A 110099-nucleotide genomic window follows, 5' to 3' on the forward strand; every position below is an offset into this window, starting at 1 on the left:
TCCCTCACCATTTCCAACGATAACATAAAAGTGCAGAAACTTTTTGAAGACCCCTCGTAGACAAACTGTAAATGAAAGATAATTCTAAGCTTATAATATATATATATCATTATATTCATTTACAGCCAAAACATCCTTAACAAAAGTTCAAAAAGTTCTGAACTTAACCACTTGTGGACCGCCCGCCGTCATTATACATCGGCACTTTGAAGAGGAATATCGTTGTTATGATAGCAGCTATCTGCCATAAATCCCAGGATCCTCTTCTTTAGCGGGCGGTCTGCTTCAAGATAAAAGTGGTCTCTGCAGTGGATTCACCGCAAAATCACTTTTATTAGCGGGAGGAGATTGATTGATTGATTGATTTAATAAATTTATAATGCGCCAAATACTGACCCGTCAGGGCAGTGTCTAAGCGCAGAAGACATAACTGTAAATGGATAAATCAAGTCAAGGAGGGAAAGAAATAGAAGGAAAAGAAAAAAGGAGAGCAAAAAAATAAAAAACAGATCACCCCCTCCTGCCGTGCTCTGGTGGTCTCCGCCGCTTACCGGCGGAGACAATCAGGTCCTTTCCCCTGCTCGGCTGGCTGCCGAGAGAGGGGAAGAATGCCCCTACTTGGCTCCATAGCATCGACTGGCGGAAGCAACGTCAAATGTTACTTCCACCCAATGCTCTTAAAGGAGACACTTTATTTCATTTTTTTAATTTTTTTTTTTCATGATTTTTTTTATTGTATTTTAGTGTAAATATGAGATATGAGGTCTTTTTGACCCCAGATCTCATATTTAAGAGGTCCTGTCATGCTTTTTTTCTATTACAAGAGATGTTTATTACAGCGTAAAAAAAAAATGTAAGCGCCCCGTCCCGATGAGCTCACGTGCAGAAGCAAACACATACCTGAGTAGCGCCCGCATATGAAAACGATGTTCAAACTGCACATGTGAGGTATCGCCATGATCGTTAGAGTCAGAGAAATAATTCTAGGCCTAGACCTTCTCTGTAACTCAAAACTGGTAACCTGTCTAATTTTTAAACGTCGGCTATGGAGGTTTTTAAGGGTAAACGTTTGTCGCCATTCCACGAGCGGCCGCAATTTTGAAGCGTGACATGTTGGGTATCAATTTACTCGGCGTAACATTATATTCCACAATATAAAAGGGGGGGGGCTAACTTTATTGTTTTATTTTTTAATAAAAAAGTGTATTTTTTAATATAAAAAAAGTGTATTTTTTAATAAAAAAAAGTGTATTTTTAATAAAAAAAAGTGTATTTTTTAATTAAAAAAGTGTATTTTTAAAAAAAAAAATTGCGCTTGTAAGACCGCTGCGCAAATACGATGTGACAGAAAGTATTGCAACGATTGCTATTTTATTCTCTAGGGTGTTAGAAAAAAATATATTTATTTCTTATTTTTGGTCATTGTTGGTCTTCAGAAAGTGACTGAAATCACCAATATCATCCATGGAAATGTGCAGAGTTCGGTATAATCCATTCCGGGTCTGGTATCCTTTCTTAGGTATTCGCATTATTCACAGTAGCGTATGTAACAGTCAGATCCTCCTGGAAAATATTAAAACAGATAATATAAGATTAGTGCACTTCTAAATAGTTTTTACAATTCTATCATCTACCAGTTTATTTTTATATATCTTTATATATATTTATCTATTTTATATATAGATATTGCTACAATGTTTATTAACCGCTTCCGGTCCAGCCGCAGATGTGGCAGGTTTGCCCCCCTGGGCAAAACAACGTTACCTTACTTCGCTTTGCCTTTTGACCACTAAGGAGCGCGTGCGTGCCGCTGGAGGCACACGCGCAAGCACGCGGCTTGCTGCCGGAGCCAATGTAAGTGCCCGGCAAGCGTGATGACCGCTGGGCACCCACGTTTGCTCGTGACAGAGCGAGAACCGGGATCTGTGTGGGTAAACACACAGATCCTGGTTCTCTACGGGGGAGAAGAGACAGATTGTGTGTTGAGTTGAGTTGAGTTGAGAGGTATCTTGATATAGCGCGGTCTTACCCTGAAGGGTCCCGATGCGCTTCACTAGGGACAATTTTAGATGGGAGACAATTAACTTACCAGCATGTCTTTAGAGTGTTCATACCGGTTATGAACAACAATCTGTCATCTCTCCTAGTCAGTCCCATCCCCCCCACAGTTAGAACACACCTAGGAAACACAGTTAACCCCTTAATTGCCCCCATAGTGTTAACCCCTTCACTGCCAGTAACATTTATACAGTAATCAGTGCATTTTTATAGCACTGATCACTGTATAATTGTCAATTAATTTTGACAAAAAAAATTGTCTAAAGTGTAACTCAGTTTTCAGTTAGTCCATCGTTCTACAAGTACAAATACAAATGAATGTATATTGTTACTAATTATTGATCATTATCCCCCACTTTGTCTTGAGGAAGTGGGCGCCGACCTGAGAAACGCGTTGAATTTTAATATTCCGATGAATATGTTGGATACTTACATGTTTAATTCTTTTACCTATAAAGAAAATGAAAAAACAATGATCAGTAATTATTATATTAAAGATTAACGTAAAACTTTTATGTATTCTTGTTGCCAAAGATGGTGTGATTAGATCAGGGGTTCTCAAACTTTGTGAGATCGGGGCATGGAAAACTCTTCCAAAACCTTCCATGCCCCAACAGTAAAGAATAAAGTTCATAATCAAACAATAAAAAGTACAGGAATATAAAACATGTATTGAAATGCTGGAAGACTCTGGATGAGGTTGGTGTCACTATGGGGGAAGATGGAGGTTACGGAGGGGGTAAGAGGACTCTGCAACAGACTTGGTGGCCCTGTAGGGGGTGAAGTTTTTGGAGAAAGCTTGGAGGGCAGTGTGGGACACTATTGGGGGTTGAGAGCACTATGGGGGGCCAGAGGCTGTGCAGAAGACTGGGGGGGGGGCACTGTGGGAGGCACTGTGGATGTTGGGGCTGCTCAGGGTGCCACTATGGGAGGTTGGGGTACACATTGGGCGGTGAAAGGCACTGTGGGAGCTTAACGGATCAGCAGTTGGCTGAGAAGGGAAGCCATGACCTGGCACTGGGCTACAGTCTGTTGGTTAAAAACCCCAGACTATAAAACTAAAAATTTATTTGGTAATCACATTCTTCTCCAATATAAGTGAAGTTCAGTTAATTATATTTATTATACATGTGCACACTGAAATGTTTAATTTCATAATTTCGGTTTCATCAGAAAAAATAATTGATTTAGTTGCTCCCGAAATTTGTTTTAAATTAATTTGTTTAGTTAACCACTTAAGGACCCCTTCACGCCGATATACGTCGGCAGAATGGCACGGCTGGGCACATCCACGTACATGTACGTGGCCCTTTAAGCCCAGCCATGGGGTCGCACGCGCGTGCCGCCAGCACGCTACCGCAACCCGGTCCGAAGCTCCGTGACCACTGCCGTGGGACTCGCGGACCCGATCGCCGCTGGAGTCCCGCGATCTGTCCCCGGAGCTGAAGAACGGGGAGAGCTGTGTGTAAACGCAGCTTCCCCGTTCTTCACTGTGGCGCCATCATCGACCGTGTGTTCCCTGATATAGGGACACACAATCGATGATGTCACACCTACAGCCACACCCCCCTACAGTTAGAAACCGAGATGAGGTCATACATAACCCCTTCAGCGCCCCCTTGTGGTTAACTCCCAAACTGCAACTGTCATTTTCACAGTTAAACAATGCATTTTAAATGCATTTTTTGCTGTGAAAATGACAATGGTCCCAAAAATGTGTCAAAATTGTCCGATGTGTCCGCCATAATGTCGCAGTCACGAAAAAAAACGCTAATCGCCGCTATTAGTAGTAAAAATTATTTTTTTATAAAAATGCAATAAAACTATCCCCTTTTTTGTAAACGCTATAAATTTTGTGCAAACCAGCCAATAAACGCTTATTGCGATTTTTTTTTACCAAAAATAGGTAGAAGAATACGTATCGGCCTAAACTGAGGAAAAAAATAATGTTTTATATGTTTTTGTGGGATGTTTATTAGAGCAAAAACTAAAAAATATTGATTTTTTTTCAAAATTGTCGCTCTTTTTTTGTTTATATCGCAAAAAATAAAAACCGGAGAGGCGATCAAATACCACCGAAAGAAAGCTCTATTTGTGGAAAAAAAAGGACGCCAATTTTGTTTGGGAGCCGCGTCGCACGACCGCGCAATCGTCAGTTTAAGCGACGCAGTGCCGAATCGCAAAAACTGGCCCGGGTCCTTTAGCTGCATTTTGGTCCGGGTCTTAAGTGGTTAAAAAATGCATTTGTACGAACATCCGAATGAATTAACGTTGAATCTGTCAATTGAAGCTTAAGGCTGCATTCACACCTGAGCGTCGGTCGTTTCTTTGGGCGTTTTTTTCCGGCGTTTCATGCTTATTTGCGCGTTTGCATACAGCGTTGTCCGACGTTTTTGTACTTCGACGTTTTTTATTTTAGCCAATAGGAAAAATTATCATCTTTTCATCACTTGTTGCTATGTTGGTAGATTTTTTTAATCTTCTGCATGGGCGACAAGTTCTATTGATTAAAGCGACGAAACGCCCATAGCAAACGCCCGTTGTCGCGCAAGTCGCTTGAATCGAGCATTTCCACTACTTTCTATGGGAAATGGAAACGCTCAAATACGCCCAAACCGCACGATACGCGCAACAAAAAAAGGTCCGGGACTTGTTTGAGCTTCGCGCGACAGGCGTTTGGGCGTTCAGGTGTGAACAGTCACCATAGCAAATAATGTTATTTCATCCCTCTGGCGTTTGTGAGCGTAGTGCTTCAGGCGTAAAAACGCCTAGGTGTGAATGGAGCCATAGTTGAATTCTAATGTTGTTTGACTAGTAATAATTATAATTATTATTACTAGTCAAACAACATTAGAATTCTTCCATAGCCTATGACAAAAATAAAGCATTTTTTTTATTTTGGACTCTGCGTTTTCGTTATGGTTTTGTTAAAACTAACACGAAAATCTCTGAAATTTGGGCGAAAACGAATGCACATGTCTAATGTTTATGAGCATAAAATAATATTTATTTGGTGACAGCGAGACCTATAGGGGTTATTAGGTATAAATCTCTCTAATTCAGTTATAAATAGAGGCTATAACTAATTTTGAAATGTCCCCTCTTTTCTTCAGAAGTATACATTTTCTATTTAATTTAAAAGTGTTGACAAATACAGTCACCTAATATGACAACTAACCTTTGGGAAGTTGACTTATATCCAGGTAGGTGTAGCAGACATCTTGTGGATCGGGGTCCATGTCATTTCCTGGTGAAAAAAAAATCAAATGTGAGTGATTTCATAGTTATTAAATAAATAGACATTACAATGTAATTAAAGTAATCCTTCCTTGTTCAATGTGCCAATGTCCTTCAAATTATACATTTACATTATGTAACACAGCCTTTTGTCCCCAGGAACTTCAAGATTTAAAAATAAAATGAAACTTTTCCATGGCTGTGTACAATTTTTTTAAATTACATTCTGATTTGTAGTAGATTTGGTAAAAAGTTTTTCTGACTATTGCTTATTGATATTCTCTATTTAAAGCGGGAGTTCACCCATAAAAAATGTTTTACCCTTAGATTAATGCTCATTTAGTCTAGGGGAATCGGCTAATTGTTTTAACCACTAGAGTACCGGGCCATCGTCAAATGACGGCTCCACGGTGACTCTGAATATTCAACAGGACGTCAATTGACGTCCTGTATTCCTACGGCCACTGGGGGGCGCGCGAGCGCGCCGGCGCGTCCCCGAGATGCCGATGCGCGTGCCTGGCGGTCGCGATGTCCGCCAGGTACCCGCGATCGGTAACGACAGAGCAGGGACGTGGAGCTCTGTGTGTAAACACAGAGCTCCACGTCCTGTCAGGGGAGAGAGGAGACCGATCTGTGTCTCTTGTACATAGGGACACAGATCGGTCACCTCCCCCAGTCACCCCCCTCCCCCCACAGTTAGAACACAATACAGGTATACATATTAACCCCTCCCTCACCCCCTAGTGTTAACCCCTTGAATGCCAGTCACATTTATACAGTAATTAGTGCATATTTATCGCATTAATCGCTGTATAAATGTGAATGGCGCCAAAAACGTGTCAAAAGTGTCCGATGTGTTCGCCGCAATGTCACAGTGACAGTAAAAAAAACGCAAATCGCCGCCAATACTAGTAAAAAAATTAATAAAATAAAAATGCCATAAATCTATCAGCTATTTTGTAAACGCTATAACTTTTGCGCAAACCAATCAATATATGATCATTGCGATTTTTTTTTACCAAAAATATGTAGAAGAATACGTATCGGCCTAAACTGAGGGAAAAAAAAGTTTTTTTTAAAAAAAATTGTGATATTTATTAAATAAAAAGGTCATTCAAAGTGCGACAGTGCTGAAAGCTGAAAATTGGCTTGGGCAGGAAGGGGCGTAAGTGCCCGGTATGGAAGTGGTTAAAATCAAAGCCGTACTTACCGTTGTAGAGGGCGATCTTCTCCGCCACTTCCGGGTATGGGTCTTCGGGAGCGGGCGTTCCTATTTTGATTGACAGGCTTCCGACGGTCGCATCCATCGCGTCACGAGTAGCCGAAAGAAGCTGAACGTCGGTGCGGCTCTATATGGCGCCTGCGCATCGACGTTCGGCTACTTTCGGAAAATCGTGACGCGATGGATGCGACCGTCGAAAGCCTGTCGGAAGACTGTCAATTAAACTAGGAACGCCCAGTCCCGCAGCCCATACCCGCAAGCGGCGGAGAAGATGCATCTCTAAAACGTTAAGTACAGCTTCGATTTAAAAAAAACTAGCCGATTCCCCTAGACAAAATGAGCATGAATCTAAGGTTAAAAAATGTTATTTCCGGGTGAACCTTCACTTTAATAGAAAAAAAATAAGTTTTAGTATGTGGTGGTAACCAATAATATTTTATTACTTTATTTTTTATATACTTTATTGTATTCATCAACTAGACTTTTTAAATCAATTAAATAAAGTAAAATGTATTCTTAGTATAGTAAGCACATGGGGCCAGATTCAGGTAGAAGTGCGGCGGCGTAACGTATCGTAGATACGTTACACCGCTGCAAGTTTTCATCGCAAGTACCTGATTCACAGAGCACTTGCAATGAAAACCTACGCCGGCGGGCTCCGGCGTAAGCCCGCGTAATTTAAATGGGCGTGTGCCATTTAAATTAGGCGCGTTCCCGCGCCGGACCTACTGCGCATGCTCCGTTTCTAAATTCCCGCCGTGCTTTGCGCGAAGTAACGTCATTTTTTCAAACGGCGACGCGCGTAGCGTACTTCCGTATTCCCGGACGTCTTGCGCAAACGACGTGAATTTTTACATTTCGACGCGGGAACGACGGCCATACTTTATACAGCACATACGTGCCCAAAACGACGACTAACTTTGCGCCGGGAAACTAGACTAGTGGCGACGTAGCGAACGCGAAAAACCGTTGTGGATCGCCGTAACTCCTAATTTGCATACCCGACGCTGGTTTACGACGCGAACTCCCCCCAGCGGCGGTCGCGGTATTGCATCCTAAGATCCGACAGTGTAAAACAATTACACCTGTCGGATCTAAGGGATATATATGCGTAACTGCTTCTATGAATCAGCCGCATAGATACTCTGAGGCCTCGTACAGACGACCGGATCTATCCGCTGGGATTGATCCGCGGATCAGTTCCAGCAGATAGATCCGGTCGTGTGTACGGCCTAGCGGACATTTCCCGGCGGATAAAAATCCAGCCGACGGATTCCCAGCGGATAAAAATTTCTTAGCATGCTAAGAAATCTATCCGCTGGAATCCAGTCCAGCGGACTGATCCGGTCGTCTGTACAGACTCACCGGATCAGTCCGTCCGCTCCCATCCCTCGCATGCATCGTAATGATTCGACGCATGCGTGGAAGTATTTACCTTCCAGCGTCGCGCACGTCGCCGCGTCATCGTCGCGGCGACGGCGCGACACGTCACCGCGGATGTATTCCGCGCGGATTTCGATCTGATGGCGTGTACAGCCATCAGATCCAAATCCGCCAGAGGATTTATCCGCTGGAAACGGTCCGGCGGATATCCTCTCGTGTGTACGGGGCCTGAGAGATACGACGGAGTATCTGAGATACTCCGTCGTATCTCGGCTATGAATCTGGCCCATGGTAACCAACTAAAATTACCTGTGCAAATCCAACCAGTATAAACTTATTCTTATTGGTTGTGATGGGATAATGCCTTTTTTTCAACAAAGAGATCTTATTATTAGGTGTACTTTGCCTAAAAATTACCAAGGATCCCTTTATTGAATAACGACACTTGTAGACATGTGATGGTGACTGAGTGAGAAACTTGTAAAGCGCAACACATGCGAACTGAATCGCCTCTGGGCGCTATATCCATTTCATGGGTAAGGAACCCCTTGACCTCAGAAGAGATGGGTTTTAATCTTTCTCCTGAAGGCCAAGTGTCCGACTCCAGTCGGATGGTGGTTGGTAGTGCATTCCACAGGGGGGGTCATTGGACTGCAAATCTTCGATCTCCTTTGGACTTGTATCTGGCTTTGGGTATCTGGAGAAGGTTTTGATTGGTGGATCGCAGAATGCGATTTGGGTTATGGGCTTTTATTTTTTCACACAGATATTGGGGGGCGTTGCCTTGAATACACTTATGTATTAGACAGAGTGCCTTGAAAGTGATTCTGTCTTTTACCGGCAACCAATGAAGGGATCTCAGCGAAGGTGAGATTGACTCCCATGGTTTTTTGCCGGTCACTAGTCGAGCGGCCTTTTTTTTTAAACGACTTGCAGACGAGTGATTTGGTATTTGGGGAGTCCTAGATAGAGGGCTTTTGCGTAGTCGAGTCTGGAATTGATGATTGTTCCCACCACGACTGCAATGTCCTCTTTCGGGATAAAGGGGGTGAGACGGCGTAGTAGGCGCAGCAGATGGTGGGATCCATTGACTACTGACCCTATTTGTGCATCCATTGTCATGTAGGAGTCGAAAATGACTCCGAGACTTTTGACTTTGGTGCTAGGGGTGATAGTTTTACCCAGAATGGCTGGGGGAGTCCATGTTGACGCGGGGTGATTTTTCCGGTTAGCGTGAAACAGGAGAAGTTCCATTTTTTGGAACCTTCAGTTCATTTTGAAAAAAAAAAAAATACTGCACTATAAATGAATTCTAATTACCTGCTATAGGTGGTGCTTGATGAGGGTCTTGATGTGAAAACCTTTTTATTTTTTTATATTTCCAGATAAGAACAGCGGAGACAACAATGACCACAAGACTCCCGATTACGGCCGCAGCGATTACTGGTAATTTTGTATCTGTAAGGAACATATTGCGATAACTTTACAGAATATTACAGCATTGCAGAGTATAAAGGAAAGGGGACTTTTAGAAACATTAAATTGCAATATGGCTTCTGTAGCAATTGTATATACTATATGTATTTTTTCTTTGTATTTTTGTAATAACCTTAACACATAAGCAGATCTGTAAAATGTAACAAATCAATGGTTGATGCCACCTTTGGGGCTCATGCACACTGCAGATCAAAAAAAAAAGTGACTTTTAACCACTTAAGACCCGGACCATTATGCAGGTTAAGGACCTTGCCCCTTTTTGCGATTCGGCACTGCGTAGCTTTAACTGACAATTGCGCGGTCGTGCGACGTGGCTCCCAAACAAAATTGGTGTCCTTTTTTCCCCACAAATTGAGCTTTCTTTTGGTGGTATTTGATCACCTCTGCAATTTTAATTTTTTGCGCTATAAACAAAAAAAGAGCGACAATTTTGAAAAAAATTCAATATTTTTTACTTTTTGCTATAATAAATATCCCCCCAAAAATATATATATATGTTTTTTCCTCAGTTTAGGCCGATACGTATTCTTCTACCTATTTTTTGGAAAAAAATAAATCGCAATAAGCGTTTATCGATTGGTTTGCGCAAAATTTATAGCGTTTACAAAATAGAGGATAGTTTTATTGCATTTTTATTAATCTTTTTTTTTTTACTACTTAATGGCGGCAAACAGCGATTTTTTTCGTGACTGCGTCATAACGGCGGACACATCGAACAATTTTGACAAATTTTTGGGACCATTGTCATTTTCACAGCGAAAAGTGTTATACAAATGCACTGATTACTGTGACAATGACAGTTGAAGTGAAGGGGTTAACCACTAGGGGGCGCTTAAGGGGTTAAGTGTGACCTCATATGTGTTTCTAACTGTAGGGGGCGGGGCTGGACGTGTGACGTTAGTGATTGTCTTTCCCTATATCAGGGAACAGACGATCACTGTCACTGTCACAATGAAGAGCAGGGAAGGTGTGTTTACACTCACCTCCCCCCGTTCTTCAGCTCCTGTGACCCGATCGCGGGACACCGGTGGCGGTCCCGCAGGTGTGGTCATGGAGCTTCGGACCGGGTCCCCACTGCTGGGCTCTTAAAGAGGACGTACAGATACATTCTTGTGCCCAGTCGTGCCATTCTGCCGACATATATCGTTGTGAAGGGGTCCTTAAGTGGTTAACTAAGCTCTGGAGAAATTCTGCGATCCCCCTACAGTTAGAAACACATATGAGGTCAAACTTAACCCCTACAGCGCCCCTAGTGGTTATCTCCTAAACTACAGTTGTCATTTTCACAGTAATCAGTGCAATTTTATAGCATTTTTCACTGTGAAAATGACAATGGTCCCAAAAATGCGTCAAAATTGTCCGATGTGTCCGCCATAATGTCGCAGTCACAAAAAAAAATGTCTGATCGCCGCCATTAGTAGTAAAAAAACTATTAATAAAAATGCAATAAAACTATCCCCTATTTTGTAAACGCTATAAATTTTGTGCAAACCCATCGATAAACGCTTATTGCGATTTTTCTTTACCAAAAATAGGTAGAAGAATACGTATCGGCCTAAACTGAGGAAAAAAAATGTTTTTACATCTTATTTATTATAGCAACAAGTTTTTTCAAAATTGTCGCTCTATTTTTGTTTATAGCGCAAAAAATAAAAAACGCAGAGGTGATCAAATACCACCAAAAGAAAGCTCTATTTGTGGGGGAAAAAAGGGCGCCAATTTTGTTTGGGAGCCACGTCGCACGACCGCGCAATTGTCAGTTAAAGCGACGCAGTGCCGAATTGCAAAAAGGGGCCAGGTCCTTAACCTGCATAATGGTCCGGGTCTTACGTGGTTAATCAGCAAAAGCTTTGTTGACTTCCATCATCCAATCATGTGCAAGCAAAAATGCTGTTTTATTTTTTTTCCTTGTACGTGAAGCTTTAAAGTGGTTGTATAACCCTAGGACAAAAAAACAAAACAAAAAAAAAACCCTGCAAGACAAAGGCATAATGAGCTAGTATGCATAGCTACGGTCCAGGAGTCTGGACTTTGAATTAAAGAGGCTGCCGAGTAAACAGGAGATTCTCGTTGTATGTAATCTGACGGCGCTCATCCCGCCCCCCCTTCCTGAGATGGACATTGATCAGGCTGCATTGATGGGCAATGGTGAGGCTGCAGGTGGGCATTGATCAAGCTGCATTCATGGGCAATGGTGAGGCTGCAGGTGGGCATTGATCAAGTTGCATTGATGGGCAATGGACAAAAGGGAAAGAAATTTATTTTTTTAGGTGCACAAATGCAATATATCAAGTAGATTATATTAAAATATAATATAATAATAATATAATAATAATAATAATAATAATAATAATAATATAATAATAGTAATAATAATAATAATAATAATAATAATAATAATAATAATAATAATAATAATATAATATAATCTACTTGATTGTATTTGTCCACCCAAAAAAATCCCATTTCTTTCTTCTTTGTCTTCTACAATATTGGTGATTTGGTGCTATATATTTTATTTGGGTTATCCGCAACCACAAAAACGAATTGATGGGCAATGGTGAGGCTGCAGATGGGCATTGATCAGGCTACATTGATGGGCACTGACCCTTATTTTGCTTCAAAGTTCTTTATTTAAAATTTAAACTTCCCTCTTTAAATGAAGGTGCGTGTTATACGCCTGTGCGTGTTATATGCTGATAAATACGGTAATTATTATATATTGTTTTTAAGTTAATTTACTATATTTTCAAAATCTGTACTCAAGCAGATGGCTTAACGGACAAATGACTGAATGTTAAAGTTATAACTTCCAACCAGTAATATCACAGTAAATAGATAAATAATAAATGATTATCTTATAACATATAGAATAATAATATATGATTTGGCTTCTACCTTTTCATCAGCAGAAAATTCTCAAGCCCTGTACACACGATCAGTCCATCCGATGAGAACGGACCGATGGAACGTTTTCATCGGTTAACCGATGAAGCTGACTGATGGTCCGTCGCGCCTACACACCATCGGTTAAAAACACAATCGTGTCAGAACGCGGTGACGTAAAACACAACGACGTGCTGAAAAAAACTAAGTCCAATGCTTCCAAGCATGCGTCGACTTGATTCTGAGCATGCGTGGATTTTTAACCGATGGTTGTGCCTACTGTAACGGAATGACCCGGGACAAACAGAGACTTTGTGACGATGGAGGATACTCCTGTGTCAGCGTCACTGATAACTCTTGGGTCTGAGTCCACTCTGTGCCCTTTGGGCATGGAGTGGCAAGTGAATCGTAATTCATGGATTACATGAGATTTGACATCACGGACAGTTCATATTGCAGGATCTTGAGAGACTACAAGATGTTGGTTAATTGTGACCCCAACCAGTCAATATTCTATGACTCATTTCTATGATTAGTCTAGTGACATGCTAATTGCATCAGGGCTTGGAGGACATTCCATTGTCCTTGTGTAAAGGTGTTGTAACGGACAGGTGTTAATCCCAGGTCTGCTCCCAGAACTCTAATTATGCATACTAAAGACTGCTTATGTGTGATAACCCTGTCTACAATCTATTGATGCTCAGAGGTGTCAAGCGGTATGCAGAGACGGAGTGGGTGAAGGCTTTTGTTGTTAGTAATTGAGGAATGTTTAGTAATTAGCCTTAGTGTGTGATTGGGGGGGGGACAGTTTGATTGTTCCTGTAAATTCTGTGACCTGTTGTACTATATAAAAAGCTGAGAAGAAATCATTAAAGTATCTTTACATTTGGAACAAGTACAGAGCTGCGTGTCTCGTCTTGATTCTGGGAAATTGATATGGATCGGGTCCTGTCGGTTGGAGTGCCGATAAGCTGTCGTGACTGGGATGGAAGGTCGTAAACGGTGGTGACCGTTACAGTGGTGGCACAGCAGTGGGATAATTCCATCGCTTAAAGGACGGCGACAAGGACACAGGACGATGGAGACGCTGTATGAACGGCTGAAGCTCTCTTCCCTCAAGGACTTACTGGAGAGCCGGGGCAGATCGGCCTGCAACCGTAAGAGAAGGGACATTATCGCACAACTTGTCGAAATGGATAGAGCTGAGAGGCCCAGCGTAACAGACAGGACACCCGATGAAGAGTTTTGGGACCGGGCTGTTAGACGTGGACTGGCGCAGTATGGACCTAATCCTCCACCGGAGATCATAGACCGGGTTATAGCGGCTGTGGATGCCACTTGGCTAGAGCAAAGAGGTGCTGCAGCAGCAGAAGTCACAGCAGCACCAACTGAAGAGAGGGGAGAGGTACAGATGCCAGTCACCATGGAAGTGGAGTTCCAGGGAGCCGGGGCAATTGGCCCCTCTCCCCAGCAACAAGCTGTGGTGGTAAAGCATTTACTCCCAGCTGAATCTCTGGCGGCAGGGCAGGATGCTACTGGCTGCGGCACACAACTGCAGCTTGAGCTGACATCGGGGGATGGGACTGTGGTCTCCCCCCAAAGCGACCCAGCAGAAGAGCTGGCAACAGAGCAGAGCGCCACAAGCCTCTGCTCTCACCTAGCAGGAGAGGGAGTTCCTGTGGGAGTGGATGGGACTGTGGTCTCCACTTCAAGCGACCCAGCAGAAGAGCTGGCAACAGAGCAGAGTGCCACAAGCCTCTGCTCTCTACTAATGGAAGAGGGAGTTCCTGGGGCAGTGGATGGGACTGTGGTCTCCACTGACACAACCCCAGAAAATGGTGCGTCACCGAGACAGGACGATGTCGGCTTGGCTTTGCAAGCATCAGGGGATTTTCTACCACCAGTGGATGGGACTTCAGTCTCCACTGGTATACCCCAGGGATGGGGGGCAGTTGGCCCAGATCCCCAGCAGCATGAGGAACTGAGCCCAGTCACCCTGTCTTCTCTCCAGCGGCTGAAAGGACTCCAGGGAGAAGGGCCAGTCCAGGCCTCTCCCCAGCGGCAGGCAGATTCTCTGAGAGAGACAGAGGTTGGTTGGGTGAGTAATGCTCTGTTTGGAGCCATTTATTTGGGGTACGGTATGGATACCAGCATTGGAGGACTGGATCTACTGACTGACTTCGGAGTCAACCCGTTCGGGGTCTCCTCCTGTGTCAGTCTCCCACCGAAAGGGGAGAGATGTAACGGAATGACCCGGGACAAACAGAGACTTTGTGAGGATGGAGGATACTCCTGTGTCAGCGTCACTGATAACTCTTGGGTCTGAGTCCACTCTGTGCCCTTTGGGCATGGAGTGGCAAGTGAATCGTAATTCATGGATTACATGAGATTTGACATCACGGACAGTTCATATTGCAGGATCTTGAGAGACTACAAGATGTTGGTTAATTGTGACCCCAACCAGTCAATATTCTATGACTCATTTATATGATTAGTCTAGTGACATGCTAATTGCATCAGGGCTTGGAGGACATTCCATTGTCCTTGTGTAAAGGTGTTGTAACGGACAGGTGTTAATCCCAGGTCTGCTCCCAGAACTCTAATTATGCATACTAAAGACTGCTTATGTGTGATAACCCTGTCTACAATCTATTGATGCTCAGAGGTGTCAAGCGGTATGCAGAGACGGAGTGGGTGAAGGCTTTTGTTGTTAGTAATTGAGGAATGTTTAGTAATTAGCCTTAGTGTGTGATTGGGGGGGGGGGGGACAGTTTGATTGTTCCTGTAAATTCTGTGACCTGTTGTACTATATAAAAAGCTGAGAAGAAATCATTAAAGTATCTTTACATTTGGAACAAGTACAGAGCTGCGTGTCTCGTCTTGATTCTGGGAAATTGATATGGATCGGGTCCTGTCAGTTGGAGTGCCGATAAGCTGGCGTGACTGGGATGGAAGGTCGTAAACGGTGGTGACCGTTACACCTACTAACGATCGTTTTTTTCCCATCGGTTAGGAATCCATCAGTTAAATTTAAAACAAGTTGGCTTTTTTTTAACCGATGGTTAAATAACCTATGGGGCCCACACACGATCGGTTTGGACCGATGAAAACGGTCCTTCAGACCATTCTCATTGGTTTTACCTATCGTGTGTACGCGGCCTGATTCTCCCTCCTAACTGTGTGAGCAAAACATGGGATTGTGGGTAAATCTTATACACATCAACACATGTTTTTTCCTTGTAGAGGGCTGGAAGGTAGTATTTGTCTTTCAGACACGCCCCCTTCTATGACACGGCAATGAGAGTTGTGCCTTCACTGCAGCATTTTTATTGGACAGCTTGGGCCAATGGTACTTTACCATTGATCCAAGTCTCCAAGCTGTCCATTGTGCTTATGAGCTCAGTGCCTCTGGCAGAAGCGAGGAGAGGCGCTGTGAGCTCATCCTCTCAATCTGCTGCAAACAGAGTGTGTCAGCTTGTATTTAAACTGGCCGCTCTGTATGTAGCCTCTGACAGGCTGAACAAGGAGTCCTGTATCTCCGGAACCATAGATGATAGGAGCCCCAAATTTTGACCAGTGGTGGGGTAGGACTTCAGCTGCCAATTTGGGGTCTATGTGACCCCAGATAGCTGAGCTACGACCCTCAAAGTCGATAGTTTTTTCTTTATGTTTATGGTTAAGAAGAATGTGTACAGATCAAAGGCTTGTTCGATTCTCCATGCTCACCATGTATCTGGATATGGATCCCATCACTCATCTTCCTCACAGTGTCATTGGTCGTCCTCACTTCACAGGTATGATTCCCAGAATCCTTCAGCTGAGATGACCGCACTCTGTATGTATCGGATACATTGTATTCCCGCACAGTCCGTCCATCTCTGTAGAAGGCAAAGTGCAGCTCTGTGCCGCCTCTGAGCGGATCCAGTCTGGTGTCACATCTCACCGTCATCTCATCTCCTTCTATTACCCTGGACGGGGTCACTTTTATTTCTGGAAGGGAGAAGAGCTCTGGAAGAGGAAAATATGACAATTGCAATTCGCTGGAATTAGGATGTTATACTCTAGCTGTAACCAGGGGTGGACTGACCATTCGGGCACTCGGCCACTGCCCAAGGGCCCCATGCCACTAGGGGGCCCCACCAGGGTTGCCAGCCTCAGTAAAACCAGGGATAGTATGTAAAAATCTGTGTTTTTTTACATCTGTCCCTGAAATGTCCCTTAACGACATCCTTTTGGTCTAAAAAAACCCAAGATTATAACTACCCTGCCTCTCCAGTACCTTCTCAGTGTGTGTATTGTGTGTGTGTCTGTCTGTATGTGTATTCTGTGTGTGTATATGTTGTGTCTGTGTGTGTATTCTGTGTATGTATACTGTATGTGTGTGTGTATACAGTACTGTGTGACCCCATAATCTATTGCCTGGGGGCCCCATAATCTCCACTTGACCAGGGGCCCCATGATCTCCTATTGCCCGGGGGCCCCATAGTCTCCTATTGCCCGGGTGCCCCATAATCTCCTATTGCCCGGGGGCCCCATGAGTTGACAGTCCGCCCCTGGTGCTATAGTGACCACAGGTTGGGAACCATAGACAATCCAAGTGAAGAAATGTCACCAGCACACCTTGTGTTTACCAAGTGTCCTCAAAAATAAAGCTTTGGACCCATTTTGAGGAATCCTTGGCATGCTGGGGACACTTCTGTAGAAAGCAGTGAACTGTGCACTCATGATCTATTGGTGCACCTCCAGTGTCGCATTTGGAAACTTTCAGGGGGAGGAGGGAGCAGATACCTGTCTAATACAGGTATTTGCTCCTACTTCCGGACATAGATCACTGCGGTGACTGCGGTGATCTACGCCACGTCCGGTGCCTCGTTTGTCCCACCCTGCTGTCTTCTGGGAGAAATTGTTAGAAATTACAAATGATGGGAATACTTTATCATGCTCTAAATGTTGATTATCACACAATGCTGTGCAGAGACATAGAACAATTCTTATCTGTGGCTAAGTGGAGCCATTGTACCCACCATAGTAATACACAATGATAGAGAACTCTGTGTGAGCTGTTTTTGCACAAGTTGACTTCATCTGATACATATACACCACACATCACTTCACAAGATATGGTGACAGGTTCCTCAAATCCAATGGTTCTCAACCGTGCTAGTGCCGTGACCCCTTGATAAAATTTCCCAAGTTGTGGGGACCCCTAACAGTAAAATAATTTTCGTAGCGTGGGTTGTCAGCACCCAAGGCAAGACAAGTAATTTGCGCCCCTAACCCACGGACATTTAGCACTCCCTGAGTCCCTTCCACTCATACAGTATTAAAACCCCTTATGGTATATTTTAGGATGTACAACTCTTTCTCTTTGTTCTTCTTTCTTTCTCTTTTATCTCTCTCTATCCTAATTTCTTGTTTTTTTTCTCCAATCCCTCTCTCTAGCCATCTTGTTCTTTCTCTTATTATTTCTCTCCCTTTTTCATTGTCCCTCCCCCTCTTTTCCGCTCCCTTTAATGTATTCTCTATTTTTATTTCTTCTCTTACTCCTTGGTGGGGGAATGGGATGAGTGGCAGTGCTGGTGGGTGGAATGGGATCAGTGGCAGTGCTGGGGGGGGGGGATGGGATGAGTGGCAGTGCTGGTGGGGGGAATGGGATGAGTGGCAGTGCTGGTGGGGGGAATGGGATGAGTGGCAGTGCTGGTGGGGGGAATGGGATCAGTGGCAGTGCTGGGGGGGAATGGGATGAGTGGCAGTGCTGGTGGGGGGAATGGGATGAGTGGCAGTGCTGGTGGGGGGAATGGGATGAGTGGCAGTGCTGGTGGGGGGAATGGGATGAGTGGCAGTGCTGGTGGGGGAGTTGGGATGAGTGGCAGTGCTGGTGGGGGGAGTTGGGATGAGTGGCAGTTCTGGTGGGGGGAATGGGATGAGTGGCAGTGCTGGTGGGGGGAATGGGATGAGTGGCAGTGCTGGTGGGGGGAATGGGATGAGTGGCAGTGCTGGTGGGGGGAGTTGGGATGAGTGGCAGTGCTGGTGGGGGGAATGGGATAAGTGGCAGTGCTGGTGGGGGAATGGGATTAGTGGCAGTGCTGGTGGGTAGTGTTGAGCAGAATATGCCATATTCGATTTCGCGATATATCTCGAATATATATTCGAATATTCGAGATATATTCGCTAAATTCGAATATTCGTGATATTTTATCGAAATTAATTGATTGCGATTTTTCGCTATTGCGAATGCGAAAATAATTGCGATTTTTTTAATAACTGTGGTAGGAGCGCTCTGATTGGCTTAGAATATTCGTGATATTTTATCGAAATATCGCAACATGCGAATGCGATATTTATTGCGGAATTTCGAGATATGCTGGAGGAGCGCTCTGATTGGCTTAGAATATTCGTGATATTTTATCGAAATATCGCAACATGCGAATGCGATATTTATTGCGGAATTTCGAGATATGCTGGAGGAGCGCTCTGATTGGCTCAGAATATTAGTGATATTTTATCGAAATATCGCAACATGCGAATGCGATATTTATTGCGGAATTTCGAGATATGCTGGAGGAGCGCTCTGATTGGCTCAGAATATTCGTGATATTTTATCGAAATATCGCAACATGCGAATGCGATATTTATTGCGCAATTTCGAGATATGCTGGAGGAGCGCTCTGATTGGCTCAGAATATTCCTGATATTTTATCGAAATATCGCAACATGCGAATGCGAAATTTATTGCAGATATTTCGAAAACTGCTGTAGCAGCACTCTGAAATCGAATATGTATGATATTTTAACCAAAATACATATTGCGATTGCGATTTTTCGATCGCGCATGCGCAATTGCGCGAACAACACGCGACCATTTCCTGGAGCCTTGCCAGTTTCCAACTTATGATCGCAGCGCAATCACACAGCAACATGGTTGGAAGCAATTTCACTAAGTCTGAGGAAAAGTTGCTGATTTGTGTAAGTATTTTGACCACTGTTATTTCATCATCTTCAACTGCATTTTAGTCTAGTTTAAAAGTTAGTATATATGATCAGATATTAGTATTTCACAAAAAATGTGTCTCCTGCTTTTCCAAAACTACAAGTCCCAGCATGCCTGGACAGCTGCAGACACCCTGGTTGGCAAATGTGTATTTAGGCACTTTTCCTTGTTATTTAGCATAATGAATTTAAATTTTTTTTGGACATAGGACGTATGCGAACGTCCTGACTTCAGTGTCCTCAAGGCCCAAGGACGTTCGAATACATATTGCCCTTTAGATGTTGCAGAACTACAACTTCCAGCATGCCTGGGAATGCTGGCACTTCTAGTATTGTAAGTTCTGCAGGCCCCCGTTTTTCAGGCCTTTATGCACGGGTCTTTAAACTGTGGCACCCTAGATGCAGCAAAAGTAAAATTCTTAGCATGCACTGACAGACCGTGGCTGATGGGAGTAGTAGTTTTGCAACAGCTGGAGGTGGACTGGTCTTGAAACCCAGAGTTAGGTAACAAACCCGTAGTGTTTTGCAACCATCCTGCCTCCAGCTGTTTTTTTCCTGTTGAAAAGCCTGTGGCGTGCAAAACACAACCCAAAAACTCCACCCGGTGGAACGAAAAATTTGCACACACCTAAAGAGTGACATCACAAAAAACTGCGACGGTTGCATACGTCAGTGGTCCTCCGAAAAGGTCCCGTCTCTGACCCCCCGGGGCGTTAGGCTCCTGACAGGGAAAAGAGTTACTGTGGTCCATACAGCCGAAGCCATATGGACCCATCTCGGTCCAAGCAGCGCAATCAACACGCGAACAACACGCGACCATTTCCTGGACCCTTGCCAGTTTCCAACTTTTTGATCGCAACGCAATCGCAGAGCAAGATGGTTGGAAGTAATTTCACTGTATCTGAGGAAAATTTGCTGATTTGTGTAAGTATTTCGACCACTGTTATTTCATTATCTTCAACTGCATTTTAGTCTAGTTTAAAAGTTAGTATATATGATCAGATATTAGTATTTCACAAACAATGTGTCTCCTGCTTTTCCAAAACTACAAGTCCCAGCATGCCTGGACAGCTGCAGACACCCTGGTTGGTAAATGTGTATTTAGGCACTTTTCCTTGTTATTTAGCATAATGAATTTAAATTTTTTTTGGACATAGGACGTATGCGAACGTCCTGACTTCAGTGTCCTCAAGGCCCAAGGACGTTCGAATACATATTGCCCTTTAGATGTTGCAGAACTACAACTTCCAGCATGCCTGGGAATGCTGGCACTTCTAGTATTGTAAGTTCTGCAGGCCCCCGTTTTTCAGGCCTTTATGCACGGGTCTCTAAACTGTGGCACCCTAGATGCAGCAAAAGTAAAATTCTTAGCATGCACTGACAGACCGTGGCTGATGGGAGTAGTAGTTTTGCAACAGCTGGAGGTGGACTGGTCTTGAAACCCAGAGTTAGGTAACAAACCCGTAGTGTTTTGCAACCATTCTGCCTCCAGCTGTTTTTTTCCTGTTGAAAAGCCTGTGGCGTGCAAAACACAACCCAAAAACTCCACCCGGATGCAGTGAAAAATGTGCACACACCTAAAGAGTGACATCACAAAAAACTGCGACGGGTACATACGTCAGTGGCCCTCCGAAAAGGTCCCGTCTCTGACCCCCGGGGCGTTAGGCTCCTGACAGGGAAAAGAGTTAGCAACGCATATCTCCCCTATACGTGTATCCTGTGTTGTTAATAATATATTCATAATTATGCAAATGATAATGGCTGCTATATTTATGCAAAAAAGGTGGCGACCGAAATGGCAGGATATAAAATCTGTCATGTTACCCCTGTCATTGATTAATAAGGCGAGAATGCTTCCAATTGTTGAATAGCATACATTTACGTCATATATCCATAAGGCTGTCAACAGAAGTATTACAATATACTTTGTTCTTCATCTTGCAGAAGTTCCTGGAAACAGGATACGATAAGCTGCGGAGGCAGCCAGAGAAAAGGGCTGTGGTCAGCACCCTAATCGCTGACTTTGGCGGCCAACACGACCACAATGCAGTTGTGAAGAAGTGGTCTGACCTGAAGAGGCGCCAAATGGATCAGGTCAGACGTCTTCGGGCTAAATATCATCCAGGTAAGTTATTGTTGACAGTTATGTTTTTTTTTTAAAAAGTGTATTTTGTGCGTGAACTCGAAAGAGAGAGGAGTCGGCCTGCAGGAGTTGGGAGGCCTCCCCCAGAGGCAATCTGCCACCTTTCTCCATGCCCCGGTTGGCAATGGCGGGTGTGAGGGGGTCCTCCCAACCCAACCTCGCATAGCACACCCACCAGGGGCGGGGCTGAGACCACCAAACTCAATTCACAGGTAGCCGAGAGTGGGATCCGAACCCCTAGCTGCAGAGGTGAATCACTTGTCAGTGCAGTGGCAATCGCGTGGAGCCACCGCAGCTCCTTTGGTGACAGTTATGTAAGGTCATATGTAATTCATGTAAGGTCAGATGTTGTTAACCAAGATGCCATGTTGTGCTAACATATATCACCACCAGCCAAGGTATTCATAGTACTGTTGAAAAAAGACATGGGACAGCAGACAGGAACACAGAAGTTATGTGGGAACATAATTTTCCCATTGCTTTGCATGGGACTTTAAAGAAAAACCCCGACCATGGCAAGTGGGGGTGGGTAAGGTTTAAACCACCTATCCTATGTTTGTGGCTGACATATAAGTAACCTGTGTGCCAAGTTTCATATAAATATCTTTAGCCGTTTGTACGTGATGCTGGAACATACATACATACATACATACATACATACATTTATGCACACACACACGTTGAGTTTTATATATATAGATTACCACTAAATTCCTGTGTTAGGAGTGGGGTTGTTATAGTAATCCCGTGTGCTCCATCAGGCCCTTTTTTTAACATGAGATGGTCTGAACAAAACAAAGGAGACAAAAACAGCTCATTTTAACATGGTTGCATCCCAGCTCACGCTCAGTCCCCTGTAGTGCCCACAAGACCCTTTAATATAACATTGTCCCATTGGTTAACTGTCTATATAAATCAATTTGTATTCATATACAATACAGCAGAGTACACAGAATTTGCATACGTCATTAGAAAACATTTTTATAATATATGAACATTGTGTTATTATAGGAGCTCCAATGCCAGTTGTCCGCGCCAAGCGCAGAAGGCGCCAGGCCGATGAGGAGGAGGAGGAGGATGCGGCAGAGGAGGATGCGGCAGAGGAGGAGATGCATGAGGAGGAGCAGCCAGGGCCCTCCCACTCCCCAACCCCAGCTCCTGTTGAGGAGCAAGCTGAGGAGCTTCCCCCCCCCACCACCCCAACTTCTCAAGCAGAAGAGCAGGAGGAAGAGAGCGGTCCTGTGAGCCTCATTCAGGAAGGTAAATATGTGCACAATGATTAATAACATTTCAACAACAAAATGTAGATATAAAAATGGACAACATATAAAGCGCACCTGTCAGATTGTAGAACCATAATATGGTATTGATGCTAGAAGTATACAGGTAGTGCATAATTATTAGGCAAGTTGTATTTTTTGAGGATTCATTTTATTATTGAACAACAACCATGTTCTCAATGAACCCCAAAAACTCATTAATATCAAAGCTGAATTTTTTTGGAAGTAGTTTTTAGTTTGTTTTTAGTGTTAGTTATTTTCGGGGGATATCTGTGTGTGCAGGTGACTACTATTACTGTGCAGAATTATTAGGCAACTTAACCAAAAAATAAATAGATAGCCATTTCAATGATTTATTTTTAACAGTGAAACCAATATAACATCTCAACATTCACAAATACACATTTCTGACATTTAAAAACAAAACAAAAACAAATCAGTGACCAATATAGCCACCTTTCTTTGCAAGGACACTCAAAAGCCTGCCATCCATGGATTCTGTCAGTGTTTTGATCTGTTCACCATCAACATTGCGTGCAGCAGTAACCACAGCCTCCCAGACACTGTTCAGAGAGGTGTACTGTTTTCCCTCCTTGTAAATCCCACATTTGATGATGGACCACAGGTTCTCAATGGGGTTCAGATCAGGTGAACAAGGAGGCCATGTCATTACTTTTTTTTATTTAATACCCTTTCTTGCCAGCCACGCTGTGGAGTACTTTGACACGTGTGATGGAGCATTGTCCTGCATGAAAATCATGTTTTTCTTGAAGGATGGTGACTTTTTCCTGTACCACTGCTTGAAGAAGGTCTCTTCCATAATCTGGCAGTAGGACTGGGAGTTGAGCTTGACTCCATCCTCAATCCGAAAAGGCCCCACAAGCTCATCTTTGATGATACCAGCCCAAACCAGTACTCCACCACCACCTTGCTGGCGTCTGAGTTGGACTGGAGCTCCCTGCCCTTTACCAATCCAGCCACGGGCTCTTCCATCTGGCCCATCAAGACTCACTCTCATTTCAGCAGTCCATAAAACCTTAGAAAAATCTTTCTTGAGATATTTATTGGCACAGTCTTGACGTTGCAGCTTGTGTGTCTTGTTCAGTGGTCATCGTCTTTCAGCCTTTCTTACCTTGGCCATGTCTCTGGGTATTGCACACCTTGTGCTTTTGGGCACCCCAGTGATGTTGCAGCTCTGAAATATGGCCAATCTTGTGGCAAGTGGCATCTTGGCAGCTGCACGCTTAACTTTTCTCAGTTCATGGGCAGTTATTTTGCACCTTTGTTTTTCCACACGCTTCTTTTGTTTGATGATCACGCTTCAGAAGCTTTGCAACTTTAAGAGTGCTGCATCCCTCTGCTAGATATCTCTCTATTTTGGACTTTTCAGAGTCTGTCAAATCCTTCTTTTGGCCCATTTTGCCAAAGAAAAGGAAATTGACTAATAATTATGCACACCTGATATAGAGTGTTGATGTCATTAGACCACACACCTTCTCATTACAGAGATGTACATTACCTAATATGCCTAATCTGTAGTAGGCTTTCGAGCCTATACAGCTTGGAGTAAGACAACATGCATAAAGAGGATGATGTGGTGCAAATACTCATTTGCCTAATAATTCTGCACTCCCGGGATGTGTTAGACACATAACAAGTGTATACACATGATAATGATTGATTAATAAGCAAAAAAAAATATTTATTTATTTGGTAACGTTATTTGAAATCCAAATGTTTTTTTATTATATCCTAAAAGCATCAAGAGATATGAGGAGGCAGAACAGACTCATCGAAAAGACCCACAAGAGGATCCTGCAAAACCAGCGGAAGATGAGCTATCTCACCCAACAAAATGCTCTGCTAGAGCAGCAGCTATCGGGTCAGATTGCGGAAATGCACCGCATTCAGAAACGCATTGAGAGCTATATTTAAATTTATTTTTGTATTAAAAAAACTTATTTTTTGGAAATGTTTCATTTCTTTTTGAGATAGAGTTGTAGGTTTTTCAACACATCTAACTTCACATCAAACAAATCAACATCAACACATTTAACTTCATAATAAGCAAAAACATTTTATACTATTATTTTATTTAACATTAACCTAGGACAAACTAAAGCACACGACACAGACACGACGAACACAAAATAAACTGTTGAAAAATGAACATAACAAAAGCAACAATATATATATATATACAAAGAGAGAGAGAGGGAGAGCAAGAAAGAGAGAGAATGCAGTTGAGCTCTTGCAGACAGCCCAATGGTTGCAGTATAAATGCCGCAAAACAGGGTTTAACATAAGGTTCATTGTTATAGTTACACTTGCTGTTTAGATCCGGTCTGGTAGTCCGGTCTGGTAGCTTGTAGCGGAGGCTGTTGGTGGATCCGCTGTGCCAGAGAGGTCATGAAGCTTTACTCAGCATGGAGGCAGCAGCAGGAGTATTCAAATATAATATAACTAGACAATGCATTTCCTGAGGAAAATGCGAGTGGGAATGCTGAATAGCTTAATTGGTGAGCCCCTTGCCAAAGACATTCACCATAACCACTACACTATCTTTAGGACACACAGCTTCTTTCTCTATCTGCAAAGTATAGAGTATGCTGACTTCCTGGTCGCCCCTCCCCCCTCAATAGGTTTCCCCTCCCCCCCAGGTCAGTGAGGAGGAATATTGCACTGAGGTCAGGAAAGTTATTTATGGAAAGAAATAACATTACAAACGCTTTTAATTCACAGATCTAATACATGATTTAAGCCTCCAAACAAAGCTTAATAAATCCTCAAACGTACATGCAATTGATACAACGACTACACCGTTTGAAATACACGGCCCTTGTAAACGCATCGATATGAAATTTATGTAGATAAACTTAAAAATGTGGCCATATCTGCGATTTAGAAAAGAGCGTCTTTGTGAGTTCTGCAGCAACATTTTTTAGATAATTTCACATGAGAGTCTATGAGACATAATTTCTGGCTGTTGCTCCAATAACTAAAACTAAAATACGTATCGCAGAATTGGTCACATTGCCATAAACCAGACAAGCATAGCTACGTTTTGATATAAAAATTGTGTATGAAAAGTAGATCTTGTGGGCGTGAGACCAATTTGTTTCCCCTTTTTGTAAAGATATTTTTAATTACAAAGATCTCCAATGTTAAGGTCACATGACAGACTCTAAATCCCCTCCATAGGATTACATTATAACCTATTGCATTTTTGTGAAAAATTCGCAAAACGTAAATTGCGTTTTCACCAAAAAATTGTAAACGATAACGATCTGAAAAGTCATAGCCGGATAGCTAAATATTTTGTGACCGCTTTAAAGTTTTTTCAGTGTCTGTAAGTGAAAGTATGAAGTAGCTGAAACTTTTGGCATGGCATGTGAATTCAAAGGGGAAAAGGATGTTCTCATTGACTTCAATGTTAAAAAAAAGGGTCTAAAAGCTTAAAATTTATAAAAGTGTAAAAAGTAGAAAAAAACTTGAAGAAGTCCCATCATTAGCTGAACGAGACGAACATTTTTACAGTTGAATGGTCTCAATAGCTGAAAGTATGCCGAAGTTACGCAGAACCAAAAAACGTAAGGAATAATAAGATTACTAAATTTACGGATATCAATACTGGAAATGTTTATTAAAGCATTCACACTAATTAAGATTAATACATTTACAGGTATCCATACTAGGAATGCTTATTAAAGCATTCCCACTAAGTATCACACAGGCATGATTTACAAGCAGTAGTGGTAATAGTAATACATAGCATAAAAACACTTGGGGAATACTTTACAGCATCAGTAGTGGTCATAGTAGTCAATAGTGTACCAAAAAATTGGGACACAGGTGTCTTGACTGAGCTGTAATAGTAGTAGTAGACATTGACAATACAGTGTCAAATCACTCGGGCAAGAGGTGCCATGATGAACAGCAGTCTTAATAAGAGTATATAGGGTGTGAAATAACTGCTGACATAGGTGTCTTGACTGGGCAGCAGAAGCAGCAGTAGTAGTATTAACAGTAGTAGTTGATACAGAGTCATATCACATGGGCAGGAGGTGCCATGATGAACAGCAGTAGGAATAGGAGTATATAGAGTGTCAAATAACTGCTGACATAGGTGTCTTGACTGGGCAGCAGCAGCAGCAGAAGCAGCAGTAGTAGTATTAACAGTAGTAGTTGATACAGAGTCATATCACATGGGCAGGAGGTGCCATCATGAACAGCAGTAGGAATAGGAGTATATAGAGTGTCAAATAACTGCTGACATAGGTGTCTTGACTGGGCAGCAGAAGCAGCAGTAGTAGTATTTACAGTAGTAGTTGATACAGAGTCATATCACATGGGCAGGAGGTGCCATGATGAACAGCAGTAGGAATAGGAGTATATAGAGTGTCAAATAACTGCTGACATAGGTGTCTTGACTGGGCAGCAGAAGCAGCAGTAGTAGTATTAACAGTAGTAGTTGATACAGAGTCATATCACATGGGCAGGAGGTGCCATGATGAACAGCAGTAGGAATAGGAGTATATAGAGTGTCAAATAACTGCTGACATAGGTGTCTTGACTGGGCAGCAGAAGCAGCAGTAGTAGTATTAACAGTAGTAGTTGATACAGAGTCATATCACATGGGCAGGAGGTGCCATGATGAACAGCAGTAGGAATAGGAGTATATAGAGTGTCAAATAACTGCTGACATAGGTGTCTTGACTGGGCAGCAGCAGCAGAAGCAGCAGTAGTATTAACAGTAGTAGTTGATACAGAGTCATATCACATGGGCAGGTGGTGCCATGATGAACAGCAGTAGGAATAGGAGTATATAGAGTGTCAAATAACTGCTGACATAGGTGTATTGACTGGGCGGCAGCAGCAGCAGCAGAAGCAGCAGTAGTAGTATTAACAGTAGTAGTTGATACAGAGTCATATCACATGGGCAGGAGGTGCCATGATGAACAGCAGTAGGAATAGGAGTATATAGAGTGTCAAATAACTGCTGACATAGGTGTATTGACTGTGCGGCAGCAGCAGCAGCAGAAGCAGCAGTAGTAGTATTAACAGTAGTAGTTGATACAGAGTCATATCACATGGGCAGGAGGTGCCATGATGAACAGCAGTATTAATAAGAGTATATAGGGTGTCAAATAACTGCTGACATAGGTGTCTTGACTGGGCAGCAGCAGCAGAAGCAGCAGTAGTATTAACAGTAGTAGTTGATACAGAGTCATATCACATGGGCAGGAGGTGCCATGATGAACAGCAGTAGGAATAGGAGTATATAGAGTGTCAAATAACTGCTGACATAGGTGTCTTGACTGGGCAGCAGCAGCAGCAGAAGCAGCAGTAGTAGTATTAACAGTAGTAGTTGATACAGAGTCATATCACATGGGCAGGAGGTGCCATCATGAACAGCAGTAGGAATAGGAGTATATAGAGTGTCAAATAACTGCTGACATAGGTGTCTTGACTGGGCAGCAGCAGCAGCAGAAGCAGCAGTAGTAGTATTAACAGTAGTAGTTGATACAGAGTCATATCACATGGGCAGGAGGTGCCATGATGAACAGCAGTAGGAATAGGAGTATATAGAGTGTCAAATAACTGCTGACATAGGTGTCTTGACTGGGCAGCAGCAGCAGCAGAAGCAGCAGTAGTAGTATTAACAGTAGTAGTTGATACAGAGTCATATCACATGGGCAGGAGGTGCCATGATGAACAGCAGTAGGAATAGGAGTATATAGAGTGTCAAATAACTGCTGACATAGGTGCCTTGACTGGGCAGCAGAAGCAGCAGTAGTAGTATTAACAGTAGTAGTTGATACAGAGTCATATCACATGGGCAGGAGGTGCCATGATGAACAGCAGTAGGAATAGGAGTATATAGAGTGTCAAATAACTGCTGACATAGGTGTCTTGACTGGGCAGCAGCAGCAGCAGAAGCAGCAGTAGTAGTATTAACAGTAGTAGTTGATACAGAGTCATATCACATGGGCAGGAGGTGCCATGATGAACAGCAGTAGGAATAGGAGTATATAGAGTGTCAAATAACTGCTGACATAGGTGTCTTGACTGGGCAGCAGCAGCAGCAGAAGCAGCAGTAGTAGTATTAACAGTAGTAGTTGATACAGAGTCATATCACATGGGCAGGAGGTGCCATGATGAACAGCAGTAGGAATAGGAGTATATAGAGTGTCAAATAACTGCTGACATAGGTGCCTTGACTGGGCAGCAGAAGCAGCAGTAGTAGTATTAACAGTAGTAGTTGATACAGAGTCATATCACATGGGCAGGAGGTGCCATGATGAACAGCAGTAGGAATAGGAGTATATAGAGTGTCAAATAACTGCTGACATAGGTGTATTGACTGGGCGGCAGCAGCAGCAGCAGAAGCAGCAGTAGTAGTATTAACAGTAGTAGTTGATACAGAGTCATATCACATGGGCAGGAGGTGCCATGATGAACAGCAGTATTAATAAGAGTATATAGGGTGTGAAATAACTGCTGACATAATTGTCTTGACTGATCCAGAGGAGTCATGGGAGAAAATCATGTGGTCAGATGAGACTATAATATAACTTTTTGATCATAATTTCACTAACCGTGTTCGGAGGAAGAATAATGATGAGTACCATGCCAAGAACGCCATCCCTAATGTGAAGCATGGGGGTGGTAGCATCATGCTTTGGTGGTGTTTTTCTGCACATGGGACAGGGTGACTGCACTGTATTAAGGAGAGGATGACCGTGGCCATGTATTGCGAGATTTTGGGCAACAACCTCCTTCCCTGAGTTAGAGCTTTGAAGATGGGTCGAGGCTGGGTCTTCCAACATGACAATGACCCAAAGCACACAGCCAGGATAACCAAGGATTGGCTCTGTAAGGAGCATATCAAGGTTCTGGCGTGGCCTAGCCAGTCTCCAGACCTAAACCCAATAGAGAATCTTTGGAGGGAGCTCAAACTCCGTGTTTCTCAGCGAGAGCCCAGAAACATGACTGATGTAGAGAAGATCTGTGTGGAGGAGTGGGCCAAAATCCCTCCTCCAGTGTGTGCAAAGCTGGTGTAAAACTACAAGAAAGGTTTGACCGCTGTAATTGCAAAGAAAGCCTACTGTACCAAATATTAACATTGATTTTCTCTGATGTTAAAATAGTTATATTCAGCACTGTAAATACATCAGGTCCGGGGCTTCATCAGGGAATGCATGACAAGGGACCCTTCAGCGCCCTGAACCGACGACGGGTGCCAGAAAGTCACCGCCGATCCAGGACTCATTCATCTTTATGAATGGGAGTCTGTCCACGGAGTCTGTGGACAGATGGGTCCTCTTGTCCGTGACCACCCCACCTGCCGCGCTGAATGTCCGCTCAGATAGTACGCTGGAGGGGGGGCAAGACAATAACTCCAGCGCATACTGAGCGAGCTCGTGGCAGGTGTCCAATCTGGCAACCCAGTACTCCATGGGGTCGTCGGTGCTCATACTGTCAGAAGCACCGACGGACGCCATGTAGTCTGCCACCATGTGGGCCAGCCGCTGGTGGTGACTGCTGCTGCTGCTGGTGCTGGTACTGGGTCGCTCGGTTTGGAAGAACATCCTCATCTCTTCCATTAGGTCCCCTGCTCGGCTGCTGCTGGGTGCAGCCACCTGCTGGGTGAGATGAGGGGGGACAACTGGAGGCCGGGGAGTTGCCTGCTCCAACCATCTGACAATGCCTGCCTGCAGTTCCTCCATCCGGTGCTGCCTCCGGCTGGCTGGGATGAACTGCTCCAGTTTCCCCTTGCACCTGGGATCCAAAAGGGTGGCCATCCAGAAATCATCCCTCGTCTTGATGGTCTTAACCCGGGGGTCCCTCCTGAGGCATCTCAGCATGTGGGCAGCCATGGGGAAGAGCACAGCCCGCTGTGACTCCTCAATGCTGGCCAGGTGAATGAGGTGCGACTCTTCATCCCTGAGGCGCTGCTGGTCAAACTCAGACATGCCCAACCCCCGGACTATCGGTGCCCCCAACACCGGCTCTCCCTCCTGACCAGGCCCTGACTCCGGGACGACACCAGCAACCACCTCCTGAGTGGCAGTGCTGGTGGGGGGAGTTGGGATGAGTGGCAGTGCTGGTGGGTGGAATGGGATGAGTGGCAGTGCTGGTGGGGGGAGTTGGGATGAGTGGCAGTGCTGGTGGGTGGAATGGGATGAGTGGCAGTGCTGGTGGGGGGAGTTGGGATGAGTGGCAGTGCTGGTGGGGGAATGGGATGAGCGGCAGTGCTGGTGGGGGGAGTTGGGATGAGTGGCAGTGCTGGTGGGTGGAATGGGATGAGTGGCAGTGCTGGTGGGGGGAGTTGGGATGAGTGGCAGTGCTGGTGGGGGGAATGAGATGAGTGGCAGTGCTGGTGGGGGGAATGGGATGAGTGGCAGTGCTGGTGGGGGGAGTTGGGATGAGTGGCAGTGCTGGTGGGGGGAGTTGGGATGAGTGGCAGTGCTGGTGGGGGGAATGGGATGAGTGGCAGTGCTGGTGGGGGGAATGGGATGAGTGGCAGTGCTGGTGGGGGGAATGGGATTAGTGGCAGTGCTGGTGGGGGGAATGGGATTAGTGGCAGTGCTGGGGAAAGTTCTGATCAGCCAACTTAGGTGCTCTTGATGAAGGTCATCTGCTGATATGAGAACTGTAGTGGGGACTTTTAATGGCAACTATAATTACAGGCAGTGTTACTTACTGTGTCTCTGACTTTGTGGTGTCTCGTAGCAGTGACACCTATGCCCGAAATCAGGAGATAGGGCCTCCTACAGCCCTCCCACTTCATTCCTCACCAGTCAGCTGACCTCTAGTCTCTGCCCCCCACCCATGCCATGAACTGAATGGGCGGATGCGAAGAGACTGAGTGGGAGGCCGTGGGCTCCAGGGACAGCCCTGCTGGGTTGCCGCAAAAAGGTTTGGAGAGCGGTGCGGGCTTAAAGAACAGCCCAGGATTCGGTGACCCCTGCCAAATCATCATTCAACCCTTGAGGGGGTTCCCACCCCCAGGTTGCGAACCACTGCTCTAAATAAACATTTTTCTAATTTATTTTAAATACAATTATTTTTTTTAAATACAAACTTGTCTGGGTTTGTTGCAGCTGTAAATGGACACTTAGGGGGTCTGTTTATAAAAAAATTAAAAAACAATGTGGGATTGTCCCAGCACCCCTCACCAGTCTGGAGAGGACACCGGAGATCGCCAGATAGTCTAGCATCACCCTCCATGGAATGTGTATTGGTGGCATAGTATTTAAAGTGGTTGTAAACCCTTCCATATCCCCAGTGAAGTGACTGGCCTCAAGTGATACACAGAGACGCAAGAAATCCTCCAACATAATTTGTACCTCTTTATCTGCAGTCTTCTCCTCTCTATATCCGTTCACGTGCTGCATTTATAAGCTTGTCTCAGGTCGCGTACACACGGTCGGTCCAAACCGATGAAAACGGCCTTAAGTCCAGTTTCATCGGTCAAATCCGACCGTGTGTACGGCCCATCGGTCCATTGTCCTTCAGTCCAAAATTTTAAAACATGCTTTAAAATCGAACCAGATGGGTCCAAACTGATGGTTAGTGCAGAAAGCATCGGTTCAAAACCCGCGCATGCTCAGAATCAAGTCGACGCATGCTTGGAAGCATTGAACTTCGTTTTATTCAGCACATTGTGTGTTTGACGTCACCGCGTTCTGACCCGATCGGTTTTTGGAACGATGGTGTGTACGCACATCAGACCATCAGGCCACTTCAGCGGTGAACCGATGGAAATGGCCCGTCGGACCATTCTCATCGGTTTGGAACGACCGTATGTACGCGGCCTCAGAGTTCAAAAAAGGTGGCCAAGAGCTGAAGTTACACTCTGCAGAGCTCAGTCAGGGGAACTCTGAGATCTGATTGGAGGGACAGGACACACCACCTTCACACAGCACACAGGAACAGATCCGAGGCTGTCAGTCACAGGCTGTGTGCTGAAGCTCCCTTACCTGTCACCATGTTTTCTCTTGGTGTCAGGAAAACTTGTCAGAAGTGATGCATGCTCATAGCAGAGGAAGGAGGTAGCAGACAGAAATGACACTTAGTGCTCTGGACTGAGACAAGTATACACTATAGAGGCATATGCTCTGTTCATATTTCATGTCTGAGGTTTACAAACACTTTAAGTCTCTTGGAAGGGCCATTTCTTTGGAGTTTATGGTAAGGTATATTTCATTCTGGCGTTCACATTGGATTTTTCTGTGCAAAACTCTAGGAAGTTCAGCTTTACTATACAAGGAACTGAACTGGCTCTGTGTTTGGAAGGCGGCAGTGTTTCTACATTGGTGGTGCCGGTTCTGATCCACTACGGAACTAATAACTTTTATTATATAGAGCAGGGGTGCCCAACCTTTTGAAGGCCGAGGGCCACATAAGCGACTTGGTAACCAGTCGCGGGCCACAATGAGCGGAGTGGGCAGATGACAGGTCTGTGTCCAGTCTGCATATGCAAAGCAGACACAGCCCAATCTACTCTATGGGCCATCCGATCCAATCAGATAGAAGGGGGCAGATCCACTTCTGTTTTTTTTTAGCAGATCGGATTTGAGGTAGGCAGGTGTAAACGAACCTTCTAATCACCTGCCTCTTCATAGAGGTGATTAGAGGGTCTGATTGGGTCGGACCGATCATGTGAAAGGGGCCTAAGGCTGCTCTTACACTGATGGTCTGCAGTCTATTGCAGCGCAGTGTACCTGTGGTTTTCCCGCCGGTTAGCTAAACTTTGCCATAGACGTCTATTTTATTATTATATCCGGCAGGTGTGGTGCACTTTCTGAAAAGCCGCTTGTTTCCTATACCGCCGGCTTTATTTACAACACTGATGCTCTTGGATGGCAGATCGGCAACCTGCATTTTGGGCTTGCAAATTAGCCATCCCAGAGCAGGAGGTCGCGGGCCACATCAGAGGGCTCAGCGGGCCACATCAGAGGGCTCCGCGGGCCACATCAAAGGACCCCGCGGGCCACATATGGCCCCTGGGCCACTGGTTGGGCACCCCTAATATAGAACATGGTCCTACATTGAAGGTATTCCTGCATAGTGTCACCCTCCTGCTGTGTCTGCCCATAGGAGTGGTCAATGGATCTGGTTCAAAACAAATAGCACATAAAATATTACCATTCTTTCTCGCTATTACCCAGGAGTAGGGATGAGCTTCGAGTTCGACTCGAACATTGCCTGTTCAGCGAACAGCGAACAATTTGGGGTGTTCCCGTCAAATTCGAAAAGCCGCGGAACACCCTGTAAAAGTCTATGGGAGAAATCTAAAGTGCTCATTTTAAAGTTATTATGCAAAAGTTAATATGCAAGTTATTGTCCTAAAAAGAGTTTGGGGACCTGGGTCCTGCCACAGGGGACATGTATCAATGCAAAAAAAGTTTTAAAAACTGAAGTTTAAAAAAAAAATTGACACAGGGTTCCCCTTAATATCCAGACCAGACCTGAAGGGCCTGGTTATTGAATTTGGGGGAACCCCCACCCATTTTTTTTTTTTTTATGAATGACTTTTCTCTGTATTGCCAGGACCCGACAATTGATTATAGCCGCAAGTGATTTTAAATGACTTTTTTTCCTTCAGAAATTACACTTTGTGCAGGGACAGTTCTAAGTACGGGAAACATGCGCTATTTCACAGGCATACTATACACCTCCCCCTAGGTACGAAATTTAAAGGAATATTTCACTTTTATTGTTTTACTTTTAGCATTATTAAATTCACTGCTCCTGAAAAAACTTCTGTTTGTAAAACTTTTTTTTGCATTGATACATGTCCCCTGGGGCAGGACCCGGGTCCCCAAACCCTTTTTAGGACAATAACTTGCATATTAACTTTTAAAATTAGCACTTTAGATTCCAAAAGTTTGAGTCACATAGACTTTAACAGGGTTCTAAAGTTCACGCAAACTTTTAGTCTGTTTGCAGGTTCTGGTGCCAACCGAATGGGGGGGGGGGGGATGTTCGGCTCAGGAGTATTCTGTGTATGGAGATTTGTGGTTATATATGGTGCAATAATCAGATATTGAATTACAACAAGTAGGCACACCTCAATCCTCTAATGGTATAATAATATATAATAATAATAATATAATATAATAGTGTAAGGCAGAACATAATGAGTGGGGTTAGAATACAGTCTGACTAACCTTATAGAGCCTTCAAAACTGAAATGTTACCTTTCTAATTACTAAGTGTGATAATAATAAAAGCTTCTGGTCTTATGGAAAAAAACATGTTGCTCTGTGAGGTACTTAGGCTGCATTCACACTGTAACGCCGCGTACACGGCGTATTTTGCCGCGATTTGTTTAACTTTTTTTTTTTTTCCACAAATTATTTCCATTGCTGTCTATGCCGAACGCCGAAAGCCGCCTGAAAAAAAGGGTCTGGGACTTGTTTTCAGGTGGCAGGCGGCAGGCGTTTCGGCGTTCGGCGTGAGATGTGAACCATCTCATAGACAGCAATGGAAATTCGCCCCTCCAGCGGCACGAGCGTCGCGCTTCAGGCGTATATACGCCGAGGTGTGAATGCAGCCTTACCAACAGACACGAGTGATTTAGTTACAAATCAAAATGTCAAAATCACAATAGTAAAGAACTTCAACGCATCCAAAATAAATTCTAACAAAATTAATTATCCAAATTCAAAAAATTAATTCATATTCAAATGGATCAACTATCAAATGGATATATATTGCAATTAATACAGTAAGGTGTAAAAGTGAAATAAAACAATGATTCCTATTTGAGCTGCTTTATAGGATAGAATAACAAAAGGACAGAATAAAATAGAACAGAACATAATAGAGTAGAAAAGGATAGAATTGCATAGAATAAAATAGAATAAAAAAGAATAGAATAAAATAAAATTGACTACAATAAAATAGACTAAACTATAATAGAGACATATATATCTATATCTATATATATCTATATATCTATATATATATATATATATATATATATATATATATATATATATATATATACATATATATACATATATATATATATATATATATATATATATATATATATATATATATATATATATATACATATATATGTGTGTGTGTGTGTGTGTATATATATCTATATATCTATATATCTATATATATATATATATATATATATATATATATATATATATATATATATATATATAAAATAAAACAGAATAGAATAAAAAAGGATACAATAGAATAAGAAATAAAGTAATAGAATAGAAAAGAATAGAAAATAAAGGAAAATAGTAGAATAGAAAAGAATATAAATTAAAAGAATAGATTATAAAATAATAGAAAATAAAGGATGAATAAAATAAAATAAAATAGAAAAGGATTAAATAAAATAGGATCGAATAGAAAAAAAAAATTATTAGAATATAAAAGTATATAATGAAATTGAATATAATAGAATAAAACAGAATATAATAGAAAATAAAGAAATAAAATAGAAAATAAAGGAACAGAATAGAAAATGTATAAATAGAATAGAAAATAATGGAAAATAAAGGATTAGAATAGAATGAAACCAAACAAAATAGATTTAAATAGAAAATGTATGAACAGAATAAAACGGAGTGTAATAGAATACAAAATAAAAAATAGAATAGAAATAAAGGAATAGAATAGAGTAGAACAAAATTGAATAGAAAATAATAAAATAAAACAAATATAACCATCTTCCGAAATTTGTATTTTTTGAAATTTAAATTTCGGAAGATGGGTATATTCAGTCTATTATAGTCTAATTATTTTTTTTCTATTCTATTGTGCTCTAGTCTATTGTTTTCTATTATATCCTATTTAGTTTTATTATATTATTTGCTATGCTCTTCTATTGCTTTATTTTCTATTCTGTTTTATTCTATTATGTTATTTTATTTTATTTTCTATTCTATTCAGCATTTAAGTGGGAATCGTTATCTTATTTTATCTGTATACCTTAATATATTTATTGCAATATATTCCTTTTTGAATTTTAATTAATTTTAGAATTTAAATAAGTTTGAAAAAAAAAAACATACAAAACAAATTCCAAAAACAAATCATTCTAACATAACAAATATGATGAAACAAAGTCATTAACTTAACAAATTAATCCAAAACACAACAATTTTTTTCCATCATACAAATCTCTACCGGCCAATATTCCAGATTTGAGCTGTAACCTGCAGAAGACACACAATGGGGTCCATATACAAAGCATTGTGATCTATGGGGGTGATATTTGGGTAATGATCCAAAATTAGGATCTCCTGGAAGTAGGAGGAGTGCGGAGAACATCAATAGACTAAAAAGGAGTGGAGAGGATCTCTGTTATGGGAATAGATTGTGGAAATGTAAGGAAATTTATCGTTTTACTACATGGTGTCTATTTTGTGATTATAGTCAGGTATTGTTGTGACATAGGGGGGGTCTGTGGATGGAATCACAATCCATGGGGAGAAGAGTCCCATCTATGGGGAGAAGAGTCCCATCTATGGGGAGAAGAGTCCAATCTATAGGGAGAAGAGTCCCATCTATGGGGAGAAGAGTCCCATCTATGGGGAGAAGAGTCCCATCTATGGGGAGAAGAGTCCCATCAATGGGGAGAAGAGTCCCATCTATGGGGAGAAGAGTCCCATCTATGAGGAGAAGAGTCCCATCTATGGGAAGAAGAGTCCCATCTATGGGGAGAAGAGTCCCATCTATGAGGAGAAGAGTCCCATCTATGGGAAGAAGAGTCCCATCTATGAGATGAAGAGTCCCATCTTTGGGAAGAAGATTCCCATCTATGGGGAGAAGATTCCCATCTATGGGGAGAAGAGTCCCATCTATGGGGAGAAGAGTCCCATCTATGAGGAGAAGAGTCCCATCTATGGGAAGAAGAGTCCCATCTATGGGGAGAAGAGTCCCATCTATGGGGAGAAGAGTCCCATCTATGGGAAGAAGAGTCCCATCTATGGGGAGAAGAGTCCCATCTATGGGGAGAAGAGTCCCATCTATGGGGAGAAGAGTCCCATCTATGGGGAGAAGAGTCCAATCTATGAGGAGAAGAGTCCAATCTATGAGGAGAAGAGTCCAATCTATGGGGAGAAGAGTCCCATATATGAGGAGAAGAGACCCATCTATGGGGAGAAGAGTCCCATCTATGAGGAGAAGAGTCCCATCTATGGGGAGAAGAGTCCCATCTATGAGGAGAAGAGACCCATCTATGGGGAGAAGAATCCCATCTATGAGGAGAAGAGTCCCATCTATGAGGAGAAGAGTCCCATCTATGAGGAGAAGAGTCCCATCTATGGGAAGAAGAGTCCCATCTATGAGGAGAAGAGACCCATCTATGGGGAGAAGAGTCCCATCTATGAGGAGAAGAGACCCATCTATGGGGAGAAGAGTCCCATCTATGAGGAGAAGAGTCCCATCTATGAGGAGAAGAGTCCCATCTATGAGGAGAAGTTTCCCATCTATGGGAAGAAGAGTCCCATCTATGGGAAGAAGATTCCCATCTATGGGGAGAAGAGTCCCATTTATGGGGAGAAGAGTCCAATCTATGGGGAGAAGATTCCCATCTATGAGGAGAAGAGTCCCATCTATGAGGAGAAGAGTCCAATCTATGGGGAGAAGAGTCCCATCTATGGGGAGAAGAGTCCCATCTATGGGGAGAAGAGTCCCATCTATGAGGAGAAGAGTCCCATCTATGAGGAGAAGAGTCCCATCTATGAGGAGAAGAGTCCAATCTATGGGGAGAAGAGTCCCATCTATGAGGAGAAGAGTCCAATCTATGGGGAGAAGAGTCCCATCTATGGGAAGAAGAGTCCCATCTATGGAGAGAAGAGTCCCATCTATGGGAAGAAGAGTCCCATCTATGGGGAGAAGAGTCCCATCTATGGGGAGAAGATTCCCATCTATGGGGAGAAGAGTCCCATCTATGAGGAGAAGAGTCCCATCTATGGGGAGAAGATTCCCATCTATGGGGAGAAGAGTCCCATCTATGGGAAGAAGAGTCCCATCTATGGGAAGAAGAGTCCCATCTATGAGGAGAAGAGTCCCATCTATGGGAAGAAGAGTCTCATCTATGGGGAGAAGAGTCCCGTCTATGGGGAGAAGATTCCCGTCTATGGGGAGAAGAATCCCATCTATGGGGAGAAGAGTTCCGTCTATGGAGAGAAGAGTCCCATCTATGGGAAGAAGAGTCCCATCTATGGGGAGAAGAGTCCCATCTATGGAGAGAAGAGTCCCATCTATGGGAAGAAGAGTCCCATCTATGGGGAGAAGAGTCCCATCTATGGGGAGAAGAGTCGGATACCCGGGAGGAGTATGTTGGATGGGAAGATTTTGCCGATTGCTTTGCTCTGCAATGGATCGAGGATTCTAGGAATGTTCTGTGATATGGATGAGCGTTAAGTCTCTTCTTTTTATTTCTGCAGCAGATTTACTTTAAAAGCATTTTTAGCGAGTTTGCCTTCCTCTGCATTGACCAAAGTTTCTAAGAGTTTTAAACAGAAAATTCATTTACCTTTCACAGAGATAAAGGAGACATCTGAGTGCTCATTCACAATCGACTCATTGCCAGAACGGTATATTCGTTTAGTACATTTGTAGAGTCCAGACTGACTCCTCCTTATATTAGGAATATGGAATGTGGAGTCAGATTCTGATGATTTTATCTCCTGATCATCCTTGTAGAATTTTGTGTGTATTGCAATAAAATCTTTTACATGATGACATCTCAGAGTCAGGGGGTCTCCTTCATAGATGGCAGATGGGGGTCTCTGCAGGATGACAAAATCTGAAATGTAATAAAATGATACTTTATGTTGTTCTATTCACACCCAACAATCTGTAATGATGGAGATGAGATGAGATCACTCACTTATTGTAACATTTAGGAAGACGGGATCACTGATATCACCACCGATGGTCTGACACTGGTAATCTCCTCTGTCCTTCTCTACTGAAGATCCAATGATATGAAGTCTCTGTTGCTCTCCTGGTATTGGTCTCTTATCTTTGTACCAGTGATAGGTCCGGGGGTCCTCAGTAGACGGCACATCACATGTTAGAGTCACATTGTCATAGAATAATATATTCCCCCAGATGGGTGTGAAGGTCACCACAGGTTTGATGGCCCCTCCTATAGAAGAAAAGAGATCACACAGAACACATAGAGAGCACAGTGTGCAGCAAAACACAGAGAGGTGATCACATCTTGTATGAGAAAAATACATTCTCTATAGAAATGGGAATGTTTGTAGTCCTGAGAACAGAGATTTTAACTCATCTTGGTTAATTTTTATTTTCAACAATGAAAACCATTCCCCTTAAAGTGATTGTAAACAAGCACCCTGTGAAACAATCCATTCAGTTTAAAATTAAAATGAATTGCAAAACATTTGTGTGTGTATATATATATATATATATATATATATATATATAAAAAAACATACATTATAAATACCTTCCCTTCTTTATAAGTGCTCCCATTCCCTATGTTCTCAGCTGCAAGAGCTGGGGGGAGGAAAAGCAGCAGCACACTGATCTTCCCAGTTAATGACTGTGCAGGTAAGTCGTGGCAGAACAAGTGATCATTGGGGGAGTTCCCAACATAGCTAGAGAACTGACCACGGTGTGCTCTCCTGCTTAGTGTGATCAGTTTTAATAGGAAAGCAGAGGGACTGGCAGGAACACCAGGGATTTCACCCAAGGGAAGCAATACAATGAGAACAGGAGACTTTCTCATGAAAGTTCATGGTACAGCAGACACATATCAGGAGTATGAAATGTTGGGGTAACAAACACTTTAATTCTTTCACTGTCAGAGCTTTTTGTGTGTGTTTGCACACATGTTTAAAAAATAAAGATGATTTAAAACCCCCGAAACTTGATATATTTTCTGAAAAAGTCCCTGGAGAATAAAATAGTGGCAGTTCCAATTTTTATGGCACACAATCTTAGCAAATGCGATATATTACCCAATTTTGGAGGAAATACAAATAATAGGGTTGCACCAAGTAAACAGGTAGCCTAAAATTTAGTACCCATCATTTTCTATAGATGACACTTTAAAACCCTTACAGGTCATTGGTTTACAGAAGAAGTGATCTTCCTGGGCCACATTGGAAGAAGAGGAATCGGTGGTGCGGTGTGTCACTCTGACACACTGCATCTCCAATCATGGTAAAGAGCCTCTGACGAAGGCTCTTTACCATGTGATCAGCTGTGACCAATCACAGCTGATCACAGCGTGCACCAGGAAGTGCCGATAGTCATCTTAACTCAGTTTGCACTGACAGGGAGAGCCAATCGGCGGCTCTCCTGTCAGAAGGGGGTCTGCGCTGATAATCATCACATTGAGTATCAGCTCAGTCCCCACCAGAGGTGCCTACCACATCTGCCAATCACTGCCCATCAGCTGCCAGTGAGTGCCCACCAAGTGCCAATCAGTGCCCATCACAGTGACAATCGGTGCCCATCAGAAACATCTGTCAGTACCTCATCATCAGTGCTGCAGATCAGTGCCATCTATTAGAGCCCATCAGTGCCGCCTGTCAGTGCCCATCAGTGCCACCTATCAGTGCTGTATATCAGTGCCACCTCATCAATTCTACATATTAGTGCCCTTTGTATAGGGTTCCCTACCCTATACAAAACAAAAAAGATAGGGGTTCCTTGCCTTGTACAAAACAAAAAAGATAGGGGTTCCCTACCCTATACAAAACGAAAAAGATAGGGGTTCCCTGCCCTAGACAAAACGAAAAAGATAGGGGTTCCCTTCTCTAGACAAAACAAAAAAGATAGGGGTTCCATTTTCTATACAAAACAAAAAAGATAGGGGTTCCCTTCTCTATACAAAACAAAAAATATAGGGGTTCCCTTCTCTATACAAAACAAAAAAGATAGGGGTTCCCTGCCCTATACAAAACAAAAAAGATAGGGGTTCCCTGCCCTAGACAAAACGAAAAAGATAGGGGTTCCCTTCTCTATACAAAACAAAAAAGATAGGGGTTCCCTTCTGTAACGGATTATGGACTATTCTGCCTGGACATTGATAATAACTGCAGGACTTGTTACAGTTGGATTTACCACATTGTATTCTGAGCACAAAGGGTTAACTGGACAAGTATCTTTTCATTGCTGGAATGCTAATGTTCCCTTCGCATAGATAATGAACCCTCTTTTGTGTGCAGGTAAACAGCCCCCCTGTGAGGTGTATGCTGATGGGGATTATGTGTGAGTGATAATTGTTTTAAAGGTTAATTGAATTCTATGTGCCTGGCCAGGAAATGTTAAGTGGGGTGAGGTGCCGAAGCGGCTAGAAACTGGCCAAGTGATTAATTCAAGGATATGGCATTGTTCTTGTAACAGTTGTAAGCAGATATAAGCAGGTGAAATATGCCAAATAAAGTCAGTCTGCTTGACCCCTCAAACGTAGCACGTCTCGTTTCTTGGAAGGGCGTTTGATGGGATATACCGGCGGTACCTGCATATCGCAGCTTGCCAGGGAAAAGGATGTCTCCAACGGCCGATACCCCTCACTACCAGTGGGTAGCCGTTACACCTTCTCTATACAAAACAAAAAAGATAGGGGTTCCCTGCCCTATACAAAACAAAAAAGATAGGGGTTCCCTTCTCTATACAAAACAAAAAAGATAGGGGTTCCCTGCCCTATACAAAACAAAAAAAAAAAGGGGTTCCCTTCTCTATACAAAACAAAAAAGATAGGGGTTCCCTGCCCTATACAAAACAAAAAAGATAGGGGTTCCCTTTTCTATACAAAGCAAAAAAGATAGGGGATCCCTGCCTCATACAAAACAAAAAAGATAGGGGTTCCCTTCTCTATACAAAACAAAAAAGATAGGGGTTCCCTACCCTATACAAAACAAAAAAGATAGGGGTTCCCTACCATATACAAAACCAAAAAGATAGGGGTTCCCTGCCCTATACAAAACAAAAAAGATAGGGGTTCCCTGCCCTATACAAAACAAAAAAGATAGGGGTTCCCTGCCCTATACAAAACCAAAAAGATAGGGGATCCCTTCTCTATTCAAAACAAAAAAGATAGGGGTTCCCTTCTCTATATAAAACAAAAAAGATAGGGGTTCCCTACCCTATACAAGACAAAAAAGATAGGGGTTCCCTTCTCTTTACAAAACAAAAAAGATAGGGGTTCCCTTCTCTATATAAAACAAAAAAAGTTAGGGGTTCCCTTCCGAAAAAGATAGGGGGTTCCCTACCTAATACAAAACAAAAAATATAGGGATTCCCTACCCTATACAAAATGAAAAAGATAGGGGTTCCCTGCCGAAAAAGATAGGGGTTCCCTGCCCTATACAAAACAAAAAAGATAGGGGTTCCCTGCCCTATACAAAACAAAAAGATAGGGGTTCCCTGCCCTATACAAAACCAAAAAGATAGGGGTTCCCTTTTCTATTTAAAAAAAAAAAGATAGGGGTTCCCTTCTCTATACAAAACAAAAAAGATAGGGGTTCCCTTCTCTATACAAAACAAAAAAGATGGACGTGTGTGGGCCCCATCAGAGTTTTTTCCATCGGTGTTTAGAAATAGAACATTTTCCGATGGAAAAAAAAACTATAGGAAATTCCTATTGTCTGTGTGCAACTCCGACGGAGAAAAAACCCATGCATGCTCAGAATCAAGTCGACGCATACTCGGAAGCATTGAACTTAATTTTTCGCGGCACGTCGTGGCGTTTTACGTCACCGCGTTTTGGACGGTCGGAATTTGGTCTGACAGTGTGTATACAAGACAGCTTGAACGGAATCCCGAAGAAAACTTCCATCGCACTTTAGGTCATCGGAAATTCCGATTGTGTGTACGGGGCATAAGGCCCATTTCACACTAGGGCGGTGGGGGCGCCGTGGGGTAAAGCGCCGCTGTTTTTAGCGGCGCTTTACAGTCAATTTCGCTGAGCTATTCGGCTGCTAGAGGGGCGGTTTTACCCCCGCTAGCAGCCGAGAGAGGTTTAAAACCACCGCAAAGCACCTCTGCAACAGCACTTTGCCGGCGGTATAGCCGCGGTGCCCATTGATTTAAATGGACAGGAGCAGTGTAGGAGCAGTATATACACCACTCCTTCACCGCTCCAAAGATGCGGCCAGCAGGACTTTTTTTACCGTCCTGTTAGAGCACCACTCCAGTGTGAAAGCCCTTGGGGCTTTCACACTGGAGAGACAGCAGCCGGTGTTTCAGGGCGCTTTGCAGGCGCTATTTTTAGCGTTATAGCGCCTGAAAAGCGACCCAGTATGAAAGGGGTCTAACAGAATTTTTTTTTACAGTGAAATAGACTTCAATGCTAATTTACTAAAACTGGAGAGTGTGAAATCTGGTGCAGCTCTGCATAGAAATCAATCGGCTTCCAGATTTTATTGTCAACGCCCAGGCCAATTTTCAGTTATTGCGCTTTGAATGACAATTGCGATGTCATGTAACACTGTACCCATATGAAATTGTTATAATTTGTTTCACACAAATAGAGCTTTCTGTTAGGCCCCGTACACACGACCAAACATGTATGCTGAAACTGGTCCGCGGACCAGTTTCGGCATACATGTTTGGTCGTGTGTAGGCGCGAGCGGGCCGAATTCCAGCAAACATTTGCCCGCCGGGCCTTTTCCCAGCAGACAAATATTCCTGGACGTGTTTTAAAACGGTCCGCTGGAATCCTGCCGCTCGGACATGTACGGTCGTCAGTACAGACCTACCGTACATGTCCGAGCGCCCGCCGTCCCTCGCATGCGTCGAATGACTTTGACGCATGCGTGGAAGCCTTTAAATGGCAGGCCCGCCCACGTCGCCGCGTCATCGCCGCGTCATCGTCGCGGTGATGACGCGGACACGCCCCGCGTATTGTTTACGCGCGGACTTCTGTACGATGGTTAGTACAACCATCGTACAGAAGCCCTCTGGCAGACATGTACGGTGAAAACGGTCCGACGGACCGGTTTCATCGTACATGTTTGCCCGTGTGTACCGGGCCTTAGTGGTATTTAATCACCTCTGGGGGTTTTTTTCCCCGCTAAATAAAAGAAAAAAGACAGGAAATTTAGATTTTTTTTATAGTTTGTAATCTTCTTCACTGATGTGCACTGATGAGGCTGCACTGATGGGCACTAACTTGCACTGATGAGGTGGGACTGAAGAGGCGGCACTGATCGGCATTGATGGGCACTGATAGGTTGTACTGATGGGCACTGATGAGGAGGCCCTGATGAGGCTTCACCGTGAGGTGGCACTGATGGGTGGTACTGATGGGCACTGATAGACAGCACTGAAAGGCACTGATAGACAATGATAGGCGGCACTGATAGGTGGCACTGATGGACACTGGTAGGCGGCATTGATGGGCACCGATCAGCAGCACTGGTAGGCACTGTTGGGACTGCACTGATAATCAGGACACTGATAATCAGTGTAGATGTCCCTTTTACATAACCTGGTTACCGGCTCTCCTCTCCTCATGCTGTCAACATGAGGAAAGGAGTGCCGATAACCGGCTTCTGTTTACATCATGATCAGCTGTGATTGGACACAGCTGATCACAAGGTAAAGAGCCGCTGATTGGCCCTTTACCTCAATCTGTGAAAAGCAGTGCGGGCACATGGCAAGAGCGATCATGGGAGGACATCATATGATGCCCTCCCAGAACTTGCCGGCTGCTCTGTAGCCGTCATTTGGCTATAGTACGGTCGGCAAGTGGTTAAATGAAGAAGCTGAAGTTAGAAGCTGATTGGCTACCATGCACAGCTGCACCGGATTTGGAGTGCTCCAGTTTTCGGAAATCTCCCCCCCCACCATATTTCTTTTCTTCCATATAAGGTTCTGCTAGAAATTCTCTTCTGAATGAACGATGCGACGCACATGCTCAACTCAGTGTATATCCTTGGCATGTCTCAGTGCCGGGATGCAGCAACTCGTGTGCACATGAGCATCAACCCAAGTCAGCCTACCAAGTTAGCCAAACCTGAAGACAACCAGGTGTAGATGACAGCTGTGGCAATGGAGTGACAAGGGAGATTATGGACATCGCATCGAAAAAGCAGCCCCTTACACATTATGGACAATTCCCACCCACCACAATGTGGATCCACTTTACATGGACACCAGCCAGGTTGTTTATTAACCACTTCCGGACCGCCACATGTACATATACGTCAGCAGAATGGCACGGACAGGCACATTGGCGTACCTGTACGTCCCTGCCTAGACGTGGGTCCCCCCCCCGGTAAATGCGGCGGTTCCCGTGGCTTCAGGAGCGATCCGGGACGACGGCGCGGCTATTCGTTTATAGCCACCCCGTCGCGATCGCTCCCCAGAGCTGAAGAACGGGGAGAGCCGTATGTAAACACGGCTTCCCTGTGCTTCACTGTGGCGGCTGCATCGATCGTGTCATCCCCTTTTATAAGGGAGACTCGATCGATGACGTCAGTCCTACAGCCACACCCCCCTACTGTTGTAAACACACACTAGGTGAACCCTAACTCCTACAGCGCCCCCTGTGGTTAACTCCCAAAGTGCAACTGTCATTTTCACAATAAACAATGCAATTTAAATGCATTTTTTGCTGTGAAAATGACAATGGTCCCAAAAATGTGTCAAAAATGTCCGAAGTGTCCGCCATAATGTCGCAGTCACGAAAAAAATCGCTGATCGCCGGCATTAGTAGTAAAAAAAATAAAAATAATAAAACTATCCCCTATTTTGTAAACGCTATAAATTTTGCTCAAACCAATCGATAAACGCTTATTGCGATTTTTTTACCAAAAATAGGTAGAAGAATACGTATCGGCCTAAACTGAGGAAAAAAAATGTTATATATGTTTTTGGGGGATATTTATTATAGCAAAAAGTAAATAATATTGCATTTTTTTCAAAATTGTCGCTCTATTTTTGTTTATAGCGCAAAAAATAAAAACCGCAGAGGTGATAAAATACCACCAAAAGAAAGCTCTATTCGTGGGAAAAAGGTACGCCAATTTTGTTTGGGAGCCACGTTGCACGACCACGCAATTGTCTGTTAAAGCGACGCAGTGCCGAATTGTAAAAAACCCTTGGGTCATTTAGCAGCATATTGGTCCGGTCCTTAAGTGGTTAAAGGGTTAAATGTCAGTTCACTGAATAATTTTAAATCCATTACAGGTTTTTGGGGATGTCTTAAAGAGGAACTAAACTCTCCTATCCTTTACAGCCGCCATCTTGGTCTCGGCTTGATCTGCAGTTACCAGCTATGCAGCTCTGATTCTGGACATTTGATGGCCTGACAGTTCTGCTGAGAGCTGAAATAATCAGACTAGTAACTGTAAGAGTTATTCAAGATGTGAGGAAACTGTAACTTGGTGTTTTTAGTTTCTGCTTTAAAGCTGTACGTGAGACTACAGAGCCACCACAGTTTCCTGGAAGGGTCTTGGTGACAATGTACAGACAATGTACAGACACAATCACCACTTGAAAAATCTACTTTACAGGGGTTGTAAAGGTTCATGTTTTTTCACCTTAATGCATCCTATGTATTGAGGTGAAAAAACATCTGATGTTTGCCGCCCCGCCGTTTTACTTACCTGAACCCTCGAAAGTCCCATGTCGAGAACGTGCTTGATCTCGGTCCGGTCTTCCCAGCTCTTCATTGGATAGATTGACTTACGCTGCTGTCAATCAACTTCAATGACGCGAGGGCCGGGAGGGCGGGCCTGAGTCCTGTAGTTGGCGGCTATGAATGCCAAATACAGAACTCAAGAGCGCGCCCGCAAAGTAACCTATTGGGAGAGAGCTTCCCAGAGGGGTTACTAGAAGCGGAGAAGGAGTCGAGACAGCCGCCGAGGGACTCCAGAAGACAATGATCGTGGCCATTCTGTGCAAAACGAGCTGCACAGTGAAGGTAAGTATAACATGTTTGTTACCGTATTTATCGGGGTATTGCGCGCTCCGGCGTATAGCGCGCACCCGCATTCCTGTGAAAAAAAAACATTTTAGTACTTACAGTTTTGGTGTCTTGCGCGGCGTCCATCGGCGGCCTCGTCGGGTCCGGCGTCCGTCTGCGGCTTCAATGGTGTCCTCCTCGTCGGGTCCGGCGTCATTCTGCAGCTATCGTGGTGTCCTCCCCGCTCGATCCCCGCTTCCCGCGCTGAGTTTGAACCACTGCGCCGGCATATACCGAGCGCAGTACACTCGGGTATAGTCGGGCAGGCTCGGCTCCTCTCACGGTCACGTCCTGTATCCCAGGACATGACCGCGAGAGGAGCCGAGCCTGCCCGACTATACCCGAATGTACTGCGCTCGGTATATGCCGGCGCAGTGGTTCAAACTCGGCGTGGGAAGCGGGTATCGGCGTATATCGCGCACCCATGATTTTGACCTGATTTTTAGGGCAAAAAAGTGCGTGATATACGCCGATAAATACGGTATTTAAAAAAAAAATTAAAGCTTTATAACCCTTCAACTTTGGTCAAAAATATATTTTTATAGATGTGTTTTCATCAATCTGTTTTGACCTGAAGAAATTGTAGCCCCCGAAATACTTAAATGTGTTTATTGATAAAAGGGGCTTTTCTTTTCTGTCTTTGACTGGAGACAGATGCATTGGTATTAAACACCAACAGACCTAAATGTGACCACACAAGCCACAGGAAGGCTTCTAAACACTAGAGCTACAACTCTCAGGTATGGACCTTGACATTAACTAGTGGCATCACAGTTTTCTGACAAAACTAAAAAGCCCAAATACAAAGACACGAGCCACAGGGAGATATCTTCGTAAAAGAAAAAAAATCTTGTCCACCAAAAAAAATAAATATATATATTTAAGGCTAGTTCTTCTGCCGGTCTAATCAGGTCATGTGCTTTGCAAAGATCTCCCCCAACTCTTCCCGTCTTCCCTCCATTTGGGTGACAGTAGTCCGATCAGCCCCCAACCCTGTCCACCTTTAGGAGATCCCTGAAAACTCATTTATTCAGAGAAGCCTATCCTACACCCACCTAACAACTATCCCCGAGCCACCCCCATCAAATTATTCTCTACAGCTATTACCTTTTGTTCCACCCCCACCCCCTCCCTTTAGAATGTAAGCTCTATGAGCCGGGCCCTCCTGTAACTTCTGTATTTAACTGTACTGTAATTGTGTTGTCCACCCTATACATTGTAAAGCGCTGAGTAAACTGTTGGCATTATATAAATCATGTATAATAATAATAATAATAATAATTTAGAAGTTCTCCGAAGGGCAACCATCAAAAACCATCTCACATTCACTTCAAAACACTCAAAAAATGTATTCCTAAAAATGTATTCAAATATGAACTTTGGAGGTTTCAAATCAATTTAAGCTTTACCCAAATTCAAATCTCAGTACTACGTGTCTTTCCAGCAAGCATTTGTGTGATACATTTAAGTTACATTTACTTACCGTATTTATCGGCGTATACCGCGCACTTTTTTGCCCTGATTTTGAAAATCGTGGGTGCGCGGTATACGCCGATACCCGCTTTCCCGCGCCGAGTTTTGAATACTGCGCCGACATATACCGAGCGCAGTACACTCGGGTATAGTCGGCCAGTCTCGGCTCCTTCCGCACTCAGGACGTGAGCGCGAGTGTTGCCGAGCCTGCCCAACAATACACGAGTGTACTGTGCTCTGTATATGTTGGCGCAGTATTCAAACTCGGCGCGGGAAACGAGTGGGGAGGACGCAAGGACGCCGCAGAAGGACGCCGGACCCGACGAAGAGGACACCCGAAGCCCGCAGACGGACCCCGGACCCGACGAAGAGGACACCCGAAGCCGCAGAAGGACGCCGGACCCGATGAAGAGGACACCCGAAGCCGCAGAAGTACGCCGGACCCGACGAGGCCGCCGATGGACGCCGCGCAAGACACCAAAACTGTAAGTACAAAAAAAACTTTTTTTCCACAGGATTCGTGGTCACTTTAGGGGTGCGCGGTATACACGGGAGCGCGTTATACCGCGATAAATACGGTAAATGTATCACACAAATTCTTGCTGGAAAGACCCGTAGTACTGAGATTTATTCTTGGTTGTGTGCAAATGTAGCTAACCCGCACTGCTTTTTCATAGTCTTCTATCACTGCATTAATGCAAAGCTAGTAACAGAATTATAATCAATGATCCAAACCCTTTCTTTCTCAGACAACTTGTAGACCAAAATGGTAAAAAAAATAAAAAAAATGTAGTATTTATGTGTTTATGATATATTATTCAATGTCAGCTCTGTACTCACCAGATTTTCCCACATTCAAGGCTGAAAAGCCAAAATGCACTTTTTAGAAAATGTTATGTACAATACATGTCATTAAAGAATATCTAATGCATTTCAATATTTTTTCTTATTTTCATTTTCAGTTAGATATTATACATTTTCTTTATAACAAAAATGTTAGAATCCAAATTTTCTTAGATCTCCAGAAAAGATCGGAACTGATGCTCTCCCTTATGTGACAAGCTATGGTTGGGAGAGATTGGGTTAAGCAACCAGACTTAATATTACCACTCCTCCAACATGTAGCCATCAATTTCAATTATATTCACCCCATCACTCCCCTTACACAATGATTGGACAAGTTCATTTACCCATCAGATCCTTCCATGCATCCATCATAACCACCTTACCAAGACACTTCTATTATGCCTTATGTAGCCTCCAGTCACCCCCCAACACCACCCCTTTTATGAACTTATTTTAATCAGCAACCAGACCGTTCCCATTCCTCCTTCTGCAGTTCCAGTCAACCAGCCACCAGAACTGAACTATGTATCCACCAGATCCCCCTTTGCTAAACTAGACACCTTCATTTAACTCCCTCATGGAGAGATCAGACCCTCTACCCACCTCGAGCTGTATAAGTCGAGTGGAAATACAATTCTGGCATCTAATTGGATAAAGGATATGATTTAGAACAATATCCTAATCACATGAGACAAGGGGCACTCAGCAGTAGAACCAGGACATGTACCCCGGTACCCAACCCTAGCATTGCCCCAACCTTTAACAACATTTTTCTCCTTAGAGATGACATCCAGCTATCTTCATCATTGACTTTTACAATAAAAACAAAGCTCTTCTGAAAAATCAAATTCCTGGTTCTGACTTATCTAGATTAATGTGAACCTTCCAGACTGAGTGACAAGACCATGAACACAGCTTACAATCAATGATAATATCAGCGCAAGTCAAGAAATGTTCTGCTTAGATGTCTTCTGTAGCTCCTTTCTATAATGTGCAATCCACCATCACTGAGAATGGATACTAATTAACAACTGTAACATGATGTACAGCATTTCTCATGGAACAAGAGACTGAGCTCATACAGTGCCCATTGAATGGTGAATACGATGGAAGAAGAAGACGAAGAAGAAAAAGAAGAAGAAGAAGAAGAAGATTGTACATTGTCCACAACAGATGCCATTATAATGAGTGTTCTGTTCTTTACATCGAGCCTCTAAGAGGTTAATAGTAATGAGTTATTTTATGTTACACACAATCTCAAAGGAAAGACAGCGATACTTTGATATTCAAAACAAAATAATAGAATACTAAGAATTAAAAGAAGAATAAAAATCATTGTACTTACATAGAAACACGATGGCGAGAAAGACAGACATGGTGGCCGAGACTTGGAAGTTGTGACGGTCTTTCTGAGAAACAGAAGTTATGAGCGTCTTCTCACTTCCTGAAGGTTATTTATGGACATTTCACCAGACTTAACACCAATGTTGTGAGAATGTAGAAAGAGGCTATCTGTGATAGCCAATAAGATTTTAGTTCTGCCTTATCTGATATGATATGCTAGATAAAACTCATATGACATTTTAGGGTGGGTATTGCTGGTCTTGTAACCAGGTTTATTGGCCTAGCTGGATTACCTGATAGTAAGGACCTTGTTTGGAATCTTATGTTGCCATTATGGGAAGGTATGGCTTACATTCCTCTCTCACTGAATAGTAGACTCGGGTGACACCATCAGGCACTTCTCTGCGGTAGATGTACCAATAAGAATTGTAAACTCAGGTTACACCCAAGGGGCAATCTATTGGTGACGATGTACCAATAAGAATAGAAACAGGTGCTGTTTTGGGGTAGATGTAGCAATAAGAATTGTAAATTTAGGATACAACCTATAGGCAATCCTTTGGGGTAGATGTGCTGATAAGAATTGTAAACGTAGATTACTGGGGTAGATGTACGGATAATAATAGAAACAGAAATAGAAATCACTTCCACTGCTACTTAGTGAGGTGTATGAAGTACTAATCTACCCGTCACTGCCAGAACCTCCATCACCAGCCACCGTCACCACTTCCTCTGCCAGCTGGCTGATTCTCCTTCTTCTTACACTCGTCTTGCACATTTAAAATGATTTTACTGTTCACTCTTTAGCTTGTTAACCCAAGTCATGGATTTAACTCACTGGATACACCATGACTTACTATACATCACTTTACTGTCCTTCTGCCCACCTCAAGAAAACAACACAAGGCAACTTCTTCTTTGAACAAGAACTCCGTTTATTGAAATTGATTTGCAGAATACAGTTGAGTTGGCACATTATTACAGAAGAATTCCTTTACATAAAGGATTTCACTTTACGCTACATTTGTCTCTACATTGATTTGGCTGTTCTGTTTCCCTAGTGGTACTGCCTATACCTTAAAATCAGGAAAGTTGTAATATATAAAATCCATTCACTTGGTTGCCCAAAAACAGGTCCCAAGTGTGATGCTCCCGGTAGAACAGTTTACATCAGGGGGTCTCAAACTGGCGGCCCTCTAGTTGTTACTGAACTACAAGTCCCATCATCCCTCTGCCTGTGGGAGTCATGCTTGTAACTGTCATTCTTGCAATGCTTCATGGGATTTGTAGTTCTGCAACAGCTGGAGGGCCACCAGTTTGAGACCCCTGGTTTACATAATACACAGATCCTCACTGTATGATTCTGGTCTTCCACACCGGACTGCACCATGAGGCTCCCCCTGTATATATATAGCCTCTGAAGAAGGGAGGTGCCACACACATACAGGGGAAGACATATCATACAATTAATTACATTAACCCCTACATGCATCAGTCAGAATCTAAAAAAAATAACACAGTAACAGGCATAAACACAAGCCTACAAGATTTTACAAAAAGAAGATTGGATAAACATATGAAAATGATCCTACAATGTTATCTGCTGGCTAAAAATAAGAATATAACATTTTAATATATATAAATTCTACTTTACCTGACCCTTATTTAAAAACATAAAAAAGCCAATGTGGGTTCATTTACTAAAACTAGAAAGTTCAAAATCTGGAGCAGCTTCCAGGTTTTTGATAAAGTTTCATTGAACAATCTGAAGTTAGAAGCTGATTGGCTCCCATGAACAGCTGCACCAGATTTTGCACTCTCCAGTTTTAATAAATCAACCCCCAATATATACAAAACCCCCTTCATGTCTTCTTTAGTTTTCAGAACTTAGAATAAACAACGTGATTAGTAAAGTGTGACATTTGTGTTTTGGGTCTTTTCTCAGTTTTTATGTTAAGAAAAACACTTTATTTCCTTCCTGTTATTCTCTCCTCCATGTGTGATCTCACTGACCACTTCTACTTCTTTGTCCACGGCTTACTGTATTACTCATTATTTTAATCACCCATATATATATATATTTTTTTTTTTCAGATTAATCAGATGAAGTTTTTTTGTGAATATTAGTTTATTTAAAAAAAAAAAAAAAAGATGTTCCTTTGAATTCAGCCAACACTTTTTCCATGTTCACTTAGATGTTTCATTGAGGTCCTCAGATTCCTAGAAGTTCCTCTTCTTCTCTACCACTTGTTATGGAAGTAGGTGAAACATACAGCAGCAGATAATACAAATCCAGAGATCACCAGTCGTATTATATTCTGCATCGTGTAATCTGAGGAGAGAACCAGAGATGGAAGTCATGTGATGTTTAGATAAGATAAAAACTTTATTTGTGAAATTTTGAACTATTACAAATTCTGAATGTATATGAAGGATCTGGATTAGCTTCCTTCTCATTGGACAGAAGCAATGATGTTAATTTTCCAGTAATACTGTATGTTCTAACTTATTCCAATAATAGGGGGACAGGTGACACAGTAAGCTATGAAGCTGAACTGGGAGATAAGTGTGTCACTCGCTCAAGAGGAGCGTAAATCACAAGACTGGCTGACCAATCTTACAAATACATTTGTTGGAAAACCATTAAAAAGATGTATTTCAACTTTATATTTAACTTTATGTTTTTACTATGAAGAGCTTTGGCAATAATTTCTCTGCCCGATCTCTTCACATTATGGACCTCTCTTTTATGACTCATTATTGACTTGGCCATGACATAAAGGGAAATTGAATTGGGAAGAGCTTCAATTAGGGTTCCATGTGGAATTAGTGCCCCAATTAGGGTTAGTCCATGTGGATGGAGTTCTTGTGGGAGTGCTAATTCTACAGCATGCAGGTTTTTTTTAATACCAATTAGTGCCCCAATTAGGGTTTCAATTAGTTTTTTTTAGGGACTCTGACCATTGGTATTTGGCCAGTCCCACTGACCACTAACTCACTTTCAGGTTAATTTATGGTATGCTCTCGGTTAGATGCTCCTTTCTTTCTCTCCCCCTATCTCTTTTCTTTCCTCAAGCTTTTCTCCCCTCCTTTCCGCTCTTCCCCTCCCATCCTACCCCCGCACCCCGGTATGTTACGAAAGTTTGAAGAGGAGTTTATTACGGATGACATGAACCATGACGATTTTCTTACCCTCCTAGGTAGAATTCGTCAGAGGTCAGGAGCTGGAAACTCCTATTCTGGTACAGTAAGTTCCTGTCATGGACATGCAATAATGTCTGTCAGCTTACCTTCTCCTCCATGTGTCCATTAGAGGCCTCACTCCCTGTATGGCCCCACCCCAGGCCATCCCAGGAAGTCTATATTAACTAGTGCACTGCAGGTCTGCTTTGCTGTTCAACTTTGTTTGTTAGCTTGTGTTCCTGTCTGCCGTGTGCTACGTTTACCTTTCTGTGTACCGACTTTGGCTCATCTCTGACTATTCCTGTTTGCCTGTGACCCTGAGCTTTGGCCTGTCCCTTGGTTACCCTCGTCTGCCTGTTGCCCTGACCTCGGCTTACCCATCACTATCCCTTGTGTCCTCAGTGGCTGCTTCCCCTCTCTCCCTATGGAGCATTACCTGGGGGACTCCAGGGACCGCGACCTGGGTTCAGTTGCAGTGAAGGCCATCCTCACCACTAGAGGCTCTGGTGAACACCTGTTGGACCGTAGACTCTGAGCCCTGGGGAATCTTGGGCTCACGTTTCCTGTCCATCTGCAGCAGTCGGCTATTAGGTTCACTACCTTTTGGTGCACCGTCTCCAACGGGGTGCATTTGTCACCTGGCCACAGGTGACCTAAAGTTCCCATATGGGGTGCCGAAGGGCGGGGGGACCCATCACCCGACTGGCTGAGAATTTTCCTATTGCCTAAGTCACGCCATGGTCTTCTTATCTCAGGTGATATAATTTTGATCTTGTTTATATGTACCAGTTGTTTTTCAATCTGTACAGTTACAGTGATTTTCTAAATTTGCTTTATACATGATGTCATTTTCAAATGTATTTCCCTTGTATCTCACAATAAAAAAAATTGAAATATGATATTTGGCAAATATTGACGCATTTATGGCAGTGTTTTTACTATGTAGAGCTTTTGCAATAATTTCTCTGCCTAGTGTCTTCACCTTATGGAGGTAACAAAAATTCATATTTTTTAATTAGAGCCCGAAATTTCACTGGTCTGGGATCAATGGTTAAATAAAATTGTCGGTTATTAAAGAAAGAAGATTCAAGTCCCCAACATTAGGGCCTTATTTGGACACAATGCTGCTGTAAGTCCATCTGATTGATGGAGAAGAAGAAGGCCTTTATTGTCATGACATCCCCTTACCAAACCCTACCCCTTGTATTGTGATTATTTTAGTATGAACTAATTAGGGATGAGCAAATCTGCTGGGTTTAGTTCTCAAACTATTCATAAATCTTGCTTGAAGTTCACAAACTTTGAAAAAAAACACTATTAAAGTCAATGGATGGGAGGCAAATCTTGTTATTCTGGTATTTTTTAGCAAGCTTTTCTGCCATGGGGTCATGTACCAATGGCAAAAATAAGTATAATAATAATATTTAGTTTAAAAAAGTATCTCTGCACAGAATTGTCAGTTCTCTCTAACAGTTTCAAACATAAATAGACAATATGGCTGCCATTGTGAGGACCGAGTAATCAATTTTTTTTAAATAATTGGTTCTTATTGTTCCTTATTTTTGGGGGGTGAGTCTGCAAACTTTTTGACTTGTGATTCACAAACTTTGCAAATCCCACGGCTTTGCCACAAACTCATGGCAATGGTGAACTAGGGCCTCATTCCTGGAGCCAATGCTAGAATGTACTAATGAAGGGAGCATGGGGTCTGCTTTATATTCTCAACGGTTTTTAGCTTTAGATTTCACCAATCAAAAGAGAGAAGACAGAATCTTTGTGTTCCCAGACTTGTGAAGAGTCTTTTGACTTCTCTCAACTTCCGCTCACCCCCCCTCTCTACAACCGTTCTCTGACTGAAGGTAGACACAGATCTCTAGAGAAAGCTAGAAGAGGGAGAGGAAAGGAGAATTTGGGAAGGAAAGAATGATTAAGGTAAAGAGAATAAGGGAAGGGAAGAATGACTAAGGGAAAGAGAATAAGGGAAGGGAAGAATGACTAAGGGAAATCTAAGAAGGGAAGGGAAGAATGACTAAGGGAAAGAGAATAAGGGAAGGGAAGAATGACTAAGGGAAAGAGAATAAGGGAAGGGAAGAATGACTAAGGGAAATCTAAGAAGGGAAGGGAAGAATGACTAAGGGAAAGAGAATAAGGGAAGGGAAGAATGACGAAGGGAAAGAGAATAAGGGAAGGGTATAATGACTAAGGGCCTGGACCCTGGAGCAGGCAGATGCACTTGTTTCCTCTATATGACAACTTGAGTCACGCATGTTTCTTGACACATGGAATATCAATTTAACCCTATAATCAGGGCTTTTTTTCAGGGGGAACTTGGGCAAACTGAGTTCCACCACCTCTGGCTCAGACCCTTTGGTGCCTGCTCACCACAATCACTTGTAAACACAGAAGTCCGGTTTCTGTGTTTACAAGTGACACCTCTGCACTCTGTGTGTAGCCACCTGAACTCTGCACTCTTAGGTAAATTCAGGTAGATTGACCTAAACTTGTGGCTGCGTAGCTTAGCGTGTTTAGGCTACGCCCCCGTAAGTTAGCTAGGCAAGTACTTCATTCTTAAAGTACTTGCCTGCTAAGTTACGGCGGCGTAGCCTAAATCGGGCGGGTGTAAGGGCGCCTAATTCAAATGTGTGTAAGGGGGCATGTTTTATGTCAATGGGGCTTGACCTTACGTTTTTGATGTTTTTTTTAACTGCGCATGCGCCGGGCGCCTACATTTCCCAGTGTGCATTGCGGCTAAGTACGCCGCACGGGCCTATTTTGACGCGGGAACGGCGGCCATACTTAACATTACTATTCCATCTAGGGCTAAGCTCTAACTTTAGGTGGCCTATCTCTAACGTAAACGGCGTAAATGTACTGCGGCGGCCGGGCGTACGTTCGTGAATCGGCGTTGTGGCAAACCTAGCCACTTCTGGAACGCTGGACGTTACATGTCAAAGGGTTGTCTGTATTATATGCTATGTATTCTGCTGGGTCTTATGTGGACATAGTAATTCGTATGCTAGCAGCCGTAAGCCACTAGCATTCAAGTACTTTGTTTTATGTTGCCCAATCGGTGTTCGGCAGTTTTAAACCGAACTGTCACAACACATAACCCCAGACCCCAGCTATCAACTGACTTTTCCCTCGTGCAGCAATGCCTGATGGGAGAATTATCCAAAATGTTAAGTTCCCCATGTGGTCCTCACTGTATTACCCCTGCTAAATCTGTTTGGCTGTTTGGAAACCCCTTGCATGGGGAATTATATAAATATGGAAGCCTGTGAATAAAAAGTCAGTTGACTCCCAGAGCTGTGTTTCGTCCAGTTACTGGGGGGGATTTGGGACATTGCCTTACTTTTCAGCGCTGACTGTGGATTTACCCTGGTTACCAGCGGAGATCGTGGATTTTAATATTGTACTCCGCTACAGGCGTATCTACTGATTTGCATATTCTACGCCGACCGCAATGGAAGCGCCACCTAGCGGCCATCCGAAATATTGCAAACTAACATAGGACGGCGCAAGCCGTCATATCTTAGATATGTTTAAGTGTATCTCTGATTGAGAATACACTTAAACATAAGTCGGCGTAGATTCTGAGTTAGGTCGGCTTATCTACTGATAAGCCGGCCTAACTCTTTGTAAATCTACCTAACTGTATGTAATGCAATTCTGGTATGTAATGCCCCTTTAAGACCCTTCTACTGTTTGTGAAATCTGAATGGGGTCGTGGTTGAGTTCCTGCACCTATTTTCTGAGAAAAAAAGCTCTGCCTAATAATTATGTAAGCATTATGTTGTCATTATATATGTACTGTTGGAGAATGTAATGCGTGTTGCACTTAAACTGTTTAAATTAATATAATGTGCATTTTTTTTCTTAGACACTTTTGATCTTAAACGTCTATAATCCCCTGAAGAAGGGCTTTATACCGAAACAGCTGTTGGGTTTGACTTTAAGTGGTCCCTTGTTCGTTTCTAGCAAGAATTTTTGGGATTTATTGTATTCCATTGTACTTTTTTATGATATTTATGTATTTTGTACTTAATAAAATGTATATATTTTTATACATATTCTACTTCATTTGTGGTCACTCTCAAAGTCCCAATCTTAGGGGGTTATCTTTGCTTTTTCATAGTGAATAAGGGAAGGGGAGAAATACTAATGAAAACCAAATAAGGAAAAGAAGACTAAAGGAAAGTAAATAAGGGAAGGAAATAAAGAAAAGGGAAAGAAAATAAGTTATCACAATGTGTAAATGTTGAGTCTTGGTGCTGCTCATCTTACCCGGCCAGCCTAGGCCCTGGCCCACAAATACCATAATAGTGAGCACAGCCCTGTTTCATCCCTAGGATCTCCCTTCTTCCCTGTGTGCAATATTCGTTTATTTTTTTACTGTTCCTAAGTGAAAAAACTTTCAGGCCTCGTACACACGACCGAGGAACTCGACGGGCGAAACACATCGTTTTGCTCGTCGAGTTCCTTGTTAGGCTGTCGAGGAACTCAACAAGCCAATTTTCTCCATTCCCATCAAGGAAATAGAGAACATGCTCTCTTTTTGGCTCGACGAGATCCTCGACAGTTTCCTCGTCGAAAAATGTACACACGACTGGTTTCCTTGGCAAAAAGGCCTACGAGGCCTAAGAGAATTAGGAGGCTTTTACATCAAAAACATTTTTCACATGCAACAAGAACCCCCCAAAACATCCATTGTATATGCCCGTTTTAAACAAGCTACAATGGACTCTCTTCAGCATTGTCTTGGTGGGCCTATGGATCTTCTAATATCAGCAAGTTCTCAAACTATCTATACAGACTGGATCTCAGGAGGAATGTGTTTTGGATAAGGTGATAATAGAGAGAGAACATGTACAGATCAGAGACTTATTCAGTTCTTCAAGCTCACCATGTTTCTGCGTTATGTGGATATAGATCTCATCACTCATCTTCCTCACAGTGTCAGATGCCGTCCTCACTTCACAAGTATAATTCCCAGAATCCTCCACTCTGTGATTATCGGATACACTGAATTCCTGCACAGTCCGTCCATCTCTGTAGAAGGCAAAGTGCAGCTCTATGCCGCCTCTGAGTGGATCCAGTCTGGTGTCACATCTCACTGTCATCTCATCTCCTTCTATTACCCTGGACGGGGTCACTTTTATTTCTGGAGGAGAGAAGAGCTCTGGAAGAAGAACAGATGACAATGATTGGTCAGTAAAAATCCTCAGCATGGCAATGTCAGTGAGTACAGTGGAACCTTGGATTGCGAGTAACGCGATTAACCACTTAACATCCGCCCGCCGTCAAATGACGGCGGGCGGAATGCTCTATTGTCCCGACAGGACGTCATATGACGTCCTGTCATTTAAAGCCTCTAGGGCGCGCGCACCCGTCGCGTCACTGGGAACACAGTGCGCGTGCCCGGCGGCCGCGATGGCCGCCTGGCACCCGCGATTGCCCAGTAACTGAGCAGGGACGTGGAGCTCTGTCAGGGAGAGAGGAGACTGATCTGTGTCCCTTGTACATAGGGACACAGATCGGTCACCTCCCCCAGTCACCCCCCTACAGTTAGAACACACCCAGGATACACATTTAACCCCTTTCCCCGCCCCCTAGTGGTTAACCCCTTTCCTGCCAGTCACATTTATACAGTAATCAATGCATATTTATAGCACTGTTCACTGTATAAATGCGAATGGACCCAAAAATGTGTCAAAAGTGTCCAATGTGTCCGCTTTAATGTCGCAGTCCCGAAAAAAAACGCAGATCGCCACCATTCCTAGTAAAAAAAAAAAAAAAAAATCATTATGTCCCCTATTTTGTAGGCAATATAACTTTTGCGCAAACCAGCTTATTGCGATTTTTTTTTACCAAAAATATGTAGAAGAATACATATCGGCCTAAACTGAGAAAAATATATATATATTTTTTTTAAAAATGGGATATTTATTATAGCAAAAAGTTAAAAATATTGTGTATTTTTTCAAAATTTACGCTCTTTTTTTGTTTATAGCCCAAAAAATAAAAACCGCACAGGCGATCAAATACCACCAAAAGAAAGCTCTATTTGTGGGGAAAAAAGGACGTCAATTTTGTTTGGGAGCCACGTCGCATGACCTCGCAATTGTCAGTTAAAGCGACGCAGTGCCGGAAGCTAAACTCTCGTCTGGGCAGGAAGAGGGTGTATGTGCCCAGTAGGCAAGTGGTTAACGAGCGTTTCGCAATACGAGCGCTGCATTTTGGAAAATCCTGGTTTGTGGGTGTTGTCTTGCAAAATGAGCAGTATTCAAGCCACAGCGATGTGCAGTACCGAATTTGGTCTGAGGTGCGGGGGCGCTGGAGCCGAGCGGAGCCGATTGGAACCGTTCGGAAATACTCAGCTCTCCAGGACCCCCTACCTCTGGCCACATGTGGTATTGCATGCCAAAGAAGTCAATGCGGAATTAATTATTTTCGTTTCCATTGACTTATATGGGGAAACTCGCTTTGATATGCAAGTACTTTGGATTACGAGCATTCTCCTGGAATGGATTATGCTCGTAATCCAAGGTTCCACTGTAATGTGCAATTAGACATAATCAGCTCAACTTCATATCCTCACCATATATGTGGATATAGATCCCATCACTCATCTTCCTCACAGTGTCAGACGTCGTCCTCACTTCACAGGCATAATTCCCAGAATCCTCCAGCTGAGATGACAGCAATCTGTATGTATCAGATACATTGTATCCCCGCACAGCCCGTCCATCTCTGTAGAATGCAAAGTGCAGCTCTGTGCCGCCTCTGAGAGGATCCAGTCTGGTGTCACATCTCACCATCATCTCATCTCCTTCTATTACCCTGGACGGGGTCACTTTTATTTCTGGAGGAGAGAAGAGCTCTGGAAGAAGAACAGATGACAACAATTGGTCAGTAGAAATCCTCAGCATGCCAATGTCAATGAGTACAATGGAACCTTGGATTGCGGGGTTAGGGCTAGGGTTACAGATATGGTTAGGGTTAGGGTTACAGATAGGGTTAGGGTTACAGACAGGGTTAGGGTTAGGGTTACAGACTGTAACCCTAACCCTGTCTGTAACCCTAACCCTATCTGTAACCCTAACCCTATCTGTTACCATAACCCTGTCTGTAACCCTAACCCTATCTGTTACCCTAACCCTATCTGTAACCCTAACCCTATCTGTTACCCTAACCCTAACCCTTACCCTTTCTGTAACCCTAACCCTATCTGTAACCCTAACCCTATCTGTAACCCTAACCCTATCTGTTACCCTAGCCCTAACCCTGTCTGTAACCCTAACTCTATCTGTAACCCTAACCCTATCCGTAACCCTAACCCTAACCCTATCTGTAACCCTAACCCTAACCCTGTCTGTAACCCTAACCCTAACCCTTACACTACCTGATCGATACAACATCATACCTGATGTTTTAAGCACGTTATTCCAAACAATTTATGAATGTTAGGTGATTTATGCTCTTTATGGATTAAAAACACACTCTGCGACAACTACGTTATTTTCCGTGGGAGTTTTGCCATGGATCCCCCTCCAGCATGCCACAGTCCAGATGTAAGTCCCCTTGAAACAACTTTTCCATCACTATTGTGGCCAGAAAGAGTCCCTGTGGGTTTTAAAATTCGCCTGCCTATTGAAGTCTATGGCGGTTCGCCCAGTTCGCCCGTTCGCAAACATTTGCGGAAGTTCGCGTTCACCCTTCGCGAACCGAAAATTTTAGGTTCGCGACATCACTACCTACTATTTAATCAATATAATGTGCCAAACAAATCAAATAAAAATATGTAAATTTGATTTTGTTTGGCACATTATATTGATTAAATAGTAGGCATTGGGAACACTAAGGATTTCCCACAAGAAGCAGGGCACACTTGCCCACATATATACACTGCTCAAAAAAATTAAAGGAACACTTTTTGAATCAAAACTCCTGGGATATTAATCTGGTCAGTTAAGTAGCAGAGGGGGAGGGGTGTATACAGAGGGGGAGGGGTATATACAGAGGGGGTTGTTAATACGTTTCAGCTGCTTTTCTCTTTTCGAAATAAACAACAAGTCCACTAGATGTGCAACAATGAGACGACCTCCAAAATGGGAATGTTTTTTTAGGTGGAGGTGTCTGACATTTTTTTTCCCTACTCATCTATTCTGACTGTTTTTTTCTAGTTTTGCATTTGGCTAGGGTCAGTGTCACTACTGGTAGCACGAGGCCATACCTGGACCCTATAAAGGTTGCACAGGCAGTCCAACTTCTCCAGGATGGCACATCAATACGTATCATTGTCAGAAGGTTTGCCGTGTCTCAAGAGCATGGAGGAGATTCCAGGAGACAGGCAGGTACTCTAGGAAAGCTGGACAGAGCCGCAGAAGGTTCTTAACCCATTAGCAGGACTGGTATCTGCTCCTTTGTGGAGGAGGAACAGGATGAGCACTGCCAGAGCCCTACAAAATGACCTCCAGCAGGCCACTGGTCTGAATGTCTCTGACCAAACAATCAGAAACAGACTTTATGGGGGTGGTCTGAGGGCCCGAGGTCCTCTAGTGTCTCTAGTGTGCTCTGTGCTCACTGACGGACACTGTGGAGCTTGATTGGCATTTTCCATTGAACACCAGAATTGGCAGGTTTGCCACTGGTGCCCCATGCTTGTCACAGATGAGAGCAGGTTCACCAGGAGCATATGTGACAGACGTGAAAGGGTCTGGAGAAGCCGCAGAGAACATTATGTTGCATGTAACATCGTTCAGCATGACCCGTTTGGTGGTGGGTCAGTGATGGTCTGGGGAGGCATATCCATGGAGAGAAGCACAGACCTCTACAGGCTACACAATGGCACCCTAACTGCCATTAGGTATCGGGATGAAATCCTTGGACCCATTGTCAGACCCTACGCTGGTGCAGTGGGTCCTGGGTTCCTCCTGGTGCACGACAATGCCCGGCCTCATATGGCGAGAGCATGCAGCCAGTTCCTGGAGGATGAAGAAATTGGTACCATTGAATGGCCCCCACGCTCACCTGACCTAAATCCAAAAGAACACCTCTGGGACATTATGTTTCGGTCCATCCGGTGCTGTCAGGTTGCCCCTCAGTCTGTTCAGGAGCTCAGTGATGCTCTGGTCCAGATCTGGGAGGAAATACCCCAGGACACCATCCGTTGTCTCATTAGGAGCATGCCCTGATGTTGTCCGGCATGCATACAAGCACGTGGGGGCCACAAACTACTGAGGACCATTCTGAGTTGTTGCAATGAAATTTCAGCAAAATGGACGAGCTTGCTGCATAATTTTTTCACTTTGATTTTTGGGATGTCTTTGACTTCAGCCCTCTGTAGGGGGATAATTTTCATTTCCATCAAATGATGTGCCATCCTTTCATTCCCAACACATCACCCAGTCCATATCAGTATAGATCCAAACACATTACCCAGTCCATATCAGTATAGATCCCAATACATTACCCAGTCCATATCAGTATAGATCCCAACACATTACCCAGTCAATATTAGTATAGATACCAACACATTACCCAGTCAATATCAGTATAGATACCAACACATTACCCAGTCCATATCAGTATAGATCCCAACACATTACCCAGTCCATATCAGTATAGATACCAACACATTACCCAGTCCATACCCGTATAGATCCCAACACATTACCCAGTCCATACCAGTATAGATCCTAACACATTACCCAGTCCATATCAGTATAGATCCCAACACATTACCCAGTCCATACCAGTATAGATCCCAACACATTACCCAGTCCATGTCAGTATAGATCCCAACACATTACCCAGTCCATACCAGTATAGATCCCAACACATTACCCAGTCCATATCAGTATAGATCCCAACACATTACCCAGTCCATATCAGTATAGATCCCAACACATTACCCAGTCCATACCAGTATAGATCCCAACACATTACCCAGTCCATATCAGTATAGATCCCAACACATTACCCAGTCCATATCAGTATAGATCCCAACACATTACCCAGTCCATATCAGTATAGATCCCAACACATTACCCAGTCCATACCAGTATAGATCCTAACACATTACCCAGTCCATACCAGTATAGATCCCAACACATTACCCAGTCCATATCAGTATAGATCCTAACACATTACCCAGTCCATACCAGTATAGATCCTAACACATTACCCAGTCCATCCCAGTATAGATCCCACCACATTACCCAGTCCATATCAGTATAGATCCTAACACATTACCCAGTCCATACCAGTATAGAAATCCAGCATGAGATTTTTGCCCGTTAAAATCTGATATGTTTTCAAAGTGTTCCTTTAATTTTTTTGAGCAGTGTATATATGTATTTGGCACGATAAAATATCATTTAATTGGGCATAGTAGTCAGCGCAATCCACAATTGGTTATATTACATTTATTCCACTCTAGGGTGGCATACATCTGATTGCAGCATACTGAATCAATAGAGATCAATTAGCTTTCTTTGCGCCAGTAGCATTTTCTTTTATATACCATGTTTTGTAAATGAAATGATGCAAATCTTCAAACAATCCATATTAATTCCAGGTTGTGAGACAACAAAACACGAAAAATGCCAAGGCACTGTAAATACCTTGGGTACAAGAACTGTAACAGGCCAAGCAGACACACCACATCAATCACCCCCACAATACCAGCAACATATTATACATACAGTGCATCATTAATACAATTGTCACCCACCTATATGCCCACCATATATCTGGATATACAGTATGTGCACACGATATTGTGTCAATCTCGCTCCCTTTCTCGGCGAGATTGACCACCTACGAGCCCCATCGCGGGAGCCAGCGCCGAGCTGGCTTGCCACGATGGAGACAGAGCCGTCATAGAAGCGACGGGAGATCCGACTTGGATTCCCGCCAATTCTACACGTGTGCGGCGTTTGTTATGAATCCTGAGGGGGAAGTCCCCGCCGGATTTTAAATAAAAATCTGGCATGGGTTCCCCCCTCAGGAGCATACCGGGCCCTTAGGTCTGTTATGGGTTGTAAGGAGAGCCCCCCTACGCCGAAAAAAATGGCGTAGGAGTTCCCCCCTACAATCCATACCAGACCAGTATCCAAAGCACGCTACCCGGCCGGCCAGGAAGGGAGTGGGGACGAGCGAGCGCCCCCCCCCTCCTGAGCCGTACCAGGCTGCATGCCCTCAACATGGGGGGGTTGGGTGCTCTGGGGCAGGGGGGCGCACTGCGGCCCCCCCCCACCTCAGAGCACCCTGTCCCCATGTTGATGAGGACAGGGCCCCTTCCCGACAACCCTGGCCGTTGGTTGTCGGGGTATGCGGGCGGGAGGCTTATCGGAATCTGGGAGCCCCCTTTAATAAGGGGGCCCCCAGATACCGGCCCCCCACCCTAAGTGAATGGATATGGGGTACATCGTACCCCTAACCATTCACCTGTAGGAAAAATGTCAAAGTTAATAAACACACCACACAAGGGTTTTTAAAATAATTTATTTTTCTGCTCCGGAGGCTCCCCCTGTCTTCTTTATTAGCTCTTTTACCAGGGGGAGCTTCTTCTTTGACGTCTTCGGGGGGGTGGGGGCCGCCGTCTGGTTCTCTTCCACCGCCGGGGGGGGTCGCTTTTAAAAAAGCCCCCACCCCCCGGTGGGTTTCCTCCGGCGTCTTCGGCGGGGGGCTTCTTCTTCCGCTATCCCGACGGGTCTTCTCCGCTATCCAGGGGGTCTTCTCAACTCTCCGGGGGTCTCCTTCTATGTTCGCCGCTCTCCGCTGTTGACATGGGTAGGTATCACATGGATAGGTACAGAGCATGATGGGACTGTGAGGCCTATATAGGTCCGATGCAAGCCACGCACACGTCATTGCAGCGAGGAAAGGCGACGTGTCAACATCGGGAGAAGAAGAGAAGTGAAGAACATGACGTCACAGCACGGAAGAAGAACTCACAGCACGGAAGGAGAAGAAGACGTACAGCACGGAAGAAGAAGGCACCGGACAGCGAGAGGAAGAACCGGGGTGCGCCGAGTCAACAGCGGAGAGCGGCGAACATAGAAGGAGACCCCCGGAGAGTTGAGAAGACCCCCCGGATAGCGGAGAAGACCCGTCGGGATAGCGGAAGAAGAGGCCCCCCCGCCGAAGACGCCGGAGGAAACCCGCCGGGGGGTGGGGGCTTTTTTAAAAGCGACCCCCCCCCCCGGCGGTGGAAGAGAACCAGACGGCGGCCCCCACCCACCCGAAGACGTCAAAGAAGAAGCTCCCCCTGGTAAAAGAGCTAATAAAGAAGACAGGGGGAGCCTCCGGAGCAGAAAAATAAATTATTTTAAAAACCCTTGTGTGGTGTGTTTATTAACTTTGACATTTTTCCTACAGGTGAATGGTTAGGGGTACGATGTACCCCATATCAATTCACTTAGGGTGGGGGGCCGGTATCTGGGGGCCCCCTTATTAAAGGGGGCTCCCAGATTCCGATAAGCCTCCTGCCCGCATACCCCGACAACCAACGGCCAGGGTTGTCGGGAAGGGGCCCTGTCCTCATCAACATGGGGACAGGGTGCTCTGAGGTGGGGGGGCCGCAGTGCCCCCCCCTGCCCCAGAGCACCCAACCCCCCCATGTTGAGGGCATGCAGCCTGGTACGGCTCAGGAGGGGGGGGGCGCTCGCTCGTCCCCACTCCCTTCCTGGCCGGCCGCGTAGCGTGCTTTGGATACGGGTCTGGTATGGATTGTAGAGGGGACCTCCTACGCCGTTTTTTTCGGCGTAGGGGGGCTCTCCTTACAACCCATAACAGACCTAAGGGCCCGGTATGCTCCTGAGGGGGGAACCCATGCCGGATTTTTATTTAAAATCCGGCGGGGACTTCCCCCTCAGGATTCATAACAAACGCCGCACATGTGTAGAATTGGCGGGAATCCAAGTCGGATCTCCCGTCGCTTCTATGACGCGCTTGCTGGGATGTGCTGTCACTATTCCAGTGAGTGCGAGATGTCGGCGAGATCTCGGCACCATGTCGCAGAGAATCAGCGCGATGCTGTCGTGCTAAAAACACAATATCACAAACACCTACTGTAGATCCCAAAACAGTATAAATGTCTAAAAGTAATATAAAATTAATCATAACTAATATTGACTTCATTTCATATCCTCACCTTGTATCTGGATATAGATCCCATCACTCATCTTCCTCACAGTGTCAGACGTCGTCCTCACTTCACAGGTATAATTCCCAGAATCCTCCAGCTGAGATGACCGCACTCTGTATGTATCAGATACATCGAAGTCCTGAACAGTCCCTCCGTCTCTGTAGAAGGCAAAGTGCAGCTCTGTGCCGCCACTGAGAGGATCCAGTCTGGTGTCACATGTCACCGTCATCTCATCTCCTTCTATTACCCTGGACAGGGTCACTTTTATTTCTGGAGGAGAGAAGAGCTCTGGAAGAGGAAAGGATGACAATGATTGGTCAGTATGAATCCTAATCCCTCAACATGTGACTGTAAGGGAATAAAGAAATAGAAAGTGTATATAAAAATAATATATGATTGGACCAAAGGTATTCATTCAGGTTTACATCCTCACCATGTATCTGGATATAGATCCCATCACTCATCTTCTTCATAGAGCCAGATCTCCTCCCCATCATTTCACAAGTATATTTCCCAGAATCCTCCAGCTGAGCTGATCGCACTCTGTATGTATCAGATATGAATCCCCGCACAGGCCGTCCTTCTCTGTATGGACGGGGGGGAGATACCTGATATCTGTATGTATCAGATATGAATCCCCGCCGTCCATCTCTATATGTATCAGATATGTATCCCCGCACAGGCCGTCCATCTCTGTATGTATCAAATATAAATCCCTGCACAGGCCGTCTATTTCTGTAGATAGCAAAGTGCAGCTCTGTGCCGCCTCTACGTGGCTCCAGTCTGGTGTCACATCTCACCGTCATCTCATCTCCTTCTATTACCCTGGACGGGGTCACTTTTATTTGTACAGGAGAGAGGAGCTCTGGAAGAGGAAATTGTTATAAATCACAAATGAGGGGAATATATTAATTATAATCAAAATGTTGATAATCACACAATGCTGTGCAGTGGATGTAGAACAATGTATATTAGTGTCTGACTAAGTAGAGCCACTACAGTAATACACAATAATAGGGAACCCCCGTATTCCCTCCATTTGGGTGACAGTTAGGGATGAGCCGAACATACCCGGGTTCGGTTCGCACCAGAACGTTCGAACAGACCGCGGGTTCGCGCGAACATTTAGAACCCCATTGAAGTCTATGGGACTCGAACGTTCGAATTAAAAAAAAACGCTAATTTTAAAGACCAATATTCAATTTAATGTTGGAAAACGTCTTTCAGAACCCGAGTCTTGCCCCAGGGAACATGTATCAATGGAAAAAAAAGTTTTAAAAACGTCCGTTTTTTCCGGAGCAGCCATTTTAATAAAGCTTAAAGTGAAAAAAATGAAAAATTCCTTTAAATATCACACCTGCTGTGTGTCTATAGTAGTGTCACGTGTTTATAAATGTCCCTACACAACATGAAATTATTATAAGAAAAAAGTAATTTAATACTGCTTGCGCACGTGCTATGTGGCAACAATATCTTGATTATTTTAGGGGTGGTGGGGGGCCATTATTTTTTTGTGAAAGCAAAATTGTAGAAAAAAGGGCACCCCTCAAACATACTGTAATTGGAGAGCAACACAGAGCCACGTGCAAAGTATTGCATCAAAAATTGTTATTATACGCCCCTGTTAAACAGGGGAAGAAAAATTAGGCCTTAGGCACTGGTGGCGGAGCCCAGAAAAACAAACGCAGTGACACCAACTGCGCTCAGGTGGTATATAACAGCACACACGCAGTGACAACAACTGCGTTCAGGTGGTATGTAACAGCACACACGCAGTGACAACAACTGCGTTCAGGTAGTATGTAACAGCACACACGCAGTGACACCAACTGCGTTTAGGTGGTATTAAACAGCACACTCGCATGAAAGAGCGACTGCGTTCAGGTGCTATGTAACAGCACACACGCAGTGACACCAACTGCGTTTAGGTGGTATAAAACTGCACACGCGCAGTAAGAGCGACTGCGTTCAGGTGCTATGTAACAGCACACACGCAGTGACACCAACTGCATTTAGGTGGTATTAAACTGCACACACGCAGTGACACCAACTGCGTTTAGGTGCTATGTAACAGCACACACGCAGTGACACCAACTGCGTTTAGGTGGTATTAAAATGCACACGCGCAGTAGGAGCGACTGCGTTCAGGTGCTATGTAACAGCACACACGCAGTGACACCAACTGCGTTTAGGTGGTATTAAACAGCACACGCGCAGTAGGAGCGACTGCGTTCAGGTGCTATGTAACAGCACACACGCAGTGACACCAACTGCGTTTAGGTGCTATTAAACAGCACACGCGCAGTAAGAGCGACTGCGTTCAGGTGCTATGTAACAGCACACGCGCAGTGACACCAACTGCGTTTAGGTGGTATTAAACAGCACACGCGCAGTAAGTGCGACTGCGTTTCTGTGCAATTCAATAGCCCACTTGCATTAACAGCGACTGCGTTTCTGTGCAAATAAATAGCACACGTGCAGTAACAGGTAATGCGTGTATGTGCAATTAACTAGCACACGTTGAATAACACTGAGTACTATGTTTAAGCTAAACCCTAATGCAGGCAATACAACACGTTAGAGCACTGCATCAAGCACAATCTCCTGCCTGACAGATACTAATAGCAGATCTAGCTGAGCTATACAGTTTATAAATATATTGACAACTCCTAGGGATGTGAAAATATTCTCTACAAACTGTAGATTTAACTATACTGACTAGCCTTCCTGCTCTATCTATCTATCTATCTATCTATCTATCTATCTATCTATCTATCTATCTAGTAGAAAAGACACTGTGTCTCTATCTATCTCTCTCTCTCTCTAACTGTCTGACTGCTCCTCTCTGTAACAAAGCCGGAACACACTACACGAGGCCGCCTTGCAGGCTGCCTTTTATAGTGTGGGGCGTGTACTAAACCCCCCTGAGCCATAATTGGCCAAAGCCAGCCTGGCTTTGGCCAATTATGGCTCTTCGTTTTTTGCGCGCTGTGATTGGCCAAGCATGCGGGACATACAGCATGCTTGGCCAATCATCAGCGCTCAACGCCGCAGTGAATTATGGGACGTTTTGCGTCATTCAAATTTGGCGCGAACGACCCGTTTTGTTTGGGTTTTGACGAACGATCGAACGACCGATGTTCGAGTCGAACATACGTTCATATCGAACGCGAAGCTCATCCCTAGTGACAGTAGTTAATTTAGAAGTTCCCTGAAGGGTCAAGTGCAACCATCAAAAACCATCTCACATTCACTTCAATACATTCAAAAAATATATTCCTAGAAATTTACTCAGATTGGAACTTTGAAAGTTTCAAATCAATTTAGGTTAGACACAAATTCAAATCTCAGTTCTACGGGTCTTTTCTGCAAACATTTGTGTGATACATTTAAGTAAATTTAATGACAGTTTATTCTCGGCGGTGTGTAAATGTAACTTACCTGCACTTTTACTACTGTCTTCTACCACTGCATAATGCAAAGCTATTAACAAAATTACAATCAATGATCCAAACCTCTTCTTTCTCAGACAACTTTTAGACCAAAATTGTAAAAAGAAAAAAAAAGAAAAAAATTTTTTTGTAGTATTTATGTGTTTATGATATATTATTCAATGTCAGCTCTGTACTCACCAGATCCTCCCACGTTCAAAGCTGAAAAGCCAAAATGCACTTTTTAGAAATTGCTATGTACAATACAGTAAAACAAATCTAATGCATTCCAATCATTTTTCTTCCTTTGATTTTGAGTTAGAAATTATACATTTTCTTTATAGCAAAAATGTTAGACTCTCAATTTTCTCATATCACCATAAGAAGATCGGAACTGACGCTCTCCCTTATGTGACAAGCTGTGGTTTGGAGGGTTAAGCAACCAGATATAACATTACCACTCCTCCAACGTGTAGCCATCAATTGTCCTGATATTCACCCCCCCTTACACAACAATTGGACAAGTTCATTTACCCATCAGATCGTTTTATACATCCATCATAACCACCTTACCAAGACAATTCTTTTATGCCTTATGTCGCCTCAAGCCCCCCCCCCCCCCCCCAACACCACCACTTTTAACAACTTATTTCAATCAGCAACCAGACCGTTCCCATTCCTCCTTCTGCAGTTCAAGTTAACCAGCCATCAGACCTGTACTATGTATCCACCAGATCCCCTTTACCAGACTAGACATCTTAATTTAACTCCCTCATGAAGTGATCAGACCCTCTACCCACCCCAAATTGTATAGTCGGTGGAGATTCTGAGATCTAATTGGATACAGGATATAACTTAGGACAATATCCTAATCACATGAGACGAGAGGCACTCAGCAGTAGAACCAGGACATGTACCCCGGTACCCAACCCTAGCATTGCCCCAACCTTTGACTGCATTTTTCTCCTTAGAGATGACATCCAGCTATCTTCATCATTGACTCTTACAATTAAAACAAAGCTCTTCTGAAAATCACATTTCTGGTTGTGACTTATCTAGAATAATGTGAACCTTCCAGCCTGAGTGACAAGACCATGAACACAGCTTACAATCAATGATAATAACAGCGCAAGTCAAGAAATGTTCTGCTTAGATGTCTTCTGTAGCTCCTTTCTATAATGTGTAATCCACCATCACTGAGAATGGATACTAATTAACAACAACTGTAACATGATGTACAGGATTTCTCATGGAAAGAAACAGTTCATACAGTGCCCATTGGATGGAAGAAGAAGAAGAAGAAGAAAAAAAAGAAGGGTCGTCATACTTTATCCACAACAGATGCAAATATAATAAGTGTCCTTTACATCGAGCCACTAACAGGTTCATAATAATGAGTTGTTTTACGTTTCACACAATCTCAAAGGAAAGACACTGATACTTTGATACTCAGAATAAAATATTAGAATACTAAGTATAAAAAAAAAAAAAAAATACATTCTACTTACATAGACACAGAATGGCAAGGAAGACAGACATGGTATCCGGGACTTGGAAGTTGTGACGGTCTTTCTGAGAAGCAGAAGTTATGAGCGTCTTCTCACTTCCTGAATGTTATTTATGGACATTTCACCAGACTTAACACCAATGTTGTCTGAAAATAGAAATAGGAATAATCTGTGATAGCCAATCAGATCTCAGATCTGCCTTATCTGATATGATGTACTAGATAAAACTCATATGACATTTTAGGGTGGGTACTGCTGGTCTTGTACCCAGGTTTACTGGTCTAGTAGGATTACATGATAGTAAGGACCTTGTTTGGAGTCCAGTGTTGTCATTATGGGAAGGTATGACTTCCATTGCTATCTCACTGAATAGTAAACTCACATGACAGCATCAGGCACTTCTCTGGGGTAGATGTACCAATAAGGCCCCGTACACATGAATGAGTTTCTCGGCAGAATTCAGCCAGAAACTCGATCGGAGCCGTATTCTGCGGAGAAACCCGGTCGTGTGTACACTTTTGGCCGAGGAAACCGTTGAGGAACTCGTCGAGCCAAATAGAGAACATGTTCTCTATTTCCTCGTTAGTCAATGGGGAAACTTGGCTCGGCGAGATCCTCGGCAGCTTCACAAGGAACTCGACGAGCAAAACGATGTGTTTTGCCCGTCGAGTTTCTCTGATGTGTGTACGGGGCCTCAGAATTGTAAATTTAGGATACAACCTATAGGCAATCGTTTGGGGTAGATGTGCTGATAAGAATTGTAAACTTAGGGCTAGATTCAGGTAGGGGCGGCACATTTGTACGGCGGCGTAGCGTATCGTATTTACGCTACGCCGCCGTAAATCAGAGAGGCAAGTGCTGTATTCACAAAGCACTTCCTCCTAAGTTACGGCGGCGTAGCGTAAATGGGGCCGGCGTAAGCGCACCTAATTCAAATGAGTATGATGGGGCCTTTTTTTTTTTTGTAAATGGGTGGTGACCCGACGTGATTGACGTTTTTTACGAACCCGCCGTCCGTGTACATATCCCAGTGTGCATTGCTCCAAAGTACGCCGCAAGGACGTATTGGTTTTGACGTGAACGTAAATTACGTCCAGCCCTATTCTCAAACAACTTACACAAACGACGTAAAAAATTCAAAATTCGATGTGGGAACGACGTCCATACTTAACATTGCGTACGCCTCATAGAAGCAGGAGCAACGTTACGCTGGAAAAGCCTTGCACAAACGACGTAAAAAATTCCGCCGGGCGCTCGTAAGTTTGTGAATCGGCGTATCTAGGTAATTTGCATATTCTACGCCGAAAATGACGGAAGCGCCACCTAGCGGCCAGCGTAAGTATGCACCCTAAGATACGACGGTGTAAGAGACTTACGCCAGTCGGATCTTAGGCTAATTTCGGCATATTTTGCTTTCTGAATACAGAAAGAAGATACGCCGGCGCAGATTTGAATTTATGCGGCATATCTATAGATACGCCGGCGTAAATCAATGCTGAATCTAGCCCTTAAATTACTGGGGTAGATGTACGGATAATAATAGAAACAGAAATATATAATTAACTTCCACTGCTACTAAGTGAGGTGTATGAAGTACTAATCTACCCGTCACTGCCAGAACCTCCATCACCAGCCACCGTCACCACTTCCTCTGCCAGCTGGCTGATTCTTCTTTTTACACTCGTCTTGCACAGGTAAAATGATTTTGCTGTTCACTCTTTGACTTGTTAACCCAAGTCATGGATTTAACTCACTGGATACACCATGACTTACTATACATCACTTTACTGTCCTTCTCCCCACCTCAAGAAAACAACACGAGGCAACTTCTTCTTTGAACAAGAACTCAGTTTATTGAAATTGATTTGCAGAATACAGTTGAGTTGGCACATTATTACAGAAGAATTCCTTTACATAAGGGATTTCACTTTACACTACATTTGTCTCTACATTGATTTGGCTGTTCTGTTTCCCTAGTGGTGCTGCCCATATCTTAAAATCAGGAAAGTTGTAATATATAAAATCCATTCACTTGGTTGCCCAAAAACAGGTCCCAAGTGTGATGCTCCCGGTAGAACAGTTTACATCAGGGGGTCTCAAACTGGCGACCCTCTAGTTGTTGCCGAACTACAAGTCCCATCATCCCTCTGCCTGTGGGAGTTATGCTTGTGACTGTAAGGCCCCGTACACACGACCGAGTTTCTCGGCAGAATTCAGCCAGAAACTCGGTCGCAGCTGAATTCTGCCGAGAAACCCGGCGTGTGTACACTTTCGGCCGAGGAAGCTGACGAGTTGCTCGTCGAGCCAAATAGAGAACATGTTCTCTATTTCCTCGTTGTTCAATGAGGAAAGTTGGCTTGCTGAGATCCTCGGCGGCTTCACACAGAACGAGTTTTGCCCGTCGAGTTCCTCGGACGTGTGTACGAGGCCTCAGTCTTGCAATGCTTCATGGGATTTGTAGTTCTGCAACAGCTGGAGGGCCACCAGTTTGAGACCCCTGGTTTACATAATACACAGATCCTGACTGTATGATTCTGGTCTTCCACACCGGACTGCACCACAAGGTCGGCTCCTCCTGTATATATATATACCCTCTGAAGAAGGGAGGTGCCACACACATACAGGGGAAGACATGTCATACAATTACATTAACCCCTACATGCACCAGCCAGAAACTAAAAAAAAATAACACAGTAACAGGCATAAACACAAGCCTACAAGATTTTTACAAAAAGAAGATTGGAGAAACATATGAAAATTACCCTACAATGTTATCTGATGGCTAAAAATAAGAATATAAAATGTTAATATATAATAATTCTACTTTACCTGACCCTTATTTAAAAAATAAAAAAGACAATGGGGGTCGATTTACTAAAACTAGAAACTTCAAAATCTGGAGCAGCTTCCAGTTTTTGGACAAAGTTTCATTGAACAATCTGAAGTTAGAAGCTGATTGGCTCCCATGAACAGCTGCACCACATTTTGCACTCTCCAGTTTTAATAAATCAACCCCCAATATATACAAAACCCCCTTCATATCTTCTTTAGTTTTCAGAACTTAGAATAAACAACGTGATCAGTAAAGTGTGACATTTGTGTTTTGGGTCTTTTCTCAGTTTTTATTTTAAGAAAACCACTTTATTTCCTTCCTGTTATTCTCTCCTCCATGTGTGATCTCAGTGACCACTTCTACTTCTTTGTCCACTGCTTACTGTATTACTCATTAGTTTAATCACTCATATTTTTTTTTTATTATTTAGATGAAGTTTTTTTGTGAATATAAGTTTATTTTTTAAAAAAGACGTTCCTTTGAATTCACCCAACACTTTTTCCATGATCACTTAGATGTTTCATTGAGGTCCTCAGATTCCCAAAAGTTCTTCCTCTTCTTCTCTACCACTTGTTGTGGAAGTAGGGGAAACATACGGCAGCAGATAATACAAATCCAGAGATCACCAGTCGTATTATATTCTGCACTGTGTAATCTGAAGAGAGAAAAAGAGAAGAGATTACCGTAGATTTTTAGATAAGAGAAAAAACGTTATTTGTGAAATTTTGAACTATTACAAATTCTGAGTGTGTATGAAGGATCTGGATTAGCTTCCTTCTCATTGGACAGAAGCAATGATGTTTATTTTACTGTATGTTCTAACTTATTCCAATAATAGGAGGACAGGTGACACGGGAAGCAATGAAGCTGAACTGGGAGATAAGTGTGTCACTCGCTCAAGAGGAGCGTAAATCACAAGACTGGCTGACCAAACTTACAAATTTATTTGTTGGCAAATAAATGTATTTCAACTTTATATTTAACTGTTAACTTTATGTTTTTACTATGAAGAGCTTTATCAATAATTTCTCTGCCCAGTGTCTTCACATTATGGACCTCTCTTTTATGACTCATTATTGGCTTGGCCATGAGATAAAGGGAAATTGAATTGGAAGAGCATCAATTAGGGTTCCATGTGGAATTAGTGCCCCAATTAGGGTTAGTCCATGTGGATGGAGTTCTTGTGGGAGTGCTAATTCTACAGCATGCAACAAACTCGTGGCAATGGTGAACTCGGGCCTCATTCCTGGAGACAATGCTAGAATGTACTAATGAAGGGAGCATGGGGTCTGCTTTATATTCTCAACTGTGATTATCAGCTGTAAGTTCCACCAATCAAAAGAGAGAAGAGAGAATCTTTGTGTTCCCGGACTTGCGAAGTCTTTTGACTTCTCTCAACTTCCCCTCACCCCCCCTCTCTACAACAGTTCTCTGACTGAAGGTAGACACCGATCTCTAGAGATAACTAGACGAGGGAGAGGAAAAGGAGAATAAGGGAAGGGAAGAATGACTAAGGGAAAGAGAAGAAGGGAAGGGAATAAAGACTAAGGGAAAGAGAATAAGGGAAGGGAAGAATGACTAAGGGAAAGAGAATAAGGGAAGGGAAGAATGACTAAGGGAAAGAGAAGAAGGGAAGGGAATACAGACTAAGGAAAAGAGAATAAGGGAAGGGAAGAATGACTAAGGGAAAGAGAATAAGGGAAGGGAAGAATGACTAAGGGAAAGAGAAGAAGGGAAGGGAATAAAGACTAAGGAAAAGAGAAGAAGGGAAGGGAATAAAGACTAAGGAAAAGAGAATAAGGAAAGGGAAGAATGACTAAGGGAAAGAGAATAAGGGAAGGGAAGAATGACTAAGGGAAAGAGAAGAAGGGAAGGGAATAAAGACTAAGGGAAAGAGAATAAGGGACGGGAAGAATGACTAAGGGAAAGAGAATAAGGGAAGGGAAGAATGACTAAGGGAAAGAGAAGGGAAGGGAATAAAGACTAAGGAAAAGAGAATAAGGGAAGGGAAGAATGACTAAGGGAAAGAGAATAAGGGAAGGGAAGAATGACTAAGGGAAAGAGAATAAGGGAAGGGAAGAATGACTAAGGGAAAGAGAAGAAGGGAAGGGAATAAAGACTAAGGAAAAGAGAATAAGGAAGGGAATAATGACTAAGGGAAGGGAATAAAGACTAAGGGAAATGCAATAATGGAAGGGAATAATGACAAAGGGAAAAATAATTAAAGAAAACTGACTAAGGGAAAGAGAATATTGGAAAGGAAAAAAGGTTAAGGGAATACTAATGAGAATTGAATAAGGGATGGAATACTAAGCAAAAGTAAATAAGGGAAAGGGAATAAAAAAAGGAAAGATAATAATGTATTACAACGTGTAAATGTTGAGTCTTGGTGCTGCTCATCTTACCCTGTATCTGCATTATCTGAACTCATCACTCATCTTCCTCACATTCTGAGAGCTCTTGAAAGGGACATTATGACAATGATTGGTCAGTAAGATGTCAATGAATGGATGAAAAAGTAAAAAGAGTATAACTGTATAAAGGTGTGAATGGACATAACTAATGATGAGGTAATTTCATATGTTTGTTGGTGGAGGTGGGGAATGATATGCAGTGCCGGGACAAGGCCATCCAGTGCCCAAGGAAAAGATGCCAAACTGCGCCCCCCTTCCCTTAGGGTTAGGGTCTGGGCGCCCACACCTGCAATAAACCATTGCTTCCCGGGCAGCCGTCCCTCCTGCCCACACCTTGTCCCGGCCCTGATGACATGAAAACAATTCTCACTCACTATTTAGTCCAGTATTTGCATGGAGATCTGCTTTCATGTGTGAGACAACCCCCCCAAGTGGCCTGAGGTCTAAGTACTACACCAGGCACCACACCAGAGGAAAAACGTCTTTCCACCAGCCAGTGACAGCGATCCCGACACTGACTACAAAGATTTTTTGAAGGAAATCACATTATACATTGATATTCCTCCACCAGATCTTCAACACGTTACACTTTAGAGGTGTGCAGGATGGAAAATTTTATTTTGACTGGCTGCTTCTCCTTCCTTGGCTGCTTAACACTCTCCATTTCCCAGAAGGTTACCACAAGATGTTTCCTTCATTCCACATTCCCATATGCCGCTGGATTTCCCAATGATCATACGGGTCCATTCACTAAACTAGCAACTCCGTTTACTGACATTACAGCTTCCCTTTGTACAGACAGGTCCAGCAGGCACATGGCAGTGCAAGAGAGTGATGAAGTATAGAGTTCCTCTATAACATATGGTGTGGAGTCTTTATGACTATGCTGAGGTGTCTCATACCTTTGTCTTGTAATAGTTCCCATCTAATGGTGATTGTCTCGTTCATGGTCCTGCCAAGGGGTGACCTTCTTTAGTAAGGCACTACATTCTCTGTGTGGGTCCCTCTCTATTCCAAGACCAACTTTAAAGGAAGGCCGTACAAGTCCCCCCCCCCCTCCCCATTCACATAAATATCCCGGGTACAGGAACTGCAACAGGCCAAACAGACACACCACGTCAATAACCGGCCACAATACCAGTAGCATATTATATATACAGTGCATCAATTGGCACCTGCCTACATGCCCACCGTGTATCTGGATATTTGGCTCAAAACAGTATGAATGTTTAATTTTAATCTACAATTGGATATAACTAATGTTGACTTATTTTTATATCCTCACCTTGTATCTGGATACGGAGCCCATCACTCATCTTCCTCACAGTGTCAGACGTCGTCCTCACTTCACAGGTATAATTCCCAGAATCCTCCAGCTGAGATGATGGCACTCTGTATGTATTGGATATAACGAATTCCCGCACAGTCCCTCCATCTCTGTAAAAGGCAAAGTGCAGCTCTGTGCCGCCTCTTAGTGGATCCAGTCTGGTGTCACATCTCACCGTCATCTCATCTAGTTCTGTTACGATGTATGAGGGCCCCTTAATTTGTGGAGGAGAGAAGAGCTCTGGAAGAAGAAAGGATGACAATGATTGGTCAGTATGAGTCCTATTCATTGAACATGTGACTGTCAGGGGATAAAGAAATAAAAAAAGTACAAACAGTAAGGATAATTTATGATTGGACCAAAGTCCTCCATGTAGGGTTATATGCTCACCATGTATCTGGATATGGATCCCATCACTCATCTTCCTCACAGTGTCAGACGTCGTCCTCACTTCACAGGTATAATTCCCAGAATCCTCCAGCTGAGATGACAGCACTCTGTATGTATTGGATATACCGAATCCCTGCACAGTCCCTCCATCTCTGTAGAAGGCAAAGTGCAGCTCCGTGCCGCCTCTGAGCGGATCCCGTCTGGTGTCACATCTCACCGTCATCTCATCTCCTACTATTACCCTGGACGGGGTCACTTTTATTTCCGGAGGAGAGAAGAGCTCTGGAGGAGGAAATTGATAGAAATGATAAATGATGGGAATATATTATTTATTCTCTAAATGACGACAATCACACAATGCTTTGCGGTGGACATGGGACAATTTACATGGAGGGGGGGGGGGGGAGGACATTAAAATTGGAGAGTACATAATGTGAGGCAGCGCTACATATAAACCAATCATCTTCCAGGTTCTATTGTCAAAGCTTAATTGAAGAAGCTGAAGTTAGAAGCTGATTGGCTCCCATCCACAGCTGCACCAGATTTTGCACTCTCCAGTTTTAGTAAATCAACCCCCATCGGTCTTTAGCTAAGTTGACCTGTTGTATCCACTACAGTAATACACGTTAATAGAGAACCCGGTATGCAGCTGGAGGGAGGAGTCTGGAGATGGCGCGGTCGGCGAGGAGGAGCAGCTAGATGGGATCCCCGCTCTCCAGCCATGCTCCGAAGCCACGCTGAATTGAGCCAGAGTTGGACCCTCCGCTCCCTCCGTTCCCTCCGCTTCCTCTACTAGGCGTGGGGGCCCCCCTCCCTCCTCCCTCCCTCCCCGGAACGTAGCTCCTGGCCGGTCGTTCGGAGCGGACCTGCAAGTTCTCCCCCGACGGCTTACCCGACACGTGGGCGGCTCCTCCGGGTCCCTTGTCTCTCCCGGCTGACAGCTGGCGGTGTTGCGGCGTTTCCCTCGTCCCCCCAGACTCTCCTGGCGGATAGGCAGCAGTGCTGCGCTGCTTCTCCCTGGTCTGCCCGGACCCCCGGAGCATACGAGCGGACGCGCTGTGGAGGCGCGACGTGCGGCCCCGGGAGGGGGGCTCGGGGGGGGGAAACTGACATACAGCGCAGGGAGGCTCTGTAGCTCCATAGCCCTGCAGCCCAGCGAAATGGAGCATCAATCCTAGACGAAGAGGACTAGGCTGCAGCAGGCTTCACCACTATCACCACTATCACAATAGCAGGCGGGGAAACAACTCAGAACACAAACAGCTGGTAAGCTCCCCTAAACAACAATGGACCGGTGAGTACACAATACGAATGCACTTCAACCATTGAAGTGGTGAGTACAAACTCCTTTCTAAAAAAAAATTTATAAGAAGTATTAAAAAGTAAAACATAAATGGGATGCTGCTCCCTGAGGAACTGATAAAAGGATGGGACTGTTGTGACAGCATGGAATAATGTGACATAAGAGACATGAGTTCAGCATTGCTAGTTTCTTTGTGTTCCTGAAAGGAGGTCGGTAACCCCATTGTTTCTCCTGTGGCCCCCTCTTGATACTTTCTCTCTTCGTATGGGGTTCAATATGTGAACAAGATACACTGAATTTTTACTGTACTATATTTGACAGACGGACACTGGAGTCAGATAGAAGAGTGGGGTCAGTATACATGTTAACGGCTCTGAATGGTTCTGAATACCTTTTTTTAAGGTTCAAGATAAAAAACAGAAATATTACAACAACTTTAAAATGCGATAAATGAATCATCAAAAGACATAACATAACGGTAAAAGTATCGGTAAAAGTATTATACGCATTGCGGGTAACCCGACCATAGAGCCAGGTAAACCCGTAGGAGAAGGTCCCCGAGATATACGGGCATTGGAGACGGGGAGGAGAGGGGAGTACACACCTATCACAAGCGCAAACGGATCTCCCTCGGAACCGTTCTAAAGTGACGTAGTTACAACACAGGGGCAAAGATGACCACAAGGGGAAAAATAGTGAAAGGCGGGGCAACCCCAAAGGTACCCCGTTTAAGTCAAAGCCCAGGCCCGATGTGTAAATTTGTGACCCATGTGATAAACGGCGACAACCAGCACATAGAAAAACCATCGATTGGCAGAACAGGCCAGGCAGAAAAGGAGAAGAAAAAAGATAAGAAAAAAGGGCCAGCTAATACCTTGGCTGACTCAGAAACATTTTCAGAATCACTCCTAGAGAGCAGAACAGATCAAGATAGGGAAACAGACAAAGAAATAGATCTAGAACGGAGAAATAAGGAAGAAACGCAGGATATGACACTTTTGCCAACAAAAAGGGAGATGGAAGGCATGTTCGCTGCGTTAGAAAGATCACTCAAAACGCAAATGGAAAAAATGGAGAAAAACATGGGGCATATATTGGAAAGAGTGGAAGAAGTGGAGAAAAAAGTTGACCATAATGTAATCTCATTTAAAAAACTAGAGGATGAAATAAAAGCATTAAAAATAAACCAACGAGAACAGGCGTATAAATTAGAAGATCAAGAGAACAGAGATAGAAGAAAGAATATAAGAATACGCGGTGTTCCAGAAACGACACAAGCCGAGGACCTCCCAGAAATAATAAGAAAAATCTGCAATCCAATATTAGAGAGAGAAACAACTTCCCCACTCAGAATAGAACGAGCACACAGAATAAGACGTCCTAGGGAGAGAGCACAGGATTACCCAAGGGACATTATTGTGCGTTTTGAAAGTTGGGAAGAGAAAAACCAGCTATGGAGAAAACTGAGAGGGAAGTCGCCGTTAGGATACGATCAACATAATATTCAAATTTATCAAGATCTGTCACAAGAGACGTTAAAACGAAGAAGAAGTTTAAAACCATTGCTAGGTGTTCTGCAGGAGCATGATATTCAGTATAACTGGGGATTTCCAGCGTGCCTAATAGGCAGGAAAAATGGTGTTTCGGCAAGACTGAGGTTTTTGGAGGAAATACCAGAATTTTGTCATAGTTTAGGCATCCCAATACCAAGAAATTATTAGCGTTGATCGGCCGGGGAGGAGGGGAATTGTGGGGGGGGGCTGTGGGGGGGGGGGAAATGGGGAGGGCCAACATAGTAAGCTATCGGAGTCGGACCGGGGAGAAGGGAGACCCAGAGAGTGCTTCTTCACCAGTTCCCTAGTATAGGGGGACAGGAGACCAGGCTAAAATAGAACTCCACCTCAGCCTGAGGAGCAAAAGAGCGCCAGGAGCGCCAAATAGAAAAAGCTCTAAAAATGACCAGAAGGTCAGGGATCGAACGGGGGGGGGGGAGGGGAGGAGAAAGCCCCAAAAGAAGAACAAGGGGGCAAGGTACAAATGGAAGGGAGGGGGGGGGGAGGGAGAAGGGAGGGGGGGGAGGAGATTGGGTGGGAAGGGAGAGGGGAAGATTAGAGAGGGGGGGAAAGGGATTCAGATCTGTGTGTCATGCAGTAGGAAAGAACATATATACCCAAGACAGAGGGGAAAAAAAAAAAAAAAAATATGACAAACATAAAGTTCTTAACATATAATGTAAGAGGTCTCAGTTGCCCCGAAAAAAGACATATGGTACTAAGAGAAATTGAAAGGTATTCCGCTGAAATAGTTTTCCTGCAAGAGACACACATAACGCTGGACTCTAATGTCAGATTGTATTCTCGGGCAGTTCCTAGTTGGTACTACGGGGACTCCCCAAAGAAGAGAGCAAAAGGGGTCGCCATAGGAATAGGGAAAAATATCTCCTTTACAGTGGAAGATAGGAAAGTAGACCCGGAAGGTCGTTATTTGTTTCTAAAAGGAGTACTCCAAGGGAAAAAATACACGTTAGCAAATATTTACTGCCCAAACAGCCAACCGCATAAATATCTGAGGGGGATTTTGAATGCCTTAATGGACTTTAAAGTAGGACATGTAATACTAGCAGGAGATTTCAATCTCTCAATGGACTATCAACTGGATAGTACATCCGGGGCTCAGAGGCGAAATATTAAACAGCTTAGAATATTAAGAAAAAAAATGCATAGCTACTGTTTAATAGATCCCTGGAGGATTACATATCCAAATAAAAGAGACTACACTTACTATTCCTCCGTGCACGGAACATACTCAAGATTGGACTATATATTGGTAGACCATGAGTTATTGGAAGAGGTAGTAGATACTTCGATAGGGGTATCTACAATCTCAGATCATGCTCCTGTAATTGCGGAAATTAGATTCAAAGAAATAGAGCAAAGAAAAGGATCATGGAACCTGAATGAAGAACTTATAGAGGATATAGAGGTAAACAACACAGTGAGAACGGAATTGGATCAATATTTCACCCTTAATAACACACCTGAAGTAAGGGTAGCTACCGTTTGGGAGGCCCATAAGGCATACATTAGAGGGAAATTAATCTCAATAGGAGCAGGGAAAAAAAAGATAAGGAAATTTAACATGAAAAAATTAACAACTGAGCTATTTGAACTGGAGCAGATGCATAAAGAACGAGGAGAAAATGAAATATATCATGAAATTATTGTAAAGAGGACCCAGCTTAGAGATCTGATGAAGGTTGAAACAAGAGACATATTCAAAAATGTTAGAAAGGAGAGATATAAATGGGGGAACAAACCAGGAAAACATTTAGCCAAAATATCCAGGGAAAAAAAAAAAAAAAACTACATCGAAAAAATAAAGAATCAAGACGGCCTTATGAAATATAAGACGTCTGAAATAGCGGAATCCTTTCGGACTTTTTATAGCTCACTATATTCAATAAGAACTAAGGAAACACAAGAGCAAGAAAAGATGAGAAAAAGAAAAATCAGGGAATACTTAGAAGAAGCGAAATTACCTCAAATTTCTCAAAATGACATTGAATCCCTAGAGGCCCCAATAACTCAAGAAGAGGTACATAGAGCCTTCAGGGAAACCCCGAGCGGGAAAAGTCCAGGCCCCGACGGCTTGCCGATTAAATATTATAAAACATTTAGCGAACTCCTGGTTCCAGAGATATGTAACTATTTTAACAAAATAGGAGAGGAAGAAGAAATAAGAAAAGAATCTCTTTTGGCAAATATTTCTATTATCCCTAAAACGGGAAAAGATGGAACGTTGTGTTCCTCCTACCGTCCAATAGCACTGTTAAACGCAGACCTGAAAGTATACGCGAAAATATTAGCAACCAGGATAAAAGGTTTAATGCCGCAATTAATAAACTCAGATCAGACGGGCTTTGTAGCAGGCAGAGAAGGAAGAGACAATAGTATAAGGACCCTGTTACTGTTACAACAAGACCCAAAAAAGAAACCCCCAGTCGTACTCATGTCCTTAGATGCCGAAAAAGCATTTGACAGAGTCGACTGGGGGTTTATGATGGAAACTTTACAAAAAATAGGCATGGGCCCAAGGTTCATGAAATGGGTAAAGAACCTGTACAGCTACCCGACGGCAAGGGTGAAGGTCAATGGGAGTGTGTCATCTGTGTTCAACATGGAAAACGGAACCAGACAGGGGTGCCCGCTCTCACCTCTCCTATATGTAATAGCTTTGGAACCGTTGTTAGCAAAAATCCGGGAAAACCCGGGGATAGGAGGGGTGAGAGTGGGAGATGAAGAACACAAGGTGGCGGCGTATGCGGATGACATACTTCTATATCTGACCAAACCTAGAGTATCTCTCCCTAATGTTATAAAGGAAATAAAAAGATATGGAGAACTTTCAAATTTTAAAATAAACCCGATAAAAACGGTAATCTTGAATCTGGGGATAGAAAAAAAAGAAGCAGAAGAACTACAGAAAGAGTATCCATTTACATGGGAAAAAGAAGCTATAACGTACTTGGGTATAAAAATTACATCTAAAGTTGAAAAACTCTACTCGGCCAACTTTGTCCCCTTAATCAATGACATTAACCATGACCTGAAAAACCTAGCAAAAAAACATATCTCCTGGATAGGCAAGATTAATGCGTTTAAAATGATGATTTTACCAAAGATAACATACAAACTTCAAATGCTCCCAATAAAAATACCGCAAAGCTTCTTTAAAGTAATTAAAACAGTAATTTTGAAATATTTATGGGCAGGTAAAAAGGCTAGATTAAGCTATTCATTGTTGAGCTTGAAAAAAAAAGGAGGGGGGTTGGGGCTCCCCGATATAAAAAGATATTATTTTGCTGTAAATTTAGCTAGGATGGTAGAATGGACAAACGCACATACACAAAAAAAATGGGTACGTATGGAAGAAAAATTAAGTGGGACACTATTAAGTAGAAATGTATGGATACCACCGAAAATGAGGGAATTTAGCACGAACACACACAACATAACAAGGAACGTATTTAGGATATGGGACACAATATTGAGACGGGAAAAATGGGAGTATAACTCTCCATTAATCCCATTAGCAGGCACAAATTTTTTTCCACCAGGTAACGGAACACGTTTTGGAAAACACTTAGGGGAGAAAAAATTAAAAGATATTGTTACACGGGGAAAAATTAAACTTAGACAAGAGATAAAAATAGGGGAAGGGGAACAAAGCATGAGTGAATGGGAGTATATGCAGTTAAAACATTTTGTGAGCACACTACCACAACCAATTAGGGAAGACAAGACACTATATCCAATAGAAAAAATATGCAGCATGGACAAGCCCCTGATACACGGTATATCAAAGGTATACGGGATACTAACAGAACTCGAGGCCCAGGAAGCATTGCCCTTTTTAGAAAAATGGGAAAGCGACATTGGTAAAAAAATTGATAAAACACAAATGATAGGTGCAGTATATAACCATGCCGCGGACATTACCACCATAGAAGCAAATTATAAATGTATGGTGCGATGGCACATGACCCCATCAAGAATGAATAAGATCCACCCTAGAAATTCAGAGCTATGTTGGAGAAACTGTAAACAAAAAGGAACAACGCTACATATATGGTGGGACTGCCCGAGAATGCAGGAATATTGGAAAGAAATCTTGAAATATATCGCAGAAATAACAGGAGAGACGATTATATGTAGCCCGCTGACCTGTTTGTTTCACGGAACTGAAAAAACCAAAAAACAATATGGAACAACTCTGGTCCCAGTGTTGTTAAACGCAGCTAAGGCTCTGATCCCCAAAAATTGGTTACACCCAAAGAGGCCATCAATTAAAGAGTGGATAGAAAGGGTGGAATATATAGAAGAGATGGAGTATCTTGCCTGCAGAGAGTTAGGAGAAGAGGACAGAAACAGGATGGTTTGGGAAAAGTGGAAAGTGTTCAAATCCACAGAAAAGTTCGTCCAGGGAACGACAGAAGCAGAAAGATGAAAAACCACAAAGAAGATTGCATGGCACACAGATCCGGGGGGGGGGGGGGAAGGAAAAGGGGGGGAGGAAAAGGGGGGGAAAAAAAAAAAAAAAATAGAGAACCCGGTATGGACACAAGTCATTTATTCTACCTGTATATATATATCTGGATGGTGAGCGGTAAACCGAGACTCTGGAGGAAACCAACACAATCATCAAACTTCAACCGGTCACTGTCCTGAGTGATAACTGGGCTCAGAGCTCCAGTGCTGCAAGGGAGTCCCCCTCTATAGAGAATTAAAGTGGTTGTAGACCCTTCAATATACCCAGTGAAGCGAATGGCCTCAGGCGATACACAGAGATTAAACAAATCCTATATAAGTTGTACCTGTTTATTTGCACTTTTCTCTTCTCTACATCCATTCAAAGTGTTGAATTTATGAAGCTTTAACAGCTGTCCAAAAAAGGGAGATGGGAGCTGAAGTGACATCAGGGAGGAGAGCTCTGTGAGCTGATTGGAGGGAAGGAACACATCTCCTCCACACAGGAACAGAGCTGAGGCTGTCAACCAGCTAAAAGCTCCTCTCCTGTCGGGGAGAAGATTTGTGCTGGAAGCGGGGATTTGGGGGAGAATTTTTACTAGGAGTGGGGTATTGGGGGAGAACCTACACTAGGAGTGGGGATTTAGGGGGAGGATTTAAGCTAGGAGGAGGGATTTGGGGGAGAAAATTTGTGCTAGGAGGGGGGCTTTGGGGGGAGTATTTGTGCTGGAAGTGGGATTGTTGGGGGAGAATTTTTGGGGGATTTGGTGAGAGGGTTTGTGGGAGAGGATTTTTGCTAGGAGGGGAGATTTGAGGGACAACCTACACTAGGAGGGGGGCTTTGGAGGGAGGGTTTAGGCTAGGAGGGAGTTTTTGAGGGAGAGGAATTGTGGTAGGAGGAGGGATTTGGGGGAGAGGATTTGTGCTAGGAGGGGGAATTTGGGGGAGAGGATTTGTGCTAGGAGGGGGTATTTTGGGGAGAGGATTTGTGCTAGGAGGGGGAATTTGGGGAAAGGATTTGTGCTAGGAGGGGGTATTTTGGGGGAGAGGATTTCTGCTAGGAGGGCGAATTCGGGGGAGAGGGTTTGTGCTAGGAGGGGGAATTTGGGGGAGAGGATTTTTACTAGGAGGGGGAATTAGGGAGAGATGATTTGTGCTAGGAGGGGGGATTTGGGGGAGAGAATTTGTGCTAGGAGGGGAGATTTGAGGGACAACCTACACTAGGAGGGGGGCTTTGGAGGGAGGGCTTATGCTAGAAGGAGGGATTTAGGGTGAGGATTTGTACTAGGAGTGAGATTGCCTTCCAGGTATAAAAAAAATAAAATAAACACGCCCCGCGGTTTACTAACATTTTAAATCTCTTCTTTTTATTTCTGCAACAAAGTCACTTTAACCACTTAACCCCCGGACCATATTGCTGGTCAAAGACCAGAGCACTTTTTGCGATTCGGGACTGCGACGCTTTAACTGACAATTGCGCGGTCGTGCGACGTGGCTCCCAAACAAAATTGGCGTCCTTTTTTTCCCACAAATAGAGCTTTCTTTTGGTGGTATTTGATCACCTCTGCGGTTTTTAGTTTTTGCGCTATAAACAAAAATAGAGCGACAATTTTGAAAAAAATGAATATTTTTTACTTTTTGCTGTAATAAATATCCCCCAAAAATATATAAAAAAACTTTTTTTTTCCTTAGTTTAGGCCAATACGTATTCTTCTACATATTTTTTGTTAAAAAAAAATCGCGATAAGCGTTTATTGATTGGTTTGCGCAAAAGTTATAGCGTTTACAAAATAGGGGGTATTTTTATGGCATTTTTATTAATATAATTTTTTTACTAGTAATGGCGGCGATCAGCGATTTTTTTTCGGTACGGCGACATTATGGCGGACACTTCGGACACTTTTGACACATTTTTGGGACCATTGCCATTTTTATAGCGATCAGTGCTATAAAAATGCATTGGATTACTATAAAAATGCCACTGGCAGTGAAGGGGTTAACACTAGGGGGCGGGGAAGGGGTTAAGTATGTCCCTGTGTGTTATCTTACTGTGGGGGGGGGGGGGTGGCCTCACTAGGGGAAACACTGATCCTCTGTTTATACATTGTATGAACAGAAGATCGGTATTTCCCCCCCTGACAGGACCGGGAGCTGTGTGTTTACACACACAGCTCCCGGTCCCCGCTCTGTACCGAGCAATCGCGGGTGCCCGGCGGCGATCGAGCCCGCACGGGAGTCGGGGGCGAGCGGACGTATAGCTACGGGTTCTCGCCCAGGAGAGCCGACCTGCCGCCGTATAATGACGGTGGCTGGTCGGCTAGTGGTTAAAGATGATATTTTTGTCTGAATTCTCCTTCCTCTGGATCCACCAATATCTCTAAGGATAAAGATTTATATAAAACATTCATTTACCTTTCACAGAGATAAAGGAGACATCTGAGAACTCCATCCCATTTGAAATATCAGAATAGTATATGTGTTTAGTACATTTGTAGAGTCCAGACTGACTCCTCGTTATATTAGGAATATGGAATGTGGAGTCAGATTCTGATGGTTTTATCTCCTGATCATCCTTGTAGAATTTTGTGTTTATTGCATTAAAATATCTCCAATGATGACATCTCAGAGTCAGGGGGTCTCCTTCATAGATGGCAGATGGGGGTCTCTGCAGGATGATAAGATCTGAAATGTAATAAAATGATACTTTATGTTGTTCTATTCACACCCAACAATCTGTAATGATGGAGATGAGATGAGATCACTCACTTATTGTAACATTTAGGAAGACGGGATCACTGATATCACCACCGATGGTCTGACACTGGTAATCTCCTCTGTCCTGATGTACTGAAGATATGAAGATATGAAGACTCTGTTGATCTCCTGGTATTGGTCTCTTATCTTTGTACCAGTGATAGGTCCGGGGCTCCTCAGTAGACGGCACATCACACGTTAGAGTCACATCGTCATTATATAATATATTCCCCCAGTTGGGTGTGAAGGTCACCACAGGTTTGATGGCCCCTCCTATAGAAGAAAATAGATCACACAGAACACATAGAGAGCACAGTGTGCAGCAAAACACAGAGAGGTGATCACATCTTGTATGAGAAAAATACATTCTCTATAGAAATGGGAATGTTTGTAGTCCTGAGAACAGAGATTTTCCCTCACGTTGGTAAATCTTTGTTTTCAACAATGAAAACTTCTGTCCTTAAAGCGGTGGTTCCCCCTTAAAAACAACTTTTTTTTATTCCACTGCCCCCCCACATTCCATCACGATTAAGGCTATTATTTTTTTTTTCCTGCTGTACATACCTTAGTACAGCATCTTCACCCGTGCATCCGGGTTGCGAGTCCCGCGGGAGTGGGCGTTCCTCTCATGCTGTTGATTGACGTTTTGCTCAAAAACGAGCTCCCCCCTGTCGCGTAAGCCGCGTCACGGTTGGCGAAAGGAGCCGAACGGCGAGTCGGCGCTATACTGCGCATGCGCATCGCCGTTCGGCTCCTTTCGCCAATCGTGACGCGGCTTACGCGACGGGGGGAGAGCTTGTTTTTGGGCAAAACGTCAATCAACATCATGTGAGGAACGCCCACTCCCGCGGGACTCGCAACCCGGATGCACGGGTGAAGATGCTGTACTAAGGTATGTATGGGAACCACCGCTTTAACTACTTCAGCCCAGAAAAATTGGCTGCCCAATGACCGGGCCATTTTTTGCGATTCGGCACTGCGTCGCTTTAACTGACAATTGCGCGGTCGTGTGACATGGCTCCCAAACAAAATTGACGTCCTTTTTTTTTCCCACAAATAGAGCTTTCTTTTGGTGAAAACCATTCTCCTTACAGTGATAATAAATTGCACCTTCAGATATTTTTTATTTTTTCCATCTATTAAATCTTCTTCCCTTGTTGTTGTTTTTTTATCTTTGGATAGTAAAAGATTTTTTTTCTGCCAGGAAATCCCTCATACAGCCCACTTCCTGTTTCCTGTCTGGCCATTAGCCTAGGCTTATGACATCATGCTCAGATCTCTCTCTCACTCTCCTGAGAGTTTGCCAGGAAGGGAGGAGTCACAAGACAAACAATAAGAGCCGCAGAGCTGGAGGTGTTGCCTCTGTGTGTCTGTGTAAATCCAGGAAGTGAACAGGCAGCAGCTCCAGCTGCCCACAGTTAAAATGGCTGCAGCCGGACTCAGTGGAAGGAGATTTCTGCAGTATATTTGGCAAAGTACAGAATCACAGTATATATAAAATAATATGCAAAGTGATTGGAGGGAAGCTTCAGAATGGCAAAGATGTTTTTATTACAAATTATGTGAGCAGACTGTGCTTCCTCTTTAAAGGCAGACTTTTTTTAAAGCAACGAAAATGTTATACATACCTACTCTGTGTAATATTTTTTCACACAGCAGTCCCGATTCTCCTCTTCTCAGGTCCCACCTAGGCACTCCTGGCCCCTCCCTCCTGCCGAATGCCCCCTGAGCAGGCTCGCTCCCAAGCCGCTGTTCTGTGTCCATTCACACACGTAGCACAGCTGTACCCCACCCCCATTCTCTTCTCATTGGCTCATTGGCTGTGACTGACAATAACAGGAGCCAATGGCTCAGCCAATGAGGAGGAAGAGACCAGGGAGAGCAGCTGTTCTCATGTACATCGCTGGATCCAATAGAGCTCAGGTAAGTATTGGAGGTCTGGGGAGGGGGGGGGCTTTATTGCACACTGAAGATTTTCTAACTTGATGCATAGAAGACATGAAGGTAAAAAAAAACTCAAAGGGTTAACTTTCCCTGCCTGAGACATTTTTGCACAAATGTATAAAAAAATAATTTTACGCCTGAAGATTTTTTAAAACCCCCCAAACATGATATATTTTCTGAAAGCAGAGATCCTGAAGAATAAAATGGTGGTAGTTTCATGTTTTATGTCATAATCTTAAATCTTAGCATAAGCAATTTATTACCCAATTTTTGGCAAAATACAAAAGATGAGGTTGCACCGAGTAAAGATAGATACCCAACCTCTCAAACCTTACCCCAACATTTCCTATTCTTCATATGTGTGAGATCCCTGGTGTTCCTGCCAGTCCCTCTGCTTTCCTATTACTAAGCATTAAGAAGGAGAGCCCACCATGGTCAGTTTTCTAGCTGTACTGGAAACTCAACCTGCTTCTCCAATGATCAGACTTGTGGTGACATGCCCCACCTTCCCAGCCATTTACTGGGAAGATCAATGTGCTGCTGTTTCTTCTCCCCCAGCTCTCTGAGCTCCTTATACAGCTGAGAAAAGAAGGAATGCGATCAATTATAAAAAAGAGGAAAGAGCATATAATGTTTTTTTATATCTATACACAAATGTTCTTCCTTTTATTTATAATTTAAACTGAATGGTTTGTTGGGTGAGGATTTACATATACATGAATACTGCATACGCCTGTGAAATGGCCAGAGACATCAGTGACAAACTTTGGTGGCCCTTTAAAAGCCCCTACAGGTGATTGGTTTACGGCCCGCGGACCGGTAATAAATGGCCCGCAGGCAGGGCGGGTGCCGCGGAAGTGTAGATCGAGGTGCATGAAGAGTAGCGCAGGAAGCGTCTGTCAGAGGTTCACTTGTCTCTCATGTCACGCTGCTACTCCCCGGCGGCCCCTCCTCTCTTCTCGTCCATCCCTATTTGCTTGTGACATCATCTGGGATGGACGAGAAGAGAGGGGGGGCCGCCGGGGAGTAGCAGCGTGACATGAGACAAGTGAACTTATGACAGACGCTTCCTGCACTGCTCTGCATCTGAAGAAAACAGCAAGTAAACGCTGACCTTGTGCCCTGATGTGCTCTCATGTGCCCTGATGTGCTCTCATGAGCCCTGACGTGCTCTCATGAGCCCTGACGTGCTCTCATGTGCCCTGATTGTGCCCTGATGTGCCCTGATGTGCTCTCATGTGCCCTGATGTGCTCTCATGTGCCCTGATGTGCTCTGATTGTGCCCCATGTACCCTCATGTGCCCTGATGTGCCATGTGCCCCATGTACCCTGATGTGCCATGTGCCCCATGTACCCTGATGTGCCTCATGTACCCTGATGTGCTGGGCTCTGTACATCAGGGTACCCTGTGCCCTGTACCCTGATGTGTCATGTGCCCTGTACTGATGTGCTGTGCCTGATGTGCTCTCATGTGCCCTAATTGTGCCCTGATATGCCCCATGTGCCCTGATTGTGCTCTGATTGTGGCCCATGTACCCTGATGTGTGCCATATACCCTGATTTGCTGGGCTTTGTACCCTGATGTGCTGTTTTATGTGCCCTGTACACTGATGTGCCATGTGCCCTGTCCTGATGTGATGTGCTCTGGTGTGGCCTGTTGTGCTGTACCCTGATGTGCCATGTGCCTTGTCCTGATATGTCCTGATGTGCCGTGCCCTGTACCCGGATGTGGCCTGTTGTGCTGTACCCCTATGTGCTGTGCTCTGATGTGCCCTGTACCCTGTTGTGCTCTGATGTGCTGTGCCCTGATGTGCTGTGACATGTGCCCTGATGTGCTGTGCCATGTGCCCTGATTTGCTGGACTCTGTGCCTTGATGTGCTGTACCCTGATGTGCTGTGCCCTGTACCCTGATGTGCTGTGCCCTGATGTGCTGGGCTCTGAGCCTTGATGTGCTGTGCCATGATGGTGAGTGGTCAGAGTGTAGTGGTCTGTCGGCATTGTAGTGGTCTGTTGGCAGTGTAGTGGTCTGTCAGCAGTGTAGTGGTCTGTCGGCAGTGTAGTGGTCTGTCGGCAGTGTGCAGTGTAGTGGTCAGTGTGCAGTGGTCCGTGTGTAGTGGTCCGTGTACAGTGCAGTGGTCAGGGATAATAATGTGTTTGCTGACACCAATACAAGGGGTTAATAATGCATCTGCTGACACCAGTGCTGGGGGTTAATAATGTGTCCGCTGACACCAGTGCTGGGGGTTAATAATATGTTCCCTGACACCAGTACTGTTTTTGAAGTTTGAAAGTTTGCATGTAGCCCCCCATGGGATATGAAAACTTGTCTTTCGGCCCTCAGGTAATTTGAGTTTGAGACCCCTGGTTTAGAGGTAACCATGAATAATGTGATTCAAATAGAAATGGCGCCAACCCCAAAAGGCCTAAGTGAATAATGGGACAGCTGCCCCTTTAAGTGAATGTGTCACTAAAACAATGAGAGTGAATAGGTAAAGTAAGGCGCTAATCCCTTTATGGCCAAAAAAAACAATCAATATTTGTGCTAAACATCTACCTTAGATGGATCAACCAAATGTAAAAAATATAAATGTTTTCCAGCAGTGTGAAACTCAGAGACTCGTCGTGTGTTCCACCTCACCCGGATGTGACGTCACCTCCTAACCCTAACAATAGGTGGCGTTACATCCGGTTGAGGTGGAGTCTCTGGAGAGGACGGGGGAGCGGTTTCTTTACACACATAGAGGATGATTGAGCCGGTCTAATCAGGTCATGTACTTTGCAAAGATCTCCCCCAACTCTTCCCGTCTTCCCTCCATTTGGGTGACATTTGGTGTTCATTTAGAAACCCTCCGAAGTGCAACCATCAAAAACCGGCTCCCATTCAGTTCAATGCTTTCAAAAAATATATCCTAAAAATTTGAACTTTGAAAGTTTCAATAAAATTTTTACCTAAATTCAAATCTCAGCACAACGGGTCTTTCCAGCAAGTATTTGTGTGATTAATTTAAGTAAATATAATTACAATTTAATCTCGGTTGTGTGCAAATGTAGATATCCCGCACTTTTAGAATAATCTTCTACCCCTGCATTAATGAAAAGCTATTGACAAAATTATAATCAATGATCCAAACCCCTTCTTTCTCAGAAAACTTTGGGCCAAATTCTCAAAAAGTCTGCGTAACTTAAATTTCAGCAGTTAAGTTACACTGACTTAAAATTTCTACCTAAGTGCCCGATCGTCAAAGCACTTAGGTAGAAATTTCAGGCCGTGTAACTTAAGTGCCGCCGTCGTAAGGCGGTCCTCCTCTCCTGGGGGCGTTTAAAATTTAAATGAGGCGCGCTCCCGCGCCGGCCGTACTGCGCATGCGTGTGACGTCATTTTCCCGACGTGCAGCGCGCGAACGTAATTAACGCCGGGCGGCTTTGAGAATTTCGACGGGACACTAAAGTTGCGACGGGTGAAAAAAAAAGACGCGCCGGGAAAACAAATAATTAAAAAAAAAAATGACAGCGTCGCTCAGCATGCATTCCTGAGAGGGAGAACTCCATGCCAATTTTTAAAGGAAAAAAACGGCATGGGTTCCCCCCCCAGGAGCATACCAGGCCCTTAGGTCTGGTATGGGTTGTAAGGAGACCCCCCCACGCCGAAAAATTGACGTAGGGGGTCCCCCTACAATCCATACCAGACCCGTATCCAAAGCACGCTACCCGGCCGGTCAGGAATGGGAGTGGGGACGAGCGAGCGTCCCCCCCCTCCTGAGCCGTGCCAGGCCGCATGCCCTCAACATGGGGGGGTTGGGTGCTCTGGGGCAGGGGGGCGCACTGCGGGCCCCCCCACCTCAGAGCACCCTGTCCCCATGTTGATGAGGACAGGACCTCTTCCCGACAACCCTTGCCATTGGTTGTCGGGGTCTGCGGGCGGGGGGCTTATCGGAATCTGGGAGTCCCCTTTAATAAGGGGGTCCCCAGATACCGGCCCCCCACCCTAAGTGAATGGATATGGGGTACATCGTACCCCTATCCATTCACCTGGAGGCAAAAAGTAAAAGTTAGTAAACACACAACACAAGGCTTTTTAAAATAATTTATTATTCTGCTCCGGATGCCCCCCCTGTCTTCGTTATTAGCTCAATTACCAGGGGGGCTTCTTCTTCCACTCTCCGGGGGTCTTCTCCGCTCTCCGGGGGGGGTTCTCCGGACTCCGGGGGTCTTCTTCCATCTTCTCCCCTCTTCCGCTGTTGACTCGGCGAACCCCGGTTCTTCTGCAGCTCTCCGGTGCCTTCTTCTTCAGCGCTGGCTGCCTGCTATGTTTGTGTGTTAGGTCAATTAGTAACAGGCAGCCGGCGCGGTCTTCTGTGACGTCAGGGTCTTCTGTTCTTCTCTTCCCTTCTTCCGATGTTGCCTCGTCGCCTGTTGTCGCTGTAATGATGGAAGCGCGCCTTGCATCCCATTTATATAGGCATCACCGTCCCATCATGCTCCGGTAGGTACCCACGTGGTGGGTGCCTACCCACGTGCACCCACCACGTGGGTACCTGCCGGAGCATGATGGGACGGTGATGCCTATATAAATGGGATGCAAGGCGCGCTTCCATCATTACAGCGACAACAGGCGACGAGTCAACATCGGAAGAGGGGAGAAGAACAGAAGACCCTGACGTCACAGAAGACCGCGCCGGCTGCCTGTTACTAATTGAGCTAACACACAAACATAGCAGGCAGCCAGCGCTGAAGAAGAAGGCACCGGAGAGCTGCAGAAGAACCGGGGTTCGCCGAGTCAAGAGCGGAAGAGGGGAGAAGATGGAAGAAGCCCCCCGGAGTCCGGAGAAGCCCCCCCCGGAGAGCGGAAGAAGAAACCCCCCCGGAGAGCGGAGAAGACCCCCGGAGAGTGGAAGAAGAAGCCCCCCCTGGTAATTGAGCTAATAACGAAGACAGGGGGGGCATCCGGAGCAGAATAATAAATTATTTTAAAAAGCCTTGTGTTGTGTGTTTACTAACTTTTACTTTTTGCCTCCAGGTGAATGGATAGGGGTACGATGTACCCCATATCCATTCACTTAGGGTGGGGGGCCGGTATCTGGGGGCCCCCTTATTAAAGGGGACTCCCAGATTCCGATAAGCCCCCGCCCGCAGACCCCGACAACCAATGGCAAGGGTTGTCGGGAAGAGGTCCTGTCCTCATCGACATGGGGACAGGGTGCTCTGGGGTGGGGGGGCCCGCAGTGCGCCCCCCTGCCCCAGAGCACCCAACCCCCCCATGTTGAGGGCATGCGGCCTGGCACGGCTCAGGAGGGGGGGGGACGCTCGCTCGTCCCCCACTCCATTCCTGGCCGGCCGGGTAGCGTGCTTTGGATACGGGTCTGGTATGGATTGTAGGGGGACCCCCTACGTCGAATTTTCGGCGGAGGGGGGTCTCCTTACAACCCATACCAGACCTAAGGGCCTGGTATGCTCCTGGGGGGGGAACCCATGGCGGTTTTGAATTTAAAAATTGCCGTGGAGTTCTCCCTCGGGAATGCATACCAAATGCCGTCGCTTGAATGGGCCTTTACAATGTGTGACTAACTTTCCACATTATAAATCCAGCCCTAGTTTTGCGCAGGCAAATTCGGAACTTACGCAGAAATCACAGTGATGAAATGCTTTGAAAATCTGCTTAAGTCCTCATTTGCATACGCAAAGCTGCATTTCAATGAGAAATGCCCCCAGTGGCGGATGCGGTACTGCATCCTAAAATCTGACCGTGTAAGTGTCTTACACATGTCAGATTTTCTGCCTAACTTTGGAAAAAGCCTTTTGAGAATCGTTTCCAAAGTTAGGCACAGGGATACGCAGGCTGAACAGCAGTTAAGTCTGCGTATCTCTTTTGAGAATCAGGCCCTTTAAGACCAAAATTGTAAAAGAAAAAAATAATTTTACATTTTTTTGTAGTATTTATGTGTTTATGATATATTATTCAGTGTCAGCTCTGTACTCACCAGATTCTCCCACGTTCAAAGCTGAAAAGCCAAAATGCACTTTTTAGAAAATGTTATGTACAATACAGTAAAACAAATCTAATGCATTCCAATCATTTTTCCTTCCTTTCATATCCAGTTAGAAATTATACATTTTCTTTATAACAAAAATGTTAGAATCACGATGGAACTGACGCTCTCTTAGGTGACAAGCTGTGGTTGAGTTAAGCAATCAGACTTTACCACTCCTCCAACGTGTAGCCATCAATTGTCCTGATATTCCCCCCGTCACCCCCCTTACACAACAAATGGACGAGTTCATTTACCCATCAGATCTTCCATGCATTCATAAAAATCAACTTACAGACACACTTCTATTATGCTTTATGTAACCACCAGCCACACCCAACACCACTTTTATGAACTTATTTTAATCAGCAACCAGACCGTTCCCATTCCTCCTTCTGCAGTTCCAGTCAACCAGACCTGAACTATGTATCCACCAGATCCCCCTTTACTAAACTAGACATCTTCATTTAACTCCCTCATGGAGAGATCAGACCCTCTACCCACCCCGAGTTGTATAAGTCGGGTGGAGATACAATTCTGGGATCTAATTGGATAGAAGATATAACTTAGGACAATATTTGAATCACATGAGACAAGGGGCACTCAGCACTAGAAACATGATATGTACCCCGGTACCCAACCCTAGCATTGCCCCAACCTTTGACTGCATTTTTCTCCTTACAGATGACATCCAGCTATCTTCATCATTGACTCTTACAATTAAAACAAAGCTCTTCTGAAAATCACATTCCTGGTTCTGACTTATCTAGATTAATGTGAACCTTCCAGCCTGTGTGACAAGACCATGAACACAGCTTACAATCAATGATAATAACAGCGCAAGTCAAGAAATGTTCTGCTTAGATGTCTTCTGTATCTCCTTTCTATAATGTGCAATCCACCATCACTGAGAATGGATACTAATTAACAACTAATTAACATAATGTACCGTAAGTATTTCTCATGGAACAAGACAGCGCATACAATTGAATAGTAAATATGATGGAAAAATAAAAAGAAGAAGAAGAAGAGAAAGAAAAAGAAGAGAGGTTATCATACAACAGATACAAATATAATAAGTGTGTTTTACATAGAACTTCCAACAGGTTGAGTTGTTTTATGTTTTACACGATCTCAAAGGAAAGACACCGATACTTTGATGCTTGCAATAAAATAATAGATCCTAAAAATAAAAAGAAGAATAAAAATCATTGTACTTACATAGAAACACGATGGCGAGAAAGACAGACATGGTAGCCGAGACTTGGAAGTTGTGACTGTCTTTCAGAGAAGCAGAAGTTATGAGCGTCTTCTCACTTCCTGAACTTTATTATAGACATTTCACCAGACTTAACACCAATGTGGTGAGAATGCAGAAAGAGGAATAATCTGTGATAGCCAATCAGATCTCAGTTCTGCCTTATCTGATATGATATTCTAGACAAAAAACTCATATGACATTTTAGGGTGGGTAATGCTGGTCTTGTGCTCAGGTTTACTGGTCTAGCTGAATTATATTATTATTATTATTATTATTATTATTATTATTATTATACAGGATTTATATAGCACCAACAGTTTACACAGCGCTTTATTATATGATGGTAGGGAACTTGTTTGGAGTCCAGTGTTGTCATTATGGGAAGGTATGGTTTCCATTGCTATCTCACTGAATAGTACACTAAGGTGTCACCATCAGGCACTTCTCTGGGGTAGATGTACCAATAAGAATTGTAAACTCAGGTTACACCCAAGGGGCAATCTATTGGTGATGATGTACAAATAAGAATAGAAACAGGTGCTCTTTTGGGGTAGATGTAACAATAAGAATTGTAAATGTAGGATACAACCTATAGGCAATCCTTTGGGGTAGATGTACTGATAGGAATGGTAAACTTAGATTACTGGGGTAGATGTACCAATAAGAATAGAAACAGGTGCACCTCTGGGGTAGATAAACCTGTAAGAATTGTAAACGTAGGTTACAACCTTCAGGAACTCCTATGGGGTAGATGTACCGATAGGAATACCCTTTTTTTTTTTTAGCAAATTCAATGGGGTTGATTTACTAAAGGCAAATCCACTTTGCACTACAAGTGTACTTTGAAGTGCAGTCTCTTTAGATCTGAGGGGAAGATCTGAAATGAGGGGAAGCTCTGCTGATTTTATCATTCAATCACGTACAAGCAAAAATTCTGTTTTTTTTATTTTCCTTGTATGTCCCCCTCAGATCTACAGCGACTGCATTTCCAAGTGAACTTGTAGTACAAAGTAGATTTGCCTTTAGTAAATAAACCCCAAAGTCACCAAGCGAGAGAATAAAACATACTTTTATTGAAAGCAAATGCTTCGCATTTAGAATACTTGATCTGTCTGTGCTTTGTCTGTGATTGACTTGGTGACAGGTCCTCTTTAATTTTTCATGTTTCATTGAACAATGTCTTTTAGTGTAATGCCAAGAGTGAAATTCGAGAGACAATCATTTCCACCACCTTTTCTATTTACCGCATTGTACTGATCTGCACATTAAAGATGACCTCCAGGTAAATGGCTGAATACACAGATGATATATATATATACTGTATATGGGAGATGTTTTTCCTGCCAAAGGATTTGTATTTCTGTCCAATCAGTATCGAGATTTTTTTGCTGTCATTTTCAGAACATCAGCAAATATTAGGAAACAAGCAAAACCCAACTTGATCTCATCTTCGATTTTCTCATGAACATCACTTTATTTCCCAAAATGTGTGAGCTCAGAGACCGTTGTTGGCAGTTATTGCACATCGTTATTGTTCACAGATTAGAAAGAAAGACCTGTTTTGTTCGTATTTCGACGAACGATCGAACATAAGATGTTTGAGTCGAACATGAGTTTGACTCGAATACGAAGCTCATCGCTATTCACACTGAGATTTCCGGACACAGCATGGGACTAAGACTTCATGGGATAAAGGAATGTTAACCAGGACAGTTGGCAAGTATGGGGCAGCTGATTCAGGTCCCACAACAATGACTAGGCCCAGGGCAGCTTCCCCTTTTGCCCCACCTTAAAGAGATCCCTGCATAACTACACATCACTTAAATGTCATTCTCCCCACCTCAAGAAAACAACATAATACAACTTCTTCTTTGAAGAAGAACTCAGTTTACTGGATCGATTTGCAGAATACAGTTGAGTTGGCACATTATTACATAATAATTCCTTCACATAAATGATTTCACTTAACACTACATTTGTCTCTACATTGATTTGGCTGTTCTGTTTCCCTAGTGGTGCTGCCCATACCTTAAAATTAGGAAAGTTGTGATATATAAAATCCATTCACTTGGTTGCCCAAAAACGGGTCACATTAAAGTGTGATGCTGCCGGTAGAATGGTTTACATAATACACAGATCATCACTGTATGATTCTGGTCTCTCACACCGGACTGCACCATGAGGTCGGCTCCCCCCAGGGATGGACTGGCCATTGGGACTACAGGCAGTTTCCCGGTGAGCCGATGGCTCAGTGGGCTGGCTTCAGTGACAGCGGACTGCCGCCCCCCTCCGCTCCTCTGTCTCTCCCTCCCTGCAATGCTCACCTCCTCTCCCTCCCTGCAGCGCTCACCTGGGGGGGAACAGAGAAGCAGGGGGAGGACCAGAGGAGCAGGGGGGACGACAAAGGAGCACGGTGGAGGGGACAGACAGCTGACTCAACAGCTATGTCCTGTGAGTTTCACACTTCTGCCTAATCTTGTCCAATTGGGCGGGGGGGCACCGAACTGATTCTTTGCCCCGGGTGAAATAATGTCTAGCTTCCCCACTGGTACTGCCTATAAGAGTACCAGTACCATTCTACTCTAATAAAGAAGAACGGCTAGTGGCTAGTGAAGGGGGAGAGGGGGGATGGGTGGCCAGGTGGGGGGGGGGGGTTGGGAGTTGTTCGGCCGCCAAGGGAGAGACCTGTGAAAGTTGGCCAGTCTGGATGAAGTCCAGGGCCAAATTTTTGTCCCAGTCCAGCCCTGGCTCCCCCTGTAAATATAGGCCCTGAAGAAGGGAGGTGCCACACACATACAGGGTAAGACACGTCATACAATTACATTAACCCCTACATGCATCAGCCATAATTTAAAAAAAAATAATACAGTAACAGGCATAACATAATATAATGTAGGTACAAAGCTACAAGCTTTTTACAAAAAGAGGTAAGAAGATTGGAGAAACATATGATAATGATCCTACAATGTTATCTGCTGGCTAAAAATAAGAATATAAAATATTAAGATTAATTCTACGTAACCTGACTATTATTAAAAAAAACACAATGGGGGTTGATTTACTAAAACTAAAAAGTTAAAAATCTGGAGCAGCTTCCAGTTTTTTCCCCCACAAAGTTTAATTGAACAATCTGAAGTTAGAAGCTGATTGGCTCCCATGCACAACTGCACCACATTTTGCACATATAAACATATATACAAAACCCCCTTCATATCTTCTTTAGTTTTCAGAACTTAGAATAAACAACATGATCAGTAAAGTGTGACATTTGTGTTTTGGGTCTTTTCTCAGTTTTTATTTTTAAATGAAAGACTTTATTTCCTTCCTGTTATTCTCTCCTCCATGTGTGATCTCAGTGACCACTTCTACTTTCTCCACTTCTTACTGTATTCAGTGTAAAGGCCAATACGTTTAATCACTCAGGCCTCGTACACACGGCCGAGTTTCTAGGCAAAAACCAGCAAGAAGCTTGCTGGATTTTTTTTTTGCCGAGGAAACCGGTCGTGTGTACACTTTTCGACGAGGAAACCGACGAGGATCTCGTCGGGCCAAAAAGAAAGCATGTCTTCTTTTTCCCCGACGGGAATGGGAAAATTTGACTTGCCGAGATCCTCGGCGGCTTCACAAGGAACTCGACGAGCAAAACGATGTGTTTTGCCCGTCGAGTTTCTCGGCCGTGTGTACGAGACCTCATATGTTTTCAGATTAATCAGATCAAGTTATAAAAATTAGTTTATTTTAAAAAGATGAAGTTCCTTTGAATTCAGCCAAAACCTTCTCCATGTTCACTTAAATGTTTCATTGAGGTCCTCAGATTCCTAGAAGTTCTTCTTCTTCTTCTCTACTAGTGTTGCTCACGAATATTCGCATTGCGAATATTCGACTCGAATATAGCATATTCGAGAAATCGCGCTATATTTCGAATTTCGCGGTGAATATTCGCAATTCCGAATATTCGCATTTTTTCAATTTGATTTTAAAAACAGATCACATCCTATCGACGTCTAAAAGCATTGCTGGTATGATTAGAGACCCTGGGCCGAGTAGCTAAGCTGAGGCGATCCTTTTATGTTCCCAAATAGAAAAAAAAAACATTGCGATTTTTCGCTATTGCGAATGCGAAAATGATTGCGAATTTTCGATAACTGTGGTAGGAGAACTCTGATTGTCTCTGATGCAAAAGGGGGGGGCTTTGTGTATGTTTCTGTTATGAATATTTGTATGTTTGATATTATTTTTTTTTGTAAGAAGGAAAAAATTGCGCATACCTTAAAAAAAGGGGAGAATACAGCAGCAACTCAAAAATGTTATACAACATAATTTAATACAAGACAGAAAATGGAGTCGCTCTACAAGAATAAAAAATATGTCTAGTGACAAGACATGTGGGCAAATTATAAAATAAGCAAGCGCAAATAACTTGTGAAATACACAGTGAAACAAATATATAAAGAAATATAGTCCCAATAATAGAAAAATAATCTTTCATAAAAATGTCTTTGATATGTGAAGTGAAAAAAAGTCCAAAGCATGCAGCATGAACGTGTTCAATCTTCAAGGTGTTTGATTGACAAACGGCTGTGACAGATGGATAGAGTAAAGAATCACCACCAATGCAAAACACTTTTTATTTTGTATTGTAAAATATCAAGAATATTCTGAGCCAATCAGAGTGCTCCTTCTGCATTTGCCGAATATTCGCAATTATTTTGTATTGTAAAATATCAAGAATATTCTGAGCCAATCAGAGTGCTCCTTCCGCATTTGCCGAATATTCGCAATTATTTTGTATTGTAAAATATCAAGAATATTCTGAGCCAATCAGAGTGCTCCTTCCGCATTTGCCGAATATTCGCAATTATTTTGTATTGTAAAATATCACGAATATTCTGAGCCAATCAGAGTGCTCCTACAGCATTTGTCGAAATTGCGCAGTAAATATCGCATTCGCATGTTGCGATATTTCGATAAAATATCACGAATATTCTGAGCCAATCAGACTGCTCCTACAGCATTTGTCGAAATTGCGCAGTAAATATCGCATTCGCATGTTGCGATATTTCGATAAAATATCACGAATATTCTGAGCCAATCAGAGCGCTCCTCCAGCATTTCTCGAAATTGCGCAATAAATATCGCATTCGCATGTTGCGATATTTCGATAAAATATCACGAATATTCTGAGCCAATCAGAGTGCTCCTACCGCAGTTATCAAAAAATCGCAATTATTTTCGCATTCGCAATAGCGAAAAATCGCAATCATTTAATTTCGATAAAATATCACGAATATTCGAATTTAGCGAATATATCTCGAATATTCGAATATATATTCGAGATATATCGCGAAATCGAATATGGCATATTCTGCTCAACACTATTCTCTACCACTTGTTGTGGAAGTAGGGGAAACATACAGCAGCAGATAATACAAATCCAGAGATCACCAGTCGTATTATATTCTGCACTGTGCAATCTGAGGAGAGAAGTATGGAAGGAATAGGATTTTTAGATAAGAAAAATGTTGAATTATTACAAATTCTGAATGTATATGAATAATCAGGATTAGCTTCCCTCTCATTGGACAGAAGCAATGATGTTGTTTTATGTTCCAGTAATACTTTCTAACTTATTCCAATAATAGGAGGACAGGTGTCACGGGAAGCAATGAAGCTGAACTGAGAGATAAGTGTGTCACTTGCTCAGGAGGAGCGTAAATCACAAGACTGACCAAACTTGACCGATCCATTTGTTGGCAAACCATTAAAAAGAAATATTTCAACTTTATATTTAACTGTATGTTTTTACTATGAAGAGCTTTGGCAATAATTTCTATGGAGCGTAAATCACAAGACTGGCTAACCAAACGTACAAATACATTTGTTGGCAAACCATTAAAAAGATGTATTTCAACTTTATATTTAACTGAAAATTTTTACTATGAAGAGCTTTGGCAATAATTTCTCTGCCCAGTGTCTTCGCATTACGGACCTCTATTTTATGACTCATTATTGACTCGGTCATGACTAAAAGGGAAATTGAATTGGGAAGAGCTTCAATTAGGGTTCCATGTGGAATTAGTGCTCCAATTAGGGTTAGTCCATGTGGATGGAGTTCAAGAGAAAGAGAAAAAGGGAAGGGAAGAATGACTAAGGGAAAGAGTATAAGGGAAGGGAAGAATGACTAAGGGAAAGAGTATAAGGGAAGGGAAGAATGACTAAGGGAAAGAGTATAAGGGAAGGGAAGAATGACTAAGGGAAAGAGTATAAGGGAAGGGAAGAATGACTAAGGGAAAGAGTAAATTGGAAAAGAAAAAAGCCTGAAGCCTCGTACACACGACCAAGGAACTCGAAGGGCGAAACACATCGTTTTCCTCGTCGAGTTCCTTGTTAGGCTGTCGAGGAACTCGACAAGGCAAGTTTCTCCATTCCCGTCGAGGAAAAAGAAGACATGCTCTCTTTTTGGCTCAACGGGATCCTCAACAGTTTCCTCGTCTAAAAATGTACACACGACCGGTTTCCTCGGCAAAAAAAAAATCCCAGCAAGTTTCTTGCTGGTTTTTGCCGAGAAACTCGGTCATGTGTACGAGGCCTGAGGGAATACTAATGTAAATTGAATAAGGGAAGGAAGACTAAGGGGAAGTAAATAAGGCAAAGGAATAAAACAAAAGGAAAGATAATAAGTTATCACAACGTGTAAATGTTGAGTCTTGGTGCTGCTCATCTTATCCTGCCACCCTGGGCACTGGCCCACAAGTCCCATTATAGTAAGCACAGCCTTTTTTAAGCCCTTAGCTAGGAACTCCCTTCCTCCCTGTGTGCTGTATTCATTTATTTTTATACTGTTCTTAAGTGAAAGAACTTTTAGGCCTTGTACACACGACCGAGTTTCTCGGCAGAATTCAGCGAGAAACTCGGTCGGAGCTGAATTCCGCCGAGAAACCCGGCCGTGTGTACACTTTTGGCCCGAGGGAGCCGACGAGGATCTCGGCGAGAAAATAGAGAACATGTTCTCTATTTCCTCGTTGTTCAATGGGAAATTTCGGCTCGCTGAGATCCTCGGCGGCTTCACAAGGAACTCGACGAGCAAAACGGTGTGTTTTGCCCATCGAGTTCCTCGGACGTGCGTACGGGGCCTCAGGCTCTAGTTGACACTGTTGCCACATTCGGTTTACAGCAAGGGTCCGGTGCGTTCTGGTTCACCGTTTCAGGTCTGATTTCAGCCCAAATTTTGAGCTGAAATAGAACCTGAAACGCACCAAAAAAGGCACATGTTTTTCCGCCACACCGGACCCGCTGCAGACATATGTGAACTGTCACATTCTCCTGCTATGCAAATTGAAAGTGCATTCAATTTGCATAGGTGTGAACCCAGCCTCAAGGTATTGGGAGGCTTTTGGATCAAAATGTATTTTCACATGCAAGAACCCCCCCTCAAAACATTCATTGTATATGTGGATCTTCTCAAGTCAGAAAGTTGTCAAACTATCTACTGTATACAGACTGGGTCTAAGGAGGTATTTATTTTGGATAAAGGGATATTAGAAACAGAGCATGCACTGATCAGAGGCTTATTCAAGCTCACCGTGTATCTGGATATAGAATCCATCACTCATCTTCCTCACAACCTGAGACTCCGTCCTCACTTCACAGGAATAATTCCCAGAATCCTCCAGCTGAGATGACCGCACTCTATATGTATCAGATACATTGTATTCCCGCACAGTCTGTCCATCTCTGTAGAAGGCAAAGTGCAGCTCTGTGCCGCCTCTGAGAGGATCCAGTCTGGTGTCACATCTCACCGTCATCTCACCTCCTTCTATTACCCTGGACGGGGTCACTTTTATTTCTGGAGGAGAGAAGATCTCTGGAAAAGGAAATGATTACACTCATTGGTCAGTAAGATGTCAATGAAGGGATGAAAAAGTTAAAAGAGTATAAATGTATAAAGGTGTGAATGGACATAACTAATGATAAGATGATTTCATATGCTTGTTGGTGGAGGTGGGGAATTACATGCAATCAATTCTCACTCACTATTTAGTCCAGTATTTACATGGAGATCTGCTTTCATGTGTGAGATAGCACCCCAAGTGGTCGGAGGTCTAAGTACTACACCAGACCCCACACCGGAGGGATAACGTCTTTCCACCAGCCAGTGACACCGGTCCCGGGACTGACTACAAAGATTTTTTGAGGGAAATCACATTATACATTGATTTTCTTCTACCAGATCTTTAACTCATGTTACACTTTAGAAATGTGCAGGACGGAAAAATGTATTTTGTTTCCTTTTGGATTCGTTTGTTAAGTTCATAATTTTATTTTGTTGTATTTGTTATGTTGAAATTAAAATTAATTTGATTTTGAAATGGAAACATATTGCAATAAATACAGTGAGGTATAAAAGTAAAATAAGATGAGACCCCTCCAAGGCTTAGTAACTACGGATGACGTTTATGGTGTTGAAAAATCTTATCCCGTATTTATCAATTCAGAAGAGAAAAAGCCCCCCCCCCCCCCACACTGAACTTTATTCATATATTTGGATAACCATATTTCAGGGCAACTATCCCATCCCAATGATAAAGCTCCCTCCCTTGATACAAACCTACTATGGATCTCCTACATCTTGTGTAAAAGGCATCTCTCTCTTTTACAATACCCTTCAGTGCAAAACTATATTCTGCAAATCTAGTCCTCTCCTAAAATGGGAGGAAGATCTACAGAATACTTATACACCAGCACAATGGCTCCATGCTTTTACATTTACACATGGTATTTCCCACTGTACTAACCCCTAAGAACTCTCCCAAAACAAATTCTCACTGTTACCTCACACCCTACTGGGTAGCCCATTTTTACCCCTCCCAATTGCCTCTATGTTGGCGCAACTGTGGTCATGTAGACAACCGCTATCCTATTCTCTGGTCTTGCAAGAGTCTCACAAGCTTCTGGAACCAAGTGGTCTAATCTCCTCTGTCAAATGTATGCGATCTCCACCTAACCCGGATTTGGTCATTCTAAATTTAGAAATTGGAAACTTTCCACCTCATTTTCACTTAATAGTCGTCCACATACTGTTAGTATCCAGAAGTAAAATAACCAAATACTGGAAGAAAGACTTTACCCCTAATCTGCCCGAAGTGGTGACTTCTATCAACCTTACTTATGAATATGAAAAAAAATTGTGTTATGAGCTGGTTAGATAGATAAGTTTGATCGTTCATGGAAACCATGGTCCTCCTGGGTCAAATTCCTAATACTGACTTCATTTCACATCCTCACCATGTATCTGGATATAGATCCCATCACTCATCTTCCTCACAGTGTCAGACATCGTCCTCACTTCACAGGTATAATTCCCAGAATCCTCCAGCTGAGATGACCGCACTCTGTATGTAATGGATATTCCGAATTCCCGCACAGTCCGTCCATCTCTGTAGAAGGCAAAGTGCAGCTCTGTGCCACCTCTGAGTGGATCCAGTCTGGTGTCACATCTCACCATCATCTCATCTCCTTCTATTACCCTGGATGGGGTCACTTTTATTTCCGGAGGAGAGAAGATCTCTGGAAGGAAAAAGGATGACCATGATTGGTCAGTATGTGTCCTAATTCCTCAACATGTGACTGTCAGGGAATAAAGAAATGAAAAGTGTGTACAAGGATAATGACTGGTTGGGCCAAAGGCCACTCACCCACCATGTATCTGGATATGGAGCCCATCACTCATCTTCCTCACAGTGTCAGACGTCGTCCTCACTTCACAGGTATAATTCCCAGAATCCTCCAGCTGAGATGACGGCACTCTGTATGTATTGGATATTCCGAATCCCCGCACAGTCCGTCCATCTCTGTAGAAGGCAAAGTGCAGCTCTGTGCCGCCTCTGAGTGGATCCAGTCTGGTGTCACATCTCACCGTCATCTCATCTCCTTCTATTACCCCGGACGGGGTCACTTTTATTTCTGGAGGAGAGAAGATCTCTGGAAAAGGAAATGATTACACTCATTGGTCAGTAAGATGTCAATGAAGGGATGAAAAAGTTAAAAGAGTATAAATGTATAAAGGTGTGAATGGTCATAACTAATGATAAGATGATTTCATATGCTTGTTGGCGGAGGTGGGGAATTACATGCAATCAATTCTCACTCACTATTTAGTCCAGTATTTACATGGAGATCTGCTTTCATCTGTGAGATAGCGCCCCAAGTGGTCAGAGGTCTAAGTACTACACCAGACCCCACACCGGAGGGATAACGTCTTTCCACCAGCCAGTGACACCGGTCCTGGCACTGACTACAAAGATTTTTTGAGGGAAATCACATTATACATTGATTTTCTTCCACCAGATCTTTAACTCATGTTACACTTTAGAAATGTGCAGAACGGAAAAATGTATTTTGTTTCCTTTTGGATTCGTTTGTTAAGTTCATCATTTTATTTTGTTGTATTTGTTATGTTGAAATTAAAATTAATTTGATTTTGAAATGGAAACATATTGCAATAAATACAATGAGGTATAAAAGTGAAATAAGATGAGACCCCTCCAAGGCTTAGTAACTACGGATGATGTTTACGGTGTTGAAAAATCTTATCCTGTATTTATCAATTCAGAAGTGGTGAGATCGGGGCATTCAGTGGGTAGAGGACATCCTTAATAACAGCTCATCCAAGCCCTTCCCAGAGATAGTTGGTCAATATGATATCCCCCCCCCCCCCACACTGAACTTTATTCATATATTCGGATAACCATATTTCTGGGCAACTATCCCATCCCAATGATAAAGCTCCCTCCCTTGATACAAACCTACTATGGATCTCCCACATCTTGTCTAAAAGGCATCTCTCTCTCTTTTACAATACCCTTCAGTGTAAAACTACGTTCTGCAAATCTAGTCCTCTCCTAAAATGGGAGGAAGATCTACAGAATACTTATACACCAGCACAATGGCTCCAGGCTTTTACATTTACACATGGTATTTCCCACTGTACTAACCCCTAAGAACTCTCCCAAAAAAAAATTCTCACTGTTACCTCACACCCTACTGGGTAGCCCATTTTTATCCCTCTCAATCGCCTCTATGTTGGCGCAACTGTGGTCATGTAGACAACCGCTATCCTATTCTCTGGTCTTGCAAGAGTCTCACAAGCTTCTGGAACCAAGTGGTCTAATCTCCTCTGTCACATGTATCCGATCTCCACCTAACCCGGATTTGGTCATTCTAAATTTAGAAATTGG

The 110099-nt window shown here is 43.5% G+C and overlaps 4 protein-coding genes across 4 annotated transcripts; all 4 read right to left on the minus strand.

Moving 5' to 3' along the window:
• Nucleotides 1-39219: 39219 nt before the first annotated feature.
• On the minus strand, nt 39220-39965 carry LOC120920130 (low affinity immunoglobulin gamma Fc region receptor II-a-like). The gene is made up of 2 exons (XM_040332043.1): nt 39585-39965; nt 39220-39500 (listed from the first exon to the last, which is right to left on the minus strand). Exons 1-2 carry the CDS (start codon nt 39937-39939, stop codon nt 39220-39222), a joined length of 636 nt encoding a protein of 211 aa, XP_040187977.1. The 5' UTR covers nt 39940-39965.
• Nucleotides 39966-53535: 13570 nt separating this feature from the next.
• LOC120920245 (Fc receptor-like A) lies at nt 53536-59666 on the minus strand. Its single transcript, XM_040332210.1, has 2 exons — nt 59395-59666; nt 53536-53640 (listed from the first exon to the last, which is right to left on the minus strand). The coding sequence occupies exons 1-2, from the start codon at nt 59609-59611 to the stop codon at nt 53549-53551; spliced, it is 309 nt and encodes a 102-aa protein (XP_040188144.1). The 5' UTR covers nt 59612-59666; the 3' UTR covers nt 53536-53548.
• Nucleotides 59667-77821: 18155 nt separating this feature from the next.
• Nucleotides 77822-108852, minus strand: LOC120920242 (Fc receptor-like B). Its single transcript, XM_040332207.1, has 4 exons — nt 108562-108852; nt 79548-79829; nt 79116-79397; nt 77822-77875 (listed from the first exon to the last, which is right to left on the minus strand). The coding sequence occupies exons 1-4, from the start codon at nt 108782-108784 to the stop codon at nt 77847-77849; spliced, it is 816 nt and encodes a 271-aa protein (XP_040188141.1). The 5' UTR covers nt 108785-108852; the 3' UTR covers nt 77822-77846.
• On the minus strand, nt 89452-98929 carry LOC120920243 (low affinity immunoglobulin gamma Fc region receptor II-b-like). The gene is made up of 3 exons (XM_040332208.1): nt 98823-98929; nt 97554-97574; nt 89452-89903 (listed from the first exon to the last, which is right to left on the minus strand). Exons 1-3 carry the CDS (start codon nt 98851-98853, stop codon nt 89635-89637), a joined length of 321 nt encoding a protein of 106 aa, XP_040188142.1. The 5' UTR covers nt 98854-98929; the 3' UTR covers nt 89452-89634.
• Nucleotides 108853-110099: the final 1247 nt, after the last annotated feature.

The sequence above is a fragment of the Rana temporaria genome, chromosome 13 (genome assembly GCF_905171775.1).
Source record: "Rana temporaria chromosome 13, aRanTem1.1, whole genome shotgun sequence".
Lineage (NCBI taxonomy): Eukaryota > Metazoa > Chordata > Amphibia > Anura > Ranidae > Rana > Rana temporaria.

What these genes read in the sequence shown, in the direction of transcription:
- LOC120920243 (XM_040332208.1), bottom strand. Translation starts at nt 98,853, where the DNA reads ATGTCTGTCTTTCTCGCCATCGTGTTTCTAT. An exon ending in TCTCGCCATCGTGTTTCTAT is followed by an intron (nt 97,575 to 98,822) that starts GTAAGTACAATG and finishes TTGGCTTTTCAG; the next exon opens with CTTTGAACGTGGGAGAATCT. An exon ending in TTTGAACGTGGGAGAATCTG is followed by an intron (nt 89,904 to 97,553) that starts GTGAGTACAGAG and finishes TTTCTTCTATAG; the next exon opens with GAGGGGCCATCAAACCTGTG.
- LOC120920242 (XM_040332207.1), bottom strand. Translation starts at nt 108,784, where the DNA reads ATGACGGTGAGATGTGACACCAGACTGGATCCACTCAGAGGCGGCACA. An exon ending in GCTCCATATCCAGATACATG is followed by an intron (nt 79,830 to 108,561) that starts GTGGGTGAGTGG and finishes TTCCTCCTCCAG; the next exon opens with AGCTCTTCTCTCCTCCGGAA. An exon ending in GATCCATATCCAGATACATG is followed by an intron (nt 79,398 to 79,547) that starts GTGAGCATATAA and finishes TTCTTCTTCCAG; the next exon opens with AGCTCTTCTCTCCTCCACAA.
- LOC120920245 (XM_040332210.1), bottom strand. Translation starts at nt 59,611, where the DNA reads ATGACAGTGAGATGTGACACCAGACTGGATCCACTCAGAGGCGGCATA. An exon ending in CCACATAACGCAGAAACATG is followed by an intron (nt 53,641 to 59,394) that starts GTGAGCTTGAAG and finishes TTCTCTCCTCAG; the next exon opens with ATTACACGATGCAGAATATA.
- LOC120920130 (XM_040332043.1), bottom strand. Translation starts at nt 39,939, where the DNA reads ATGTATTTTTCTCATACAAGATGTGATCACCTCTCTGTGTTTTGCTGC. An exon ending in CTTCCTAAATGTTACAATAA is followed by an intron (nt 39,501 to 39,584) that starts GTGAGTGATCTC and finishes ATTACATTTCAG; the next exon opens with ATTTTGTCATCCTGCAGAGA.